Source organism: Leptosomus discolor, chromosome 3 (assembly GCF_034619465.1).
Source record: "Leptosomus discolor isolate bLepDis1 chromosome 3, bLepDis1.hap2, whole genome shotgun sequence".
NCBI classification, from domain to species: domain Eukaryota; kingdom Metazoa; phylum Chordata; class Aves; order Leptosomiformes; family Leptosomidae; genus Leptosomus; species Leptosomus discolor.
Window position 1 is genome coordinate 68881860 of NC_141393.1, and position 103766 is coordinate 68985625.

At 45.2% G+C, this 103766-nt stretch overlaps 1 protein-coding gene across 1 annotated transcript; it reads right to left on the reverse strand.

Moving 5' to 3' along the window:
• Window positions 1–3408: 3408 nt before the first annotated feature.
• Window positions 3409–91322, reverse strand: ACBD6 (acyl-CoA binding domain containing 6). The gene is made up of 8 exons (XM_086462961.1): window positions 91122–91322; window positions 84615–84679; window positions 83989–84085; window positions 65229–65311; window positions 54623–54728; window positions 47715–47804; window positions 7907–7937; window positions 3409–3757 (listed from the first exon to the last, which is right to left on the reverse strand). Exons 1-8 carry the CDS (start codon window positions 91320–91322, stop codon window positions 3603–3605), a joined length of 828 nt encoding a protein of 275 aa, XP_086319087.1. The 3' UTR covers window positions 3409–3602.
• Between the last annotated feature and the right edge of the window lie 12444 nt (window positions 91323–103766).

Below are 103766 nucleotides of genomic sequence, written 5' to 3' on the forward strand. Positions count from 1 at the left end.
ATGTCCCTGTCCCTCCTTGCCCCGCTGCCCCTCCCTGCTGGGTGTGCTGGTGCTGCGGGAATTGCCCTAGTTGCACCCGTGTGCCTCCCCCCCACCCCCCCCCCCCAATGCCTTGGGTGCTGCTTTGTGCCAAGCCCCTGGACTCGCCGGGCACTGCAGGTGGCTGGTGGGAAGGGGCAAATGGGCGAGCTGTGCCCACTGCTCTCCATCCCCCTTTGACAAGGCCAAACGCCCCTTCCCTTCGCTGTGTAAATTTTGTACAGTTCCAGAAAGTGAGAGTCTTGTTTCCTGGAGGAAAAAAAAGGAGGAAAAAAACCCCCCACAACAAAAACAATAAAAAAAAATTTGAAAGAACAAAACCTTATTTATTGTCATGTCTTTGGGGAAAAAGGACCCCTCAATCCCCCCGAATTTGGGCCCGGGGTGTTGCTTTTGTACCCTGCCTCCTGTGCATTGGCATGAGATGTGTACGGTCACCCCCTCGCCTCGAGGGAAAGCGATGTCAAATAAACTCGGGATGCTCTTTAGCAGCTGCTGTCTTTGGGATTTTCTTCCTCAACGGGAATGCAGTGGCCACCATCGGCATCGCCTGCTCCGGCATCATCATCTGTTTGGGTTCAGGATCCCCTGGGATTTGTCCGGATGGAGGAGCCGGCATCCCTGGATGGGACAAGCAATACCGGCTATTGTGCCCTGGCTTTTTGGGAAGAGGGAGAGGTGGGTGGGTTTGGGGTGGGCAACTCCATCTCTACCACATGGCACCACAAGATGCCCACAGGTTTCCTGCCACGATGCAGTGATGGCACTCGGCAGGCACAGGTGAGATGGAAGAGCCATGCCCCAGGGGGGGCCCAAGCCCCTCCACGGGCACCGGTGTGTTGGCTTTCTATATTTTAATCATTTTAACATTTAATGCTTCTCAATTAAAGTGATTTCCTGGAGTAGATGCCAAGCTTAGGACGAATGCACATTAACCACTTTCTGTATCGGTAGTTAAAGGCACCGAGGGATTTAAACAGCAATCCGAAAGGCTGCTGGGGAAAGGTTTGGCTGAATAAAGCAGATTATAAACAATAATATATGTCTTTCTCATTTTTATTTTTTTTTCACCCCCTCCCTGCTTTTTTTTTTGGAAAGGCTCCAACCTCACAAACAGACCTAAAGTGCTATAAACATCTCCAGGGCTGAGCGCTGAGCCCCAAATGTGCTCTCTGAAAGCGTGGGCATTGTGGCTACTGCTTTTCATCCCTGCTTTAAGAGAGATTTTTTATTGCCCAGCATGTCCATCAAGCCAGGCAGTGGCTGTGCATTACGGCACTGTGCAAGGGTGGCCTTGCTTGTCCCGAACCTTGATGCCATCACATCTCCATCCTGAAGCCAGTCGAGCAGCTCCGTGCCGAGCTCCCCAGCTTTGGGCTTGGCATCTTTGCTTCATCTGCATCTGGATGCAAAAGTGCCTGGCATTGCTGAGCACCCATTGCACTGTAGCTGCCATGAGTCCCGCCTGTGGGTCCTCTTGGCAGGGTGAGGGAGAGCAGAAGCCGCTGTGGGTCCTTGCTCAAGGGTCAGGGGACTGCACATCGCTTCCATCAACTAAGCATCGCCCCACAGGGACTGGCAGGGACCGGCAGGGACGCTAAATGGTGAAACCTGGCGTTTGCTGCACAGCATTAATGTTTACCAGCAGCTTGCTTCACGCATTTCTGCATCCAAGCTCCCTGCCTGCCCGCTGCCAGCTCGTTTCACCAGCTCCTTGTCACAACTGGGCAGCAAAAGCGTCCCCCAACACAGCGGGACTGGTGTGTGCACGATGGGTGTGAACAGATGCACAAGATGTGTGGGTTTTTTTTTGCCATCCGTGCTCCAGCTATGGAGGCAGTTTCTTTGGGTTGTTCGTAGGGAGCAGGCTTAGACCTTGTTTCCTACTGACTACAGAAAAAGCCCTGAAGTTTTTTCCCCCAAGATCACGGAGAGCACCACTGCAGCTCCCCAGCCCATCAGACCCCTCCAACATCAAGTTAGTGGCAAGTAAGTTGACACGGTCAGTCAGGGCCCGCTCAGCCCGTTAACCTGCCCAAGCCATTTCATTCCCACCCCTGAGCCCGCCCTGTGCCTCGCGCGTGAGCCGCGCTGTGGTGGTGCTTCGGCTGCTGGCAGCATCCAAGCCGGCGCAGCAAACTTTGTCCGCATGAGCGAGGGCTGGCAGGAGCCGGCAGCCGCTGTGAGGGGCCAAAACCCACGCGTGCCTCCTGCCCAGCCAGTCCTTAGCGAAGGGAACGTTCCCATTTATTTTCCTGAGGCTGGATGTGCTGCAGAACGGACTCGATGGCAAGTAGCTTCCCGTCACAGCGATGGAGATTTCCTACGCTTCCCCCAGGCTGTGTATCTCCTTGTCCTGGGAACGGCAAGCGGCATGGCAATGTCCTGCTGGGAAGCCACAGCCTCCTCTTGCTGTGTACACCCGCCCCAGATGTAGCAGGGACAACGCAACAGCCTCCCTCCCAGCCAGGACATGGCCCAAAGCACAAACCCATCCCCGGCAGCTCCTCTGGACCACGACCGACCCCCTGGCACAGCCCAGCGCGGATCCCAATAAGGAAGCAGTTAAGCCCCACAACCATCCCACCTCACTCCGGCACCTGAAGCATCGCCATGAGGCATGTCTTTCCCGCTTTCTGTGTATCTGGCCAGCTGAGAGGACCATGAAGTCTCCCAGACAGGCCCACAGAGGTGATAGGGTGAGCGCAGGTTTATGTCCGTGCCTGGCTCTTACGAAAACCCAGCCCTGAGCGAGCCAGCCCAGGGACTGGCATGTGACAGGAGGACCTGGAGCTGCTGGTGGACGTGGGGTTTTAATGCCGTTTAATTCAGCAAAGCGGTTGGGTGGCATGGTAAAAGTCCTCTCAGCTTGGAGAGACTGGTTAGCCACAGAGCACTTGTCATACATATGTTAGGTGAGAACCAGAGGGACAGGCAGGCAGGCGTATGACTCCGCTGTCTTTTGTGGCCCTTTCTCCCCAGGACGAGAGCTTGAGCAGAGCTTTCCAAGGGCTATGACAGCACTGAGCTGCCTCCCATCCTTACTGCTTCCAAGGAATCGTCACTCCCCGCAAGACAAACACGCAGACGCTCTCTCCCAACACTGTGCTTTCCTTTTATTTATAATATTTTGTTTGGACCCAGAGGAAAAAAAAATAAACCCAAACTCAACCTGAACAGGAGAGACAGGCATCTCACCTGGCCCAGCAGCTCTCCCCCCTCCACGGAGGAGCCAACCAGTCAGCACAGGCTGCTCTGGTGAGACATCCGATGAAGTACTGGTGTTTAACACATTAAAACGAGACTAAGGACCTCCTCCAGGCCCTGCCTCCCCTCCCTCGTTCCCTCCCCCCCCCCACTGATAAATGTCAGAACATGCAGAACCCTGATCCCATCCTGCCCAGGATACGCGCTCGGCCAGCCAGCCCTCGTGCTGGAGAGCCCACCCAGACCCTGTGCTCGAAAAGCTCCCCTTCGAACCCCCAAGGCATTTCAGAGGGCAGTGGGGGAAGAGAAGGGGTGTTATTGCAGAGCGTCTCTGTCCTCCCTGCCAGGCCGCAGGGTTAGGTCTTGCCAGCGGTGTGCTGCTGCAGAGCCGAGGTGATGGCTTTACAGTCTGTCACCTCCTCCGGCAGGCAGCCCTCCTGGTCCCGGAGCGTGGGGTCAGCTCCTGACTTCAGCAACAGCTCCACAATGTCCAAAAACTCACAGGCAGCAGCTGGAGGGAGAAAAGGAAGGGTTAGTCTGGGGATCCTGACCTGAGGCGGCGGTGAGGGGCGTTTCTCAGCAGTGCTATAGCCGGCGACGGCGACGTCCCATGCGTGTGCCAGAGGCAGGGAATGCCGTCTCAGCACCTGGCCAGGCAGAGCAGCTAATTTTTCGGGGCAGTGCTTGGTACTCAATGTATGACTTGCCTTTGGACTTAACAGTGCAAAGGAAAGAGAAAAGACAGTGAAAGCAATGAAAAGCTGGAAGTCCTGAGAGGGTGTTACCAGTGCAACCATCACGCCTGAGCCTGCAGCCCAGCCATGGAGCCACTGGGAGCCGGGCAGTTTGCAGGGCATCACCTGGGTCGATGCACAGGGTGTCTGGGTGCAGTCTGGGTAATGCTGCTTCACGTCCAGGACCGCAGGCAGGCCCAGGGATGGGCCCCAGACTGCTACTGCAGCACCACAGAGCCCCGGAGTGCTGTCTGGGAAAGCCTTCCCTGCCTGCTTTTGTACCCAGAATTCACAATGCATTTATCATTTATAACATGTTTGTAAACCCCTGCCCCTCACCTGCCTTCCGAACCTCCCAGGACTCCACAGGCAGCACATCCCAGGCAGGACACCATCCGTACTGCCTCACTCCCAGCTTTCATCATCATTTCTCCTTGCGCAAAATTCAGATGGTTTTTAGCTGCCAGACAGACCTTCCCTGAGCACCAGCTCTGGGGGAACGTGCCCGTGCCCGTGCCCACAGACAGCTGGTAATGGCACACCACCGTTATTTCTAACTCACACCTCCGCTGGCAACTACTTTTTCAACCCTGATTTCTCTCTGCCAAGAAAAAATCAAGTTTGACCTGAGCTCTTCCTTGTCCCGAGGACGTAACAGCCTGGCAGCCTTCAGCTCCCTCTCCAACCTTGCCTAAGGATGTTGGAAACAAAGAACCAGGAAAAACAGGGAAGCGATTTACACTGAAGAGCTGGGCTTGGCTGATACCAGCAGAAGTCCCAGACCCTGGATTTTTCCTTCAGTCTGTGTGACACAGGTCCTAATGAAGCCAAAAACTGCCTCAGCCCCCATCTTCCTTATGAGACTGTGGAGCTGGCAGCTTCCTCTCACATTGGTAGGTTTTAATTATATTCCAGGTGCTTTTACAACGTAACCGATTAACTCTTTTTTGCTGTTAAATGTAGTAATTAGAGTGTCTTGCATTACTCTGCAGTTTTCTACTGACCCAAAGGGACAAGCAGCAATGTTTAATTAAAATAAATCTGACATGTGATTGCAGCTTATAGTGAGGAAGACACAAAAAAAGGGGAAGGGGTTGGTGGGGGTGTGGATGAGGCTGAGCTGAACGGCCTGGAAGTAGGTCCCAGGGTGACGGCACAGCACCCTTGCAGGAAGCAGACTTCCAGGGGTGCCAAGGAAGCTGCAGTGGCAGCTCTTGGGGATGGGGAGCTGGTGCCTGCAGGGGGAAAGGTGGCTTCCTCGTCCGGTGCCGCCGGCAGGCACAGCCCGTGCCCCCGAGCAGGCCACGGACACCCCCGGGGACGAGCACAGCTGCTGGATTTATCGCACCCTGGGACCCTCGATTTGTCAAGGGCTGGAGCGGCAGCCCTGACACTGGCACGGGCGAAGATGAATTTCCATTCAGCGCAGTTCGCCTTCCGACTCCATTAATCCTCAGGGTTCAGATGATGAATTTATATTCTTTTTTTTTTTTTTTTTTTTAATTATTTATTTTCCCTCCAGCGTCCCCTCCCACTGCCTTGCCACAGCACAGAAAGAGCCGAACAGATGGTGCTTTGCAGGGAAGCTGGAGCGCCCATGAGGATACAGAGCCTGCCCACTCCACAACCACGTGGCCACAAGCGCTTGGAGAAGCCTTGATTTCCTCTGGGAGAGGCAGCGGCAATGATTTTAGTATTCCCAGCGGGTGGGTGGATGGATGGCTGGAGAAGAAGCGAAGACTTAAGGGCCCGCTTAGTCGGGAGACCGTGCTCATACTGATCAACACGGCACCGACCGCCGCCTGCAGCCCCGAGGAGAGCGGGTCCGGCGGTGTGTCCCGCTGGCGAGCCGGTGCCTTTGGACCACGCTGCCGGCTGGCCTCCACTTAACCTCCGATTAAACCCGGGGTCGGCGCCGATCGGAAGGAGGCAGGATTTATAACCCACAGCAGGATGCGGTTTGACACCGGCTGTAATCAGGAGAGCTGTCACCACAAGGACAGCTGTCAGGCCACTCCGGCTTGTAAAAAGGGATGGAGACACCCTAAAAGCAGTGGCTGCCTTGCTGGCCTTGCTCATGGGATTTAACCCTTCCCTGAACAGCCTCTAACAAAAGAGAAGGCCTTGTAAAAGAAATGCTCTGCTCAGCACTGCCGGAGACAGCTTTCATATGAGCTCTCATGCCTCTCCGTTGCAATTAACAGCTTGGTTACAAAGTGCTTACAGAGATGGTATCGGGAGATTTTCAGTGAGTTCCAGTTTCAGGCCAACAGCCACTTGAATCAAAACCATTCACTCACTTAACAAGCTGTTTTCAAGATCGGGCAGATTTATGACCACATCAGCTAAGTGAGGGAATGAGGACAGCCTGGGTGCAGCGATGGTCAGCCAGAGACAGCGGGGCACCAGCCGGCACACCAGATCTGTGTGCCAGTCACCCTTCCCCAAAGATGGGAGAGGAGGTGGGATAATACTCAAGCGGAAGAAAAATTTTAACACTTAAAACATCTGGGAAAAATACCTTGGTAAACTGTCATTATTGAAATATCTGAGCTGGCAGGGTTTACTTCCTGAAATAATGTTAATTAAATCAGTTATGTTTGTTTGCCTGTGTTCAAAGATCTGCTTCAGCCGCCAGCCAGAGGGATCCACCTGCACATAATTCACACTGAGGTGATGCATCCACCTTTTACTTTCACATACTGGACTGGCTTGAAGCAGGTGCTCTTGGGTAACTTACACACATGCTATGCTTTTGCACAACCTAGTATAATCCACTGTGCACTCCTTGGTAGGCAGATGCCAGAGCAGGGAGCAGGGAAGAGCTTCTCCCTGAGAGAGAGAAAGCCCAAAATGTGGAATAAGCTGGGCAGAGAAAAAGGCAATGTGGCATTAACTGCTGTCATTCCACAGACACAGCAGCACTAAGCAGAAGGATAAGAATTTGAAAAATAAAGTATCCTACAGGAAAGATGATAGGGAGAGAAATCATATATTATTGTAATTACAGTCTCAGTTCAGAGGCCCTGGAATCTGGTAGTTTAGATCCAGATCCAAATGCCTTGGACTGATGGTCCACAAAGCAATTTTGCCATCGTGCTAATGTCCTTGTGGAGAGATCAGAAAGAGAGAAAAAGACACAAACACTTCAGAATGACAAGTATGCTCTTAATTACACAGTGACAGGCATCGAGAGAGAGTATGAAATAAGAACCAGTGTGTTTTAATTTTGGAAAAAATGATGATATAGATTAAATCGATACATTTTTCCTATTCCCATACATCAGCACTGCATGTGTCACTTTAGTCTCTACTTCTCTCATTTGGAGATAGAACAATCTTTCAATTAAAAGGATTGCTACAAAATCTCGTATCTAATTAGCATGCAATTGTAGGAGGGACACAAACTGTAACTTCAATCTGCTGGTTTTGGTACTAGAGAAGCTGCTGCTCTCTCAGCTGTGATCAAACAGGCTTGTCACCAGGACACGTGGAGGTGAAGGCCATCTTGCTTGTCTGCTTCCCTCACCTGCGTAACCTGTTAAAACCAGTACAGACCCTCCTCTCAACCTTAGCATCCCCTAACCAGAGCCAGCCCTGGGTCTGGAGGTAGCACAACCGCATCCTGGAGACACACTGGTGCACAGGAAAAACTCTGCAGAAAGGGCATCATTAATTGGGGGAAAAAGGAAGGTTTTACAGTGAAATTTGGAGAGCACTAAGAGAGTACAGCAGTGTACACTGCTTCTCCCAGGGCTCCTCTTCACGCCAAGCTGGGATTTGCTGGTGGAGGTAGCCACTGGTTAATCAAATGCAGCTTCCCTGCTCGTATTTCTCCTGAAATTTGCTTTCTGTACGTAGACCATTTACTCCAGCTGCAAATCCATCCCGTTAAGAGGGAACAACCAAGCTGAAAGACAGCTTACCGTAATGGAGTGCAGTCTGGCCTTCCCCATCCTGAAAAAGAGAGAGAGAGAGAGACTTGATTTTAGAGGTATGGGTAACATTGTGCGATAAAAGTAAATTCCAGTTTTAAATAGGCTGAATCACAGCAATATTATAATTGACTAGATAAACAGCCCAGGACACCCAGCTACCTGGCAGTTAGGCTTTGAATCATCATCCACCATCAATCCATATTGATGGATAATCAATATCTATCCACCCATAAGAGTGCGTGGATCACGTCATGACATGAGTATAATTCAGTTCACAGCGTTATCACTTCCAGCCCATAAAAATGAAGGATTTCAGTCCTACGGCCTTACTTTGGGACCCTCACTAATCCTGATGCTTTAGTGCAAGATGCTTCTGCGCAAGCCGAGCCTTGTCCAGCTGCTTGAGAAAAGGGTAAAGCACCGGGATACTGGCACAGCTCGATGCGCTGCACTCTGCAGCACAAGGGAGCACACAGGGGGAAACCCTCCACCTTTTCTTCCACCTGAATAAATCTTAGGTCCCTGCTCTTCAGAATTCAAGTCTGGCCAAAGGTGGACCCAAAGGCCAAGTAAGTTCTGTCGGGCTGCTGGTGTCCCTGCATACGAGGGTGAGGAAAGGGCTGTGCACAGCACTCGGGAATGAGGGCCGGCTGCCGAGCTCACCCTTGCGAAACGCCTGTGGCACAAGGGCAAAGCAAACCGTGTGATGGGAAGATGTGGGCACGCGGCCCCCTCTTCAAGCTAGCCCGTACGCCACTGCATCAGCTGCAACGGTTTGGGAAAGGTGTACCCTTCCCAGACACGGCAGGCACGGGGGGCTTTGCCGGTGAGCGGTCGGCGCTCGTGCGGCAGGTCCAGCAGTGCAAACCCAGACACCGCACTGTGCTGCAGCCTCGTCCTGCCACAAGAACAGGTGAAATAACAGAAGGAAAGAATTACGGGCCCCTTTGCTTTCACTACCCCACCAGGATTAGCCTCTAATTCAGTTCTTTGCCTCCTTAATTTATGTGAATCTGTTTATGGAGACTTAAGTTTTTAATTACCATCATCTTTGGGATTAAGGTGCAAATTCTACAGCCTGTTGTGGAGGCTGGAGCAGGCGAAAGGGAAAAGATGAACAGGCCAACAGGTAGAAATCCCACTTGTAGCTGTTTGGAGACTGCTGGCTTCCCAGCCTATTACTCTGTTTAATATTAACCTTGTTCAGCTGAGGAACTGGGAAGGACTTGTGTTTCAGGGTGGGAGGTGCCATGCTTTGCTCTGGGACACCGCACCAACACGACAATCACAGAAGCAACAGGGTCAAAAAGAGAAAAGCCAGACGTAACAGGCATTTGCTGCCCAAACATCCATTTCACGTCTTTGCTGGGGAAAATGTGGGGGGTGAGGTTCTTCCTTCCATGTGCTGCTATGCCCCATTCATGGCACTCAGGCCAACATTTGGAGGCACCTCATTTCAGGAGCCTATTTCTGCCCAAATTGTGGGGAGGGTAATGCAAACGGGTGTCACTAGAAGACACCGCAAACCAAACAGGTGAAGGAACCAAGGACGGCTTCCATTGATTATTCCACACTAACAAGGTAACCGATCCGAGCCAGAGCCCCGAGCGGTCCTTAAGCACGTGTCTGCTCGGAGGAGTGACACGGCCAGTACTGACTTCAGCAAAATACAGAGCAGGGCTGGGGCAGAAGAGGCAGGAGTGCTGCGAATGAGTTATTGGAAAGGCAGGCCTTCACAGACGCGGGTTGTGTGTGTGCTGGGGGATGGGAAGCCAGCTCCCCTCTGCATCGCTGCCTTCAAAACTGTAGCTGACAAAACCCGCAGGTGAATGGGATTGGAGAGGTGCAGCAGAAACCCCTTTCCATGGGAACGCTTAGCTGCAAAACTCCTTATAAAACACATAGGACTGCTCCAGGAATACTACAGCCATTTGTTCCTCTTTCAAGGGCCTGTGTAAAACACTGCTGCTTCAGCAGCAGGCTTTGGGCTAATGAGGCATTTTATTTCTCTTAGATGTACTTTCTGGCATTTATTGGGCTAAGAAGAGAGCACAAGTCCAGCATACGAAATGCGTCTCTTTAATCCCACTGCGGTTTTTAAAAAGAACTATTAATCCAATGTTATGCAAACACTGTTTACACTTTATTTACACTGTGGATTTTTTTTTTCCCCTTTGAGCCTGATGGTTGGCCAAATGCTATTTGTTATACTTCTCAGATGCTATGTTATTTGCTTGTATTTTTCTCTGTGACAAATTTTAATCCAGGTAAATGGAAAAAGCTCTAGTGTGGTCACTCACTAAGGGCCTTGAAATGCCCTCGGGAAGCTGCTGATCTCAATCCCTCTTTGATTTGGCTTTTTGGAGCACCGTGGCTAATTGGAGCCTGACGTGCCTGGCTGCTCTGCACACAGCACTTGGCTCCGGGGATGGCAACTCTGATCCTTCAGTGCAAAATGGTCACACCTGGAAACTAATCAAAGACGTGAAAGTGAGGATTACAGCTCCCGTTGCAGAAATTATGTGAGACGACTATTGCCTCCCAGGCACTGGAAATGTTTGTGTTACCACAAAACAAGACACACAGAAGCGGTCTTAACATGAATTGTAGCTGGCCTTCATGCCACGGATATTTCCCAACGTGCCACAGAAAGCAGCGGTTTCTGGAGCATCCTAGGCAAGGTGCAGTGTGTCTTTCTCCCAGGACATGCCTCTGTTGGGATGAATGACAGTGACAGCCTGCTGTAGCCTCTGTTCTCACCCCACTGCACCCTGCCCAGGGCACCAGTAAACGTCACCACCCAGCCCGGGATCACTGGCACCAGGCAGGAGCAGAGCATCCTGAGCACATCCTCTGCAGCCGGGAGGAACGCAGAGACACCGGCGGTGAGCAGATGGACCACTTCGCTCCTCTGGCTTGCAATTGGGGCAGCTAATTTTTCTCCATTGACACTCATCAGGATCTTTTTGGTTTATTTTACATAAAGCACTGAGTTGGAGGGGGATGTTTGTCATGATTGTTTACATCTTTTCTCTCCAATTCAGCTTTCAGATTACAGAAATGTAAATCATTCAGAGCTGCAAGTACAAGATGACCCAGAGTCTATCGATGCACACTGAAACTAATAATTTGATAAATCTGTAACATAAAAAAACTGAATACTGTAACCAGTTATTTCCAGACTATGCCTATGGAAAGTTACGTAATCACGGTGCATTATAATTTCTGTGCTAAGGCATGTTAAAAGAATTTAGAGACTTTATTTTTCCCCAATAGGAGCTTCTACAGCATGAGAGAAGCACAAAGAGAAGGTGTTGAGCAGGGGAGCAATCGAAGAGATGGGCAGCTCCGGAGCCAACGCCAAGCCCCACTCTATGCCAGGATGCCTCTCAGAAATGCCCTTTCAACATCACACATCAGCTGGAATAATGTCAATGTGACAGGTTAAAAAGGAGGCAATCACTGCTCTGATTCAGTGAACTTCAACACAAAAGGGGGAAAAGGCCAGGCTCAAAGCAGTAATACACAGCGGTTTTGTACAGCTTTGCTTTCAGCTTGCAAGGCACTGGCAGGTACCTGTCCCAGAGCCCTGTAAGCAATAATCTCTCTATGAAAAGGAGGAGCTTGTGGAAATGGCAGAACCATATAAGCAGACAGATGACAAGAAAGGAAGGAAAGACCACTACACATTCAAACATGAGAGTGCGCATCCCACACACGAATTACTGACCAACAACAGACGGATTATTGCAGCCCTGCCGACAAGGACTTGGGGGTGTGGGCGGCTGAAAAGCTGGACATGAGCTGGCCACGTACACTCACAGCCCACAAGGCCAATGGTATCCTGGGCTGCATCAAGAGAAGTGTGGCCAGCAGGTCAAGGGAGGGGATTTTCCCCCTCTACCGCGCCCTGGAGAGACCCCACCTGCAGTGCTGTGTTCAGCTCTGGGGTCCTCAGTACGAGACAGACATGGACTTGCTTGAGTGCATCCAGAGGAGGGCCACAAAAATGATCAGGGGGCTGGAGGACCTCTCCTGTGAGGACAGGCTGAGAGAGTTGGGGTTGTTCAGCCTGGAGAAGAGAAGGCTCCAGGGAGACCTTACAGCGGCCTTTCAGTAAAGGGGGCCTATAAGAAAGGTGGGGGCAATCTTTTTAGCAGGGCCTGTTGCAATAGGACAAGGAGTAATGGTTTTAAACTAAAAGAAGGCAGATTTAGACTAGATATTAGGAAGAAATTCTTTACTGTGAAGGTGATGAGACACTGGAACAGGCTGCCCCAAAAGGTGGTAGAAGCCCCATACCTGGAAACATTCAAGGTCAGGTTTGACGGGGCTCTGAGCAACCTGATTCAGCTAAAGGTGTCCCTGCTCACTGCAGGGGGGTTGGACTAGATGGCCTTTAAAGATCCCTTCCAACCCAAACTATTCCATGATTCTGTGATTCCAAGCTTTCCTCTTCCCTCCTAATGCTGCGTGCCATCCCTGGTGCCTCTTACAGCCTCCTGGCACATCTGGCCACAGCATGACGACAGCCGAGCTGCACAGCCTTCAAGGGAGATGAGAGCATTTCTGAAGACTTAGAAAATAAAAGCAAATGTCCACGTCTACCAAAACCATCAAAACAAAGATGCTACAAAATCATCAGTACCTCCTACGCCCATGGTCTGCGACAGATGTCACTCAATGAAAATCCAGCTACCAGTGGGTAACTTATTGGATAACAGGATTGCGTTCTGCTCTTGAGAAATTTAAGCAAGAGAAATGAGAGAAGATGGACCGAGCGCAGATGGACCGTCTTATCTGTTAAGTGGTACTATGGCTACTGCACGTCAATTTTGTCTTAGAAGTGATAGGATTATATTGGTGTTGCCATCCCACATTCATTCCTTGGGAACTTCTGTACCCTGCTTAACCTAACACAAGGTTTCTGGACTGAAGGGCAGAGACATGGAAATAGCTTGGATGAGCCCTGCACATGCTGTGAAACACAATTCCTGATGCCCTGCCATGGCAAGCAGACCTTGACGTGCTGGTGTTTGACTGTCCTGCTTTCACAGGACAGTTTTTAAAACAGTATTATATAAACACTGATCTTCCAGACCTGCCTCACTTGCTCTCCAAGCTGCATGAAGAAACTTCTGCAAGCAGGAGGGTGGCCCTAAGGGAGATACTGTCTCTTCCTCCATCGCACATATTTTATTTAGCACGAGTACAGAAAGAGGAAAATCAAAACTGTGTTGATTACCTTGGTGATCTCTGGTTCACCTAGACCCCGTATCGGTGATGACACTTGGGCTGGACAGCCCTCCACACCAGCTGCAAGGGTCTGCACAGGACCCCCATAACTCCTCCAGTGCTGGTCCACACTGAGACCTCATCTTTGTGCTTTCAATCACATCTCCAACCACAAACACCGTGAGCGTGGAAAACACAGCAGAAAACATACACACTAACCTTTCCCTTTTGAGGGATAGCACGTGCACTCTTTATTTTAAGGTTTTATTTCCCCCACATCACCTCTTCTTTCTGTTCATTTGCACCTTTTTAAGGTGCAGGCTCGTGCCCACTGACAGACTCCAAATGTCCTCAGGGATCGCAAGAGATAAGACCGATGAGGTGATAACAGTGTTTAACTGTGCTGGGTCCTGGGCAGCATGGCTGGGCCAGAGGGAAGACAAATATTTACACTACATCTTTAGAAGGTGAGTGAATAAAAAGGGCTGGAATAATACAGCCTCCGAACAAGCACCGGTGCTTAGGAGCTGTGAATATAAATCTCTGCAGCCTCATGACACACACTCACTCAAGCCAGGGAGATGAAAAATAGCAAGAAAATAATTCCCTCCACTTTTAAAAAGGGTTTTATTTCTCATTTATTTCCACTTTAGACTTCAACTTCCCAACAATTTACTTTAACCTCATCATCTTCTTTTTCTCTCTCTGAAATTTTATCCCCAAGATGATTGAGAGTGAGACTACAGCTAAAAGCATGCTAGAATTCACACGCTAATACCGACCAATATGTAAACCCAGGCAATGTGGGCTAATATAACCAGTCCGAACTCCACCAGACAATTCAGTAGATGGCCCCGACACAGCCTTTATTTTCATTTGCACGCTGCTTTTGCACACAGCAGCCTGGGTTTGGACATGTACATTAATACATGTAAAATGAACGCCTGTCCAATTGAAGCTGATAGACGAGTGGATCGCTGTGCCTGCGAACGCTGGCAGAGAAAAGCAATGGTTTAGTTTTAAATTTGATCCTGTTCTTTTAAAATCCCTACCTCAGGCCTGTGTGCACCCACATGCACCTAGATGTTTGCTTTTAGTTGCCTCCTGAGCCTTAAAGCAATGCCAGCAACAGTGCAATTTGAGAAACAAGACCATCTAACAGCTTTGTGCCAGAACACCTGGATTCCCAAACAGCTCTGACCCTAGAAAAATAAAGCAGATATTTATGTTTTCTCCCCATTTTTCAGCTTTTGATTTCACTAAAGCAAAATATACTTGTGACTGCTCCCTGTCACCTGCTGGTTTAGACTGGGTGGCCCATATGAGGATAATTAGCTGGTTGGTGTTCGTGAAGCGCTTGTAGGGTTACAGATGTTAAGGTTAAGTGTGGGCTGCTGTGAGACATCACGATGTGCATCCTTGGTACCAGCTCAAAGGCAGCTCAGGCACTCCCCAAGGACCAACACTGTGGGACAAAGCATACAGAGCAACCTCTGGAAGAAGCAAAACCAAAATCCAGGCACTGGTCAGGAACCCCTGTTAACTGGGGATTGCAAATAGCCCAGGCTGACAAGTGCAGGGCTTGGGTATCCTGTAAGTTCCACAATTAACTCTTCCACCTCCCTTGCATGTAGGTGGGCTTGGCAGGGACCCCGCTCTTACTGAGCTGTCCCTCTCCAAGAGCTCTCTCCTCTGCCCTCTTCCTTCCATTCAGATGTTTTCCTGCACTTTGCTGGGCAGATATCCGTAAGGATGGAAGGTGCTAGACAGATCTTTATCATCACCTCTTGGGCCCTTCTCCAGTGCCTACTGCCAGGCTATCATTTGGCCTATCTTCTAAGTGCCTCACAGATAAATTAGATCTGCATACAGAAGCAATTATTACATTTCTAATGGCATGGACCCTTACAGCACAATCTGCTACTGAAAGGCAAAGAAAATTGCATTAGCTTTTGTTTGATTCAAAATTACGATCAAGGGAAGAGGGACGTTGAAGCCCTTTAAAGGCAAGCCTCCGAGCTGGGGATCTTACTGTCTGGGGACCTCCCTATTCATATTCACTGCCTGAGCTCATACTCCTGGTTCATTTAGGTGCACTAATTTGGATGAGCCCTCCTCTTTCAAAGCTGCTGTTAAAACCAGATCTAAGAAAGCTCGGAGAGAATACGATGACTGCCACTCGCTCCCTCCGGAAGCCTGCATCTGCTAATGCACCCAAACGCCACCGGCCCGAGGAGTTCAGCGTGCCAGGGTTATGATAATCCCTCATCGCCCTAGTTTCTAACCGGTGGTGTACCTAAATTTCCAAGTGTAATTTCAATGGGATTTATCACATCTACTATCATCAGCATGTAGTGCTGCTGGCACAGATACAGACTCTCAATATCCCACCACAGACATGGCTGTCTTTAATTGCAGAACAATCTGATTTCTGAGTCTACACAGTGGATCGTGCAGCAAGACTGAAACTCTCAGGGCCGTTTTCCTGTTGAGCATTTTCATCCCAATTTGCAGCCAGCACTCTTGAGCATAGCTGTGTATTTGTACATATGTATTTCTAGGTTACTCCAGAGAATATTTGCCACTGCCTGTTACTTCCAGCATCAGGCACCTTTCTGGTCATCAAACAAGTGTGTTGGTGCAATGTAAAAGCTGCCAGGAAGCTCCGGGCTTCCTTAGCTCAGGGATCAGAAACGTGTTTGGAAAGAGCCAGCGCCTAGAGCTGTAACAAGTGCCACAGCGCTGCAGCTGAGCCAGCCTCAACAGAACTATGCAAACGCAATCTCAGGCTGCAAACAGGACAACACTCTTGAGGGCAAGATGCTAAAACCTCTCTTCTCAGGGTGCTTCCCTGCCCCCTCCCCGTGTAAAAGTTAGTAGCTCTTGTACTGCTTTATCACTTTACCGTAGCTGAGGCAGATACCTGGTTATTTAAGGGGCAGGATAAATGGGCTGAGACAGCTTTCCCATCCCCAATTCACTAGGGAACGCTTGGAAATTCCACCTGACACCGGGACTGCACTGTGCTCTTAAACAATCTCCCGTCTGATCCGATTGTTCCCCAGTGGGGAGGCAGGGGGAGGCAGGCTGCAGCTCGCTCAAGAGTCATTGATTGGATTAACAGCCTAATTCCCAACAGATGAATAGAATACTGATGTCTTGTCAGCCCACATCATAGAAGGAAAACACAATCTGCTTCTACAGCCCCGAAATTTAACCCTTTGCTTTCCCGCTCCCCCTCCCCGGGGCACAGGGCTGAACGCAGGGGTCCGGCACCTTCAGCTCAAGATGCTAGCCATTTGAATGAGGAAAGATGTATTAACCTTTGGGACCGTTTGCCTAACCATCTACGTGTCACATTATTTTCTGTAAGGCTGATTTTGTAAGAAGCCCTCTTTTCATCCTTTCTAGACACCCTTTCTTCTCTATTTTACCACTTGCCGTGAAAGGAAATACTGTAAGCTGCACAGTAAGTGGTTGAAAATTCGTTAGCTCAACAATATTTACTCTGAAATATACAGATATTGAAAGTTTTCCGAGTCTATCATTCAATGAGGAGGACAGATCTGCCTGGAGAGGAGCACCCAGCCGTGTTGCAGGAGAGGCATCGCTGCAATGCCCTCTCCCTCCAGCAACTTTTGGCAAGCCACAGGGCAGGGGAGAGAAGCTGGGCGCATCATTTGCTTTTGGAGACCTCCCATTCTCCACCTCCTAATGGAGACACTAATGTTTTCTTACCTCATAGAAAGACTGTGATAAGAAATTAATTGCTACTGGTCAAACGTTCACTACTACAGAAGCAGGACTGTGTGCATATTAAAGAGATTCTCCAAGAACGAAATTTATTTATGGACTCCTTGGCACCGTCTACATTTATTTCCTTGCTTGGGAGACAAGAATAAATAAAAATAATCTGATTTTAAGCAATGTATTCAAAATTATGTCTTTTTTCCTCAGATCATTTGGGTCCTTAATGCTGAGGGTTTTGTTTCCTTTTAACGGACACTTTTTATGCTTGCATTTACAAAATAGGCAGATATAGATTTAAATTCTGTCATTTTTCCCAGCAGCAATCCTAGAATATACAGAAATAGAGCTACAGACCTTGTGCCAGGACTGTAACCCATACTGATAGGTGGCCTATGGAGTATCTCTGATGCAACAGTCTCAGTGGCAATGGCTTACAAACTCTTTAACTGTTTTTCCCACTTCTGCAAGGTGTGTATCACCTGAGATAAGCTAGGTTGCTCTGGGAAACAGAAATGTTTTCAGTTTCATTTGGATTTTACACCTCATATGCAGAGTGGAAACATTCCCTCCATCACCCCTTAACTCTAAAACACTAATTAGCCCAGCACTAACTACCATGACAAATAGGAGAGAAAGCACGAAAGGCTGGAAGCTTACACCCTTTTTTTTTCCCCTTTTAACAGTACCTGTTAGCAATGATAGTTTTCCAGACTTCATCATTTCACAGCTTTAATATGCATATAAAAAATTTGCCAAGAGACTGACTGAAAGAACAGGCTTTCCTTCTTCTGCCTGCCAATACATCAACCCTACAGAGAGCCCTATCTTCAGAGAGAGGCAGGGTGCTCTGTGTTCACAACATGGGCAGTGGAGACGCAACAGCATGCATTAATGACAGATCTGCCTTAACCAAAACAATTAGCGAGAGATGCTACATCAACTCAAACAATTCAATTAATACAGCGTTAGCGCTAGTATTTGAAAGTCATTTGAATTATTAGCTCCTTTTACAATTTGAAACCATAACGTTTCACTTCCACCCCAGATGTGAATTGTTCCAGAGTGGCAATAAATGAGTAAGTCAAATGACCCCTGTCCGGTCCAGTCCCTGTCCTGTAATATAGCTGCTCTGTATATTCACGAATCCAGGTTAAGGATGTGGACTGGGGCAGTTGTGCCCTGGAACTAGCAGACTGCAGGTTTTATAAATACATACAGAAATAATTAAAATCTAAGGGGTTTAGAAGGGTTAATCTCCTTTAAATAATCTCTGCCACAAAGCCTGTAAAGTCACTGCTGGCACCATGCCCGCATGGGACCGGCTGTCGGATATCAGGACAGCACGTGTGGATGGGAGCAGAGAGATTAAGTGGAAGCACTGCCACGGTGGCCTATCAGACACGCTGCTCCCCTGCATATGGCTCCCCTGGTCACTGCCGAGGGGCTGGAAATGCTGCAAGCAGGATCGGATCCAGCACCAACCAGCAAGTCAACATGCCACTTGCTCCACGTGATTAAAGAGAGAGAAAGAAGCCTGATTAGGCTGCTAAATTTAGCAGGTTGGACGAGAGACAGTGGGAGCCAAGAGCGTTGCTGCTACTGCCCAGTTCACCTGAGCCCCTTCTGACTCCAAGGCAAACGGTAGCTTATATTTATTTAAAGGGATCCAGGACTTTGCAAATAACCTCTTTCCTATGCAGGCTTGAACCCATAGCCCTGGGTGGCCAAGGAGATGTTGTACTTTTAACTGTCAGCTATAATGGACTCGGAGCTGCCACTCTGCATTTCAGGATGTCCTTTGTATAAAGTGTCTTTTTAAAGCCAACAACCAAGTGGTCATCAGAGAAGAGAAATCCAAAAGAAAGCAAAGAAACCACCTCTGTGTGGGCTAAAGCAGTGCCCTGTTTGAACTCACAGTTCGATTTCCACCGATTTGGGCAAAGGCAGGATCAGCTGAAATGCCCAAGAACCCTGCAGTAGCGCTGGAGCACTGGCAGGGAGGTTGCAGCATCACGACTGCAGGCACAATAAAAGCACAGCCACATTGCACATGGCAATGTGCTGCAGGGGGAGCAGAGGTGCTGCTAACAGCCTAGGGATCTTTTTCATTTTTTAAGTCAGTGAGGATAAAGACTCTGGAGACTTTGTTTTGGTCTCATAAACCTTCCTCACTTGGTGTGCAAAATCAAAACTTTCCATGTTGAGACGGTCTGAACTCATTAAATGAGATCTGGGTTTTATTAAGCCAAGCTTGGGGAAGCCTGGGCTAGCAGGGAACTGAGTTACAGTGGCCCATGGCCCTCAGCTTGAAAGGCACTTCTCTGTTTTCCTGAGAAAAAGCCAGTACCAGGGACCTTGCTCAGACATCTCAATAATATAGCACTATGTCCTGCAGCCTCCAGACAGCCTTTCCTTCCCAAGAAACGCCTGTTTCTTAAGGATGACGACTCCTCTTTGTGGCTAATCTGGAATTAGAAGACGTTTGCACACTCACAGCCGTCTGCCAGAGAGGGAAGGCATCAGAGCCTGGATCCTGCCCTGAAGTGGACCACTGCCAGGGAGAAGCCGACTGCACGTGTTGACTTAAGAAGCTCCCGTCTCATCACCTCAAAGGGTTGCTGTTTTTGTGACATCCAACAGCCTTTTAGCAGCCTCCGCCAATTCTATTAGTAGCTGATTTACCATTTTTTTATTTTATAAGGCATGAAGCTGCTCTTTCATTTGATCATCCACCACCAAGCACAACTACACGTCAGACTCTGAACTCAGTCTATGATCATTGGGACTGTTTCCTGATGGAAGAAAGGAGAAATAAATAGAGAGGGAAAAGGTTTATTGGTACTGCTTATTCACAGACAGTCAGGTTTCCAAACAGCTATTAAAAGTACCAATATTAAAGAAAAAAAAAAAGGAAAAATGTCTGGAAAAAAACGCCTCAGGACATCAAACTGTATCACTAACTGGGATTTCTTGATGGAGCTGCAGTGCTATTACAATAAAGCTGAACTAAGTACTTGCAGTTTGGTCTGTCATTACTTATTTAGTGAGATGCAAAATTGATTTTCACTTTAAAGGGCTCTTTCAAAGTCTAGAGGCAGCACTTGCTCCATCCTTGTGCTGTATAATAGAGGTGTTCTTAATGAAATTCAGCAGGAACTGGAGGCAACCCGGGAAAACCGTGGCCAACTTTATAACAGACAGATTTATGTTGAGGGATGTCCCCCTTTTTGAATGAGTTATTCTGCACAGGGCAGGAGTAACAGGTTCACCATTCATGGGTCACACAAGTGCAGCAGAAGGTCAAGTTCCCTGGTGGTGTTCAGTCCGAACCCAAGGCTGGGGCTGCCGTCACATCTGGGGCTGGGCTGAGCAGGTCCATTCCATTTTCTACTAAAGCAGCCCAGGGAGCCCGCTGGGACACAGACATCTGTCCTCAGTGCCCAGAACTGGGATCAGCCCATTTTGCACTGGGCGGACGGCTGAGGAGGAGCAGATGGCAGGTATTGGTGGTGGCAACCGACGTGGGGCAGAGCTGAACCACTGACCTCGAGGTGAAAGGCTTCGTATCTCCCATTATCAATTCCCAGAGCCCTCTCCGAAGTAAGTGTTGATACATTAATCTTTCTGACTGATGGAAATAAACTGCAGGTCCAATGTTCCATGGGGGAATCTTTAGTTATTTTGATCCAAAACTATGCTTAAAACCATAAAGTTAAGGGCATGCTTAGGTTTCGGCCTTTCATCAGAAATGTTACTAGTTAATGCTGTCCTTTTCCTCTTCCAGGTACCAAATGTAAAGAGCACGTCATCACGCATTAGTCTCTGAGCACAGCCCCAGCGTGGATTGCTGCAGTAAATAATAAACTGGTGTTTGTGTGTCCTCCTGTCCATGCTGTTCTCCTAAATAGTTTAATAACAAAGGAGTACATTCAGGAGTGCTGCTGGAGTGCCTCGATGAAGCACATTGTGTAGGATAAATACCTCCACATCAGGACACTTTTCAAAGCCATCAGGCAGAGGGGTCAGTCTGTTGTGGTTTTTTTAAAACTGCACAAGCTAATGCTTTAAGAGTGTCTTGATGGAATCAGGGAAATTGGATTGTCCCCCCATTTGCTGGCCTAAAACAAGCCTTTTTTTATTTATCCCATTAGAGGAACACAAGAGAAACCTTTTAAATGTCACTAAAATTTTCCCTGCACTGCAAAACCCAGTCAAAAGGGTTTTAATTTTCCCTGAGACCTCTTAAGTAATGCAGTATGTCAAGGTTTAATACATTGTGTGTAGGGGATTGTCTATATTCTGTGCTATTTCACCAGGGTGACTCTGTAGGGTCGGTGCTGTTTGCTGGATTTGGTCCTTGCCAGCACTGAGCTGCTCAACTACCCAACACCACTTTAGATCAGATCTAGTGAAATGAATAGGCAAGTGATAATGAGATGAGATGTGGCTTCCCTTGGATCAGTCCTGGATTCCCAAAAATTCAGCAGTGCTGGTCACTCTCCAGTAATTAGTAATTTTGTTCTGTGAGTTGGGGCTCTCTAGTTTTGTGAGAGCCTGTAATTTACAGGCTTTATTTACCTATTTATAGGAGAACTAGAGAGACTTGGCAAGAGGCACGTATATACACAAGGCTCCAAATTCCCCTGGAGTATTTAATATGACAAACATAAGCTGCATAGCAGAGGCGGAGCCCAGGATTGAAAACTGGCAGCACACAAAGCGCTAAAGCACACCAGCTGAAGATGGCAACAAGGTCACATACCCTTTAAAGGCTGGGCTGGTGACCACTCAACCCTTCCTGTCCCAACAGCTGTGGGCATTAATTAAATTAAATTAATTAAAACAGCTTCTCCTGGCCCCTCCAAGCCCATTCCCACTCGTCAGCCAGCCTGTAAACTGGAAGCTATGGGTGATCTGTTCTCTCACAGTAATGCCAACTAGCAACGTTTGTTACTAAAATATACCATTATTTTGCTCCTACAGGATAAGGGAGTTATCTATCCATGCTGTCCCTGTTTCTTTTTGCAAACTGTGAACATGTCACACCACAGCAGAAGATGACCTGGGGTGCTGTGGCATTTTGGGCTGACTGTATAATCTTCCCCAGCCCTGGTTTTGCAGGGGCAGGAGGAATTGGAGGGCAATGAGCATCCAAGCTGGGGTAGATGAGCCCTCAGCTTCTTGTCCCTGAACTCACACGTGAACACTGAGAACTTGGAAAGATGCAAAACCAGGGAGAGTGAGGAAGAGGAGGCAAATCCCAGCCTTTCAACTAGTCACAATGAAACACAGCCCCAAGAAGAAGATACTGCCTCCTGATCTTCCCTGTAGGGCTTCATAATCTATTTTACAAAATGTCAAAATTCAGCATGAAAATTGGAAAAAAGGGGGAAAAAAAAAATCAGACTGGCTGGTTATTGGACCAAGGGCTGTGTTAAAAGGATCAGGAGGTGGTGGGCCGAGTGGTGGGGGAGGGAATGGGATAAAGTAGTGGGTCTAATCAAATCAGTTTAAAAAGCTGCAGCCTCTCCGAGTTAACCTTGCCAATCAGAGAGCGAGCGGGAGCATGTCTGCGCACATTAAAGCGGGAGTGTGTCCTTGAACCCACAGCATACTCCATCCTCCCCCCCGGCAGCCCACGCAGGCTGTGTACCCAACACCCTCGGCAGACAGCAAGGGAAAAGCCCAGGATTAGGCACCCTCCTTAGCCTCGCTCAAGTGGAAGTCAACACGGCAAAGGCAGCTTGGATGCTTCCCTGTGATTAGAGGTGAGCTCATGGGATTAAGCCAGCAAGAGTTGGAGAAATGTTAAAAAACAAACAAACAAAAGGAAACAAAAGGAGAAATGCTCCCATTGACAAATGCTGTCGTATTGAGTCTGGCAGCTGTGAGATGCATTACTAACCTTTGCTAATGACTAAGGGCACCGAAGTCACTTTAAAATAAATATTCACTAGGAATTACATGGGTAATCTAAACGGATTATCCTGCTGCCTTAACAGGTCCATAAACTAAATGTTAAATGGTCTACACAAGTGTTTGCATTAATTTTGACCCAAATCAACCCTTCTGCTAAAAGCCGTGGAAAGCCAGATTCAATTTTGGAAACCATGTGTCTGCTTTGGGGTAGCATTCTTATAAACTCCCCCAGATCCCCTGTTTCCTGAAGCTCTTGGAAGGCAGGAGCCTGGCAGCACCCAGGGGAAGGTTTTAGCAGAAACGCATGTTCAGAACATGAAGCAGCAGGCACAAATCCAGTCTGCTACATAATCCAGTCCCTGTGGCAAAAGTACCCATGTTCAGAGCCTCAGCTCCAGCCCTTCTTCCCTATAGAGACATGGACATCACAGCGTGGGGAAAAGGAGCTCTGCCATAAACAGTGGCTGAACCCCAACTGTTCTGTGCCTCTGTTTCCCCACCTGTAAAATGGGGAATGTGCTACGACTTCCAGCTGGGGCCCTCATCTCCGTGCCTCAACTCCAGGCGGGGAACGAAGTTGAAGCAGGGCCGTGTGTCTGACCAAGGCTCAGCAGCTAGTATTCAGGCAGGTCAGGAGAGCAGGAGTTAAGGTATATGCTTCAACAACAGGGACCGAATTACGAGATGAGAACAGCTCCTATGCACCAGACAACTTCACTGTCTGTGCACGAAAAAGCATAGTCTAAAAACGTGCAGATGCCTTAAAGCCACCATATACAATGCCTGAATTGCATCTAATTCCAAAGATCATATCAGATCCAAATGGGGAGTACATACTACAGAGGAATAAACAAAATGACATTGATGACTCCTTCCAGCAGGCATTTCAGACCCAGCCTTAGAAAAAGGACTCAGGGATTTCCTCATTTCCCAGCCCGTACTACAGGCCAGGGAACCCACCAGTGCGTTCAGGACCCCTCAGTCCAACAGAAAAGGTGCATCTCCAGCCTGTGATCTGACACAGTGGACACGTGCCCGCCTTGCAAACCTACGTAACCTTTTTTAACCTGGACCCCTTAGCCTGTATACCCGAGTCAGACAGTGTGCACACTTCTGAAGACAGCTATTTCTCTAAGGCACGCTGAAACAATTTTTAAGAACGCAACAGGACTAAGGGAATAGAAGAGACATAAACTCCTTTTAAACCCCACTGCTCCTCCACAATCACTAGCAAGAAGCTAGGGCCTTCTTGTTGCACAGTAGGAAAGTGAGGGACATGATCAGGCTGCTTGAAGCACAGATATCTCCTACACCAATGGATCTGAGGAAACCACAGCCCTGGAGCCCTTCAGGATCTGCTGTACAACTCAGGAAAAGAAGAATCAAACACAATGGGAAGCTGGCAGAGAAAACACAGTCCAGAAAATGACCAATATTTAAAAAGCTCGCTTTTACTGATGGAGGGAAGAAAAACATTTGCAACCTTTATGTTTTCTAAAGACTTCTTCATGATGTTCAGAAGTTTTTTTTTTTTTTTTTTTTTTAGATTAGAAAAAGCCAGGAAAGTCTAACCTGGTAAAACGTAATTTCACAGGAGATGTTCTTTGAAAGTCTTCGCACTAGAGGTGGTTGTGCTGTCTATCACTCACTGAAGGCAGTGCATGAGGAGTGCTCTAACAAGAGCATTTTAAACTCAAATGCCAGGCAAACATTAACAGCAAGTAAATCCATAATTTTTACACACTCTCAAATGAAAAATCATTCTGCTAAATTGCTTCCCTCCAAATACATATTTTTATGAACTTCTAAATATATGCTAAAAAAAAATTACAAAAACTCAGGACTACTTCTTTAAAGAGGTTGAATTCTCCCCCTTCCTTTTTAAAAAAATGAACAGTTTCAAAGTTTTCTTCATATCTTGTAAAAGAATGATAAAGGAGAAAAGTTCACCATGCTCACTCACTGATTTCCATCTGCTAACAGTGACCTAAACCAATCTCTTGCAGCTGAAGGAGCCCTGAACAAACCTGAGAACATCTCTTCAGTCTTCATTAAGCCAGCTCTAAAACAAAATACTAATTGCCATAAAAAAGACACAGCTGCTATTTTCACTTCCTATCCCAGCTGGCAGGGCTGGGATAAGAGAGCTTTTAAAGAGAAGCCACAGAGCCTGGCAGGGCAAACTGCTGTCCACAGGAGCATCCTTGCAGGTGCAGAACTCACCCATGGACACCAGCCCCATGGGGGTGGGGTGGCAACACCAGCACTTTCTCAACTGGTGGATAATTCACACCAGCAAATGTATTTGCACTTGCCAATGAGGCCTGAAACCTTAAACAGGGACTCAGAGCACCAGGTTCATTGCAGATTTTAAATTGGCAGAAACCACATTCAGGTGTCTATTAACAGGGAACACCTCTGGGACTCCACGAATATTAGCTGTTTTGTGCTGCAGCTACCAAGGATATGTGAGTGGAAAGAGAGACCTCTCAGCAGAGCCAGCCCCGTCTGCTGCAGTCCTCAAAGCAATATGAAGCCTGCTAGCTGTATTAAATATGGATATTCAAATATCAGCTGCTTCCAGAAAAGCTCCTCCAGAAAACCGTCAACCCATCCAGGACAACTCGCCCTACCGCACCTCCTGCTCATGCCACAAAGCCTCCCAGCACCTAAAGCAGAATGGAAATGACAGCTCAAGAGCTTCAGTTTGTGCTGAATGCAACAGCCCTGTGTACCTAAACGTATCTACCAAGAGCACGCAAAGTCTATGCAAGTAAAGCCTTGTAAAGGCTGCATCAATGTCGATGCCTAATGAAGACTGAACTTGGATATGAAAATGCATTGATTACTGTATTTCCCTGTCCTGATACAGGCAGCAAGGTACAGAAAAGCTATGGAATATCTGGGGGCAAAGTGGTGGGTGTTGGTTTGTTTGGTTGTTTGTCCATCTGTCCGTGTCCCCCCTGCCTCAAATACCCACTTATGGAAGATGCTTCCTAAGGAGAACGGGTGAATGTGGACTTTGACTATCCTTCCCCCTCAGGAAACCTTTTCTGCTGTGAGCAGGACTTCTAGTTCAAACACTCCTTTTGCTATTCTACTGCTTGTTCTGCAAAACTTAACTCACATCTCTGTGACCCTGTGAAGGGAGAAGTCCCCAAGTCCCTATGATTTTATGCAGTTGTAGCTGTCATCAGAGCAACTGTGCAACAGCATAAAATTCAAAGATAGATAGCTTCACTTGGTGGCTTTTCACACCTTGAGTGCTCAGGAGACAATACCCTTCCCCAAGAAGAGGCACAGTACTATAGAGCGATGGTACATATTAATTTCTAAAAGAGGATTTTAATCATGCAACGTCCTCTGCAGTCGCACAGAATTTAATCTCATTGCTGACAGTGGGTGATGGGGGAGCATGTTAAGTGGAAAAGTTGTATTCAAGACCTTCTTGCAGATATGTGCTACAGGCAGTCCCTTGGGAGGAAAAAAATGACCCAAACCGGTCTCTCTCGCTGCTGACCATCCTGGCCCAGGGCCCCGACGTACTCCAATCGCTTGCACGGCAGAAATGCAGGCGCATTCCCAAAGTTCTGCACAAGGTTCAAGCACACGTATTAATACAGTTAGCATTTATCAAGGCTTACTTTACAAATATTGATTTATTAATCTAGGCAAGACCCAGGGATATATGCACATAGTATTCCTATGTTAGTTACAGAAACTTGAGACACACAAAAAACCCCCCCCCAGTCTGACTTGCTCAAGGTCAAATGAGGAACACAGCTCACAGCCAGGATTAGTTTCAGGATGCTGAGCTCCCAGCACTACGCTTTGGCTATTAGGACATGCTGTCCTTTTCCACACTAGGTCTTCCCTCTGTCTTCACCTAAGCGTACCTTTAGTGAGAATCTTGCATTCATTTAGGAATCTGGGAAGAAAAAATAATGAAGAGCCAAAAGCTGAAAACCATAAGCTGTGAACTGAGATCCTCCCAGCTGCTAAGGAGACCAACCGCAACTGGGTTGGCAGGCTGGCGTATGCCTTCTAGATGGTTACCTACAGTCTTCTTCCACTTTTACTGAGGACCACTGGCAGGCAGCTTTACAAGTCTGGGTCAATTAAACAATTAAGTGTTAAAGACAAATATTCAAAATTAATTAATACAATTTGTCCCACCAGTTTTAATGGGACCTTAAAGCTTATATGAAAAGTTGTACTTGGAATTGTAAAACAATTCCTTTCTCAGAAGCTCCTATGAAACCAAAGCAATGTTACTTACAATCACTGCCTAGGAGGAATAAACTTCAACGCTTTTTTTCTTTTTCCTGCTAAAATAAAAAAATACTTTCCTAACATATCTGAAGTCAGTGCAACCTAAGCGATGGCCCAACAGAATACAATTCCGTGAGATCACTACAGTTAAACGAAAAACGATGCATGTTTTCAAGCAGCACACATCTGATGCCTACTTTCTAAAGAAAGTCAAACTATTGATCAGGTAAGTCACTCTGTAAACTCCTGTAACCATTCTTTTGAAGCATTAGACGAGCTTTGGACTACTAATAGATAAAAATTAAGTATGAGACAACAGATCTACTAGCTTTAAAATCCTGAGGAATTGGAGAGAATGACCATATGCTTTTGTATATGATAGCTACGTCTGCAGCATGGGAGCACTGCAAGAAGTTAACTGAGTGACAATTACACACTACGTCTGAAGGAACAGCTTTTAGAAGACAGGAAATTCAAAGAATACTACAGAACCCTGCAGGAAAATCACAGCAATGCATTATGCAAACTTTTCTATAATTTATGTCACTGAACGCACAGTATGTTCTTTCCACTCTCAGTTTGCCTGGAACATGGAAAGTGTGCTTCTCAGGCAGTCAAAGTCAAGCCCAAAGTCTCAGGTTAGACAACAGACAACATGAGGAAAGAGGATAAAACTTTATCAGACATTGAATACTTAATGACAGAATTAAAGCCTATTTTTGGTCCTCATCTTTCTCCAGTTGCTTCTTCATTTTGCTCCTAAAATCCTTGATTTTGTTAACAAAACTTGAGTGTGAAAGTTGACTACCTGAATATGCCAGACATCTCCTTTAAATAGTGTGCTATTCATAAATACAAAGAAAATTCAATTCATTTTTTCCCCTTCCAAAACCAAACCCATCATATTTATGATGAGATTTTAATTTGGTTTTAAGATGTATTTGGAAATTTCCTTGTAAGGACTTTTCAAAAAATAAATTCTAATTTTCATTCAGATGTACTCAGGCACAAAAGAAAGAACACAAAACAACTAATAGTCTAACAGAGAAGAAATATTTCATTTGCTGTTTTCTAGCCTGATTCAAATGTAAAAAAATAAGAATGTGAATAAACTAGGTTAAACTACATAATTAAGTAAACATGGACAGACACTGTACCTGATTAGCAAAAAGAACTAAACCTACTATAAAGGCTATATTTAGCTGCGAATGAACATATTTTAATGGCTACTAACCAATGAAAATCAACCTTTCCTTAGAAAAATAACCAAGAACTAGATTTAAATTGATTATGAAATCAATTAATCAATCCAACCTGTCAGAATCTCTCATTAGAGTGGCTGTTAGATGCAAAGCTGCTGGCTGTATGGCATGCCCAGCCCACACAGGCAAAACACACAACGATGCAGTGCCAAAGGTTAGTGATCGCATAGCACCTTCACAGCACATCCACCCAAAATTACACCAGCTGCTGCTGAGTCCTAATGCATACACAGACCTCTCCCAAACTGAGTACATCCATTAATATGTGGAGCCCATTAATGTGTCCTATTTTCCTGTATTAACCAAGCAAACAAAAAAAAAAGTGGGTCCCTGTAACAGTCTGACCCATTTTGAGAGTCCAGTGAAGCCAAACTGACTTTTATTTCTTAGAAAAAAAATAAAAATTCTGCTTAAATATAAAGCAACCAGTTGCAGCATTGCGGGATTAGTTGGATGAATCCTTCAGCAGATATAATCAGCTTAATGGCAACAAAGATCACAGCGCAGTTAGTGCAGCTGTGACACTCAGAAGCATTTCACTGAAGGGGAAGGTTTGCACGAGGCTGGAACGGTCCCTGTTATTTCCAGCCTTTTTTTCCTCTCTGCGCAGTCAACATCGCCATCAGCTCCATTAGTATGAAAGAATTAAGAAGGGAAATGCGTAGGGTGGAGCAATTTACGTCTGTGGGTCAGCATACTTACACAGCGTCATATAATTCAATTAAATGGACAAATAAAGTGGTGCTAGTTGTTTCCCAAACTCAGGTTAATTTTAACTTAATTCCCACACTGCTGTGGGCTAAAGGGCTGCCTGAGGCTGCCTGATGCACAGCTAAATGACCAGCTATCTATTATGGAAAGGAATGCTGCAGGAGCCCTCCTGCTCTTACTCTTCAGATACTCCTAAGAGTATCCTTACTCTGGGGATATTCTTAGTATCCTCATCTTCCCACAAAAAGAGACTGAAAGTAAACACTTGATTCCCCTAATTACAACTCTATTTGCACCAGCAAATCCATTGCTTTATATTATACCTTTTCTCACTGTTAAATTGAGGAAAAAAAAAATACAGTAGAACGTAACAGATGCAAGGAGATTTTAGCCTACCCTGTAAGAAATTAAGAAACACTATTTTCTAGGCTTCTTAAATTAAGACTTTCACCATTAAATCCAGTGATCCACTTCTCGCATATGGTATTAACACACACAAAAATAACCAACTAAATCCTAATCTATTCACCATTAACCATTCTGGTTTTGGGCTTTGCTTCCTCCAGGAAAAATCCCCTGAGATGCAGGTGAACACACTGATGAATGAAAACAGCTGAGGATAAATATAAAGACCCACAAATCTGTTGTCTGAAGGAAACCGATAGATATGGCAAAAGTATGAACACCTTGGAAACAAGCCATTTGCTGTAGAACTTGCTAAGATTTTCTGCTCTCTGAGCTGGTAAAACTCAAGCCTGTGCAGTTGCACTTTGGAACAAGAGCTCTGAAGGAGAATTAATTTCTATTTGCAGAATAAAGACCTTTTCCAATACCACAATGTTTTGAAGCCTTTAAAATAAATCAGTACTTGAAGATCCATGGCACTTTCCATAAATAACACAAGTGTGCCTCGTTTTCCTCAGCCAAAACTTCCTTTGCTTTCTCCAAAGCATCAGTTCAACACCCCGCTGTCATTCTCCCCACCAGGAATACTTGCATTTCAGCAGTTCTGCATGGATACAATTTGCAAAGTGCTAGGCAAATAAGCACACTCTAAAATGGGAAACGTTATTGACAGACTACCTGGCACTAAGCTTTCAAACGCACAGGAACATCAGGAGGCCAGATTTGCACATGTCAAGTCCATCACCTCAGGAGGCTTTCAAAGTTTTGCTTTTTGTGACTCTACAAAACGCATCTCTGGAGCCATTATATGAATTAGTTGGAAAGGGGTCGGGGGAAGGAGGAGTGGTTAAGAACAGCAATACACGCCTATGAGGACATTTAGAAGCATCTGGCTCAGAGATATTAAGAAAGGAAAGAAAAATTAATCATGCCGGCTGGGAAAAAAAAACCCTGGCATCAGCACAGCCACCTTGTCATAAGGCAGATATTAATAATGTGAACCTCCAGGGAACACTCAGACATCTGAAAGATCCACTGGTTGGCTATCACAGAGCAGGCAGGTTTAACTGATGCCTCTTTGAAACCTTCTGAATCTTATGCTAAAACATTGCTTAAGATTTTTTTTGCAGCAAAATGAAACCCTCAGTGCTAAAGATCAAATATTTACTGCATTTCATTCTTTTTCCTAGATGGTATCAAAAAGACTGCACAAGGGAGGGCAAAGCACCTTGCTGCTTATAATCACGCGCTATCATCCGCAGCAGAATGGAGCAATGCCCAGTAACTGGGCGCAAAAATACCAGATACTGAAGATGTGGATATTAGATAACTAGGATGTTAAGAAAAAGGAAACAAAAGGATTCATTCCTGGGGATACCTAGGCACTTCACTCCAACAGACTTTGACAGCAGGAGGCCCGATCAGGTGTTAGCTACTTAACGTTTTGTAGACCTGTAGCTATGAGTGACACACAAGAGAAATGGTGGTGAAAGCTGGCTGAGTATTTTAAAAAGAAGCAGCAAAAAGGATCTTGCTGGAATGGAAGACAACAGGGAAAACCACACCTGGCCAAGACACCGCAACAATGAGGGTATGTCCTGGTATTGCATCTCAAATACAACTCCTGAGGGTTAGAGTAGGACGTAAAGTCGGTGACAGCAACAATAACTACAACTCACATATTCAAAGCAATTTATTTAGCCACAAAATATGGCAAAACACTCTTTTTTCCTACCTTGTTACTTCTCCAGAGCCGCAACAATCTTTCCTGCCTAACGCACTGAAAGCAAACACGATAGAGGAACCACTAATCTGCTTGTATTTGGGAAATGAGGAGTGTTACTAAAAGCACACCAGACACCCCCAACATAATCTTATATGCATTTTCTGATCTCTTGGACCATCTGTGACTAGCTACAACTCCAGATTCGCAGGACACATAGCTGACTCACTGAAGTGTAGCACCAGCTACAAACTAAGCGTCTCAAAGACAAAATAATGACTGAAAAGCACCAAGTTGGATGTTTACTGGCTATTTGATGACGCAGGAGATGCTACCATAGGAGCTAACAGTCACATCAAACAAGATGGGTTGTGGTTGGCAAATCTAGATGGACAATTCCCCAGTTAGGGAATATTGCTCAGATATTCTCAGTTTAGAAACAGCAAAGTCGTATGTTTAAGTGGAAGATGACATTCTGGAGACCAGTGCTGTGCCAGATGTTTTCAGTAGCTGGGCACAAGGTTGAAAGCTTCATTCCTCCAGAAATGCAGTGCCACTATTAGTGCCACTATCTTCTTAAGTCAGAAACAATTTTGCAGCTAGATGACTGTGTTTTTAAAACACCCTGTCCCACGAGTAAACACTTTCTGCACTGGGTACACCTGTGATACATTCCTATGCAAATGAAGCAATTTTCTCTTTCTCTCTATGAAAAATCTCCCATTCCTTCCCCATCACTGAATTTATCTCCCAATGGACTTGATAAAACACAACTTGCAGAGTTTTTTTTAAACTGATTGTAGAAAGGGACACATTCAGGCCTAAGACACACGCCAATAAAAGTCCTGTTGACTTAAGCCCAGAATTCACGTATTTATCCTTCATCAGAAGTCCTCAGTAATGACACCTTACTATCCTTTAAATCCTCAGTAAGACTACTTCTGCTGTGACCCTCTGTGTCACTGCTGCCTGGCATTGCTTGGGGAAGCAATGAGCCAAGAATACTATTTTTCTGCTGATGTCTGTTTTGTTCTCTTACTTCCATTCACTCAACCCTTCCATTTGCACTACCTGTTGCACTGCATCTGACGCCAAGATGATCTCTTTGGGACAGGGATGGTCTTTTGCTCTCGCTTGATGCCTTGACTGGCATGTCTATAAGCTACAACAGACAAAATAAACTAGAAGAGATGAGGGCAAAATTAAACCTGCCATTATCTATGCGCCAGTATATAGGTCTGCCTTGCTTGGCACAGAAAGGCATCACAGATGCATTCACTGCTCATATGCGTCTGGGGAGAGAACTGGGCAGAGCAGTGAAAAGTTGGGTTTTTAGTAAACGCTTTAAAAGCTTGAAAAGATTTTCTTTTCTACTCAAATTGAGCTTTTCTTTCCCCCAAGCAAAACAAAATACAACAATTTTTCTATGATTTTGTAGTTATTCTTAGGTAAATACAGACAGCTATTTTATAATATAATTTACATGTGCACAAGAGGAATGCTTGAGCTGATTAAGCCAAAAAGAAAAAAAGAGATGATTTAAAACAGATCTAAATGAATAGTTCATATCATCTTCAAATTTAGACTCAATACACATTTATCATCTGCCTTTACATTGTGGTTTATCCCAAGTGACTGGGCTCCCGTGACTTAGCTAGTTGTTTCTTACCAGTTCACGAGTGCAAACTGACCACATCTGCACTTAACTTTTCCATCTGAGAAGTAGAATTAACGATTTGAAGTCAGCATAGCTCTGAGTTTTTCTGCTGCTGTGAAACACCCAGATCGAAACTGCCTTCATGGTTTAAATTAACCTCTTTTACTTTACAATTAGGACTGGAGGTGAGGGTGTATATGACCACTTCCCATCATTCAAAAAACAAGCACTTGGTTATTAAGCTATGAAAAATTGATCATTTGCCACTGCTGAGCCATAACTTTACAAATCTCTTTTGAGTTTGACCACTAGAATTTAAAGTGCAATGCTCAATTTCATACTACTTCAGAAGCCAAATTACCATGTAATCCGTGAGTACCGCTTGAAAATATCCTGACAATAGCAGGAGGAATAGGGCATCACAGAGAAGGTAACTAGGCAGCTTTTGCAGACCTGGCTTCTGACTCAGATTTCATCTGCACAGCCTGAACGTGATTAAAACTTGAGTTAAAAGAAAGAAAAAAAAAAAGAAAAAAGAAAAAAAAAAAAAGGTAAATTGAAATTTCCTGCACACAGGTAACCCTGCCTCTAGCCGAGTCCAAGCACATATCAAGGTTTCTCCATAGCACACTCCAGCCTACTGCTTTCCAAAATACTTCTCTTGTCTTCCTTCTGTGTTGGAGAAAGTCAAACAGTCAAAACTCCTTCCCTACTGTTTTGTTCATTAATCACTATCTTGCTTTGAGGGTCATGCTGAAAGGCAGACGTTTCTCATCCGATCACCAAGCCAGGGAAGGAAAATGCCTACAGATACACCTCGTACTTTCCTCCTCTCTCCCAACATCTCACACACGCATGAAGCTCATCACTAACCGTGCTCGGCCTCTCTGTCAGCAGCTGGGACACACGGGGTTTTCTCCAGCATGCAGCCCCACTGGCCTCAGCAGAGAAGCTGCCCGGAGGTACGGCCATCTCCAGCCACTGGGCTCCATTTGTGTACCACCCCTGTCCATGGCTCTGCTGCACAGCCATGGCTGCCCAGGGCACATGCACGCTATGAACCAGACCTCTGAAAGAGTCCTGGATAAAAATAACCTTTAATGCTACTCCCATTCCTTTCCCCTGCCTCACAAAAATACTGCTGGATGTACAGTAAAGGAAGGAGATACCACAGGAAAAAAAAAAAAAAAATCAATTAAAAGAAATTTGCAAACCATTGTGTTAGAGCATCTCATTTAGAGCAGCCACTTTTTATCTGGAGGGCAAGTAATTGCAGTACTATCGCAGCAGTAACATCATGCATCACAGAAGGTGACAACATTTTTAGGGGTATTTATTGTAAGCATACTAAATTCAAGACTGTACCCCGCAAATTAATTTTCAAGGGTGACAGAAGTCAGCTGGCTAGAGCTGTTATTGCTAATAGCTAGAAAAGACCCACTTAATCACTTTGCATTTTTATTTCGAGAAGATAAAGAAACATTTCTTTCACTAATAGTTTCATACTTGTTTCATCTAATTTTATCCGGACTGCAAGATCTGTTCAATTTCATTTGATCAGTTTTCTAAGGGTCTTAGAACTACCATATTTTTATAATCTTGTTATATCCACAAGATAAAAAATGATTATTTGCCCCACCATTTCCCAAAGGGGAAACCAAGACAGAAAGAAATCAAGTGACTTGTTCAAGGTCACGCCAGGATTCTGTAGCAGAATGGGAGAATTAGAAACCTGAACTCGATTCTGAAAATAGCCATAAAGGGAATTTCCTCACCAAATCAACAGGGATTCTACAGATCTGGACATCTACTGCTATGTTTTTTAATAACGTATGTAAGTGTAGATAATCTATCTGAACGGACAGATCCTGCTACTTCTCTCAGCTGAAAAATAAGTAAATTCTCTCACTAATAAATAAAACTATCCCACCACCACTACCAGATTGGGGAAACCTGAAGTTTAGCAAAAGCACTTAGAATATATCAATTGCTGGTTCTGAAAACTTCCAATGGCAGGTCTACATCACAGGTGTGTCTCTATGAAGAGGAAAAAAACTTGTAACATTCGTATTTTAATTTTTTTCTCCTAAATCTTAGCAGAGCCATAATGCAACCTAAAGGGAAACATCCACCACAAAGTTCTGAACATTCAGGACACACATTGCTCACAACATTTTACTGTTAAGTGGTGAATTGTTCAGCACTGTGGCACATCTGGATTTTTCTGTTCGTTTTTATATGCACATGAAATAAATTACTCAGCCCCCCTCTCCCTGTAATAACAGGGAAAACAACAGTTGCCAATGCAGTTTTGTTCACAACTCTAAGTGTTTAACAGCCTCAGGAACTCCATTTTGCTCCTGTCCAGGCTGGGCAGGAACGAAGCAGGAGCGCACAAACAATGCAACAGAAACCTGGAGAGTGAAGCCACCAACTTAAAAGGAGGGAGGTTATGCTGTGAATGGGACACGAATGAGAAAAGTAGTATGTAGTATAATACCAAGTAGTAAATTGTAACGGTCGTATATAGGAATAGCAAGTATATATACACGACCTGAACACCTGCCTTGTTCACTACATTCTGTGCACAGGAAGCAAACGTCCCGCAGTGGAAAACAAGAAGTGTTTTCCAGGGACGCTCTCAAAAGGGTGTGAGGGTATAGCAACCATTTATACACACAGAAACATCAACAGCTGCTCAGCACATTAAAACCTGAAAGCTGACCAGACAAGGTGTTTGACCTAGACTTCTAAACCTGAACAGTGGAGCTCAAGAGATCTTCTGAACATTTTTGGGAAGCTGGACATTAACAAATACTTTAGACTTATACAGTGTTAATGGGAGGAGCAGGTATGTCAAACAAAGTCACTGGCTGCATCCAAGCTGCGGTTTCCATCTCTTTTCAAAGCTGTGTTGAAGTACATTGGCAGAACAACATCCATCAGGGATGTACTGAATGCTGACCACAGCAGTATTTGTCCTTTGCAAAGAGGATATGAGCAGAACAGTCAAATCTGCATAAACATTGCATTAATAACAGACTGGGTGAAGATTGTATTTTAATATTTAACTCCAGTTGAAGTACCTACTTACTTAAAAGTTCAGAGAAGCTTCTTCGGTCGCTAGTATTGACAAATATTTCAGCACCCACTCCTAAGGAAGGCTGTGTATACAATCCAATGCCCCAGGCTAGGACCTCATGCTTCTTCCTCCAGCTTAGCAGTTAGGGGATCAGTGTTGTAGTCAACACCTAAAGTCACACTGTGCTTGGGAAACCAGCCATCACTAGCACATACAAACCCTTACAAACAACATAGTGGAGGTCAGAGCAGAGACATTGACTGCTTTTCTGAAGAACAGGCAAGACCACATCTGCCTCTGCTGGTTTCTCTCATGCTACAGATCTACCTCGATGATTATTTACACTTTCCTCTTCCAACCTTCCTCTCTCCTCTTATGTAAACATACTATAAATACAGACTTGGCATAAAGCCCATCAATCTACTGCTCAGCTTCCCCCAGTCCTAAAGGTCTTTCTCTGGACAAGCTGTGATTTAGCTCCAAGTTCCTGTAAGCCTGAGCAACTTCTTCCAACCTCCATCAGCACTAATGTGACACATGCCCTTGTGCTACTGATGACAGACCCATACCTTGAGAAACCAAATCCAAATTTCAGCATGACTCACATGGACTTCTTTATGGGCATCCTTCTTCTGTGGCTCCCATGAGTCCTTCATGGGTTCTTTGGGGTTTTAGAGGGAACACTGGCAAAAGTCACCCTACACTGTACATGCCATAGGACTTTGCCCTGAACAAGACCAAGACCTCTGGCCAGTGTCAGATAATCCGTCACTATAAGCTACTTGTATCCAAGCCAGATATTTATTGCTATTGATCTGCCTGGTCCCAGCGAAAGACTTTTGTTCTCCCAACCCGGGACTTTGACCTCAATTAAGTTATGAATTTCAATCCGATAGACTGCTCCACTTACCCTGCTGCTCTCCCTGACTGGATTAATTAGAATTAGCTAGGCTGGGAGTCACCCCGAGCGCCTCATGGATCATGTTATTTTAATAATAAATAAAGAGACAGCAGCAGCATACAAGGAAGGATTTTGAAAGATTGTTCATCCAAGAGCATCATTCAGAACCTGCCAATACTAATTTCTCTGAGTTTGATTACCTCATTTACTTCTTTTTATTTCTATTCATTAATTGAGTTTTATCCCCCATTACTTCAGCTCCCCAAATGTGCCCTTCCTATAAAGGAACCAGACACACACTTTGCTGTTACAAAGTTTTATTACTGCAGCTCATCAAAAGTATAGTTAGCAGGAATGGAATAGTCATTAAGCATTTAATAATCTAATAGTGCTGAGAAAATATATATATAATAGGGGAGGGGGAAAGGAAAGGAGAGGGACAAGGCAACCCTGTCTATTGCTATAAAGCATGCATATGGGCTTTTTATACAGATAGTTAATTGGCTGGTGGACAAAACTGAGCGTCTTCAAGACGGTAACATCTAACAATGGAGAAAATGCATAAAACCATCAGGATGTTTTCTGACATCACAATAATGCCTTTGGAACAAGCCTAAAATGGGTTGAATACCAAAGAAATTTGACTGGAAAGGGGAAGTTTCTAAACTAGTGAGTCAGGGCCTGATAGCTACATTATCCTTATTACTTCTCTCTCCCTATAAAAGTAATTACATACTTGAAGATGTTGGGTTGCCCAGGACTGTACTGAAATGGACCATCTTAGCCAGCCATGTCACAGACACACTATGGAGTTATTGACCCCTAAATGAACACTTATTTGTCATGCTCATTTTAATGTTTAATTGGCTGGAACAGCAGAAATGGATTTAGATGATGCAAGTTTGCCAATTCTTCCAATGCTGGTATGCAGCTTGCAGACAGCCAATTCCTAACCCGAGAACAAATGCAGCAGACAACTTCAACACACCTTCCATGCAAGTTCAGGCCTTCAATTTGTAAGAAAACCTTCTCAAGAAAGGGTTATTTGTTCCAGCCAAGCTCAGCCTTGTCATAAGAGGGCAGAAGACCCATTTCAACAGGAGATGTCTAAGTTGGGACAGCCAACTGGTCTGTTCGATAAACTAGAAGGTTACTCCAGGATATGATTTACTTGTTTTGTTGCAAAAGGGAGCAATTGAGCAGTCTCTCTGTGAGAGGCTGAGAGAGGATGGCACCAGCCTTTGTTCCCCTATGCAGGCAAGTACCACCGAGACTTATGCTACCCCTCATGCCAGTGAGGATGCCCATTCACATGGATTTCCAAAAGCCTTTTGATACATCCTCTCACCAAAGGCTATTAAACGATACTGCCATAGAGTAAAAGGGAAAGTCTTTGCACTGCTTGATAACTGATTACAAAAGTAAAGATTGGATAGGAATAAACAACGAGCTTGCACAGTTGCTGGTGCTCGCTGGCATCCGAGGGAGCTGTGTAAGGGCTCGGGGCTGTTCAAACCACACAAGTGAACAGGGGAAACAGGCTGAGAGTGAAGCATCCAAGTCCATTCAACCAAAAGGTGAGTGTAAAATGCTACAAAAGGGTCTCAGAGTGACAAGGTAAAGATGAAGATGCAGATGAAATTCAGTGCTAATAAACACCAAGTAATGCACATGTGGAAAAACAATCTTTAGTCTAAATCCACAGCAATGGGCTTCGAACTAGCTACTACGTCTGTGGAACAGTTCATTAGATCAGTTCAATAGGCAGCTCTATTATAACACTAGCTCAGTATTCAATGGTAGTTAATAAAAGGCAAACAACAAGGCATTTGAAAAAAAGACAAATAAGAGAATATCACTCTATTGCTTCATTAAACTTCATATTGCACTTACAGCCTGGGCACTGAGAGTAGTGCTACTCCATCTGAAAGGAAATAAGGAAGAACTATAAATGCTTCAAAGAACAAGCAGCAAAGTTACCAAGCAGCTTCCAAATGGGGTAGGATTAAACAGATTACACTCCTCAGTCTGAAAAAGAAGTGAACAAGGGAAACCAAGGATGCCAATAAAATCTAAAGCAGGACAGAGCAGGTAACTGGGGGAACAATTACTGTTTCTCATTACACAAGAACGATGAGCTCTCACATGAAATGATTGTGGCAAGTGCAAAGCAAATGCACAGCTGAACTACAGAACTCCCACTGGCATAAAAGGTTGGGAATCCAGAGAGGGATGGGAGAAATTTATCAAAGAAAAATCCAGGAGTGCAAAGATAATACCAATGGTTCAGGAAGCCTCCAAGCCACAGACTCTGGGAAAATATATGAAATTATCACTACACGCTTACTCTACTCTGCTCCCTAAACATTCACTCTTCCCTGCCGCTGGAGACACAATACTGAGATAGAAAGACTCCCGCACTGACAGCTATTCTCATGGATGCAGAAGTAAGATGTACAAGTTAAGAGACAGGAATCTTCTAAATTAGCGTTGCCATTTGAATACTGTTTTGCCCCTTACAATCCATGGAGCAAGAAACAGCTATGATAAACAAAAATCTTATTTAAAATTAAACAAAATAAGCATAAAGAGTTATTCCCCTGACATCTAAAGTATTAGAACAATCTTATTTGGCAAAACTAACAAAAGCTAACAAAAGCACTTTACACCAAAGACTGCAAATTCAATATGCCCCAATGATGCACTCAGAACTGTTTTTTTTTGGTTTTTTTGGGGGTTTTTTTTGTTTTTTTTATTTGTTTTTTGTTGTTGTTGTTGTTGGTGGTGGTGTGTGGGTTTGTTCAGTTTTGGTTTTTAGAGCATACCGGAAGAGAACTGCCAACAACAGATGAATACAAAATTCCATTTGGAAAGTAAACCCAGACTTTCTCATACTGACAAATCCTCAGGGAGAAGGTGAGTGGCAGAATTTAACTCCTTCAAAACACAGAAAGCTTTTTCAAGAGGCTGAACACAAAAAACCCCCAGATGTTCTAGGAACCATCTCTCCTGAGCAAAGAGTAGCTCATTGCCTGGTCAAGGTAGTTCCTCTGGCAGGGAGAGGTGAGCCAAGGCTATAGGAAATGAAGCAAGGCTAGAGACCATTCCTATGGTGATTAGAGACCATTCCTATGGTGATGTGTTCACCTGAAAAACCAGCTCGACTGCCAGTGGCATCCTGTTTGAGCAATTAACCAAACACCTTAATGAGGAGCTAAAGCATTTCCAACAATGACTTAACAAATTACAGGTGTTTTAACATATGCTTATTTCAAAGATGACCCCCAGACCAAGAGACAAAGGGGCATGGGACCATCCCACGTCCTTGCAGGGAGGCGTTCAAGGTAAGGCTCTTTCCTGCATATGCAAAGACATATAAAGACAGTAGGGAGTAAGATACCTGTTCCTCCTGTGCACGAGAACACACGCTGCACCGTGGTGCCACCCGCACTGACCTCAAAGCTCGCAGCTGCTGGCCTCTGTCTACTGTAAGCATTGGCAGAGATTGCAGCCATCATACCACAAAATAGCTGTGCTGGTCAGGCATGGGAACCGGCACAAGGCTCCCTGAGGCAGAGGGTGGTCATACTCCCTGAGCTAAAACTATGTGCCGACTGCCAGACCGCATTCCTCCTGCACCAGCACTGGCCCCAGAAAGTGCCTCCCTCTGCACAACACAGCCCTCAATAGAAGGTGATGCTCACAAGCCATGCAATCTCACAGCAGTCCACTACAATGTGCTGCTGCCTTTGGTCCCCAGCTTTAAACACTGCATTTTGATCACCCTGAAAGCAGCTTTAGATTTTCAGGGTAAAGCAACAATGACCACTGCTAGGTTTTTTTTCAGGACCAGTTCTTGGATTTCATTTTTCAAACACTGGTTTTGCACGTAGTGGTTGAAAAGACTGCGTGGACTCCGAAATCACTGCTGGAACAACACAGAAGCCTGCAGTTGCTTTCTCAGCTGGTGAGCCTGCTTTGCAGGCAATGTTGCACGCGTACTGCCGGAGCAAGGGTGCCAACTGCTCTGCTGCACCAGCAATGAAGCAATGATTCATATGTCTACAGGGAGCAGAAGAAACAAAGACTGTACATGCCAAGCTGGAAAACGGGAAGAATCAATGCAAAAAAGCCCAGCCTGCACAAGCGAAAGGAAACATATCATCATTTGTACAACCTACAGTTTGTGTTGATGAGGCTTGAGGTGTCTTCAGAAGCTGAAGAGCAAACCAGGGATAAATCTCTGCATCTCCTAGCATATACTTAGAGCTGCAAATATTTTGCAAATGTTTCTGCTGAAAGGGACTTTTCTCCCAGTAGGTAAAATCAGCATCTGCTGACTGGTGACCATTTAACATTCAACCTGCTGCCAATCTACATTCCACAGAGAGACCTGCAGGAGAGACATGGAGCTGTGCCACTTCTAATAACTGTGTGACTGGCACCATGTCAATGCTTTAATGTAGAAAGCTACCCTCTGTCACTAAGCAGATCTCTCCTTTCTTTTGGCTAATGGCTTTCACACCCATTGGCAACAATGTCAAGACTGAAGGGGTATGAGCCTGCAGAGTCTTCTGAGATCTGCTTGGCAAAGCTGACTACAGAAATATTGAGACAGTGGCAGGGGGGTATAAGGAAAGAATTGTGGTTAATAATTCTGCTCTCATTGCTTTGCTTTTCATCTCTATTTAGTGTCTTCATCCATTTGCCACTGTACCTTCCTACTGCAGCAATGGTCAATTCAGCAGTACCTGTGACATCATAGAATCATAGAACAATTCAGGTTGGAAAAGACCTTTGAGATCATCGAGTCCAACCATCAACCCTGCTCTACCAAGTACACCCCTAAACCATATTGCCAAACACCATGTCCAAACGACCCTTAAACACATTAAGGGATGGTGACTCAATCACCTCCCTGGGCAGCCTATTCCAATGTCTGACAAATGTTTCAGTGAAAAATTTTTCCTAATACCTAGCCTAAACCCACTCTGGTGCAGCTCCAGTCTGTTCCCTCTTCTTCTATCATTAATTACCTGTGAGAAGAGACCAGCACTTACCTCTCTACAATGTCCTTGTAGAGAGCAATAAGGCTCCTCTCAGCCTCCTTTTCTCAAGACAGCAGCGCACTTTGGCAGCTGGCATCCTTCCTACAAGTGTGTTTGCCCCGATCAACTTGCAGCAAAGGCGGTGGGCTGCATGGGCACACACACATATTCACTGGGGAGGGGGAAAATTGTGTAGATACAGCTTGTGGCTTCTGGTCCTTGGTCAGAACAGTCAAGATGCCCACACTGATTTCCTCAACATGTCCCTACAGATACAGAAAAATGAGGGCATGACCTATATTCACTGCAGAAGGCAGGGAAGGGATGCAGGTTTGCCGAGACCAGCTTCATTTTTAAAACATCTACAGAATGCCTCCAACACACACGGCCCATGCAGATGCTGAAGCAGTTCATATTCTTGCTGCAAAATCCAAATGAATAAGACTGAAAAGAAAAAAAACAGGCAATGACAGGCAGGCAAGCAGGCCTGACTCTTCCTTGTTTCTTTTTATCCTATATAGACCAATCCTTTTAGAGTCAGACAGGAAAACAGAAAAAACACACAAATAAAAAAACCCCAATAGACACCAATCTTAGCAATCTTCGACATATCCATAATTTCTACTTCATTTTTAGCTAATGGTGGAAATTAGTCTTTGAGTAGTTGATAAAAATCAACCTGTCTCTGCTGGGTTAGTACCATGATCTGTGGCCCAGCAACTACTTCTAGTACAATTGATTTTCCTTTTTGGCAACCAATAGGCCAGTCAATAATAATGTTGTTTGAGAAGGATTGAGTCATGAGGGAGATGAACCCTCCCTGCCATTTATTATGTTTGTATTGTCTTCATTTGAAAAGATTTTTTTTTTTCCCCAACGAGGATGTGAGTGAAGGTATTACAAGGGGATGGCTACTCCACATCTCTTGACTCCAGAAGCCCTCTGACTCACAAGTGTGTTAGCATGCAAATAGAGAGGAGGGAAGCGGCTGTCTGCTAGAGGTGTGTGGCAGGGGACTGGGAAAAGAGACAAGCTAGGGAGGCAACCACACGCCTCCTGCTATTCTCTATATCTTTTAGAAAAAATAAAAATCCCAGCTAATTCAAAATCACATGCTGACAAGCACAACTTCAGAGAGCTGTGCAGCCTTGTGTGAACTGGTACAAGATACAGATACAATATTGGCACTAAAGAGCAACCAACTCTCTGCAGACAGCACAGACACTAGGTGCTTTTCACTGAAATTACTGGTGTGTATGAATGAATAAAATAAAATACACATACACCAGCAACGGATTTCTTAACCTGATGGTTCTCAAGTTTCCTTCCCAAACCCCTGAGGGTCCATGGGTGACCATTGAGAACTTGTTGACAAGCTGTTTAGGGTCCAGGACAGTGATCTGCACCTTCAGTAGGAAAGCGAAAGGTCAGCAACTAAAAACTGAAGATCAGTTACAGCTCTCTTCATCCTTGTAGTCTCAATTATAGTACAGTTTTGGCATACACAAATGATTACCATACCATTGATAAGCTGATTAACAGAACCGCATAATGATGTAGTTTAAAAATCATAAAATAATATTTAGGTACAATTTTAACTCGGCTGCTCTACCAGCTAGATATGTACACAGCCCTTAATTATCCCGCATGTCAAGTGATATAGCTGCACTTACATCTAACAATATTTATTTTAAGACTTGTTCACATGGTCAGACAGGTTTGAAACGCTTTTTCAGAGTAAGCTGATCTGTGGCAACCACTCCAGGATAGTTCCCCATGCGTTCCCAATGGCACACTCCGAATGCAGAAATTATTATTTTGGAGCAGAGAATACCCACAAGTGAACAAGTGCGGCCACTGCAAGTCCAGGAGGACAGTCTATGGTCTACTGTTTTGATGTTAAAAATGACAGATGCCATTTGTCCTTCTCTCTCTCACTGGACAATTACTATACCATGATGCCCTTTATCTTTCTTAAAACAGCACTAGTAATTTGTATACTTGCAACGCTCCCTGTGTAGGATGAGCAACCATGCGAGGCTTTTGCACCAGAGCACAGAATCCTCCTTTTCAAGCTGCTTTACTTGCCTTGCTGTTGCAGAAGCAGGTGACCTGACTTAGACTCTGCTCCAAGAGCACTCTTCCACCTAACAGCACTCTTCCACCTAACAGCACTGAATTCACTGTGCCTAAACTTCCCCATAAATACGCTAAAGGGGCTCCTCTGAAACCTGGCTGAGCAGCACCTCATATCCAGGAGCGAAGCCAAGTTCTGCTGTCTCCTCCACACTGGCATTGCACCACCAGATACAGTAAGGACGAATAATGTCTCTGACCAGGCCAGTTCGCTGCTTCTGGCACAGGCAACACTGAGGGTGCCATAGCACAGCTGCAGGGGAGCGCAAAGCTGGGGTGCAATTCCACATGGCTTGCATTCAGTGCCTCCCCTGGCTCCAGAAAACAGCCTTTCCGAAGCCAGAGAAAACATTGCAAGGAAAAACTCTTCCCATAGGGGAAAAAGGTTTTCCTTTGTGGCTCATCCTCTGCAAGGAAAACTTATTCATGTCTTCATATATTTTAAAGCTAGAAATGGATATTATAATCATGCTGCCAAGCTCCTTCATAACTGTTATGTTATGAATATACTCCCCTTCCTTTCACTTCATCACTCAAAATCCTACATTTTGGGAAAACAGTTCCAGTGGAAGGAGGCTGTTTTCAGATTGAGCCCCAAGCTTTGGGTATTTCCATCCAGCAGAGCTCTAAAATACCATACCACCACCCACTTTGAAATGGCCTCTGGCTACGAAGATTTAGGTACTTCAATTACACAAACGCCCCTTTTCAACAAAGTAGAGAAGCCTGTTGCCTTTCTGTATCCCCTCGACCATGGCAATTGCTTACCACCTCTTTTCAAGCGTGCTATTAGAGCTAATTATGAACAATCAGAGAACACAATTGCTGCAGATTTTCAGTGACATTAGCGAACCACCCTTTTGAAACTCCAGCACCACTGTTTAAAACAAAAAGCACAAGTGATGGACCACTGCAGTCCAGGAGTGTGTGGTTATTCCGAGAATTAAAGCGGTTTTGAGCATGCTACATGAATGAGCAGACCCAGGCGACCTCTCCTCCTGCTCCCAACAAAGAGCAGTAAGTTGACTCTTGCAGAGCCTTTTGATCCAAAGACTACAACTACTTTCACAACAGACAGTACAAAGATAACTAAAATAAGGAAGCAAAAAGTGAGTAAGGCACATCTACAGTCACAGTGAACTGGTATGACTTGCTCCAGGTCACCTAGCAGAGCACCATTGTCACCATCTGCTTAGGGCAGCTAAATCCTTTAGCACATTCCAAGAGAGCCAAGATGGAAGAGCATTTATTAAAAAGGTAATAGAAGAGCGCATAAATCTGTCATACTGTTTGACTAACTTTGTAGAAGCATACTAAAACACAGGCAATTTTAAAAAAAATTGGTCTATAACATTTCTGTCCTTCACTACCTGCTCATAACCCTCAATCCCTAATTTATCTCTCTATGCTTCCTGCATGCAGGTGCTGCTGCAAATTGAACAAGACGGAGAACCACCTGGTGGAAACTGCAGAGGCTGCTTGCACACTGGGCTCTGGCAGAGGTGCTGCATGCAGCCTGTGAAGGGAACTTCTACTGAGAGCACATTGCTCTGAAATAACAGTGCCACTGGTTCACGTCACCAGATATTCCCTTACATTCAACCCACCATTCTTTATAGCCTACATATTAACATATGTATACATTTGGTAATGTATAATAGCAGGTGCTGCGGTGTTTGTGTCCTGTTAGGAAACTAAAGTTTTGCCCTCTCCCTTTTTCTTCTGGTGGCTCTTAAAATTCCTTCTGCTTTTGCTTTGGATGTGCATTCTTACAAGGTAAAGGTCAAAATAAATAAAAGAGAGAAATAAACATTAGATCACAAAGTCTTGAAATGTTATTACAATTTATATATGGCTGAGAATGAAAATACGTCTGCTTTCTCTGGGAACACACCTATGTGCAAACAGAGACCTTTATAAAAAATTCTCCTTTATTACCTTGGTGAGGAAAAAAATAATCAAAGATTGATTTTCTTTTTATGGCTATTATTAACCTTTTGTTACTGGCCAAAAATAATCTGGTTAGAAAATGTGCAATACATCAAAAAGAAAAAAAAGAGAAGAATAATTTAACAGAAAATTAATGTTCAGGGAAAAAATGACTCTCTCTTCAGCCTTTTCTTCTAAGAGTCTAACTTTACCTCCAAAGAAACGAGACAAGCATCAAAGAGAAGTGACTTTTCAGACTGCTGCAGTGGTACAGTGCCCCAGACAGAACCATTTTTGCGGCTGCCAGGGTGAAGGGTATAGGCAGATGTCTGATCCGACTCCTCCCCTATTTCAAGGCAAAGCTGTTCCTATATGTATTTGACATGTCAATCACCAGGTGTGACTGAAAGGTGATGGTCTAGTCTGACAGTGGGGCATGCAAAGCCCCCCCCTTTGTACTGGCTCCACTACCCCACTGCTACATAAGGAAAAACGCCTATAAAATAAATCCCCAAGGTCTAAGCATGAAGATACGTGTCTCACCAGCTACTGCAGAGCCACGCTTCCTAACACCTATCTCACCTGCAGTTCCGCCCAGGCAAGGGCAAGAAAGACTTTTTTACAACAATTTCATGCCTGTGTAAATATCAACACAGCTCTTTGTAGCCTGTGAACACTACAGGTCTGCTGACAAGCCTTTAGATTGCAACTGTGCTTAAGGTCCATCTTTTACACATTGCTGAAGCATTTATCACAAGGCTGCTTAAGATCTCACCAGTAAGAGCTAGCAAATTTGTCAGCAGAGGTGTATCTATGTCCAAACCGGGCAGAAGAGCAAAGCCAAGAAACGCCACGCTGGTAAAGAGCAGTCAATCTTAATCTGACAGAATTATTTAACAATTACTTCCGAACACGATCACATTTACGCAGGTCAGCCCTTACTTAGAACAAGCTGACAAAAGTAGGAGTGTTGACTCATGAGCACAGGCAGACTCAAGCTGGCTGGCTGGAATGAGCCACTTGCAAAGCGGTTGCTGAACCAGCACATTCACAGCCTGGTCTATTAAGGTACCCTAAAACTACCGCTAGCTAAGCTCAGACATGTGGGCTGCAAACTGCAGTGGCTAAAAAGCTGCTTTATGTTCAGTTAAGTCAAATTGTGCTAGAAATGGTGACCCCCAAGGGGGTGAGATGGGTACGTGGGGATGGAAATGGCATAAACAGTTTGACTTTGCCCTCAGTCAGCACTGAGATCCTACTGTAGCTGTGTCATGCCTATCATGCTGTGACTGAAGCATCACCTACCCCCGTGCACTCTGCCAGAAACACTTATGGGATGCTTTTCTGCTAGGCAAAGTGGGATTCTCTTTCCATTAGTCCACAAAGTTCTGCTGAAAGTGTAGTGTTACAAAAAAATACGTCGGAGAATGCACTTGATGTAGGAAGTTACCAAACACCTCATATGCAGGAAATCCCACTTGCCATCAGTACCACGAGTCACACTGGAAGCCACAGCTAGGTGATCAAAAAACTTTAGTGCAGGGAAAAGTTTCAGCAGGAACTGAAAAGGCCCTATATGACTACATATTTCATGTAACTAAATTATGTTATTTTTCCCAGGTTACCTTTTTGGATATTCTTCTCTGTGATAAGTGCCCTGAGAAAACTTGCTATGGAGTTTTGGAAGAATTCAGTTTCACGTGAAACATTTGGTCAGGAGGCTACGTAACACATCAGTCAAATTCAACTTTTTATTCCATTCTTACCTGGCTGTTAACGTCAGCAGCATGCTGTAACAGTACTGAAACCAGCTCCTTGTGTCCTCTGTCACATGCCCAGTGGAGCAGAGCCCGGCCCTGCAATGTCCAGGAGAAAATTAACAAAGACAGCCAAAAAACCCCACAGAGAATCACAATCTTGCTATTAAGTACTGAGTACCAATAATAAAATTAACACAGACTTTTTAAAAACCCTACAATAATATTAGTATGTAACATAGTAGCGCTCCTGGTTTATTCCTTACAGAATAAGGCTAGAAATGTTAAAAGTGACACATAGTTCAATTTTTCATTAACTCTGCATCAAACCCACAAGCCAGCAAAAAAATTAGAGGGGAAGAGCAGCAAAGCATGAAAAGACGGACATAATTTGTTTTCATATAGAGATATGGGATTTTGACACCTCTGACTTTTCTGAGAGCAACAACTTACTGTAAGGATAAGATTTTCAGTGCTGCCTAAGTCCCCTAGACACCAAGCCCCCAAAAGCTCATTCCTCTGGCAGGTCCACAACACTCAACCCCCAGGCTCTGCCTCTGCTGCAACAGAAGATTAAAACTGGGCGTCTGAGCAGGCATCACTCACGACCATCCCCCTCTCAGCTCTGCAACACGGGCTGCTGCATCCATGCCTCCAGCCCCTCCCAAACCTGTGCAGTTTTCTTCCCACCTCCTTTCTGCAAGTCTCTGCACACCTGAAGTCTCTCTGCATGTCTCTGCGACAATGGGAGGGGATGCAATGGAAGTTCAGATCTTCCTGCCCTTCAAGGACATGGGAAGCAGCTTAGGACCCCTCTGAGGACTGACATGCATGTCTGAAAACCCAGCTGGCCTCAGAAAGGGCTATGGAAGCGGTGAAGTGAAGCCAAACATTTGGGGCTGGGTTCATGGGTGCTGCTCTGATTCTGGGCAAGAACAGACAAGCCTGTGAAAGGGAATGCTTTTTTTTTGCAACAGGACAACACAGCAGACCTGTGATACAGTTCCACACTTCAACAGCTCTGTGCTGAGGCTGCAATACTTATCTTCTTATAATGTAAAAATACATTCAAAGCAGTAACAGAGCCTTTTGACAAGCAGCTCTAAGACATTTTCTATGAACCACAGAAGATTTTATATATTGGCAACTCCAAAGAGAAAGGTAGTTCAAAGTAGGTTGACATGGAAGGTTTTCTTCTTTGTTTACTACATACACTTCGTAATTTTGACTTACTCTTAGTATCTGTGTCTCCTGATTTAGGACGGCACGTGGCACACTTGCAGGGGATTCCTTGGAAATCATCCCCCAAGCTGTGACACCGTCAGACCGACCTGTGTTTTCCAGTATGCTACACAAACAGTCATAGACCTTCACAAATGAAATCACTTAAATTAGCCCATGCCTGCTTACAAATCTCTTCACAGAGCAGTGGGGAACAAGGTGAGCAACTCATTTACCTGCTAATGGGAACCATGAGACAATTTTCCCACCCACAGTGCCAAAACAGCAGCAAGGGCAGAAGACACCTGCAACAGAAGCTCATGCTGCTTCTGCTAGATATTCTTGGGCAGGGCAGCAGAGGTAGAACATGATTTTGAGTAAGGAAATGCGATCTCAGACACAAGGCATTAAGCTTTTTAACACACTTTTTGACCCAGCAAGTAATTAATTTTTGTAACACATAATTTTAATGTTACACTAATTAACCTTGAAATAGAATGAATTTTCTGACAGTGACTTTCTATGGAAGCACTGACGACATCCATGGGCCATTTAATGATTAATGTTCTTGCACTCAACACCCGTATCAAAGTCTAAAAGGAGGAAAGAGTACAATTTAAAACAATTGGTAAACATGGAAAGATCTTTAACTCATGTTTAGCATCCTTAACTCATCTCTGGACTAGTAATTACTTAAGACCTAGGATTTCAGTTGGATAAATACCAACTTTTTTGTGCCACAGACATTTACTGCAAAAGAAAGAAGCACTATCTGCAGCATGCATGATAGCAATAACTGTTTCTTTATATATGTGTAGAGAAATAATATCGTAATTACACAAGTGTAATTATTGCGCAATTATATGACAAAATAAAGGTATTTCTATCCCTTATATAAAAATTCACATTAGTGGAGTTACAGATTAGTCGCTATTATATGTTGGTTTACATTTCTCTCTGGAGAGCAGAATCTCATTTTATTAGTGCTGAACTTGGCTGAGACCAATAAAGGAAAACCAACAGTTCAGGAGAGACTGTGCTGCCAATTCTGTCAGCTCAGGGGTACTGCAACACTGTGCAACTGCTCCCTTCCCATGACACTGGAAGGCTGGTTCTGCTGCAAATGTTCCCTTTCAAACAAGGCAAGAAACTGAAGCTTGATCATCTACAGTCATAAAAAATCTCCTTGTGCTATTTGCAGGAGTATGGATTTCAAGTCTTGGGCCAATTCCACTTTGGGTAATTACACTCTGCTTACCTATATATTTTCTCGGCAATTCTAAATGGATACAATATTTTCCAATTAGTGCCTTAAATGGCTCTGCATTGTAATTGTGCACTATTAAAAAGCTGACACGTTCCACCCAAGAAATGCCTGCATCCTTGCAGCATGCTACACCCTAAACACAGAGTGTAAGGGACTTTGGAGACCACCTGTGCAAGAGCACACCATTTAACGTAGAGGTAAAAATACCTGCAGAAGAATCTCAACCTACTTACAGTATAACAAAAAGCATTACTAAGAAACTTGTATTTAAAACAAGCTAAATTCACTACAGTTTGCATAGCATCAGGCAAATCAAAACACTCAGTTCTGGCTAACATTCTTAGGTAGCTATACAGCTACAAAGTCCACTTGTTTCCCATGTCTTCCTTAAAACAAAGCTTATCGATAAGACAAACTTCAACTGAATGTGCAATCCAACCCTTTGTATAGCATGGATATCACCTATGCACGTTGAAAAGTTCTCCAGTCTGCTCAGCTGCCGCTTTGTATCAGCCCATAACATGTGTTTGCATGTTTAAATAACATGGCAGAAATCTTAAGAGCCACAGATTGAGCTTTCCCAAAACACTTCCCATTAACCATTTCATTAAGCAGTGAGAGACTCAAAGCAACACAAATAATTTTGTATAGGAAAGCACCATAGCAGTAAGGTCTTGACTAAACGCAATCAAACATCAAAGTACTCCCTCCATGCAATTCAAACACACAACAGTTGTTGCAGAAGTTACTTGAGAGGATGCATTTTCCCCTGCCTTTGAAGTATTTAATAAAAAAAGCACAAAAATAGCCCCAGTGCACTAACCCTACCTCTTAAATCTTCTGCGCTTTGCTTGGATAACTGCTGCCAGCTTGGCCGGCTTCTACAGCAGTTTCTCAAGCCAACAGCACATCAATTTTGCTGAGCTCCAAGTCACAGGGTGTTCACAAACAAAGCACAGGACAGGGATTTGTCTCAGATATACCGAGTCTCAGCAGACAAACGGATAGGAATGATTTTCACATCAATTAGCCGGTGCAGAGGAAGAGGAGAACAAAGCCAAACTGAATGGATGTGCTACAATATTAAGCTATACTTCTAGGCATGATGTTTGCAGCTGTAATGCCTGTATAGCAATGAGAGCCACTCTAACTTGTGGCAAGTGTTTTATTACTGGTAGTTATGAACAGACACATATAGAACGGCTGCACTCCCCCATGACAGCAAAAACAGCGAATGGAAGGGCCGTTGTTGCAATTATACAGGTAAACTTCAGATTTGATCTGGAAGTCAATTGCTTTCAGAGCTCTGAAACATTTGGAGAAGTTCTTCTAACGGGAATAACCCTGTAATTCCAGAAGTATGTGATCCTTCTTCAAAGCCATCTTTCGCTCCTATCCTTTCCTTGGCAAGCTGGTACCAATTTGGCACTTACTGTCTGAAAAGCACAAGGACTGGGGACTAAGCAAGCACCATTTCAGATGTCTTTCATTAAAGTTTTGGCAAGGGCTTAAATACTGCACACAGGTAACATGTTTGTTTACTGAGATTTCTCCAACAATTAAAAAAAAATTTCTCTATCTACAACCTCCACAACCCTTGGCACAAATTACAAAAGCATCTCATCTAAGCCTTTGAGCAGTTTCTGGACTGTTAAAAGCTGAAGAAATATCGTTCTCAAAAAGGCAGCAAGCAATCCACACCACCAGGATGAGCCTGTGGCAACTTCACAGCCACAGTCCATTTCTTATTTCATTAGTCCTGCTGACATACGCAAGAGAAACGGGTTGTTTTAGTCTGTACTACTCCTAAGTGAATGCAAGCTATTCTGCTGAACTCTGGGCAATTTAGATACAGTAAATGGAACCTTGTACATGATTACTGTCATTAGATTATTTGTTTAATTCCAAATTGAAGTTTATTATATCCAAACTGTTAGCAAGTATGCTGGCTTGAATGCTAGATATGAAGATCTTTATTTCTTGTGGGGAGAAGACCACTTATGCTTTCAAAGTTGCCAAGTGCATCTAACCCCAGAGACTTCTGTCACCCTTTCTGAAAATCTTTCACTTTGGGTAAGTCAGCCTGTCCCAATTTCACATCTTTATTCTTGATTTGTTTTCTCCTTTTGCTAACTTATTTCAGGTTTGCACAAAATGAGGGGATACAATTAGATACAGTACTAACGCATCACAGAAATAAAATCTAAACACCTTACAGCCTCAGTCATGTCTTTATTGTATAAGGAAAGGCTGGGCCTAGCATCTTTGCAGTTTAGCACAAGACTATTTGATGCCTCAGTAGATTCTGTTTCATAAGAAGTTAACTCTTTGTCTGTATCCCTGCTGCCATTTTAAATTTATACGGATTTAAATCAAAGGATTGACAGCATGAGTTATGTTCAGAGGGCTATGAGGGGCATCTTTTGGATACAGCAGGATGTATTTATACAGTAACACTAAAATAGTTAATAAAAATGACAAGATTATGCTTGCATACACTTCACTCTACCAAAGGCTCGGTCTGGGTTATCTCATCTAAAATTGGTTCTAAAACTTCCATCACGATATTGGAAAATAAGCTGCCCTCCAGACTGTGAAGAACACATTTGGGTATGGAACAACATTGGTAATGGTTTCAGCTCCTTAACATAACATGAAGTAAATAGTTCTTCAGATTTTTCTTTTCATATGCTGCCTTTTTTTTTTTTTTTGACCAGTTAAGAGTCAAGCCTAAGAAAGCCAGCACTTGCCAAAAAAACAACAAAAAAAGTTGTTACTTCACTGTTTGAGCATTTGCTCGGGTAAGCCAAAATCACTGAGGCTGTGAGAATTTCTTCTACATGCGAATTTTGCACCAGTGGGAACCTTCCCATGAGCCCTTCACAGGTGGGCAGGGTTTTCGGCTCTTATCTGTGCTGAAGCAATTCCATACTCCGCAAAAGTCATGTGCTAATACCCATTAGTTCAGAAATAGGTTTTCTCTTCCATCAGAGACTCATGGATAATTCCCAAAGAGGATGTCACCTGGCAGTTTTCAGACCTGGCTCTAAAAATCTATGTTGTTAGAGCACAAAAATACTTCACCTAATATTTTGATTTTTTTTTAAAGCACAAAATTTCTTTGGCTGAAAATAAGCACATTTGTTGCTTGAACGTAAAAGAAGTTATAAGCTTCCGAACTACGAATATTGCATCTTGCCTGTGGAAATGAAGCAATGCTAACATGACGTTATTATACACTTATTGCAAGCGTGTGATCCCCAAAATGAGCTTTTATTAATGAAAGGACTCAAGCCATGTTCTGTGGGACTGCCCTAGACATCTACTTCTGTAACCTGTGATCGGCAGGAGGAGGGATGGAGCTCAGTAATGACACTGTTGCAGGAACTGTGTGGCACATGACAGTTTCAGTTCATTGAATTTATGATGTGAAATTCCAACCCTGATCATGAACACCCTCCCTCCTCTCCTCTGAAAATTAATCACATGAATTCCTGATTAATAATAAAAGGCCCTGCCATCAGCATTCAGAGCCCCAGCCGGGGCTGTCATGGCTCAGAGGGCAGAAATCTGCTTAGAGCTACAGGAGAACCCAACTGAATTTGTGGCGTCTCAGTCTATGAATGTGTAAGCACTTCATCTGTTCACTAAAACACAATGCGCTGGAAAGCAGCAGGCGAAAGTAGCTGTACATACGATAGAGCACAAGCAGGGCTAGGTGGCAGTATACAAGCATCGAAACCAAGGCGATAAAGCTGGTAGGGCTACCTTTCCTCAAGGATGAACAGGAAACTATTCACACCAGGTGTTTACTTTTACCAAGAAAAGGATCAAGCCAATTCACAATTTTAGACAGTTAAACATCTTTTTCTTGACGTTTCTGGCAATGCCTGTATTATGTCCCTATGGGGAAATGGTATTTTGAGTTTAATGAGCAGAGAAAGACTGGACGATGTCACTGTTTTTGTGAAGCTGGAAAGGCGGTGTCACTCATTTGCCCTGCACCTGGGAATGATGAAAAGCTGATGGCATGGCAAAAATCCTACTGCACTTGTAAACAGAGTTCATGGGTCAAAAAAAGGCGTTTCCCTCACTTCCTACTTTATTTGACCACATTTAGTGTATAAGGTGGGGAAAGCGGCTTTTCAGAAGATCTTATTCTGCCAGTGGCTGCTGGCATTGCTGAAAGTAACACAGAAAGTAGGTTTCTGATATGCTACAGCACAACAGTTAGTACATCCACACTACTGGAAATCCAGTGGAAAACTATTTTCAAAGAGATTATTCCTGCCTCAATGACCAAGCGTTTGTTCAACTGTTGTAGGACCTTGTTATAACAATCTCAACCACGGAATTCTGAAAAGGAGTGGCACTGAGTTAATACCCAAAACAGTTAAAAGATTGATGGTCTTTATCTTTTTCTCCATACCTCCTCATCTGTGACATTCACATCCACTTTTTTTGATCGAATGGCTTTGGTTACATAGTCTATGTTGTTTTCTCTGCAGAAATCAAAAATGTTCTTGTCCTCTTCCCTATTCAGGAAACAAAAGCAAAAGAAGCACTGTGTTACTGCAGAACACAAAGGCCACACGGACATCACATGCTCTAACTTTGCTACAGACATTTCAATACTATCACTGGACTGAAACACACACCTAGTATTGCACATGCAGAATAATATGTTTTTTCCCAAGTTAAGAGACAGAAGATACTGCTTCCTAGAAAACAAAGGTTGTTTTTAACAATACTATGCCAGGACAAAAGTCAGCTTACACCTGTGAACTGGCATAAGAAGTCTATAAACGTAGCCAGCAAAACCCACGTTCAAGTCCTGGTATAAATCACTGCAATCCCACAGACGATAAAGCCTAAAGCTGCTCTTCTCCCTGCTGTACAAACCTGTAACAGCCACTCTGGGTCAGACCAAAGACCCTTCCGACATCATCCATCTTAGACAGCAGTCACTAACAGTGGCTTGGAGTAAAAAGCAGAAGAAACAGGACATGCACAAAGCAATCTGTCCCTGGTTGGATCCTCCCAGCTTCAGAAACTCAGTGGCTTAATTTCTGTAGCTAGAGGCTGCATCCAGGTATTTATCAGCCTTCTCCAGGTCCTTTTTTCCACTCTTCTGCTCTTTAACCCAATTCATACTCTTGGCCTCTCTAAAGAAGAAATCTGCAACTTAGTATTCTGTGTGTGAAGGGGTGAACAGTGGGCAAGTACTTTCTTCTGGTGGCTTTAAAACAGGTGCCTGCTATTATTGGGTACTCTTTGTTAAGTAATTGTCTGAGGATTTGTGAAATCTTTGGTGTCTGTCTTGGAATTTGGCCTTAGTTTTTTGTCTGTGGGTTTTTGTTTTTTTTTTTTTTTTTTTTTTATTCACCAGTCTGCAAGTGACCCAATTGCACTCCTCCTTTTTGCACTGAGTTTTAAGACAAAGCTTGACTGTGATCTTTGCTCAGAGCAGCAGGTTGGTGTATGCAGAAGGACCAGCATGTGTCTGTGCCAGGACGCCAGCGTGTGCTCACTTAGGCCTGCTTGCAAGCAGAAAGATCAGGTTGTGGTGTCACAGCGCTTCTGTTGCGCCTATAACTTCTTCTAGAGCTAAAAGCAATACCCTGGCTTGAGACACAGTAAAATTTCTGTTCTTAACAGCCAACCAAACATAACATCTAATGAAGTTAAGACCTTTCACAGATTCTTAAAACATTACAGAAGAGCTTAGTATGAGTGACTGGAGCTACAGTTGTGGCGATTAAAAAAGCAAGTGTTATGAATCTTTAGCAAAGGGACAGAGCAGAACCAAGACACTTTCATCTTGCTGTATAAATCTGCACTCACATATCTAATGATGGGAAGTTACTGATAACAATATGGCTGAGAAAGTACATCTCTCCTACTGTCCACGCTGGTATGCCAGTGGAAAATTACTTAATCCAACACAGACAATTTTTCTGCGGAGATGGGTCTACGCCATACTAGCATGAGGCGCCTTTACAATAATGCCTTTAGGTATAGATACACTGATACAACTGTGTTGCTAGTAAGGAGTAAAGAAAAGTGGTAATTGGTTTTCTAGAAGTAAACCAAAAGCCCACATACTATGCTCTTTTTCCAGATTCCAGATGAAAACTACGGCTCAAATCAACCCATAAGCGTTGCTATGGGATTTGGCAGCTTCACAAGAGTCAAACACAAAATATGCCTCCCATGACATCCCTGGTTTTCAAATCGCCTTACCTTAAGGCACTCTGGATGTTCAGCAGAACTCAGACCTGACAGCCTTAAAGGAAGTTCCTCATAAAAACAGGAGGTTGCTGGAGCAGGTCAGACCTGGTTAGGGAGGTCATCCTGCTGCGGGCCTTCTAGGCAGAGGAGAACAGGCAGGAGAAATGCAATGGGGCAGTTTGAGAACAGATTCCCCAGTGTTGAAAGGCAACAGTACTCCTCCTATTCATCTGCACTGCTCTTGACCCTCATAGGCTGAAGGATGTCAGGGCAAGGAAGAGTAAAATCTAAATGTTATTTGCATTTCTGAGCAATGGGTTAAAAAGAAAAAGAAATGCTCTTTGACCTACAGTCCCAAAAAAAACCCTGAAAATACCAATGCCACCAAGACCGTGTCCCCTGCTCCTACCAGGACAGGCAGAGCTCTATGACAACTCTGACTTCATCTTTTATTGTTGCGCATCTAGGCTATTAAGTTACACTCTAGTTCTTCAGACCTCAAGCATCTCTTTCCTGCCACAGTCCCAGTAAAAGGTGGGGAAAAGTGCTGATACTCAGCTCCAGCAGCAGAGTGCTGCTTTCTCTACAGAAGTCACTTCCTCTGACCACTCTCTCACCCTGGTCCTTTAATAGCACTGTTCCCCTGCACATCACCCCTATTCTTTTAATGCGAGCAGTCCTTTCCAACAACAGAGTTGCACCTTTCCCATAAAGACCTGGGTGTCGCACAAGATTTTACACTCCATGTTTAGACATACGGACACTACAGAAGTCTTCCAGTTTCTCAAGTAGTATCTCATGAACTCATTCGTTTGACGTCTTGTCTGCTCACTACACACAAGCTCCTGGGAAACAGATGACTACATGCTTTAGATGCAATGACTTTGAATTCTGGGCGGAAAAAAAAAAGAATCTCATGGTGGGATTAGAAAAGGCAAAAGCTTATATTGCTCGAGATGGAGCTTGGCAGATTCATGATGGAGGTCATGAGACACGCCTGCCCCTACTAACAAGGGCTGATTTGATATGCTGGGAAGTCCCCCCAGTCCTACCTTGTTAGCCCAACCTCTCAAACACACCCTTGGCTGCTGTAACCAGCCTTTCGGGTGAAGCTGCTTTTCAAGCAATACTGTACAATAACTTGGTTCCAGCAGCTTTTTCCCCACTGTATGGCCACACACACTTCATTTATTACAGATGACTTTCTTCCGTAACACCAAAGCAGAGCCCAGTCTCTCGCTAGAGAAGCCCACAACCATCCTCAGTTACTCCTGGACGATTTTCTGTGCCACAGCCATGAGCTCAGGCTGTGCCCTCCATCCCTGTCAGTGATGCTACCCAGTCAGCCTGAACACCAGCATCTCCACACGCTGCAGAGCCCAGGCAGCTCAGCCCTGCCAGACCTTGCATGGCAGTACCAGAGGTTCCAGAAGATACATGGCAGCGATAAAGCGACAGACTGTGCTCCATGGGGAGCATGCTGCAGGGTCTGCACCACTGGGGAAAGGGCACATTAACTTTGTCATACCAAAACCAGGCAATCTTCCTACCACAGCCTCCAGACAAGACTTCTTCAGTCTTATCCTCATTATATTCTGTAAGGGGGCAATGACCTGACACAGCTATTTGGATATGATTTCACTTTTTGGAATAACCACATCTGCAAATGCTCTATATATCCCTCTTCCAAAAAACCACTTTTCTTTCAGAAGTCTCTACAATGGAATTAATCCAGAATACCAATTTCCCTACCTGAAGATAAGGTTTCGAGAAATTTCACCTTTATACTCTGCATTCATTTCTCAAGCTTTAAACCATTCCTCTCCTCCTGATACCCTCTTAAAAAAAAAAAAAAGCATAATAGTCTCTCCAACTTTTCTATAAATGTTAACAAAGAAACAAGCCCTTTCCTGAATAGATTCAAGGGAAGTCCATCCATACAGTCGTAACAGAGGTTATTTTACCTGCAAACAAAATACCACGTGAAGCTGTATGCCAGATGTTTAAAACAATTTGATCTAGTTGCATGCCAAAACCAGGAAGTGAAACTGAGAAAAGAGCTCAGGGTAGTTAAAACCAGATTTTTGGAGGATCAATATGAGAGGAAAAAGCTCCACTTGAATGGTATGAATGGAATACAGACAAGTTACTGTTATTTGCTGACTTTGCATTCAAAACCAGAGAGAACAAGAAAGAAACACAGCTTTAAAACCTTGCAAGTCAGGGTTTTTTTCCCTCTTTATTTTACATGTGTGTACGTGTACATACTGAATAATCCTGCCAGTGTAGTAGCTATACAAAAACAAAAACGATGCAATGCTTTTATCAGACCAGTTCCTAGCAGGAATTTGCACTCCATGTAAAACTAGTAAGAGCCAGCAGGAAGGCCCAGAAACCAGTAACCACCTAAAACCAAACAGAAGCACAACAGAAATACAAAAGTAAGTGACACTGCAAAGACATTGCTCAGGTAATGGGGGTGGGGGGCAGGACGGGACACTCTCACACGACCCCATAGCATTTCTATGAGTATTTTCAGAAAAATACAAATTTCAATAAAAATACAGCATTCAAGACATCTTCAGATGGGAAAGACCATGAAAGTCAACCTAATGGAGATGTGCACAATTATTTAAAACCTGTAGCTGAAAGGAAGACTCAGATGCAATTTTGTTTCCATGTCAGATTGTGCGATATACAAGCATCGGCTCTTTTTGTTGAGCTAAAAGGGAGTCTTCAAGACAGAGACCACCTGACTGTCAGTAAAGGCAGTGAATGCATTTACATCTATTTCCCGAGGATGGCCAAAAGGGTTTTTCTTCTCCATTGCTGGCATGTGTTCAACCCCCAAAGCTATTTTCTTCTGCTCTTCCCCATCCCCAGTAAGAGGTGCTGACTTAATGTTGAGCTGAAGCCTATCTGTTGCCTCCAGGTAACAAGTGGGCAGGTTTTTCCACGCTTGAATAAAAGGACGTGGAAAAATATTTAAACCAAGACATCTCTCCCCAAGTTTGGAATGCTTCACAAGCCTTCCTCATAAGTGGTCCAAAACACAGGTATTGACCCAACAGTTTTTAACCAGCTCATGGAAAAGATCTGCTGCCAGTTAACCAGGCTTCTTTTCCTTGCTCAGAGTGCTGTAAACTTCACTGCTTTCTAAAGAGCAACTAGACTGCCACGAAAAAGGGCACAGAAGAGACTTGAAATTCAGATATGCTACCCTCGCACAGAAAGCATCCTCCAGGTATGCCCCGTCCCCTTCCTCCCCCCTCGCAGGTTACCTCCAGCACAAAGCTCTGGGCAGAGGGCTGCCATCGGGTGCTACTTTGGGTGTCCGCTCCCCTTTTCCCGGAGCTGGTCCAAGCCATGTCCCAGTGGACCCGCTGCGGAGTGGCCCCGGGTGCTGCTAACAGGTGGCTTTGCCCGTCTGCTTGGCACGGCGCTGCCGGGCGAGCGGGAGCGCGGTGGAGCGGAGCAGGCAGCATGCGGGGAGCCGAGAGACGCTCGCAACACTTACTGTTTATGTCAAGGCCCACGGCCCCCAAGGGACCCATTTTCACATAATCTATAATTATCTCTTCGCTTTAATCGCCTCGTCACTTCTGAGGCTCTCCTGGGCACAGGAAGAGGAAAAGCTCATTAACTGAACCTTTTCTCCTCTCTCCAGCCACCCATAGCTTTTAATTGCTTGGTGTTGTTATTATCTATCAGTGCAACTGGGATCATTTTCATAAGAAAGGGTGGTGTGAGGGAGGGAGGCAGGAGCGGGTCCCTGAGGTATGCACCACAGACAAACCTTTGCTTTCTCAATTATTTATGCCAGCTGAGGTTTTACAAGCTGAATAAATCCATAACTCAAGTTTATTCCGAGCTGGCAGGCTGTCCCAGGGGAAGTGTTGCCCACTTGCCGGCACACTTGCGAGCCGTCCTCCGAGAGCAGCCAGGACATAGCGAGACATGTGTCATCCAATTCCCCACCCGTCGTTGCGCCGCTGCACGCACTTCAGTAGATTAGCGGCAGCACCGGAGAGGAGGCAGCCGTGAAAACCCCAAATAGGAGCTGCCACCAAAGGATGCTCTCTCCCAAAGGGAAGGCAGGCCTGAGCCAAGGCGTCCCTTTGCACAACAAAGCCAAGCCCCAAGGGTCACCGCTCTGGGGACAATAAAAAGCAGGGGAAGCAATAAACTTGGCAATCATCTTTAAGTCGGGGACTTGCCTGCTAAACATCACCAGAAGAGCATCCATTTCTAAATAACACTGACCTGAAAAAAACCCAAACCCCAGCTGCCTGGACCCGCAGGTGTTTTGTTTGAGACCTGCCACGGCTGAGCACCCTGCAGGCTGCTTGGGATCCACACAACCAGGAAAGCTCCTCCGCAGGGACTGCACAGCCCAGCGAACGACTGATATCTGCAGCACAGCCACCCAAACACACACAATACCAGCACAAGCCCATAATTCCCAACACTGCAACGATGCTGGCTCCCACATCTCTGCAGCTTTGTGCTCATTTCCAGTGCTGATGTTCCCGAAAGCAGGGCTCGAGGGAGAGAACAAAACCCCAACCATGCTCCAAAGCGCTGGGCTCATCTCAAAAGCTGTCGCCGCTCCAAAGCGGCATCCTTGCCATGGATGCTGGAAGCAGCTCTTTAAAATTCAGCAGCCTTTGTGCCTGACCACACGCAGCGACCTCTGGTATTTTCTGCCAAAACAGTTCATTTGTCTCGCACAACAACTAATCAATTCCTGGGGCCATCCATCACGGGGGCTCGTGCAAGCCGGCCTGGCAGCGGGGCCAGATGGCAGCTGCGTTAGCGGGATTAATACAATTCTGATAGATTACACGGCACCAGGCAGGCTCCCAAATACGAGGGGTGCCCGCTCTGCACCCCAATCCTAAATGGAGCAACACTCATGACTAGAGTTGCTCCAAGCATTATGGGAAAGGCGGAAGTTTCTACTAGAAAAGGGGTTCTTCAGCATCCCTCGGGATGGCAGTAGCGTAAAGCATAGCTCAGGGAGGCCACTGTGCCAACCAGTGAATGTCATTCCCATCCCGGCATGCCGTGTGGAAGCAGCCCATGGCAGAGTGCAGGAGGGCTCCTCCAGTGGAAGTGGAAAGAGACACGGACATTTGTCAACATTATTTCACATTCTCCATCTGCCAAGTCAAAGCTTTCATTTGCTGGAAACACTTACAAAACTGCCTCCCCCTCACCCCAACTAAAAAAAAAAATATTGAAAAATAACTTTAAAGTTGGATTTCCAATTCTACGCTGTTTTCACCATCTCCCTGAGTTTGTGTCTTAGATTAGATTTATATTGGTGACACAACAGTCAGCCTCATCTCACTGCTCATTTCCCACGTTTATGAAACTGTAATTATAGCTATTTGATCATGAAAGAGCTCAACTACTACTGCTTTTTTTCTGGTAATAAGAGCAGAAAAGACACAAAGCTTTATGTAGCAGTAAAAAACCCCACCACTATACCCAGCCAGAAATCACAGACAACTTCTAAATATTTCCTTCCAGGGGAACCTCCATGTCCCACCATCAGTCCCACCAACCAGCATGCACTATTTTTATGTAATGCCTGAAGTGAGATAAGTGATTTGCAGAGAAACACAGAGGCAGAGCACTACGCTAATACATCCTGCAACTGCTCCCCATTAGTCACTGGGGGTACTTGAGCACTTTATTGCCAGGGTTTATTAATGACTCCTAATTGATGACCAGTGCCCAGCACCCCAAAGTAAATAACTGCTACGCCACATTAGCTCAAAAGACCTTCTCCTGATTTGAGGATTGACCTATGAACACACGAATTGCACTGATTTAGCTGAATCTCTCTAAATTGATTTAATTAGATCGGTATAACCTGTTTCTATGGATGCTCTTGAGTTTATTTGTAATCAGGGCAATGTACTTCTGTGAGCTAGACTGACTATTTTTCTATCTTGTTCTCAAAGCAGAAACATTTGAGATAATTAGCAATAAGGCAAAATCAGCCCTGGCACCATCCCAGTTCCTCCTACTTCTGATCCACCTGACTTTAGAGTACAGTATAGTAACTCCACTTTGTCCCACATTTACAGATTTGCATCCTAAACCCCAAGCATGTCATTCCACAAAAGGAATGTAAGCATTATTTATGCATTATTTTAGACACTCAGTTGAAAGCAATGGCACTGCTGCTTTGCTTGATAATTTACTGCTGATGATAAACTAATGGTTTACACTATTTAAAACAAGATCTCTCATCTTCCTATTATGTAGCAGCAGCTTGGAGAAAGTTAATTGTTTGATAAACCATTCAAAAGCCTCTGGTAAGAATAAAGTGAATCTGCTTCGGTGAACCTTCAAAACGGTGTACCTGCATTCTCGTCTGTCTCCTGGTGCAAGGCAAAGTTGTGACGATGCCGGGCTCCAGATAAATTAGACAGCCTTCTCCTGCCTTTGTATCAGCAGAATCCTAAAGGGCATATGGTAGGCTGTGTTTGGCAGAGTAATGCCTGCTGAGAAATTGCTTTCAGCATTCTGTCATAACCCAGGGCTGATGAGGACTCGAGTTTCAGCTTTTAGTAAACAAGTTTGTTGTTGTTTTTTTTTTTTTTCTTATTCTGGGCTTCCTTAATATCATCCTATAACTAGAAAATACTTATCCTATCAACAGCCCTGGGATACAGGCTAAAGTGGTTTCATTTATATTTCAGTTTTTGCAAGCTTTTTGTGAAGCTTCAGTAGGCCCATCATAGACAACTGAGTCAATAAAATAGTCTGCAACGCTTCTTTTCTAAGACCTTAGGTTTTGAGGTAGCAGACACATACACTCTGAACTTACAGCATGGGACTTACCCATAACTATCAATGTGTTTAAGTTTATGCTGGCTCAAGCTATTATATTTTCTTTCCTCTTAAACGTTTTCATTTTCTTCCTCTACAGAGGATAATACATGGGCAACTGCACTGAGAAAGCTGAAGCTGTACAACTTGCATGTGGGTGAGATTATGACGACACTTGCTCACCTCCTATCTTGCAACTGGAGACATTGATGCTGGCAAGCCAAGCTATGCTAATGGACCGCATGAGTTTCCATTCTGCAGCACAGTCAGGAGACTTCATTTAACTTACTTTCAGCAGAATCACCCTATTCCAGCTGTGTCAGACTACATCTGCTACAGACTCATTTTGTAAAGACTACAGCTATGCTACACTAAACATACAGCACACATGTTCTTCATGGTGTGTTTACGGAGAAAAAAAAGTGTTTTCAGAGCTATATTTGTCTTCCAGTCCTGCACAAGTCATGTTCTCACGGAAATAAAAAAAATAGGACAACAAGACTTAGACTAGTCAAGCCGACCAGAACAAACTCAGTTTTCCTGTATATTGTGCTCTATTTCATATCCAAGAAGGGGCACAGGCAGTACTTGGGATAGCCAAGATTCTGAAAGCACTGTAGGACTGAGCATAGCTCATACTAAGCAGCCAACATTGGGCAGCACTGACATGCTCTACTCCTAAAAGAGCTCAAAGGGGATTTAAATCACAAGGTCAAACTATAAGATCAAGGATGTTGGCAGAGACCTACATTGACAGAGCAGGGAAGAAAAAAGGAGCTGGTGGCTAGCAGAAGTGCTATTCCTCAAACAGTGCGTTAAACCAAGGTCATACCTGACCACCTCTAGTCAAGGTCCAGGGGCAAGTTAAAGATGTGTTGGCTCTCCATGTAAGGCTACTCCTGGCCAACTGCTCCATCTCACTATAAAGCAGATTACAATACCGAGGGAAGTGCCCGCAGTACCGCCAAGCAGAAAACTGCCACCCTATTTGCCTACACAGGACAGCCACATCAATTTCTATCCAAGCTACTTGCAAAGAGTTTGCAGCCACCTGCTCAAGATTTATTTTTCATTAGTTTGTGACAAGTCAAAGAAATGCTATATTGGATTTTTAACACTTCGGGAAAGTTCTCAGCAAGCTTGGGAGGCTGTGTTTAGAGAAATCAGTGTTTACCTTTTAATTTCCTAGGACCAAAATGATGCAAGACATTCAGTAAAACAAATGGGATCACATACACATAAATGGGTGACTGCAACATGACAGCAAACATTGCTCAAAAAATTTAGTCTCCCCTGACTATTAATCTTAACTAAAAATATGATGTTGTATTCTGAAAGATCCTCCAGACAATCATTTAGGTATTTGAGTTAATATTATATCCATGATTAGTAGTCTGGAACAGTAAAAAACCAACCAAACAAAAAAACCCAGCTGTCCTTATTCAGTAGCTAATGTCACCTACCACTTGCACCTTGACAGTTTTTAAATAGCAGCCATTCTAGCTCAGTAAATGTGTTTCTGCTATGCTAGCTGCAGAAGCTAGAAAAAAATTAATTTGATAAAAGGTACAAACTCTCCCTGAAGGCAAACATTGTCCAACATTAAAACCTTCACTGAACAATCCTTAATGAATGTATTGGTAAAGAAATAACTATTTGAAAAAGGTAGTGTCTGAATAGCTTTCTATTAAAAATATCCAATATTACCTTTTTTTAGCAATATAACTGAAAAATGGGAAGCCTTGCCCTTCCCCCACATCTTGCGCTAGGGAAAGGTTACTACCTGGCAATGATACAGGCAGTTATTGATTTAAATGATTATGGACCTGAAAAGTTCTTTCCTGTCATTTATTATCCTGTTGTAGTTGCCACGACACTTGTGCAATACTAAAAAAAAGCTTAACAAAATTACACAAGAAAAATACTGGTTTTAACTGAAGTCCAGCACAGATAATCACCTGATTGTTTCTTCTTGATATAACGAGCTGACAACTGGGCCTCCAAATGCAGTTTTGCTTTCCCTTCCCCTCTTCTCTGTCATCTGAAAGAAAAAGAAAGATTGGTCCAGCATGTGCCACCCCTCGGCCATCTCACATCCCTGCCCCAGAGATGGGATCGGCCCTCTGGAATCCCCATCTTTATGGCAGATGGTACCCCACGACCCTACTCCACCCAGAACAGCTGGAAGGATCTCTCAGCAAACCGGATCAATGCTCCTCTGAAAGTGGCCCAAAAGGGTCACCCAAAACGTAGGCTTGGCCACCTCACCATCCTGCTCACAACAAGCCAAAGCGTTGCCTCCACAGCACTCCCAGCCATGGCCCCTTAGGACCCAAAAGCTGAGCCTCTGTGAGGCAGCATAATGCTATGTTACTAGATTGCAAAGCTTGCCTTTATAAATCTATTTAATATAGATTTAAAATTAAATTTTATAATGGGCAGCATTTCCAAATGATTTACTCCCAGGAACTCTAGGATTCTGAATGATTCCCACTGTAATAGAAATGAACAATTAGAATAATGATTGATCGATACGGAGCCTCAGGCCTACCTTTTCAAAAAAAACATCCTGTAGCTCGGGATCTTCGATTGGCTGACTTCACACTGATGCCAGACTTTCAGAAAGGGCTAAGTGCTTGCTGTCTGAAAGCCTGACCCTATTTTAAGGGTTGCAGGGCACCAGAAACCCTAACTCTAAGGGCATCTAGTATCTCAGTCTTCGGGTAAGCAGTCAAAAGCGGTTTGCAATTTGCAGCACTAATTCCTTATAAAACCAGCCCATGAATTGCAACGTGCTGTTGTCAATGGACAGTTCTGTGAATTTCTGTGACAAGAGATTATAAAACCCAGGGTGAATAAAATCAGAAGCAAACGGAAAGCCATCCCAACCACTAGCAGTCTCTCAGTAGCTGCGATACATTGCTGATTACACCAAAAAGCATTGCTGCCTCATCAGACTACTACCTAGAAAGATGTTGATTTTTTTATTATTATAACATGCTTACATTTGTTTTTCTTCTTGCTCCCTAGGTTGTTTTTGTTTTAAATCTATTTCCTGTTTCCCCGTAACACATTTACTTTGACATTCTCCACAGTCTGAGGAACCAGTTCCACCTTTCAGCTCTCCTGTACCAGCCCAAAGCCATAATATTTGGGTTTGCAGATATCACAGACATACTTCATAATAAGAAAAAATGGAAAAGAAATTGGCTTTGAAAACTGTTCACAGGCAAGTAGGCTTTCTCTAATTTAGAGTAAAAGACGTGAAGTTCTCCTTTCCTGAAGGGAAAGGGCTTCAGAGTCTTTACAGCGCAATGCCCCTCTTAAAAAAAAAAAAAAAAAAAACAACAAAAACTGTTTAGCAGAGAACCTTGCTGTCCATCAATTATTTCCACACCACTTAAAGAAAATTAATTTCAGATCATCTGCCAGTACACGCAAGAGTTATTTCTATAACATGAAGCTATACTCACAACCACTCCATCTTCTCTAATATTGAGGGACGGTGGTCATTCAACCAGTATCAGAAACCACAAAAAATTTTTAATCTATATTCTTTCATCTCTTCCCACTACAGTTTTTGGTTGTTGCTTTTTTTCAAAGTCAGAAACAACACTTGTGAAAATACATTTCATCTTTCCACAGGGCAGAAATTGTAAAACAGGTTTCTTAGATTAAGTTCACTTTCTTTGCACAACCAGTGCATTTCTACCAAAGATTAATCATGTTGATTGAGTACACATAAGGTCATTGGGAAACTTAGCGATAAAGGCTTTCCCAAAAAAGCTCAGGCAAAAACTTCTCGGGCTCTTAATCCATATACAGGTTACTTTGTCCAAGTAGCTTTTATCTCATCTCTTTCACATAGAAATAGGTAACTCAATATTCAATTTATGAATGTTGAACCAAGCTTATTTCATCACAGTCCTCAATATGTAGAATAAGTTTATGAAAAATGTACAGGAAGAGTATCAGCTATCCTCTCAGGATTTAATATGCACCTCTACTCTGCAAAGACATGAAAGACAGCATTGTGGCTCTACCATTCATCACCACTGGACCTCCCAAGGGGAATCTGTCCAGGCTACGAGGAACACTTCTCCCCAGGAGTGTTAACTCTGCCTCAACGCAGATACAAACTGTTTTTTTTCCAGCTGCCCTTGACAACTTACCTATACCATGAGCTCATCTGCCTGCTTCCAATATCTATACTACCCAGTCTGCCAGGGACTTGCACCCAATACCAGCACAGTGTACCATACTGGGTAATGAAAGAGGTGGGACAAAGTAGTTGCTCCTTCCAAACAACATCACAGCTACTGCACTAACTGGAACCAGCGGTTTTATTCATCGCTCACATGAGCTGATGAGTAACATGCAGATGCACTTTCCTTCTCAAATCTCTTTACGCTTCTACAACAGAAAAGAGCTTTTAGAGCTGAAAAGATAAAAGGAAACACTACGTATATACAGATAATGACCAGTGAGTTTGAAGTCACATTAGCTTGCAAACCACAATGAAATTAAAAACTGACACTGTACATTCTCTTTCCTCCTTTAAAAAGGCACTAATAATTAACTGTGTGGCTTTCTTAAGCCAAGTCAATTTCTTGCACTGCTGGCAGTGCTGTCCAAAAGCACTGCAGATACACATGTAACTAATGATAGTCAAGGAATAACATGATCCCAGGCTCCCATAATTTGCAACCTGAATCTGAGAAAGATGACAGTAGTATTATCTGCAGTCAGGACCGTGTAAGAGAGATGCTGTAGAAAAGGCAAAATTACTGTGGGCTCCATGAGCATGAGGGGATGGCCCTCAAACTGCCAGTTAAAAACTGTGAGAATAAAGGGGAATTTGTGACAGTATAGGAAGAAACCTTGCAGGATTGCACTCGAGTGCCAAAGCACAAGCAGTAGCATGCAAGAGATCTTGGAAGAGATGATAAAGAAACGTAAGAGATGCCTTAAGAGGCACTGGAATTTCTTGTGTTTTCCCCTAACTCTTGCCTATTGATTCTTTGCTGCTTGTGTACAATTAAGGCTGATATCAAAGTCACTATTACCGTTGACAGTTAACTTTGGAGGTGGATCTGGTTTACCAAAGCTAGCATAAATCACGGGCAAATATGTGCTTCAGTATGCAGCATACACACTCATTAAGAGACATTTTCAACTCCCCTGACTCCCGATGGGCTCACGGACTGGCGCAGGGAACTCCACTAAGCCTAGAACTATCCTTCTCAAATGTCACCCAGAATACCAGGAGAAAAGGCACACTCCTCCCGGAACAGACAGCAGAGCATCCTCAATCCTGCCTCAGTGCACTGTATATGTCAATAAAAGACCGGCTCGATTCAAGGTACAATCGCATCTCGACTGGCTGTCACTGACAATGCTGCTCCAGACTGCCTCAAAGCCTGACAACCACTTTCTGAGCAAAATGGAAATACAGGGACTAATATTTGCTAACATCATTAATTCATTTTTTTTCCTCCACTCCCCCTTCTTCCTTTATCCACGATGTCAAGATGTATACCTTTAAATTGTTGTCAGCCATAAAACAGACGTCGTGTCCCAGTTCAGAGGTTAACATATAATGACAGACACATTAAAAAACCCTGTCCAATGCCTCACTGACAATTTCAGCTCCATCTTCTCTTCAACAAGACAGTAGCTCAAACTCACTTATAAGCTTTAACAACATTAAAGTCTAATCATGATTGAAAAATAAAGGAGAAAGAAGATAGTTTTATCATACTAAGCATTATGGAAACAGAAAACAATTAGACACAAACATTTTCTTTGTGAGGGTTTTGAGTTCACCTTCTATTTTGGTCTTAAAAGTCTCCCGCGATCACAGCATGATCCATTGCTCTTCTTGCATTTTTGGAGAGCAGGATGAAAATTATTATCTAAAGAGGAAGATTGGTAGTTCCCTGTCGGGGCCTGGTTTGGTGGGCCAACCTCTTGCTGTATCCCTGAAGACAGGACAGGCATTTATTATTTTTCATCTCTGAGCCCAAGCTTTGTTCCAATATACGCTAAATAGGCTACAACAGCTTTAACAAGATGGCACTTCCAAGGGCCCTTCTGATGACTCACTTCAAACTCATGTGCCAGAATTCGTTATAGCCACACAAGTGAACTTGCCATCAGTGACTGGGACTGAACTGGACCAAATGGTACATGCTATTTTACACATAGAGCAAGGGACTCATGAATCTGGCAGAAGGAAAGGTACAGAGAAGTCCTACAAAGATACTACAAAACAGCAGGACTAGCACAAGTTTCAGCAAAGCTTTTAAAAAAATCCCACAACCATAACTTGGAGTTAACAGAAGAGCTAGATCCTAAGCATGGGTTAAATGCAGGCATCCAAGTTTTATCCAGAGCAAAATGAGAACTCTGCCCGGCTAGTTTTGCATGTCCAGACACCCAGCACAAACAGCAGCCATAGCTGCTTGGCAAGGGACATGGCTGTGCTGCACAGCACATCTGTCATCCCCCTGTTTCCTCACATCTCACTCTGGCTTTTCTCCACACTTGAAACCTTTAAGTAGCTTCACATAAATATATATTTAAGGAAAAAGAGAAAGCCATTAGCAAAAATGTTCATCTCATCAAAATAGTTATCTTCTGTAATTAACAAGGGTGCTTGCAGGGCTTTGGGGTGCAACCAAGGGTCCTGAGCCACTGAGCCTGGAGGAGCTGCAACAGCTGGATGTTTGCAGAGGTCTGCTCAGCAGGGGCAGGAGAAACCCTGGCCTGTGTCCTAGCTACCCAAACTACACCTGGGAGGTGATCAGCAGCTCCAGACTTGGCTGCCATGAATGGACAGGCAATGTCCTGTAACCCTGTCAGGCTCACATGAAGGTACGAGTAAATCCCTGAAGTGTGCTGATTGAATTGTAATGAAGCTGGTATAGTCTCAGGTGACAAATTTTACAGAAGACGCTTCACGGAGTTAACCCAACAGTAGACCTCAAGGCCTGCTTTGTTGGCCACCATGTCCCCTTAATGCTCTGGATTAACATTTCTGGACACAATTTGAGAACTGAGGATTATTACGGAGGCAACAAGAAAACGTAAACTCTCCTAAAGTTTCAGACACTCGCCTGCCTCCTCTCCCTCTGTGCCACAGCCTGGCCATCCCCCTGGGAAGGGAACTTGGGCAGACGCTAATTGTATTTGACAGCAGCAATTACACGCAAGGCTGGAGATTAGAGCTTGTTAATTGTGTGTGCCATAATTGCTGCCGTCTTTTCCTTTACTATTTAAGGCCAGTGCCAGGAGAGCCAAGGGGAGGAGAGTGCTCTCCACCCCAAATGCAGGTGGTCCGAAGATGAGAGCCCTTGGACAGGGAGGAGATGTCCCTTCTCCCCCAACACCGCGGGAGGCTCCTGACCCCGTAACAATGCAGGCCGGTCCTCTGGCAGGGGGGCTAATGAAGCATGAAATGAGGACCAACAATGTCCTCTTCCAAAGGTATTTTCCACCTGTATCCTTCTGACTTTACAGCTCAGATGAACTTCACACTACCAGCACCAGGCAGGAAGGGAAATATTAACCCTTCAGAGGTGATGCCACTAAAGGAATTTTTTTTTTTTTTACCATCTATAAAATTAGGCACTGTATTAGACTTGAGTAGGATTCATAAAATCCTCCCTTCCCGTGTAAAATGTATGAGCTCAGCATTTCTCACCACTCTTTACAGACTAGCAGAGACCACTTACACCCAAACAAGATAAAAATACACCCCAGCTGAGGGCAGCCTCCCTGTTATGCTCTGATGTAAAGCCACCTTTCATGAAAGGCTGCTGTACCCTCCGCACCAGCCGTATTAATGGCTGTCATAAACAGACTTTTAATATTCCCCTCTCAACAATCCTTCTTGGCTCCCAGCAGCAGCTCAGCAAGAGTGTGCACATGACTCAGCACCTGGAGCATCTTCAAGAGACCACTGAGGATCTGTATAATTTGAGCAAACTGTCCTACAAAAAACAGCAGTAGACTCTGCAGGATAATGTAGGGTTGGTTTTTTGTTTCCATTTGTTTTAAATATTGTAGGGACAGTTTAGTTAATATTCCATTAATGGCTACATAAAAAAACCCTCTTTCTGGTTCTTTTAAATCTCATCACAGAATTTCCTCTTGAAAAACAGAATTTAAGACACGGAAAGTATTTTCAAGATTACATTCAAAAAATAAACCCAAGAATTCTATAATTAATGTCATAGTTAAACAGGGCTGTGATCTAAAACAAGGTCTTGCAGATTACTCATTTAACCTATAACAAGTTAATTAACAGCTGCACCATAATCACAGTGGGAAATTAGAGGCAAAGACAGTCAGGGGAGGGGAAATAAATGTAAAATGCTTAACAATTTTGAGCAAGTTTTACATTGCCAATAGCTGTGATTTCATGACTCACTGTATACATTTTAACATATGCATGGAATGAAATTATATGCTCAAAAACCTAACACAGTGGCTTCTAACAGTTTTTAATTTGTGGAGCTTTTTTTAAAATAGAAACACAGATATGCAGGTAGCAAACACAAGACCAACAGCAGATTCTCCTTTCCTCATCTTCTTTTTGTGGATACTGCAGTAACTTGCAGAATTCCAATGTCTGCAGACCAAAGGGTGAAGCAAGTGGCCTGTTTGCACCCTTCCAGTGAGAGGCAGCTTGCAGAAGTCAGGAGCTTTCATGAGGGGAACAGAGAATTGCATCATCAGTCCTGGAAGCAATCAATCACTTCTGTCATATCATCCATATGAAAATCCACAAATGCCTAGGCAGAGGGGCAAGCTATAGAAACAAATACAGCCTGTACTGTAATTGCTGGGTTTTGTCAATCTAATACAAGATATTAATTTATATAGATCTACACAGACATTTGTACGAGCAAGAAATACATTCCAACCCAACTGGAAATACTGAAAGGCTACATAGCTTGAGACGAGACAAGTGCTCTGAAGCTTGAAAGCTGAAGGCAACCCTAACTTTTCAGAAATAAAAAGAGGACATCAACCCCTACCCCCAGCCTGCCTTCTGACATATTCATCCTCTACTTGCTGGAGGACCCTGGGCCAGACAGCATCACAGCAGTGGCAGAGGCCAATTTCCCCACTCACAAAAGGAACGGCTCCAAGGCTGCGTGACCAGCACCACTAAAATTTGTTTCCTCCAACAGATCTGGGTCGTGAAGGTAGAGGGGGGATTTATGATCTATGCAGGCAGCGAAATGGCAGAATGGAGAGATATTTGCTGGTCCCCTTCCCCACAGACTCAGGCAAGGGAAGGATCAGAGCATCCCAGCAGGAAGGGAAGGTTTCTGAAGTTATGGTTTAACCCTTCACAGGCTCAGCCCGAAGGATGCAGCAGAAGCTGAAGACAGCTTCCTGCCGAACAGCCTTTAGTGCTGTGCATTGATGCTGTGCCTGAGCCTTTACATGCCTTTGTGTTGGCTAGTTCAGCTCAAAATACTTACAGGATGCTCTAGAGAGATTTAAGGACCACGACCTTTTTTTACAATAGGAGTAATTGGGTACAGTAGCGCCCAAGTATTTAAGTACTACACAATACATGCTCTTTTAAAGGGTAACTTTTTCCACTCTAAGAGACAAATAGCTTTTACAAGTCATTAACCAATGTGTTAGCTAACATCCAAACAAAATCTTATAACATCCAAACAAAATCTTAATCTCCAGTAATTACACTCAATACCTCCTTGATGTTTCATGTAAAGAGCAAGCTAAACAATCACTTGACCTTTTTCTAACAGGAAAAGCTGTAGTTTCACTAAAGAAACTGCTTAATTGTGCTATAGCTTATGTTATACACAAAACAATTACAGCTATTTTCTCGTAACCAAAAGTGTATGCTATTTTTAATTAAAACACACTTCTCTCTTTTAAACCGGCCTTTACATAGCCACGTGAAGCAACAGGGTACACAGACCCTTCCTGTGTCTGAATACCATCAAGTAAATGTCTACAACTCCGCATCTAAAAATCAAGGCATTACGTACTTCACAGTAAGAAAAAACAGTAGTTTCTACCCAAGACCTTGAATTTTTAACAGCCTCTGACACAGCAAGTTCAAAGTTCTGCAACAGCTTCAATTACTTTGAAAAATAAGATTTTTTTAATTAGAGGTTGCACCCTTCCCCATTTAAAACAGCCAAGCTGCTAACACAGCCTGGTGGGTTGCTGGCCAAAACAGGAGCCAGAGTTTGACGAGAGGCTACCACAAGCTCCCGAGCAAGCTGCAGAACAAGTCCACCTCCTAAAGGCCCACCTCACGCCAGGCAGAAGAGACTGTCCCTGCTTCTCCCACCCTCACTCACCATCTCACTTTGCTATCCAGGGTGACTGGACTTGGGTGCATTAAATCTAGCTCTTCTAGGTTTCTGCACATGCCAGGTCCATGGATGTCAGGGAGGCTGCCCACTGCTTGGGAAGCGACCTGGCCAGCAGGAAGCTAAGACTGAACAGAGAAAGCACCTCTTACCCTCCTGGTCTCCTCACCTCCCCTTGCAACTTCCTATTTGGTTTTCCTCCTGTTCCAAACTCCTGTTACACCAGGGTGATGTTCAGCCTGCTCTGCTTTCTGCCTCTGGCCCAAGCTCCTAATGGCATCTCACCGCCTGCTTACCTCCCCTGTCTCTATAGCCTGTGACACCATCCCGCTCGGTTCCACATCTCTCCTCTGTCAGTCCCTGCTGCAACCTCCCCAGACCTCAGTTTTGTAATGTTGCCCAGTACTACCAAAAGCTTCATTTTCCCATTTGTTTTAGCCACTGGAGTTTCAGCACAGAAATTAACCAAACAGGAAAGTTTTGATTGCTGGTAGAGTCACTTCTCATGCCACAACACTGCTTTTTTCTGCTTCCAGCTTAACACAACTGCTTCATAAAACCAAGCTTTTCCATACTTTTGTTATCCACATTTTTGTGGCTGGGGAGAAGCAGCACTGCTGCTAAAACCTGCAAGAAATTAAAACTGCACGTGGCATTTAAAACCCTTCCTTGCCTTGCCAGAAACTGCCACATCAATACAGAAATGGCAGAGGCAATACCTGGTCGCATCTCAGCCACTTCAGCTTGTGGTCTGACATCTCAACTAATTCAACCTTGCCATTTCAACTTAAGCCAAGATTTTGGGTTCTGCCTGGATTTATCACCACCTATCTATTTTCTGTCAACTCAGCCATAGCAGCAACAACCTTCAGCAGAGGGTCAGCAGCAACTTAAGCCTGATCTGGTGGTCCTTCTCTGATATTCAGATGCTTTCTCAGCTAGGAGAGCACTTCAATAAGTGCAGTTTTAAGATCCCAGAGCTCAGCTGTGTCCCATGCTTCCAGTCCCACAGCTGCAGGATCACAGAATAGCCAGGTGCCATGGGACTGCTACCCATGCACCACAGCCACACAGCAAAACCTGTTACTTCAGGACATCTATTAAGGGGAAAGAAAAAAATGCAGCTAGATCCCTGCTGCACAAAAACTTACACAATAAATTACCGTGCCTCATTCTGCTACATCTTGTCATCACTGAGTGCCAGTAGTTTGATATATACATTTAAACTTATTTGATTTTTTTTTTTCAGTTACCTCTGGTATGTCTGGCTAGCAGGTAGTGTCTTAATCCACCAGTAAGCCAAGAATCATGACGCTGGGATGCCACACATCACTATGCTGCAGCAGCACACTCGACATCAGCAAGGCAGAGCTACATCTCTAATTAGTCTTTTTTATGAATACATTCCAGATAGTACATGATATTTTTTTGAATTAGTGCAAGATGATGAAAATTAATTCACTGACGTATTCAAAAGGAAAAATATTTCATCTTTGCTTAAATGTTTAACCAAAAAAATCACTCCATTGGTGGCCAAAAATGACAAGCCCCCCAATTTCTTGCTTGCAATTCCAGAAAACTACTGTTACATTCAAATAGCTGTGAGAGAATATATTATGCTGCCTACAGTACACTAACAACATAGTGCATCAGCACTGCTGGACCTGATCCAGAAAAACAGAGGCTAACATCACTGCAAGCAAAAGTTAGCCCTTGCAAGGCTAGTAAGATTGCATATTTGACATACAGTATGTTTTTAGCAAGACCAGGCAGCTTAAAAGCAGGATGAGAGAAGATGTATAAATCCTTGTCATGATAGTTCTTTAATTTGAGGAAGTTAGGAACAGAGACATGGGCAACCTCGGTACAGGATTCCAGTGCAGCTTTCAATACATGACTGTTTGCATTGCTGGTTTGCCTTCTAAACTTCAACCTTTCTAAAATACAGGTTTGCAGCTTGGCACCGTTGTATTTCAATCAATCGCTTGAACGAGGATTGCAATGTCATAAATAAAAGGAGCTGAGACCATAAATTTCTGTGGAGATGTAAAATCAAAGAGAACAATCCAACAGACTCCCGGGGGGTGGGAGGCTGACACATATTCCAGCTGTTTTCATTTCTACTTTGAGATACTTGTTCGTTTTAACTTCTTCACGGCTGGCCAGAACCACAGTTCCAAAAGACTGAAAGTCTTACTCTGGATCTGGCATTTTGTTTTGTGCTCTACAATAAAATGCAGCTGCAGAAGAGGGAAAAGCCCTATAATTTATCAAGCTTGTCCACAGGCAAAATCCCAGACCACCACAGCTCGCACCAGCACAGCACCCCAATGCCTGGCATGTGAGATACCTGCTAGAACAAAGCATCCTCAAGACATCTCTCACAACTCCATCCTCAGGCCACAGGTTTATGGCAAACCATCACCAGCTCCTAGTTACGCTGTCATCATTACAAAAGGAAGTTACACATACTATTTTATTAATCCACTTCCTCACTTAAAACAGAAGCCAAGGGATGGCAGTTATCTTCACATTACTGAGTAAGGGTCTGCACTGCCTGTGAGCTTGTGCTTTTAAAACTAGTAAGAATAAACAGGCAACTGAATTTGATTTGCTGCTCAGAGCATAATGTCTACACAACAAAGTATACAAGACACTACCTCCTACTTGGTGTGCCAGAGTTGAGCTGTCTTGCGTGGAATAAAATTGATAAACAGTTAGACGTGCAAAAAGAGGGACAGAAAGGTAGCAAATAATCTATGGACAGCTTTGTTTATGAGTAGGACCTATATCAAGTACTTAAAGCATCAGCACACTTTTGTCATGAGAAGACAGAGAGAAGCAGAGGATGCAACACTACCCACCTTTATTGCAGAAGAATGGGTAAATGTAGTTCATGTTTGCAGTGTAGAATTATACTATCTTACACAACAGGAGCAAGAAAACATACCCTTGCTAGTAATAAAAATTGGTTCTAAAAGCATGCTCCAACAGCAAAACACCAAAGACCTAACTTGTGCAGCTAATAAACTGCCATTTTTCCAACTTGGATAAAGTAAGGTGGGTCATTCTGCCTGTAGTCTTGCATGTATGAGTAAGGCGTACACAAAACTGCAAGCCTTTGTTGGCCATGCACAGCACAGATTACTCCCTCCCACAGGAAGGCTGCATCTAGCACTAACTCCACTATGCCTGCTAAAGACTCTCCCTCACACATCTGGCAAAAGGCAGCAGGGCAGAAGAATCCCTCTGTGTGTTAAGATACAACCCCTCTCGCAGCATATACCAAACAGCCATGCACCCCATGGTGGTTCACAAAAAACACCCCAACTCTGCTGTTTACAAGGCTGTCTAAACCCAGAAGACATTGCAGTCTTACATGCCCCAAAGCCAGAAGCTTGGGGTGAATTAGTTTTTTGGTTTTGTTCTTAATTTCTAGTGCTTCCTTTTCTGTTAAAAGAATAAAAAAAAACAAACAGGCTTGCTGGTTTTGTTTGTTTGTTTCAAAGGGAAAGAGCCTGATTAGAGTTTATGAATTATCTTAGTGATTTGCTTCTTCAAATGTGGTCATCCACTGAAACGATAGCTTTCAAAATACATTGCAAGCTTGCAAACAGTGCAGCTTGCTTTCTGTATTTTGTTACGATTTTTAAGTACAATTATAAACATTTGGGTAAAAACAGAAGTCAAACATGAAAGTCACTAAGCGTGTGAACTCACACACAAGGAACCATACAAACCCAGAAAGAAACAGGAGCAGTGAAGAGCAAAGACACTGGCAGCACTGCTGTGTAGCTCACAGGAACACGGGAGGCTCCTCTCCCCAGTGTGCTGCATTACCATGGCACAGGAAGGCAAGCTTTAAGGAGCACAGCCATAATTCGATTAGTCCCCACTTTACACGATGCAATTAAATTGCTTTTACACTACAAAAGAAATAAAGTCACTAGTTTCAAAGTTTTTGACCTTGCAGTATAGCAAGCCATAAATTGAGACATTTACCCAAACTAACTGCACAGCAGGTACGTGAATACACTGCTGCTCCTGACAGGCTGAGACCCAAACAGGTCTCTTCCCCTCCTGCTCTTCCCATCCCCCCTTGTAATCCTGCCCACGCCACTCTGCTGCTCTTTCCCAACCACAAACAGTGGCTGCTTGGACAGATTATCAAGGGAGACATCTGTTTGACCGATAGACAAAACAGGAAAACATGATGGGTACACTCATTTTGTTTACAGACCACAGGTTTTCCAATTAATTTCTTCATTTCCAGAAGAAATTCCATCAGCCTGTAGTACTAACCAAGAAACCCACAGATCTCAGCTTGAAACTACAGTATGTTTTACCATTCACTAATATTATTAGAAGTTGACCAAACAAAATCTGTAAACTGCAAAAGAGAAAAGCTTCTTGCTCCAGACCTGAACAGGCCAGATTTGAGTGGAGTCCATATTTAAGAAAAATTCAGGTTTGGATTTCCACATCCCATTTAACACCATTGGATACACAGTTTGTATTTGAGTCACTACAGAAATTTTAAGTTGCCTTGGAGACGCTACTTAAATACAAGAGGCTCATCAATTTAAATCAATTGTTAAAATATTTCAGAAACATCCGGTGCAACCTACAAAAAGCATACATACAAACTCAGCTTCTCGGCAAATCTGGAGGTTGTTTCTTCTGCTTTTCACTGTATCCTCAACTTGCAAATTATCTTTTCCACATTTTAGTTTCAACTTGCATTTAAACTGTGATAGAGAAAGGTTAGTTCAACAGGAAGAAGGGGGGATGGAGCCCAGCCCTGTGCATAGCCTAACTGGCCACCCACCTTATCAGATATTGCCCCCTGCAGTACTTCCTGCAAAAACACCCACTGGCCACAGTTTGCTTTATTCGTGCAGGTTTTCTGGCTTACTGGACTGCTCTGAGCCTGCAGCAATAGTGCATTTGCTATTTTATTCACTCTGAAGTTTGTTTTCTTTTTGATGAGACTGACTGCCTATTCCTCAGGGGTCCTCTCTCAGCTGCTCCAAACACCACAGCTTGGTGCTCCCACACCAGAACCACCACTGCACACCAACACAGCAATAGAAGTATTTTACTCCTATTGACTATGGGGTCTAGAATACAGAAATAAATCCTCCTTTACTCAAACAAAGCACAGAAGAATAGTTGAAAAACACAGGCAGCTGTCTGCCCTGCAAACATTAGCACTGGAATTTCAAACCTTTAAGAGCTTAAAAAGCTGTTTGGTGAATGTCTGTTTTATTTGAACTTGAGCTCTCTTCCTGCTTTGCCTTAGAGACATGTCCCTGCTCTTCAGACTCCTAATAAGGAACTTTCCTCATTACACAGCAGAAATCTTACTAATTGCATTATTGGTGAAGCAGAGGCAAACAAGTTAAAATGCCAATTTTTTTTTTTTTTTAATACAGAAATAGAAAATCATTAAGTCCTCCTACGAGTTTCAGCAGTCAAAGCAAATAGAAGGCCTCTAAGTGTTTGAGAAAGGATGCCACTGAAGTTAGTAGTGTGACAAGCTGTTGAGATTGGAACTGGTAAATGTGCAATATAAGAAATAGGAAAAGGAAATATTTAGAATCAAGAGATGCCAAAACTGCAATCAGCAAATGGAAGGCTAAAACCGATGAGAAAATCTGGATGATTTTTTTATTATTTATTTTTATTGTTTAAGCTATGCCATATAACCGTCTTGTTAGAAGAAACAATCAATAACAGCTCCTAACCGCCTCACTGCACCTCCACCCACGTCCCTCCTGACACAAGCTCAGTTGAAGAGATGTGTACAATGCTGCTGAGCAAAAGAGGTGCTGTCCCACTCCTGCCTCCAGATGGTCAGTGTCTGTGCACACAAACTCCCTTGTCAATCTGAGGTTTGGAAAATCTGGATGCTTAAAGCCAGTAGGGTTTTGTGATATCAGATACATGTCAGAGATTAGAATTTTAAGAGAGTGCGTGGGGGAACAGAAATACAGCCACCAAGACTGTGTCAAAAACTGCAACTACTAGAAGTGCCCCGTTACACAGAACAGACAGTGACGTACATGAGAACAAAGTTATTGCATAAAGATGTAAGACAACCAGCTTGTGAAGGAGAACCTTCCTAAATCACCAAACCTGCTGTTGAGACTGCAGGATAGCACCACAACGGCGGGTACCGCAGAGCTACAGTGTGAGAGAGATCAGAGGGATCAGCACGCGGAGGCAATAAGCTGCAGGTGGCTGGCAGGGAAAGCAGATGAGCATCACTGCCAAACTCCGATGCACATCAGCAAAAGCCACCGAAAGCAACATGTCATTTGCTACCAGTAAGGCAGGGAGACAACAGGTGAACATACAAGAAGCAAAGCAGCTAGGACACACATACCTCTCTAAAGGACCCAAAGCAGTGGGAGGTGCTGACAGCATGAAACATTTCTGTTTAAGGATAGAGAATGCAAAAGAATTGCTTCATAAATTATTCTCTGTTCTGGAGGAGAATAGACTTGAAGGACAGGTGATGTCTCTGAAATATGCAAATAGAGCTGAGCTGGACTAGCCATTACCTTTGCACTGCCTGGAACTTCGGACTGAAAGGAATGACTCACAAGAACGAACAAGAAACAAAAGATGCACTAAAAGGTAGAAGATGACGAAGGAAGACTGCATCAAGAGGAGAATGGAGACAGGCACAGAAAAGTATAGTCCTGACCTCCTACTAACAGCTGTTCCTGGGAAAAGGAAGAAAACAACCTACGACACAAAACACAGTAAGACCCATGCCAACACAGGAAGACCTAACTGCAAAGCACCCAAAAAGGCAATTGTGATTGTTGGTTCTAGACTTCTGGGTTCAAGAGAAATACAGCAAGGAGATTCCTGCAGCTTCATGAATGTAAAGACAATGGATCTCACCTCAATATCCTTTAGGTTATCTGTTTGTTATCTATTTCCTAGCAAATAAAATTGCTGAAAATAAATGCAGTATGATCATTTCTTTCCAGGTTTTAGACAAAGCTCTAAACAGCTGAAAGAAAAGATTAGGCATGACTATCAGACAACCTGCAAGCAGCAAGGGTAAAGAAGAAACTAAAAAAAAAAAAATTGGAAAAAGCTATGGAGATGAGCCTCTACTGTCAAAAGTGGCATAGAGCTTCACAGAGCAGAGAACAGCTGTGCCACTGCCTCTCCACATTCGGTTGTCTCTTAATAAGCGCATGTACTTCAAACTCCGTGCAGGAGTAGGAAGCAGCAGGTCAGATTTTGGCTGCTACTGGTGTTCTCATTGCTTCTGAACGCAAACTCAGGGTGCTCCTACTGCATCAGAATGCTTTCACTTTTTTTTTTCCCTCCATCCAAAAACAAGCAAAGATTACTAAATTACAGCAATTACAGTCTGAGGCTGAAAATGTACTATTACAGAAACTGCAAGGTCAATATGAAAGAATGAATCAATAAAGAATCAAGAAAAAGGAATGAAGAAGTGGATCTATTTGGACTGCATAAGAAAGACTGCATTTAGTTCCATTCTATTTATTAAGAAAAATACTGACAGTCTGAAAGCTGCAGAACAGCAGCAACTCTGCTGGGGAAAAAAAATGAACCTATGAAAAAGATAAGGTGTTTTCAAGTTTTAAATTTTGTATATTTAGTACTAAAGGATCAAGACTAAAAGCCCTTTGCAAATATATGAAACAGGAGACTGAGGAGGATTTAAAGTAACACACAAGAACAATAGTTTGTCTCATCCCTTACAAGTTGAAATCTATGTAGGTAATATTGAGAAAGCTTTACAATAGTGAAGTTCATGAAGCTGCACAATGAGCAATTCCACACCCTTGTACTGTAATTACTATTTATGATTCATAATGATCTGAAAGCCGAAATTTTAACGTTTGTACCAAGCACTTTATACTGCTTTTAACCAAACACTAGGAGTATTTCATTCATGATCTACTGAATGTAAGAAAAATTCAAAGGAACCCAGCAGATGAGTGTGTAAAGGAGACACAATGACAGCGATGAAGCACCTTGTAATGTACCCACAGATCTTTTCTATAAATCCAATTTGAAATTTGAAGACTAAAATAGCTATTTTATCTCCATCCCGACACACTCATCTCCATCATTTTAAAGAGCAGAGCTCCCTCTCGTGGCTCCAGAAGGTGGCCTTGGCGGGGGGGGGGAGCATACAGAGCAGCAGAGTGAGAGGAGTCCTGATAGCACTTTGGTCATGTAAAAGTGGAATTAAAAGGAAGACATAGGAGGAATGACAGGTGACTTCTTTTAAAGAAAGCAATGTCACCTGTACTTCAGTGCTAACTTTTAAGTTACATTCTCTGCTAATGTAACTTCCTCTGCTAGGCCTTTCTGCACCTCAACATATTCCTTCAATGTAAAGCGCTCAGATCTCTTAACAGGTTTGTAGCTCAATAGGCGAGGCAAAGGAAAAGCAAAGAGACAGGACAAGAAATGTGGCACCTGCACAGTGCTGCAGGGACAGTAAGCCAGATAACACCCTACAGATTTTTCTCAGTATTATAGCTCCATGCACTGAGACCACACAGAGGAAAAAAATCATTGCCTTCAAAAAGCCAAGAAATATATGCCTAGTTACATGACTGGAAGAAGCACATCTACTGAAATACTGCAAGAAAAGCACCTGAAGAATCAGAAATCACATTTCTTTGAACGACTCTGACAACTCAGCCCTGCCATCTTCACAGAAACTTCTGTTCAAGCTCCAGCATTGCTCTCCTCCTGCAAGCCCACACTTCTTCTATCAACTACTCAAAAAGGGAGGATGGAGCAATGCATGAATGAGCAACCACACCAGTGCAACAGCGTTATGCAGCACAGTCTAGTTTCTGCTGAGTCCTGGGGCAGGCTTAGGCAAGGACAGCAATGGGAAGAAACACACTCAAAAGCATTCACCCCTCACCTTAGGGGAACTGGGGAGGAGCAGTGCTGCAAACCATTCTTTGTTTGCTATATGGCTTCTTTAAAATATTTTTTAAAAATCTAACAGATTATTCCACTTTCCTAGCTGACAGCTTTGTAACCTGAAGGTCACACCTGTGACAGTATTTCCGAGGCAAGAAAGTGCAGGGAGTGGCCAAAGCTAAGCTTGTCAGCATGCACAGAAGTCTCTTTATGAACAGAAGCTCTACCCATAAAAATCCAGGAAAGTGTTGAGTGTTTTGGGTTTTTATCATTGTTTAATGAATATTCTTATGTTTCACTTTACAGTGCTAGACACTTTCTTCATTCAGGATCGTACATGAATTCTTTTTAAAATATTTTATTTCCGTACGAGAATTTTAGATTGGACAAGAATTTACACAGCGTGCAGCTAGCTTTTGCTAACTGCACTCCACAGCATATTGCTAACTGCACTGCACAGCATATAAAACTGAGCATTAAAAAGGGTTTCCTCTAAATGACAGTATTTCTTTGCTGCAAAAACAGAATCAGCGCCATGGAACATGAACTAGTGAAGAAAAAACCAATTACCCTTCAGTCCCTGAACAGCATCAGAAGACAACTGAGAATCAAATTCTTGATTCATAGGCTTGTGCTCACACAAGATTTTGCTTCCAAAGCACAGGACCAAAAAAGAATCAATTTCTTACTATGAAAAGAAATTACCATGCCTTCAGCATTTTGCTATTAGTGAAATACCTCCACTCTATCTCCAGTCAAAGGCAATACTTTTTCTAAAGAGCAATCCTCTTCAAAAATTGTATAAAAATCAGTCTATAAGCAGGGAGATATCCTTAAATATTCAATCAAGTAATAAACCTGGTAGATGAAAGCCAGATTAATTAAAATGACAGTACAGTCTCCCTATAGCACACACATACAGGACTTAAAAATACACTTGTTATGTTGGAGTACCTAATCATAATCAGATTTGGTAATTTGCTGCATCGAAACAAAAAGGAAACATTTTTAGAATTGATCATTCAGTTCATGTCACTTTCATAGAGATTACTTTGTATTGATCAACATTTAAATAGTAGTTGAAAAGAGAAAGATGAGAAAAGTACAAACAGTATCTTTACATGCTAAATACAGCATGAACCAATAAAAGCAAAATAAATTAGATCACTATAGCCAAGCCAACTCTCTGCATGCGCTCACTGTAATGAAGATAATTATGAATGAAAGAGATGGTTCTTCATGTTTCAATCATAACAAAAGGAGAGTTTTAAAAATTAATTTAGACTTTAATCTGCTCAAAATTAAGCTTGCCACGCAGCAATTAAAATCTGTGTGAAACTGAAGCATTGTCAGCTTTACAAAGACAAATGCTGGTTTGTTTTCTGAACAATATTTTCATGTTTCCTACCTGTGGATTCCAACTGGGGTCCAGTTTTTTCACTGTAGCAACATACTCCTGCATAGCTTGATGAGGGCTGAGATCTCCCAGGCCTTTCCAAGCCTCCCTAGGAGAGAGAGAGCAGAACATCAGTGAGCCACTCAGAGACAGCACAATGTGTTTTTATCGTGTCATCAGTGGAACATAGTGAACAGATTCATCTAAATACTTTTGGGGATGCAAAGCCATCTTTCATTCAGTTTGAAACCGGCAACTTTCCTCTGAAGCCATGAATGGCCACTGTCAGTGCAGCACTCTGCTGTGAAAGGATCTTTCAGGGGATCCTGATCCAGGCTGGAACATAGTTTGTGTTCAAAATGTAAAGCTGTTTGTAAAGCTGTAGCTGTTTTCACAAAGTTTTTGTTGTTCATCCAGAATTAGCCTGCATACAAGGTAAATACAGGAGTCTGGTATTTCACTCCTATATCAGAAATAGCAGCAAACATTTCCCTGTTAAACAAAGGATTTTTAAGCCAGTCCAATGGCAGACTCTCAGAATTGACATCCTCTAGGTCCACAATCTGTCAATAGACGAGATAAGATGCAACAAAAAGTAGAGCCAGAAATTGCTAGGAATTACAAGGATTTCCTCTTACCATTTCTGCTTTCCTTCAAAATCAAAGAAGCTTGGCTTGGGAGTGTTACACGTTCCAAATTTCACCTAAAGAAAAGAAATTTCCTTCTGTTAGTACAAAGCAAATGGAAAGGGACTTGCATAAGGAAATACCCTGGGTTCTGATGGTTTTAGGGTAATTTTGTTCTTATGCCAGAGGAAAGGTTTTTGAAGGAAAGACCTGACACAACTCAATCCCATCTTACCCTCATTTTAGCACTCCTGCAGTTATTAGCACCTCTGCATCCCTGTGTTTTCTTTGTGTGAGGCAAGGGAAGCAGTTTTGTTTTGCAGCTCATTTCTTTTGCATGCATTACCCAACAGGGATAACCAGCAAGTGATTTCTCACTTAATGTTATGTTTATTACCCCACCAAATGCCTCATCCTCCACCAGCATCAAGAAAAATTCGGTTGATTACAGTTTCTACAGAGATGATTATTCATTAAGGCTGAAACTTACCTGCTCCAGCACAAAGCTCAAGTAAACAAACTTTGCTTAATTATTTTCAAGGTCCTCTGGAAGGCAAGGGGACAAACTCAGAGCAAAAGAATGCCAAGCAGCTTCTGAATTTGCTCCGAGGCATCTGGCTGCATAAGAAGCACTGAGCGAGATACAAGTCAAGGCTTGAGTGACAGAGAGGAACCAGTCCACCAGAAGCAAATCAGAAATTAAAATGTGGGGGGAGAAATAAGAAACACAAAGCAGCAAGGGAATGAGCCAGAATTGGTGGACAGACACATGGGGAAAAAAAAAAAAAAATCTTATTGCCAGCGTAAAATGGACTTGGGTAGCAGTGGGATTCAGGCAGTTTTCCATAGGGTGGTGTACTGATGGGCAAATACAAAGCCCTTCCTCTCACAGCAGAGAAGTCTAACAGCCATATCTCCGCTGTAAGCTCACCCACAAAGGGGAACACAGAGGACTGACAGAGACTACACCTGCCCAGGGCTCCAAAGGCACAACCATGTTCCTGCGATAAGGCCAGCACTGACAATTGCCTCAAGAACAGAGCAATTACCAGGCTGAGATTTGGGAAATAGAGATATTTTCTTGAAGTCAGCTCAGGAGAATGTGTAAGTGGAAGAGCCAGGGAATATGGGTCAGGACCCACCAGACCTGGCTGTTACCAGTGCCCCTTTCTCATAGAAAATAAAGCCCCTTGCATACAGGTGTCACTGGTAAAATGAATCTAACCAAAATGAAAATATCATTGTGATAGGGAATGAATTTACACAAAACATGGGTTGGTGCCTTTGGGTTTGTTTGTTTGTTTTTTTAATGAAAGTGCTATATATCCCACAGGGACGACAGATGAAAGACTCTAGAAGCCAGAGCAGAACCACCATTCCAAATGCAACAGCCTCCAGGAAATAGTTATCACAGCAAGTCCCTGTAACACAGGGCACAGCCCAGTGCAAAGAAAGCCCAGCATGGATGGGGTATTTCAAGAGACCGTGGGGAGGGGACACAGGTATGTTCTGAAGGTGGGCAAAGGCTGCTGGTTGAACATTTTGTTAGCCAAGCAAAACTAAACTGCATTCATCAAATGTTTTATGAAATATGCTCAAGTGTTCAGGCAGGTGAAGTGCTTAAATCAACTAACAATTCTTCACCTTAACGGGGTGGGGATTTTATGCTGAGGATGGAATCGTTAATCAGGCTTTAAAGAGAACATGGCCATGCTGGGAGATATTTATTAGTTACACTATGTTTTCCTTTAAAGTGTTAGAGGATATGAGTGACTGCAACTAAAATTAATTTTTTTGTACATCTGACTGTCTCCCAGTGAGCAATTCATTCAAATCAGAACATCTTAGCTGGCCTTTAAAACAACATATCACATTTCACAGAGAAATAGGAGAAAGGGCTAGCAACAGTTAAGTCCTATAAATCGGTCACAATTCACGTAGCGTAAATGTTTTCTCCTGTGCTCAGAGGTGCATTGGACCACTTGTTTTAAAAAGCAAAGCAAACACGGAAATAAAAAGCAAATTCATTATCTGTATGGAAAATGCCTGCTTGGCAGTTCTTTAGTTCAACATCTAACCTGCAAAAATTGGCCACGTTTGACAAAAAAAAAATCTGTTTTAATATTAATTTTCCACTACCATCATCAAAACACAACAGTAGTTTCCTCTTTAGAATTGGCATTCAAAGGCCGTTCTAGCATCAGGAAAGACTGTTAGTAACATTGATAGTAACACAAATCAAGGAACAGTAGTTAAATTTCATCCATCAAGAGTGGGGGGAAAAAAGTGCACTCATGCCCTGTTTGCTATTTTAACATATATTAAAAAGGCTTGCAGCAGTTTTGTTGGAAAGAAAATAAAGGTTTTGGCTTCCCTCTTTTTGCTACAAGACTCCATAACGCATTAGAAATCAAACAGTAATCTAACATGAGAGGGGACCTGAGCCCGAGAGCTGAGGAAGGGGAGTTTTAGCTAAATATGCCAGTGCAAATCCATGGCAAATACTGGGGGGGGGGGTGGGGGGGAATTCTGTGAAGCCCTCCTGCTACTTCCCTGGAGGGCCTCAAAAGCTGTTTTTCTCCACAACCAGCAGAAAGACAAGAGCCCATATTAGCATTTCGAGTCAAGAGTTTCTCATCCTATGTCCACAAAATAATTACTGGTGGTCTCCCGAGGGCTGACTGGTCACTCAATGCTTAGCTCTCCTCATTTACAGTTCATCAGCTGCATTAAAAAAAAAAAAAAAAAAGACAGCCAGAATGCATTGAATACTTGCCTAGTATTGCTTCTGCACGCAGAGTCACCTGCAGACATTACACTCATGAATTGTAGAAAGATGACCCAGGCAGCTACAAATGGGAAGTGTCTGCAGACATCTCCATTTGTGGCCAAAATGGAAATTTAGAAACCTTGGATGAAGCCTTCACCCGAGAGCTGAAAGTCACAACAGAAGAGTGCTCGGATAGGCAGATGCTCAAAGACATGTTTGCGCTGCATACCATCCCCATACAACTTCAGCTGCTGGTCCAGACTGTGAGAGACCTTGAGATTCTCCTTACACATTACTCCACAACCAATCCCCCCCTGCCCCAAGCCAGTGGTGGTGGTAAAATGGCTCTTTGCTAATTTTTCAACTAATACGTTTACACAGCAGGGAGCTCCAGCCAAATATTCTTACCTGATTGTAAATCTGGTAAGGTGAATCACATTTGCAGCTCTCTATGGAGTAGTGACAAAAACAGAACTCACCTCCACAGACAGCAGGAATAAGCCCTAACTGTACACAGGCCAAGTAAGCTGAATTTCTTTGGCAAGACAGGAATTCCCTCCTGTTCCTGCCTGAAGCTCTGTTTCCCATTAACCTGCCCCAGCCCGTGATAAAGCCCTGTACTCAACTGACTGAAAGTGGGGCATAAGGAAGAATAAACAAACATCAGCCACAGAAGGCGAAGGATCCTAGCCCTGATAACCAAGGGGCTATATGTCCCAGAGAGACAGAGTGATGCTGGTAACACTGAGTCAGAGCCGTGAAACTGTTCCATGCAACAGGAAGCTGCAGGCATAAACTCCCGTGTTCAGGGCAGATTTGTGGCATCATGTTCTACAGTATGTGAAAGGCGTCATGCAAAAATGGGATTATATTCTTGATCCTACACTTGGAAACAGCATAAGCCCTGTTTTGCCAGCAGCACTGGGTTTCCAGCTTGTCTGCACCTCAGCATTTACATAGGCACTGGCACATCCTCCTCCTGGCAGAGTAGTTCTCAGTCTGATCATTTCCAGCAAGTTCTGTGTTGCCTCCCCTCTCTGTATGATGACCACTATATTGGTCTCCATCTCTAGTTTCTGAACCTCAGTTTTTTGCACCTTCAACACAGCAGGCAAGTGCTCCCTTCACTCCACCACTACAGATTCAAGATACAGACAAGTAATTTGCCCAAAGCCACACAGGAAGTAGGGGGAGAAAAAGAAAATCAGCCCAGAGCCCTACCAACTAGTCTGTTCTTCCTCCTGTTCTGGGGCAGAGTCGTAAACTCAGCAACATCTTCTAAAAACCTCACTGGAGATGACAACTAAGCAATTCCCTTATTTTCAAGTCTCTGACACATAAACAAAATCAGAGAGAAAAGTAATAAAATCCTGAAATGGCCTCCAATAAAAGGCAATAAAATTCCAAGAAAATGCCTATATACCCAAACAGTTTGAAATAAATAATATAGAGTATTTTAACAGAGAGCTCAGCTGTTGCTGTCACCTCTTTTATGATGGTGCTGTATCTTAAATCAAAGCCCTTAGTGACATAAAGCATTAAACTGAGGAAAGACAAGGATGCCAAATCAAGGACAGTGGACAGATCTGAGTCAGCACCTTTTGTGCGCTAGCAATACTACTGTCCACCAGAGTAATATATTAGCAGCCCATTACGCATACTGATATGGCTGCTATAATTAAATAGAGAAAACTTGCATTAAGCACCCTCGTTTTGATTTAAAGCACAAAATGCTGCAAAACTCAAAGTTAGCAGAGCATAACCCTGCAGTAGCTGTGCTAGCAAACTTCTCCCATCTCCACCGCCACCCTCCCAGGCACCCTGTAACAGGGATGGCACCTTGGCAGCACTAGGCAGCCTAAGGCACAGAAACCCAGGAGCCTAGCACGGCCTGAAACCAAGGAGCACAAAGGCATTTGCTGTTGCATCCTGCTTGGCCAGGGACAAGAGGGACAGAGGAAAAGAGGACAGAAATGCCCTGTCCCCCTTTGCTGAAAGCAACTGGAAATCTGTGCTGACATAGTATTTATTATCAGCTTTTTCTGATTTGTATCAAAACTGTTGTGAAATACCTTCTGATTTAAGTATTTTTTAACATTAAACACCTTATTTGTCTTACAGAGCTAACACCAGGAAACCCTGATGTGCTGATACAAAAGTAATGCCTTCCCATTTTCAACTAAGACAGTTACAAAGCATTCACAACAGAGAAAAAATAAAAGGTAATTTGCAACAAATCTCCTAAGAATACAGACAAAAAGTTACAGAAAATACACCCTTTCATTTCACCCTAGGCATAGTCTCGTTATTCTTAAAAGTTCTCCTAGTATTTTTTTCTACCCTCTTTCTTCTTAAAAAGGGAAAGAAACCCAGGGACCTGTTTAAGCACTAGAAAAATCTGAAAAAAACCCTCAGGTGACCAGTCTGCTTTTAATAGAATTAAGGCCCACAAACCACAGCCTAGGAGCCACAAGCTTATAAGATAACTAAATATTGCATTAAAAAAATGAAGGCACTTATAAGTGGCAGTAGTAGGACAAGGGTATTCCATATGGGAGGGAAATCATAGGGAAGATGTGCACACCCAACTTCAACTGTTAATCCAAACAGGTGGGATTCAGTTTTCAAGTCAAGGAAGCATCTTTTGCCACACACCTGCATCACATTTGTGCTTTTACTCTTTAGTTTTCCAGGTGTAACAATACTCACATTTTTTCTGTTTCTCCAGGTTAGGTGATTTTTACAGTCCCTTGTATCTTAACCTGTGCTTTTTTTGTTTGTGTTACATAACTTGTCCCACAGGAGCAGGAAAAAGTCACGCTGTGTATTCCCACAGGATGCAACCTATAGCTTGCCCAATTCACAGAGACCAAATGCAAAAAGGAGCCATGTTCAACATTATAACTAGAACCAACCAGTTTAGTTTCCCAGTCCACTCTAAAGCCCTCCACAGACAGGTCTCCACAGGCACATCCTTCATGTGGTCGCACCAAAACCCCGAAGATTTAATGCTCACACCTGGGTCATTACTGCAGATCTCCGATGTCTCTAACAGGGAGGTGAGCACCAGTGCCAGTCATGCACTACAAACCATTCAGTCACCTTCTCTAACCTGTCAAAGTCACCTCATCACCCAGCACACACAAGGAGCCTGGCAAACAGATGAGGCAGCTGTATTGACCAGTTACGTTACTCCACAAAGACTCACCGGGCACCCAGACAGGCCACCAACCCACTGGTGACCTACCACAGCCAACGACAAAGGCCGAATCCTCCACACCAAGGCCCCACTTCGTTCCACCACGCAGTCCGCTGAAGCCAAGCCAATGTCTCCACAGCAGAGGCGAATGGCGCAGAGTTAGGGCCACCCACAGTAAGCAACGGGGAGAGGTGAGGAACGACAACCAGCATGATGAATTTAGCTGGACCCTGTCCTACCAAACTTCAGCTACCACAGGCGAAGCCGGCGGCACCGAACTTTCTGCCGGACAGAAAGCTCCCAGCACCCCTGTTTCCCACACCCCCGACACAACTTTCTCTACTTGATGCCATCACATTTTGGGCAGTAGCCGCACAGGCCCTTGGCCGGTGACCCCGGGAGAGCGCCAGGCCCGGCCACTCGGGTACCGGGCCTGTCCCCGCCCCGCTCCTTCGCCCGGGCCCCACGTCCCGCCCGCAGCCAGGCGCCGGCCGCGGGGTGCCCGGGCTCAGGCCGTGGGTCGGACCGGGCCGCCCCGGTCCCGCCTCACCTGTTTGTAGCGGGCGTACAGGTAGAGCAGCTGCTCCTTGCTGGCGGCGGGCAGCAGCGCCGGCAGCCGCTCGGCCGCCTGCTCGAACAGCGCGGCCAAGTCGCGGCCCGGCGGCGCCGTCCCCGTCTCCTCAGATCCCGAGCTCGCCTCGCCGCTGCTCCCGGCCGCCGCCGCCACCGCCGCCAGCGGGGGCGACGCCATGGCGCCCCGCCGCCCGCCCAGGTCCGCCCGCCGCACCGGTCCCCCTTACGCCTCGGTACGCGCGGCCGGACCGCCCGCAAGAAACGTGCGCCGCGCCCGAGGGTTCCGGGGCGGCCGCGGGTCCAAGAGCAGCACGTCGGCGAGCGGGAGATTTGTCCCCTAAACTCGGCTTTAGAAGTCCTCGCCCGCGGCTCTGCCGGCGGTGATTAAACAGAAGCACCTGACGAGGGGGCTGCCTACACCTTCAAACTTTTTGTAAGCTTTGCCAAAAGCGAGCCCCCCCCCCCCCCCCCCCCGAAGTCCCCCGCGCCCCAAATCCCCCATCGCGCTTGGCTGGGACCCCAGTTCCCGAGGTCCTGTCCCGGGGGCCGGTGGCACCGCTCCCGCGGCGGCCGGGGCGACGGGACCAGCCGCGTTCCCCGCTGCCGCTGGAGGGCACTCGCAGGCCGCCCGCGGCTCCGGGCTCGGGGCCGGGGGAGCCCCCGGCTCTCGGTGGTGGCCGGGGAGGGACGGCGGATACCGGATCGCGGCCAGCATCCTCCCGGGATGCGGGTGCAGGGTGCCGGCTGATGGCCTTGCCTGCCCTGCCCGCCACCCCGGGGGTCCCAGCCAAGCGCCAGCCCAAAGGCAGTTTATATTTAGCCCGGTATCTACTTCGGGTGGAAAGTTTTCCCCCCTCTCTGGCACAGCTGTCGGGTCCACCTCCCTCCTCCACCCCCGGCCTCAGCAAATGGCAGCCCTGAGTCCCCTGGGGAAACCTTGGCCACCCCGGCAGCGTCCCGGCCCGCTCCTCCTCCGGCCGCTGCATCGCGTGGGGGGCTGCCCCACAGCATGACCCTGTCCTACGGGAGGGCATGCTGAGGCGAAGAGGGACAAGCAGCAGGCCGGGATTTTGCACTGTGGTTTTAGAGTCTCACTTCAGAGCACTGGGTGTTGGATGCACTCTTATTCCCCTGGGAACGAGGATGAGGATGAAGGTGCATCGCATGGGTGACGTGGACCATCCACACGGCTCCTTGTGGTCTCCCAGCCATGTCCCAGGCACTATAGACTCATCGTGCAGCCTGTGAGCAATGCATGCACCCATCTTTCCATCCCGGGGCTTGCAGGGGGAAATGCAGGATCTGTGGAAAAAAGACCTTCCATCAGAGACAGTAATAGGCTGGCTTTTATTCTCTCCCTCCCTCCCTGCCCTCACTGGGTGTGGGAGGTTTTGCTTAGGGGGAAAAAAGACCCAGCACAGCCAGGGCAGCAAGCTGGAGCATCACCGGAGCACCTGGACATGGCCCTGCCTGGCCACCACCACTCTCCCACTGTGCCATCAAGTCATGGCAATGTCCCTGTCCCTGGGCTGTGGGTGCAAGAAGGTGTCAGGGTCCAACTGTGGGAGTGTAGCTACACCATAGCCCTGCACGAAGCAGGAGGGGACCCCTGCATCCCAGCCCATGCAAGAGTGGCTGTGGGGCCCCAGTCTCTGCTCAGTACCAGAGCAGAGATGGGCTCAGCTGTGCTGGAGCCAGGATCGTGCCTGCAAGCACCCGCTCTGCCCAGGGCTGCCTGCTGAGGGGACAAAGGGTGCCCTGAGAGTGGGTCTGTGGCCCCTGCAGCCTCCTTGCCAGTGCACACAATACAAAGCCGTGGTTCAAACCGGGAAGGGGGGGAAAGGCGGAAACAACTTGTTTCTGCCTCTTGCAAATAAAAAATCATAGCTCCTCTCCAGTGTGTGATTAAAGCCCAGCCTCATAAACAGACCGCAATATTTACAGCAAACTCATTCTCCCCACCACTCTCCACCAGAAGCTCTTCGGCTCTATCCAGCTGGCTGTGTCACCCTGACCAGCCTCACTTACTGTGGGGAAGCATCGCCTGGTCCGAGTCCACCGGTGTTCGGAAAGGGACAGGCAGCTGGGCAGGCTGGCAGGATGAAACTCTTTGAATAGCTTGGAAAAAGTACTCGCAGCAAATTAACTGAAGCACACAGCCTCCGCATGCTCTCTGGCTTGTCTCCATGGTGAGAGAGGCCTTGATACCTTGCTGGGTTTCTTCGCTAGAGCTCCTACTAGATCCCTCGCACTTTTTCCTTGCCTTTTTTTTTAAAGAGTGACTGCACTGAGGGCCTGATCCTTCCTTCCACCCCCTCACTTTGGCAGGCGTGGGAGCAGGTTTGATGCAAGGCACCCATGGAGGTTTTAGGAGCCTGGCATGGAAATGCTGAGGATGGGGATGCTGGGTTCAGATACACTGTGTCTGCTCTGCGGGATGACATTTATTTAGTTGCTGGTCCCCAGCAGCCTGGGAGAGAGCAGGACCGGGGGATGCCAGTTCTGATGCCCTTGTGCCATTTGCACCAATCACCCCTTATAAAAATGAAGCGACGCAGGGCTGGGGAGCCCCAGTCATCCCAGTATAAACCAGCCCAAATTCGGCTCATTCTCCCAGCCCCTGGCTGCAGAGCGCACAAAACCAGAAGCATTATGGGCACCAAGCAGTAAAGAAAATGGTGCAGGGCCCTTGCACGACTCATGTGTACAGGTCAGCCCCAGGCCCTGCGCTAGAATAGCAGAGACACAATAACAGGCTATGACCAGCAGTGCTGAGCAGGGAAAAAATATCTCTCTATAATTATCATATTCATCCTGCCGGTCAGCCTGGAGACCTGTCATTGTCCCTCTGCGGAGGGCAGAGGCCACTGTGCACACCAAATCCTGGCCAGCCTGAAAGGAGCATCTGAAGGGATCCCTGTGAGCTAAGCTATGATTACATTTTTCTTTTCCACAACAACAGGAGAAAGAGGCAATTAAGAGCTGGTTTGATTGTGGCTGTGCCTTTTACTGTGGGAGACACCTGTCTACGGAATAGGAGCAGGCTTCAGGCTGGCAAGGGGCATGGGGAGTAGGGGGAGCCCGGGCATGCTCCCCTCCCATGGCACAGCCCCCAGCACACCTGAACCCAACACATGCCACCTCTGCTGCCGGCAGAGCTGGGCCTCTGGTTCATAAATGTCCTCTCCTGTCCCCTGAGCTCCTCCAGGCTACCTGTTGAGTGTGTCCTCGTCCCACCACTCTTGTCTCCTTTGTTTCCCTCATCCCTGCACCCTGGGGGGAGAAGCGTCCTCCTCATTGTGCCTCCCACCATCCTCGTGCAGGAGCTCCCATTCCCAGGGCATCGGAGGGACTCCCGGGGGGACTTACTCCTGATCAAGACTTTGCCTTTGCCAAACATCTCCATAAGGCACCGTCAAGCCTCCCCCCCAAGCTGGGGACCCCCATGTTGGGCCAAGCTTTGCCTGCTGACAATGCCTGGAGCTGCATGGGTGGCAGCTGCCTGCCAAAGCCCCCTCTTGGTGGGACATGAGGCTAATGGTCAAGAGATTTTTCCCTGGCCCCCAAGATCACAAAGACCTCACTGTGAAAAACAACCAAGCCATGCTGTGAGTTTCTGGCAGGCGGCACACTGGTGTGATACTTTGGGCTCTGTGCTTTATCCCACCTTCTTTTCTACGATGCTACCACCTCTTGCATCTGTTCCGGGTCCTGCACCAAGAAGGTCCTTTCACTGCCCTGGTGGCTCCCCAAACCCCACATCCCCTGTGCAGAAAGCAGAGCCTGGAGCACAGCTGCCTCCCCACATCGAACAGAGCCATCATCCTTCCCTGCTCAGACCCACAGGAGGAGGGCTTGTTGTTGGGCTTGAGCTGGAGCAGCGCCTGGCTCATCAGGCAGGGACGGGGCAGTGTGTGCTTGCCTCGAGCTGTTATTTCCATCTGGAATACGGATCTTTTATATGTGTTGCTTCACACAATACATGTCACGGCACCCGGCTCACTTTCACCCCTGCAGTGGGAGAGGGAGGAGGGGAGATGACCACCAACCTCTGCCCCTCTACTCTGCATGCTCACTGCTTTAGCAGAGAGATGAAAAAAACCTGCTCATTTTTCACCCTGTGCGTGTGGCCTCTGTTATCAAGGCAGAGCAAAGGCACATCCCGCTCAATATTTTTGGGAGCCTATAGATGCCGTAGCAGCCAGGAGCCCACAGTGTGGCTGTGACAGCCATGCCCCCGTGTCCCCAACAACAGAGGTGATTTCCATGAAATGAAAGTGGAGCCACAGGCAACGGGAAACCAAAATTCAATACTGGCCAGGGAAGAAGCTAACAAAGGGCCGAGGTCTCTGGCCCAGCATAAGCAAAGTCTCCCTTGCGTGCATCACCTCCACAGAGTTCAGATCCGTTGCACATTTTACCTGCATTCCTTATAGCACCAGGGCCATTTGTTTGTGTATAATAAAGGGGGTCTGGGAGAAAAGCATGTAATTAGCACATCCATCATATAGGTTTTTTAGATATCAATAAAACATCGATTCCCTCCTTCCATAAATTCCCATGCTGTGGTGAATACAAATCAGTAGCTGTGATGGAGAAGGAATGCATAGCCCCTCTCAGAAGTGCATGAATCTCCCCTCTCCCCATCATATCTTTAAACCTTTTAAACATTGACAGAAAAACTCCTCTGCCAGGTGCCAAAAGCTGCTCCCCAAGTGTGTCTGAAGCCTTGCTGGGCAGATACCAGCAGTAGCATAGTTGCAACACAGTGGCTGGCCAGCAGTTCAAAGGTTGCAGCCAGATCTGTGCAAATAGGGTGGATCTCTCCATGGAAAGAGATATCTTACCACTAAGCCTTTTTGGGCAGTCAGGTGAAATTTTGTATGGTATTTTGTTTTCTAAATCCAAGTGAAAAACATAAGGAGAAATTTCAGTTTGGTTGACCTAGAGTGTTCTGCTTGGTGTGAAACAAACACAAAAATCTTAATTTTTTCTTCACTTTACTCAGCCTCTGGCTCCATCCATCCTCTTTCCCATCTTTTTTCATGCATGTGCAAAAAACACAGCAGAGCCCTTAGTTTTGAAACAAAACCCTAGGTGTTATTCATTGAAAACAGCAAAATAAAAAGTCACTTCTTAAGTGGTTTTTTTTTCCACCTGTACTAATTATGAAATTTAGCTCACTTTTGGATGTTTCAGTTCCCCTGAAACTGCATTGAGAAGACAGAGCTGAGGTGTTCAGCAAGAAAGCCCCACTGAGGTTCAGCTGCTGCAGGGCTGTCACCTCCACGCTGCCCTGCCTCTTGCCAGCTCCCCTTGTCTCACATCTCCGCGCGGCAGCAGACAGTGAATAATGTCTCTGTTTGTCAATGCCCTGTCACTGCAAGGCCATGGACGTCCCTCATTTTGCTATCCATCTCCTGCAGGCAAGGTCTGCTGCCCACCCGTCCCCTGCTCGCACCACACCTGCCTCTGCATCCCTTCAGTGCTGCACTGGCACAGATACCCGGCTCTCAAATCCCCTGGCAGCTCCCCAGCCACTGTGACATCTCACAGGCGGGAGATCTAGACCATAGTGTTGGCAAGATGTGCCTGGCAGTGACCCGCCTGGATGCTGCCCTAGCCTGCAGCCACCTTGGGCTTATCTGGGACCACCAGCAGCATTTCACCCCTGTGAGCACTTAGACCTGCTGTCTGTCCCTGCACAGCCTCAGGGCAATCCCCCATTCTGCCCCCAGAGGTGAGCACCACCTGATATGTTCCTTATTGGGAAGCATCCTGCACCCCTTCCCAAACTCTCCTTACTGGAATACTCCCCATCCTATGTTCCTCCCTGAAAGCCTTCCTGAGCATGGGTGACACGGTCCACCAGAGAGGGCCACAGCTCCAGAAAAATTGCTCCTGATCCTTTCCCTGCTCTGGTGCTGGCTCTCTCCCCCTCAGCGAGGAGCGATCGAAGGGAGTGCCTGTAATTGCAGCTGTCAGCAGTAACAATCATGGTGCTGCCATTATAAATGACTTGAGCCTGACTTTTACTTACAGATTTCCCTCACGTGATGCTACAAGTCGTGCGAGGAGAAACCTGCACCACATAAAAGCAATTGCACCTTCCAGCCCTGCGGAAGGAGATTTATAGCTTGTTTTGATCGTAAAATAGGATGGGTAGGGCTCAGGTTGCAGATCGGTGTGTCCTGACCAGGCAGGCTGGGGTAGTTCAGAGGAAGGGGACAACTGGCGTCCCGTCCACATCACCCCGCTGAGAATGAGCCTGGGCATCAGAGCCCCTGCTGCTCTCCGTTCTGTGGTCCCTGTTACCAAGGGAAGGATTTTAGACTAATTCCTGCCAGACACGTAAAATCATGATGATATCTGGAGTCAGAGAGGATCTGTGGAAGACAGGGGTCTCAGGCTGTAGAGGTGACTCTTGACAAATCTTCTGGCACTGATTAGAGGCACTGAGAAACGCTGGGGGGGTGTTTCTGCATAGGTGTGGGTTGCAGTACTGGGACTAATTTCTGTCGTGAGGACAAAGCCAGGCTGTGTCCAGTCCACAACTGCCATTGGAGCCCAGAGTTGTTGTTTTCTAGGCAGCTGGCTGGAAGCAGATGTGGAGTTCCCAGCATAAACTCAGCCCAGCCACTCCCCAGCCCACGGCCGGGCTGGGAACCCGACAGCCGTGCAGCCTTTCACTCTCTGCCCTGGTTGCACAAGGACCTTTGGGACATGTCCCCTCTTGCTTTAAACAATTCTTTGCAATCTGACATCTGTCCTGATGCTGCAGGACCTGGAGTCATGTGTTATGGCACCTATGGACACTTCACACTCATCCCTGATGCATAAGGGAATGACCTGGAGACACACGATTCCTTCCAAGACAAGCAAGACCCTCCATGGCAAAACAGTTTAACGTAGTGCTGTCCCAGGAGATCATCAAATGGACTCGCTGTGGACAAGGGGTTTGTTCCCTGCAATGGCACTGGGGAAACCAGCAGGAGTCGACCACCCTAAGGATGCTCAAGATGCAGGGCTCAAGCTAGGCACAGTCAAACCAGGTTTGGCAGGAGTGGCTGTTGTTTTCCTAGTGCAGCTCTTGCAAATAGGAAGCCTGTGGCCTTTTGTGCACTTTGATAAGGTTCAGAGGTTGATAAAAAACCACAAAGCTACGGCAGGATTTCCAAAAATTCCCAGAAAGTCAGGCCAGCTTTGGGGATTTCTGACATAGCTATTGCCACATACCTCAACCTCACCTGCACTTAGCTTTTTGTTGCCATTATAGACATGCTTGTTAAGGGACACAGGTTTAGTGCAGAGAATTGCAGTGACATGTCCTCCTGCATGTGGTTGCACCAATGCATGGTATCACACAGAGCTAAGATCTACTCTCCTTTCTCAGTGGGGACCACTTGCCAAACATAAAGCATCTTTGTACCAGCACCAAGGCACAACCCTGGCATTTGTCCATCCGCAGCCCGTTGACCGTGGGGGTGGCACAGAAAAGGGGGGTTCCCCCAGCCCTGCCCCACACCTCTGGATCTGGCTGGCTCTGGAGCAGAGGGAGGGAGAGAGCGTCTTGGCATGGGCTCCTGCCCGGGCAGTGGGAGGAGGGAGCTGGTCACTTGTGCAAAGGGCACGGTGCCACTGCCATCGCTGCCCTGCAGGTTTATTGTGCCTATGGCAGCTTGGTGCCTGCAGCATCGATACACCGAGATGTGCTGCTGTCTCCTGGCTCCTCCACGACCTGCTGTGACTCTGGCGTGACAGTGGCATTGGCTGCGTGAGCCAGCAGCAGCAGCTCTGGGGATGCTGTTTCTTGCCCCAGGTCACCTCCTTTCTCACTGTTTGGTGGGGTGCTGCCCCTCTCTCTTCACCCCCCTCATGTGGTGTACCTCCCCTGGGAAGAGGCCAGCAGCCAGGATGGCAATGGGGAGGCGAGAGCGTGTTTAAGGAGGCAAGTGAGGTTGGGGTAAACAGGACGGTGACAGTCCCAAGGCCACCTGGCAGTTTACCAGCCCCTATGCCCTGGAAAACACCCTGAATGGATAAGGGTCCATCCTGCCCCAGGGCACAGTGGGGCAATGCCACAGATGCAGAGAGGTGTTGGGGGAACAGACGCTGCGCTCTCCCCTGCTTCAACCAGCAAGGAGGGGGATTTAGCACTGGGGCAGTCCTGGGGAAAGAGCAGGGAGATCAGAGGCTCTTCCTGAGACTCTCCTGGAAGCAGCCCAGACAGCTCCAGGGCTCGGAGGAAGCAGCTCTTGTTTCTTCTCTAATTTTAGACCTTTTCGGGGTGTTCAGTTTTCTTAACCACCGGTCAGCTGCTGTCTTCTCACACAAAGCAAGCGTGCATAAATTAAACCAGACACATATATAAGTATTGGAAATGATCCAGCAGCAATCACTTACATGCCAGCAAAGGGCGTGAAACCCCCCATCTGCTCCCAGTTGTAAGAGAGCGCAGCTAGTCCCTGGCCCAGCCTCCACCAGCACAGCTCCGCAAGGCTCTGCCCTCTATGGCAGTGGGGGACACTGCACCGCTCACAGCTCAGGATCGGGGCTGGAAACAACTTGGCAGGGGCATCTTGACCTAAACCGTCTGGGAAGATGTTTTTTCCCTGGTGGAGTTTCCAAGCAGGACTCCCCAGGGATCTCAAGCAGAGTGGAGGGGACACACACACGCAGCGAGGAGCTGTCACCTGCTTGTGGCCGTGCATACATTGGTTGTGAGTCAGCCCGGGAAAGGTCAGCCTGCTCAGGGGTGTCAGGCGATGAGCGGAGGCAGCCCTGCTCCCCTCGTGGGGCAGGCTCCTGGCAAAGGGGAGCTGCTGCTGGTTTGGCTTTTTGCTCCACGTTTCTGCATCCCTACGTGTTTCGGTACCAATCATGCCTCTACATGCGGGCTTTGCAGCCAGGGGTACATTGTTGCCTGACCTTGGGATCTTTAAGATCAGGCATGTTGACACTGGGTGAGCAATGTATGGGCCAAATCCTACCCTGGAGAGTGTAGGGGAGACGATAAATAAGCCAGGCAGGGCATGGTTGCCGTGCTTGTGTGGCTGGGAACAGGGCTGCCCTATTCTTGGGGCTGGCTGTTGGGGATCTTGAGTCCTAATCCACCTCCGTGATGGGCTCAAGTCCCGATGGATCAAATTCAGCTTGTAGGTAAAGTGGTCCACCTGCAGCCAAGGTGGAGGCAGGCATGTCGCCTCCTGACAGGTCTCATCCTGGCTCCTGCTGAAACAGGGATGAAAGCATCATCTCACCCCATTCAGAATAGCTTCAGGAGGTTATGGCTGCTGGTACAGCACTTGGAAGAGGTCGGATTGGTACCGACATTCCTGTCGTTGGAATCAGGTTATCCAGTGCATTGTTATTGCCTGGAAACCACTGCTCCACCCAGCTTAAAAAACCTGCTGCAGGCAGCTTGCCTGGGTGTATAAACACCCTGACAATTCCCAGTGGATTGGGTTGTGCTGCTCCTGGTCTGACCCTGTGCGCTGCCTCTGTGCTGGGGACTGAGACACCCCCCCCACCGGCTCCTAATGCTCATAATCACACCCTCGTCCTCTGCCGATACTGGGTGGAGAGGGAGAATATGTGAAAAATCAATAGCTCCAGATTAGGCTGCCAGAGGATTTGTGCATTTTGCACCGCTGCCTCTGGGAAATCTAATATATTGATCACGTTTCTCAAGACCAGTATTGATGAAGCAGATAATGGGAATGTTTGGGGCTGGCCGTCAGATGCCAAGGGTGTCCGAAGCCCAGGGCTGCTGCTTTATTGATCCTGGCAAGCAGGGTAGCACCTCTTGGTGTGATTTACTAAATCCCCTTGTCATTCCACATCAAGCTTGCCCCTGACCTGCTTTTACTTCTATATTTATTTATTCCCCCTCCTTCCTTTCCAACTAGCGAAGTGGTCCTCCCTTGGAAGCAGGAATCACTGCCTGGGCAGGGCAGGGTAGCGAAGGAGCAGCCATTTCGCTACACGATGCCCCTGCCACCTCTGTGGAGCGGCTCTGGCCAGTGGCACAGAGCCGCTTTGCCACGCTGAGGTCAGGGGCAGGCTGCTGTTCCTGCCACCCCCCCGGGCTCAGGCATTATTTTTTCTGGTTTTGATGGAGAGGAGATTAATTTATCTTCCCTGCTCCCCCAGACGTTGACCCAACCAGCGGTCCAGGCTCAGCACGTCCTGCTCTGCTTGTGGGGCCAGGAAGGGTTGTGCTGCTAAAGCATCTGCTCCGATGACAAACTGAGCCCCTAAATATACAGGCATCTTAAAAGTCAGCTGCCTGGGGAGGAAGTGGGAAGAGAGGTGTAGGAATGGTTGTCTGTGGGTGTCCTGAATCGTCTCCTGCTATGGAAAACCCTCCTCTTTGTGATTTTATGAATGCCATTAAAGAAAATTTTCCCTCTGCAAGACTCTTTTTCTAAAGCCTCTTTTGAAGACTCCTTCTGCCCAGCAATGCAGCATCTTTAAAAGTATAATTATATTTTTTTTTTAAAAAAAACACCGTGCTATTTATAAATTATTCTATATGCTCTCAACAAAGCAAGTGCCAGACTGCACTGGCGGAAAGCCCACTCCTGACTTCTCCTTGCTTGGTTTAAAAATGCAAATAACATTGCTTATTTTATTTTTTCCTAGCTACAACAGCATGGGGGAAAATCACAATGCAAACTCTTCCCTGGAAAAGAGCGAGAGATGAGGAGAATGTGGCAGCCTGCTGCAAGTGAGGTATGAGGACCGGGATCCAGACTTGAGACTGGGAATGGCTGGGGTTGGCATCCCTCCTCGGCTGGGATGTGTTGCCTGCATTCCCCCTGCCTGCCCTCTACCCCAGCCACGGGCAGGCAAGCAGTGGCCTTTCCTCTTTCCTTTAAGGCTTCTCCTGCCCTTTCTTCCTTCCTGCCTTCCTCCCTCAGGCCCTGGATGCGCAGAGCTGAGAGTTTTGAAACGTTTCGAGGAGTCGGAAAGCCCCGAGTCCCAGCAGAGCAGCGAAACGCTGTCACGATGCCAAGCATGGTCCCAAAGCGCATCTGATAACAGGAGGCAGGGTTTTGCCAATCAGATATTTAAACGGAGCTGTTGCTAGAGAACATGGCAATGGTGAGTAACAAGGAATCCAGTCTCCGCTCTGCCTCCCCTGCTATCGTCCGTCTTTGTTTAATATCAATAAATAGCATTTATTGGTATTCAATAAATAAACAGCATTTATTGGCGGGTAAAAAACTTTCGGAGCTATAAAGGGAAGGAGGGGATCAGTAATTACTTTCAGTCACTGAATTTGCAAGCTGTCGCATCAGAAGATATTTGCTTATTATACATCACAGTACATATTTCATGCAATGCGTCCAGCGAATAATAAAGAGAATATTTATTTCTTAATCTGTTCTCGTCCCCCATGCTGTACGTTATCTCTGGAAGCCCGACAGCATTCAAAGGGTCGAAGCTGCAAAGACCCATCTCATGTCTGCTCCCGCTGAAGTCAGCGCCACTGATCGTGGTGGGAGCAGGCTCAGCCCCTCAGTGATTTTATCTGGAACAAGCCTGCAAAGGTAATGCGTTAAAAAGCTGGTGACCTGCTAAATGTAAGTCAAGCTGTGACATAGTGGTTAGCTCGCGCTGAGGTCAGCGCCGGGTAGGTTGCTGAGTGTGAAGTTTCAGATGAAGGCCACTAAAGCTCTATTCATTAAACCGTTTTCTGCAAACATAATTAAGAGATGGTATCAGCAAGCATCTCTGCTGCATGCACCGCTGTCGCTGCCGGGTAAATCTCAGCACGGGTAAGAGCTCTCACAAATCAGAGGTCCCCAGGCCTGTGACAGGACCCCAATAAATCACCACAGCAAACGAGCTCTGCTCCTTCAGACGTCAGTAGGAGCGATGCTCTGGGCAGCTGCCTACGGTGGCGGGCAGGAATGTTGCTGTGCCGAGGAGCTGGCAGCTGGGATGGGATCTGTCCTGGTGTGGGTACCAGCAAAAGCTGAAAACTATCATCTGAAGTTGTGCCAGAGGTTGGGAGGCTTGAAGGAAAGCCAAAATTAATGCCAAATGCAGCAAATTCCCCAAAACTGGGAATTGGGAAGGGCAAGATTAGGGCCACCGGGATACCTGGGGATAACCGAGGGCAGCAGCCCCACTCTGAACAGCTCCAGTTTGGTCTCTCACACTATAATGCAGCAGGTACTGAATCCTCCAGCCCCTGGGGATGTCTCTATTTTGGGGCAGCCATGCCCCCGTGCAGGTGGGCTTGCTCTTACACCTGCCCTGTGTTTCCCTGCTCCCCTGTGCCCTGTCGATGGTGTGCAGGGCACCCTGCCAGTAAGCATGATGAGCGGTGCAAGGACGAAGGCTTTTGTGATCATGCAACTTTTGGAGAATTTTAGTTTTTTCCCTTTGTCTTCCCCTCCTCCTTTTCCTTTTCATTGTCTTCACTTTCTTTTTCTTCGCCCTGGCTTTTTGTGCCCTGTCAGCCTAATTTCCCTCCTTCCTCAATACTTACTCGTCTTTCTTGTGTCTTCTCCTACTCTTCCTCTCCACCTCCATCCTTGCTCTCTCTCTCCCTGGCTGTACTTCCCCATCCCCTCACCTCTTCCCCCCATGCACACCATTCTCCCTGATG

Coding starts and splice junctions, on each gene's coding strand:
- ACBD6 (XM_086462961.1), bottom strand. CDS start 91,322: ATGGCGTCGCCCCCGCTGGCGGCGGTGGCGGCGGCGGCCGGGAGCAGC. Junction 47,805..54,622: donor TGAATGTCACAGATGAGGAG/GTATGGAGAAAA, acceptor TGGACATTGCAG/GGCCGGGCTCTGCTCCACTG. Junction 3,758..7,906: donor CCAGACTGCACTCCATTACG/GTAAGCTGTCTT, acceptor TTCTCCCTCCAG/CTGCTGCCTGTGAGTTTTTG.